Source organism: Panulirus ornatus, chromosome 41 (assembly GCF_036320965.1).
Source record: "Panulirus ornatus isolate Po-2019 chromosome 41, ASM3632096v1, whole genome shotgun sequence".
Lineage (NCBI taxonomy): Eukaryota > Metazoa > Arthropoda > Malacostraca > Decapoda > Palinuridae > Panulirus > Panulirus ornatus.
The window spans coordinates 7912416-8056594 of NC_092264.1; the positions used below are offsets into that span (position 1 = coordinate 7912416).

The 144179-nt window shown below is 41.4% G+C and overlaps 5 protein-coding genes and 1 long non-coding RNA gene across 12 annotated transcripts in view; 2 read left to right on the plus strand and 4 right to left on the minus strand.

Moving 5' to 3' along the window:
* Positions 1-3286: 3286 nt before the first annotated feature.
* Positions 3287-12045, plus strand: LOC139761762 (uncharacterized). The gene is made up of 4 exons (XM_071686197.1): positions 3287-8388; positions 9007-9155; positions 9997-10107; positions 11343-12045. The coding sequence occupies exons 1-4, from the start codon at positions 3360-3362 to the stop codon at positions 11490-11492; spliced, it is 5439 nt and encodes a 1812-aa protein (XP_071542298.1). The 5' UTR covers positions 3287-3359; the 3' UTR covers positions 11493-12045.
* Positions 12046-17743: 5698 nt separating this feature from the next.
* Positions 17744-37808, minus strand: LOC139761652 (calcium-activated chloride channel regulator 1-like). Of its 2 annotated transcripts, none has more exons than XM_071685964.1 (17): positions 37607-37808; positions 34405-34515; positions 33832-34012; positions 32510-32684; positions 31827-31917; positions 31287-31414; positions 30439-30565; positions 29328-29558; positions 27734-27889; positions 27239-27406; positions 26522-26614; positions 25486-25656; positions 24387-24489; positions 21025-21171; positions 20538-20614; positions 19252-19396; positions 17744-18943 (listed from the first exon to the last, which is right to left on the minus strand). In XM_071685964.1, the coding sequence occupies exons 1-17, from the start codon at positions 37775-37777 to the stop codon at positions 18234-18236; spliced, it is 2985 nt and encodes a 994-aa protein (XP_071542065.1). In that variant the 5' UTR covers positions 37778-37808; the 3' UTR covers positions 17744-18233. The 2 variants fall into 2 exon arrangements, with proteins under 2 accessions (XP_071542065.1, XP_071542064.1); XM_071685963.1 differs by having other exon boundaries at positions 26522-26719; positions 37607-37807.
* A 6058-nt stretch (positions 37809-43866) lies between these two features.
* On the plus strand, positions 43867-57603 carry LOC139761654 (uncharacterized). Of its 2 annotated transcripts, XM_071685970.1 has the most exons (5): positions 43867-44001; positions 51909-52062; positions 54739-54817; positions 55036-55198; positions 55478-57603. In XM_071685970.1, the coding sequence occupies exons 2-5, from the start codon at positions 51914-51916 to the stop codon at positions 55543-55545; spliced, it is 459 nt and encodes a 152-aa protein (XP_071542071.1). In that variant the 5' UTR covers positions 43867-44001; positions 51909-51913; the 3' UTR covers positions 55546-57603. The 2 variants fall into 2 exon arrangements, with proteins under 2 accessions (XP_071542071.1, XP_071542070.1); XM_071685969.1 differs by having other exon boundaries at positions 55036-57603.
* Positions 54074-82191, minus strand: LOC139761653 (uncharacterized). 4 transcript variants are annotated; one of them, XR_011715578.1, is made up of 20 exons: positions 82103-82191; positions 79861-80070; positions 79153-79321; positions 78644-78818; positions 77978-78110; positions 76832-76982; positions 76439-76562; positions 74528-74775; positions 73815-73933; positions 73106-73214; positions 72593-72716; positions 71841-71985; positions 71161-71281; positions 70425-70658; positions 69125-69256; positions 68523-68669; positions 67987-68138; positions 67435-67583; positions 58440-58802; positions 54074-55003 (listed from the first exon to the last, which is right to left on the minus strand). XR_011715578.1 is itself a non-coding variant. In XM_071685966.1 (19 exons), the coding sequence occupies exons 2-19, from the start codon at positions 80058-80060 to the stop codon at positions 58609-58611; spliced, it is 2826 nt and encodes a 941-aa protein (XP_071542067.1). In that variant the 5' UTR covers positions 80061-80070; positions 82103-82191; the 3' UTR covers positions 56078-58608. The 4 variants fall into 4 exon arrangements, 3 of the variants coding, with proteins under 3 accessions (XP_071542067.1, XP_071542068.1, XP_071542069.1); XM_071685966.1 differs by lacking the exon at positions 54074-55003 and having other exon boundaries at positions 56078-58802; XM_071685967.1 differs by lacking the exon at positions 54074-55003 and having other exon boundaries at positions 56078-58802; positions 79861-80067; positions 82103-82183.
* A 7213-nt stretch (positions 82192-89404) lies between these two features.
* Dpit47 (DNA polymerase interacting tpr containing protein of 47kD) lies at positions 89405-115467 on the minus strand. Of its 2 annotated transcripts, none has more exons than XM_071685972.1 (9): positions 115327-115467; positions 110706-110896; positions 110266-110398; positions 108370-108531; positions 104106-104308; positions 99405-99581; positions 95296-95405; positions 93872-94045; positions 89405-89537 (listed from the first exon to the last, which is right to left on the minus strand). In XM_071685972.1, the coding sequence occupies exons 2-9, from the start codon at positions 110880-110882 to the stop codon at positions 89447-89449; spliced, it is 1227 nt and encodes a 408-aa protein (XP_071542073.1). In that variant the 5' UTR covers positions 110883-110896; positions 115327-115467; the 3' UTR covers positions 89405-89446. The 2 variants fall into 2 exon arrangements, with proteins under 2 accessions (XP_071542073.1, XP_071542072.1); XM_071685971.1 differs by lacking the exon at positions 115327-115467 and adding an exon at positions 114725-115268.
* A 26538-nt stretch (positions 115468-142005) lies between these two features.
* Positions 142006-144179, minus strand: part of LOC139761656 (uncharacterized) — a 7452-nt gene continuing 5278 nt past the window's right edge. The window contains exon 3 of the long non-coding RNA XR_011715579.1: positions 142006-144179. This exon is cut by the window's right edge and continues 3460 nt beyond it. This is a non-coding gene — a long non-coding RNA (uncharacterized lncRNA).

Below are 144179 nucleotides of genomic sequence, written 5' to 3' on the forward strand. Positions count from 1 at the left end.
TATGGGTAGTGGCCAGTAGGCGTCGATCTCCATATCACTGTAGTGTGGGTGGTGCGTCCTCCGATGATCGTCTGTCCATGGCTATAGGCGAGGAGGATCTCCTAGCAGATTACTACACATCTTTGGACGAAGCCCAACTACAAGATAACACGAGCTAGACGGACCCTTAGAGCAGACAAGAGTATCCTGGACTGGTAAGAGTGTTGCTGTGAGTCAGAACAAGACAATCACTGAGAGCCAGGAAGCCACAACAGTCACTGCACTCAGCAAACTCCAGAGACTAGCCCCCAGCAAAAGTATCCCGAGAGGCAGTTGTTCTGCAAGATATACAGTCAGCGGCCCCTAGCAACAGTTGCCAAGGAAGCAGCACCAAGCAAGTAGCAAGCAGAGGCAAGATTCACAGTCGAACTCCCTCTCAGTCGCTACCGATCAGACACCAGTCGGCCCATCACACAGGACCCAAGTAAGTGGATGAGCAAACAATATAAGAAACTTACCTAAAAGCGTTAAACGTGGACTTAAGAAAGTAAAAACTTATACACATAACAAACTGTGATCATAAGACTGTAAAACAGATTTTAATATGTTCCTTTTCCCAGTCAGCAAGACGAATTTATACTCAGTAGTGAAGAACAACTACGTACACCCTCCCTATGTAATCCCACGCCCTGAGTGTTATAAATCATATAGTCTATTCCTGACATGTTAGATATCATATAAACAAAACCATCATGGTCGTTAGTTCACTTGAAGCGTTCTATTTTCTGATGGGTGAGTCTCGGTCCTTCTACAGTGAGGCGATGACTACCTCGGCAGGCCACGCCCGCACTCTGCCCTCCCTGAGGCTCCTGTTTCTGCCTGCTGTACTTTTGGTAAGGACCAGACACACACACTCATACACACGGGGCACCACGAGTGTAAAGCTCTCAGCCAATACACAAACAATAATCACACAGAACACACAACGTAAAAGCGGAAAAATTTCCGGATCAGCATGTGTATGAACACACTAAAACCGGAGGGAATGATACGTCATCATTACTTGATTTAATCTTAACATATAGTAACATGGAGATTAAGGGATGTAATGTTAATAAGATGTAAGCAATTCAAAACGTTATAATGATTGATATACCTCTCTGATAAACAAGCTTATAGGACGTCACAAACGTCTATAATCTGTAACACGTTAAATCGAATCACCCATTAAGTGCACCTGTCAATATTAAACAGTCCCTAAGGTGCCCCTTATATTAATTACCATGAATCTCGTATTCTTACGTGACATTTTTTAATTGGACCCGACAGGTTGGAAGGGTCAATGGCACGTCCAACGGTATCAACCTCCTCACGCCACCCTCTTCGATAACTGTCTTAGGTGAGTCGTCGATGGTAACTTTCACTCCAGGAAGACTGAAGAGGGCGCTCTACACCCTCGTCGTGCAACTCCTTTGAACGACTGGCTTGCATAAACTAGACAGCTAATATCGAACCTGCTCCATTCATAATATTTAAGGATTGGATTGCTCTAAACTACGCTGTTCGTGATGCTGTATAGAGATTTGTTTACCTTTTCTGAACTGCTATTTCGTGATAAGGTTAAGGAAGATGTATAGTCCTCTTCCTGTACATATAAGGAACAATGCCTCAATCATTGCTTCTTCTTTGGCATTAGTAACATTTCCATCCACATTTTCAAGACTGGTCTACGTTAACTTTCCAATACCTCTAAAATGCTTAATTACCAAGATGATCAAATTATGATTGCCGACTCATGGTTAGTTCTCTTTACCACTTATTCATCATCCATCTACTCTTTTTCCTGATTTGCCTCCCTTTCTCCTCTCTTTCTATGTTCATCCTTCCCCTTTTTTTCCTCTCTCTCCCTCGCCTTCTTCCTTCGTTATCTCCTTCATTGTTTCTCTTCTCGCTTTTTGTAATAAGGCTATCATTCCACACCAGAGAGAAACCTTGTAGTACCATTCAAGCTCACTAGCGCGTCAGCCTGTCACATAACGCAGCTTAAAATATAAAGAAATATTGTTAACGTTATAATTACATCTAAAATCACTAGTTATGGTATCATCTCCCTGTCATGTGCATACATGGTTGGCAAAGGAAAGGAGAAGGAGGAGGAGGAGCAGCAGCAGCAGCAGAGGCGGCCACGGGCGCTACCACCACCAGCTCCTGCCGTCGACTGACCTGGCTTCATCTTCATCATCGTCGCCTGACCAACGCCCTCGCCAACCTGGAAGAGGTGAGGCATTTCCTCCTCGATGATACTCAGCTCCTCCAGGAGCTCAAGAAGGAGGAGAAGGTTGCATACCAGGCAACGCTGGAGAAGTACCAGGACACCTGGGATCTAGTTCAATACGACATGGTAGCCATGGGCAACTCCACACTCCTGGTGTCTTGTGCAGGTAGGTTGGTCGATCAGGGAAACGTTGACTCTATCATTATTTTGCCTTTTCATGCCGTCAGCGATATGCGACAGGCATGAAGTGTTTGTGTGTGTGTGTGTGTGTGTGTGTGTGTGTGTGTGTGTGTGTGTGTGTGTGTGTGTGTGTGTGTGTGTAAGTTGGTTATATGCCAGGTTGCTGACGTCCTCTCTTCTTTAACCTCTTAAACACGAGGATAAGACCGTCGGACATGACGTTAACAACTCTTGAATATGATGTCCTTATCTTTCACCCGAATCTGAAAGGTGAAACCAAAGGTCACACCAGCATACCCAAAGACCGCATTGTCGTGCTCAAGGGTCGGACAGTCGTACTAAAGGGTCGTAATGTTGTATTCATTAGCTTAACAACTCCCAGCCGCCACAAGGAGAAGGATTTGAGTACTGGAAATACACAAAAGTAGGTATTGTTTTGTTTAAGGAAGTGAGCACAGAAATCCTCTTCCTAGACCCGTGACCACAGCAGTAAGAGGTCCCTAAAATGCCAGATTTGCATGGAATACGATCCTCAAGTAAATCTATCCTAATTCTTGTGTTTCAGTGTCTACGACTTGTGTATCTAGCAATACATAAGAATCAGTATCATATAACAGCATAATAAACTCGGATTGTAAAAGTACACCCATCAAAGTAATGGCCCTCTACGTATCATTTGACTTCGTTATGTATTCCTACAGATGGTAGAGAGTGTCAGGCGAATTCGTGGACACCAGGATGTCATCTTTGTATGCCAGACAGAATGGGACGCCTCCCATCTGACTGCGGACCTGCTACGAGGGGCAGTCAGCAGAACTTTCTCCAGACTAATGGGGTAAACGCCGCGGACTGTCAGTACCGAAAGGTGCGTGAAGTGTCTCATCTATTCCGCCAAGCACAAGGAACTGTCAAGAAAGGATTCACAATGATTCAGCAGCACTTGAGGGAAGTTTGCGACGCTCATGGAAAAGGCAGGAAAGAATCATGGACGAATGTTTTACAGGACGCGAGTATCTTGGAGGCAGAAACTACAAGAATAAGAAGACAACTGAAGGAGCTTCTTGGCTTCCGGAAACTATGCAGTGATTCGGCCAGAGACATGACGGGTGTCACGCATGACATAATCAGCACACCATCCGGGCAGGGTTCCTTTATTGAGATATCCATTGACACCACCATCGTTTGTACGGATACAACTTACATTAGGAAACGGATTCCTGTACAACTGATGAACACTTATGCAATTCCCCCTACCTGCTGGTACTTCAACAATATAACCAAGAGTACGACACAATCTACAACCATATCACAATCTTCATCTCCTTCCATAATAACATCACAGTCTACCTTATCTCCTACTTCATCACAATACACCTCATCTCCTACCAAAACTTCATCACAATCTTCCTCATCTCCCTCAACCACATCACAATCTACCTCAAATCCATCTACAACGACATCACAAACATTATCTTCCATCCCACCCACATCACAGTCTACCTTATCTTCCACACACATATCTCAATCCACCTCATCTACCACATTCACATCACAATCTACCTCGTCTTCCACAACCACATCACAATCAACCTCATCTTCCATCAAATCTACATCACACTCTACTTCATCTCCTTCCACAACCATATCAAAATCCACCTCATTTCCTTCCACAACCACTTCACAATCAACCTCATCTTTCATTAAAACCACACCACCATCTACCTCATCTCTTTATTCAACTTCATCACAACCTATCTCATCAACTTCCACAACCACATCACAATCCAACTCAACTCCTTACACAACCACATCACAAACAACTTCATCTCCTACCACAACCACATCAAGGTCTACCTCATATCGTTCCACACATTCATCACAATCAACTTTATCTACCATAACCACATCAAGATCTAACTCATCTCCTTCCAAAACTCCATCAAAATCAATCTCATCGTCTACTACAGCCTCACAGTCTACCTCAACTCCATCTTCAGCTTTATCACAATTTACTTCAACCGCATCAAGTTCTACTTCACTTTCTTCAACAACCTCATCAAAATCAACCTCATCTTCCATCACGCCCGCATCACAATCTATCTCATCTCCTTCCACAGCCACATCACAATCTATTTCATATACTTCCAAAGCCACATCACAATCTACCTCAACTACTTCCACACCCACGTCACAATCTACCTCATCTGTTACCACAACTACATCAAAATCAACTAACTCTCCTTCCTCAACTTCATCGATATCTACTTCACTTTCCACAACTTCAACACAATATTATTCATCATCTACCACACCGACATCAAGGACCACCTCAAGTCCTTCCACAACGACATCAAAATCAATCTCATCTTCCGTCACACCCACGTCACAAACTACCTCATTTAGCACAACCACATCAAAATCCACTTTATCTTATTCTACAACTTCACAATCTACCATATCTACCATAACCAAATTACAGTCTACCTCATCTCCTACAACCACATCGCAATCCACTTCATCTCATTCCAAAACTTCGTCAAAATCCACTTCATCTTCTACTACAACCACATTACAGTCTACTTCATCAGCCTCTACACCTTCATTACAATCTACTTCATCTCCCACCACAACAACAAGATCTACCTCATCTCCTTCCACAACCACATCACAATCAACCTCATCTTTCAAAATATCCACACCACACTCTACCTCATCAACTACAACCTCATCACAATTTACCTCATCCACCACAACCACATCAAGATATACTTCATCTCTTTCCACAATCACATCACAATCAGCCTCATCTTCCACCTCATCCATATCACAGTCTACCTCATCTTCCAAACCCACATCACAATCTACCTCAACTCTTACCACAACCATATCAAAATCTACCTCATTTTCTTCCACAACCACATCACAATCCACCTCATCTTCCATCCCACCCACGGCAACGTCTACCTCATCACCTTCCACACCAACGTCACAATCCACTTCATCTACTTCCACAACCACGTCACACACTACCTCATCCCCTACCACAATAACATCACAATCCACTTTATCTTATTCCTTATCTTCATCACAATCCACATCTACCACAACCAAATCACAGTCTACCTCATCTTCCGCACCATCACGATCCACCTCATCCACTTCAATACCAACATCACAATCTACCTCATCTAATACCAACAAATTACAATCTACTAACTCTCCTTCCTCAACCTCATCGAGATCTTCCACAACTTCAAAGCAATCTACTTCATCTACATCACAATTCATCTCTACTTCCAAACCTATTTCACAAACGACCTCATCTTCCTCAACTTTATCTAAATCTACGTCATCTACCTCCACACCCACGTCAGAGACTACCTCATCTCCTAACACAACTCCATCACAATACACTTTATCTTATTCCACAACTTCATCACAATCTACAACATCTACCACAACCAAATCACAATCTACCCCATCTCCTACCAAAACCATATCACAATCTACCTCATCACCTTCCACACCTGCATCACAATCCACCTCATATACTTCCACAACTACGTCACACACTATCTCATCTTCCAACACAACCACATCACATTCCACTTTATCTAACTCCACAACTTCATCACAATCCACCACAACCAAATCACAGTCTACCTCAACTCCTTCCGCACCATCACAATCCACCTCATCCACTTCCACACTCACATCACAATCTACCTCATCTGCTACCAACACATCACAATCTACCAACTCTCCTTCCTCAACTTCATCAAGATCTTCCTCATCTTCCACAACTTCAACACAATCTACTTCATCTACCACATCACAATTCATCTCATCTACTTCCAAACCTATATCACAATCTACCTTATCTTCCTCAACTTCACCTAGATCTACCTCATATACTTCCACACCCACGTCACAAGCTACCTCATCTACCACAACCACATCACAATCCACTTTATCTTATTTTACAGCTTCATCACAATCTATCACAACCAAATCACAGTCTACCTCTTCTCCTACCACAACCACATCACAATCCACTTCATCACATTCCAAAACTTCACTAAAATCTACTTCATCTACGACAACCACATCACCATCTACTTCATCTGCCTCTACATCTTCATTACAAAATACTTCATCTACCACAACAAGATCTACTTCATCTTCCACAACCGCATCACAATCAACTTCATCTTCTAAAATATCCACACCACACTCCACCTCATCAACTACAACCTCGCCACTATCTACCTCACCTACCACAACCATATCAAGATATATTTCATCTCCTTCCACAATTACATCACAATCAGCCTCATCTTCCACCACATCCACATCACAGGCTACCTCATCTTCCAAACCTACATCACAATCTACCTCAACTCTTACCACAACAATATCACAATCTACCTCAACACCTTCCACACCTACATCACACTTTAACTCATCTACTTCCACAACTACGTCACACACTACCTCATCTCCTACCACAACCACATCACATTCCACTTTATCTAATTCCACAACTTCACAATCTACCACATCTACTACAACCAAATCACAGTCTACCTCAACTCCTTCCGAACCATCGCGATCCACCTCATCCACTTCCACATCACAATCTACCTCATCTACTACCAACACACCACAATCTACTAACTCTCCTTTCTCAACTTTATCGAGATCTTCCTCATCTTCCACAACTTCAAAACAATCTACTTCATCTACCACATCACAATTCATCTTATCTACTTCCACATCCACGTCACAAACTACCTCATCTCCTACCACAACCACATCACATTCCAATATACCTCATTCCACAATTTCATCGCAATCTACCACAACCAAATCACAGTCTACCTCTTCTACCACAACTACATCACAATCCACTTCATTTCATTCCAAAACTTCGTCCAAATCCATCTCATCATCTACCACAACCAAATCACAGTCTACCTCATCTGCCTCAGCACCTTCATTACAATCTACTTCATCTCCTACCACAACAACAAGGTCTACCTCATCTCCTAACACAACCACATCACAATCAACCTCATCTTCCAAAATACCCACAACACACTCTACCTCATCAACTACAACCTCATCACAATCTACCTCATCTACCACAACCACATCAAGATATACTTCATCTCTTTCCACAATCACAACACAATCAGCCTCATCTTCCACCACATCCACATCACATTCTACCTCATCTTCCAAAACCGCATCACAATCTACCTCAACTCTTACCACAACCATATCACAATCTACCTCACATACAACTTCACAATCTGCCTCATCTACCACAACATCAAGATCTACTTCATCTCCTTCCAAAACATCACAATCAACCTCCTCTTCCTCCACAACCACAACACATTCTACCTCATCTTCCTCAAGAGCCACTTCCACAAGCACATCACAACCCATCTCATCTTCGCCAACACCCACTAGAGCAACTGCATCACAACCTCCTTCCTTGCCTATATCAATAACAAAAACCAGTCCTCTCACAACCACATCAAAGTCCATTTCCTCTACAACCGCTCCTACAACCACAAGTGAATCTTCATCATCCATATCTTCAACCGGGTCATCATCAACGGCTGTGTCTTCTTCCTCGACTCTTTGCGTGACGATGCCACAAAATCTGACGGAAGAAATCAAGTCACTCAATGAAAACATGACTATAATACAGGAAAAGATATCCCAGGTGAGTCAGGAACTGGAGGAGTGTATGCGGAACGCTACTGCTCTCGACCGAGCTCTGAAACTGACCCACGTTCTTGAGAAGCTGGTGTCTAGGCTTCAGGATATCTTCGTGAAATTAAAACAGTACGAGGACCCACGCCGCAGGTCCAAGAAACTTTCCCGGCTTCCATCATTCGACGAGGTGTTCTCACAGAGGGACTTCGGTCACGTGGCTGAAGGTAAGTCCAATTCTATATTTACGGTAACTGTAAATCTGAGAGTAAGGACCATATAAATTGAGCGAATGGACCATGCAAATTGAAATTAAGGACCTTGTAAATCTAAGGTGAGAGTAAGGGCCGTGTAAGTGTGAGTTGAGATTATACAAGAATAGGTATGAGTATAGGCCAATGAGGAAGATGCCACCTTGTCACTCCTGATAAGTAACACATCTAAATGGATGATTAATATTAATTTTTGGTTAAGATAACATTGAAACTCAACCAGCGATTATCCTGACTTGTTCCTCAATCACATAACTGTTCTCTATTATCTTGTGCTAAATGTTGAAAGAAAATATACATTCATGGAAGACATGTCTATACAGAAAAGACAATTGTTCTATACTTTATGGAAACCATCTGACATCTTTAACTGAACCGAAAACTGATTTCTGCATCACATATTTAATCATTGCTCTAAACCTGCTACAGCAGCTGGTATACAGTTCGTGTCACAATCGTATCAATAAATCTTCGTTAATCTTATTTCCGTTGTGAAGCTTTAAAAAATAAAAATGAAAATAATGATGCTTGGATCTGTATTTTCTTACTTGTCAATATCATGCATCAACGCAGATGTGTGCGATGAGAGGATCGACAGCCTGCTGGAGGTGCTGCAGAAGGTGAAGCAGAGTGCTAGGTCGCTATCTCTCAATCCAACCCAGCAAGATGCCCAGACTAGGACCCTCTGCTCCCTCCGTCAGCTCAGACACTCCTTCACTAAGGTACATTGACTTGCACATACCCGTGCGTTACTGTCTGTATAGATCAGGAGTGTAGGATACTATTACAATTCACAGCATACGGTCTTTTCAAAGACCATTTAGTCCTCTGTCATCAATTTCATCTAATATATGGGTTTTCCATGTATTCCCACGAACTGTCCTTCAGTAGATGACCTAGTCATAGGCCATCAGGTCTTTGTTTATCTAGCTTTCCCATGTACTTCCTATATAATCTATACACACTTCACTGATTTTTAACGGGCCACACAGTAGCGAAGGATACATTTAGAGACATATGAAGCAGAGGAATAATTCAAAGCAGGTCCTTTTCCAAGTCCCCTTGCCTCTATAGCAGTGTGCAGGTTATTCACCTGATAACAACAGTCAAACTATAATTAGGGGTCTAGCATGACGTCTCTTTGAGAGGTAACAAATTTAAGCTAACGCGCCATTAAATAATTTGTCAGAACCCACTTAGATACAGCTGATCTGTATCATTCTATCTCCAAGCACTATCATCTGATTTCTAGGACCTACTGCATTGCCTCCAGACCTTCATTAACTAATTCAGACCTCTAGATCCAGCAATACTGATACCCAAACACATCAGGAGTCAAATAGATTCCATTTTGTCACTACTTACCAGCTACACACTTGAAGTACATTCATTGCATCTCTCTCTCTCTCTCTCTCTCTCTCTCTCTCTCTCTCTCTCTCTCTCTCTCTCTCTCTCTCTCTCTCTCTCTCTCTCTCTCTCTCTCTCTCTCTCTGCAAATAACAAATCCCAGGTGGCTTGTGTTAACCCATCTGACGACTACTCTGTCTCTCTCTCTCCCCTCAGATGACTGAAGGATCTGAGACTTTGAGTGCTGACGAGCAGGCCATCCTACAACAGCTGCTGAACCAACTGCAGGATAACGACATAGACGATGTCCACGACGCCGTTATAAACGTCAGTATCCTCTCTAGCATTCATGACCTCGAACTCCTCCTTGATCAATTCTTGCTACATCGAAGTCCTTCTTAGTCTTTCATTAAATTGAACTTCTCGGTCCTCTCATATTTAACCATCCAATTCAAACGAAATATAAAGTCTTCAAAACGCTTCTGCAAAGAGCCATAATCTAACAGAACGTACACTATCAAAGACGTCGATAGGGGGAAGGAAGAATGCTATGACAAAACAAATGTTACTCAAGAATGGAAATTCGAGTAAAACTTCACCAACGAATATTGCAAGGATTCCAAGAATTCCAATAAATTGGCTTTGGAAACAAAAAAATCATTAATATCTTACTTCTGCTCTTGAAGTCAAGGGAAAAAAAATGAGATATACACAATCATGATTAAATCATTAGTAATCTTATCATTAGAAATTATGGTAGAAAATTTAAAGGATGTTGCATAGAACATGTGCTTCTTCAGAAGTGCAACATACACATTCATAGTGATACAAGATTTGATGAAAATATTGTTTGGAAGATATCAAGAATCCCTGTACTTAGTTCTATGGCCAAAGGAGACGTTCTCTTCAAGTAAAGAGCCAGATTATACTGCAAATTAAACCCGTTTTTCCATCAGGGGTATAATCTAAACAAATCCAAATTATTGTTATGGGTTTTAAATTGGGTCCTATACCATTCAAGTCTTTAGATGGTAGAGAAACAAACTGATAAAGTTTTATGAGTATCTGATTTACACATCTACCAAATGAATAAAGTTTCAAGAATATCTGATTTAGACTTATACAGTTATGACCCAGGTAAGTGTCTTAAAGGTTAAGATGTAACAACCAACGACGATGCCAGACAAGGCTATCCTTACCCATATGTCAGCTATGCTACTAGGCTAGCAAAATAGAGAAGAACGACTGCTACTATAGCTTCCGTTTCCTTAAACCTGTGTGCTTCATAAAGCTAATATTCAAATAATAGCAAAACTGATTCCTGTAAAACTCTCATCACCATGTTCGACAGAAGCAGCTCTAAGAGCAAACCTCTCTGCTAGGATGCGCACCTTTCTTACGACCTTAACAGCCTAGTCTTATCATACTTTTCTTCGTCATGGTTGCTTTCGTATTCTTCCTCTTCCACGTCCGCTTCTTCATTATCTTACCACACTTGTATTATTCTGTTCCTCTTACATAGGCTGCGGTTTATCACTCACTTTCTTCCACCACCTCGGCAGAACTTGGCTACAAACCAGGCTAACGAGGAGGTTCTGGAGAGACAGCTCAAAGCCCTCAAGGAATCGAGACAGGATGTCACACACAAGTTACAAGAAGTTCAGGAACGTCTGAAGCAAAATCAGGAGATTCGAACCGAACCCACTGCTTAAACAAGCCTGATCATTGGATTTTTTTTCTGGACGAAACAACCTGCCATAATTATGATGATGACTCGACCATCTGGACTTGAAGATGTGATGGTCTTAATTAAGAGTCCCTTTCCATCAGTTATTGTTGGTTTTCCGTAGCTCATTTATGCTGGTTGTTTAATCCATTCTTCTGTCAGTTATCTCACTTTTGTTAAAGATGTTTGTTAACCTGAACCATTCAGGTAGATTTTACATGACATTTGTTAGATATGATATGTCTTTCAGAGTTTATATAAGGTATTTCTAACCTAATCTTACTTTTATTGATATAGAATTATCACCTACCAATGTTAGCTATCTTGCACCTGTTAGATTATATCACACTTGTATTATCTCAATTATTCGTTATATCATTTGATGTGAAATTTGTTATCTCATTCTCGTTAAAAACTGTTAATATACATCTAATTATCTTTACTGAATGACTCCTGATATCGTTCGTTCCCACATTTTTCATCACGTATATTTGCTCTTTGTATCTCCTGCGTTCTAATAGATTTTTCTTTAATCTACACTCTGTTATGTTGATTTTTTACCTATTGCTGATATTAGGTATCCAATATCTTCATTCTAATATATTTCATTTTATTCTATTATACTTTATCGCTGTCTCCCGCGTTAGCGAGGTAGCGCAAGGAGACAGACGAAAGAATGGCCCAACCCACCCACATACACACGTATATACATTCACGTCCGCACACGCACATATACATAATTCATACTTGCTGCCTTCATTCATTCCCGTCGCCACCCCGCCACACATGAAATGACAACTCCACTCCCCCCGCATGCGCGCGAGGTAGCGCTCGGAATTTACTTCAGTTAGCTATTGTACATTTCTTTAACGAGCAAGAATAAGATATTATATTACGAACCATTAACAAATTATATGAAACAATAATTCTGGGAAAAGCATAGATCTTTAATATAATGTGCAGTATTTCTTTTATTTCTCTGTAATCATCTAATATAATCTGCGAATACAAAGAACCCTGCATTGTATGATGTATACATCTTATCCACAGCGTTATGAAAGCCAACCACGTCTACCTGATGGGACCACAGGCAGTGTGATAATGTTATGTTACGTTACGTGTGTGTGTGTGTGTGTGTGTGTGTGTGTGTGTGTGTAGGGTGAACACAACACACTTATAGAGTAAATATTCAGTGTTTCCAAAAGGAAAATTGCATTTTAGGCATGAGGGATTTTGTCATATGATGAAGCAAGTGTTCGTGATGGATAAAGAGAAGATGGATACCTATAGAACACCTCGGAAACAAGTGACACAATGCAACTTAAGGCACATAATGATAGAGGCCGAACTCCGGGTACGACAACTGTGTACCTTTTCTCTTCCCATTATGCAGTCAAAGTCAATTGATGTTCATATATCTTAAATACCAGAATTCCCCATATCTCGTAAGGCGTTAAGTGCTTTTTGGCTGTGTCAGATTTTTCATGTTAACGTAACTTTTTTACCAGCAAACAAAACGTAACACAACCAATCACAGCACGCCAAGGATGACCAATCACAACACGATAAGGATGGCCAATCGCATGACGACAGGGACAAGCACAGATCACAGATGACTCTAACTCATAATCAGGTCTATTATCAAAACCAGCGTGTGTCATAATCAATGAAAATAATGAAAAGATAATATCAAAATAAAAGATATGTACTTATTTTCAGTATATTGAAAAATAACAATGTCAGCGGGAACGTGAATTGATATAAAACCATAAAATGGTTCACAGGATACGAACAAGTCCAAGCTTGCTTACTCAGGTGAACATCATCAACTTCTGTATCGAAATCATACGCTACAAATCCTTTAAATGTCTCAAGGTTAACAGAAGATGGAACACCCTCAATGGGAAGGTAGATACTTTATGATATGGTCACTGGAGGAGGATACGATCGCACTTTGATTCTATTGTCATCATTTATCATCCTCTATCGACTGGCATCCTTCAGTCCTTTCCTACGGCGCGAGTATTGAAACAGATGCCCCTCCAAGAAGGATTAAGATGACCCACGCCAGGAAGCGCGGGACGTAACTCACTCATATCTTGACCTTTGCACATCAACGGGAAAGGAGGTAAATTTGACATGGGCGATACAAGTCTTGTGACTTACACTTCTAAACGATTCGTCTTAGTATGCAAAATTAAAAAAAAATAGATGCACTTGTATAAGTGGAGAAAGTCCGCCATATCTCAAGACACTGGGCATGAATGAGTTGAGGACGAGTGTAAATAATTTCAGAGGCTGAATGTACCTAATCCACTCATGGAATTGCGAATGGAGATAGCGATGATATAAACTCACCACTTTGCGAGTAATGACGGCAACACAAGCATACATACATATAAATACACCCATTCATACATACAGACATACTTATAATGGGAGTAACAAAAACCCAACCAACTCTAGGTATCAGTAAAGTATACCATACAAGAAAAGGTGATGTGTTTCACTGTGATCCTCATTAATGGTATTAGCTTCTTTTATTTGCCACCAATAAAAAAATCAAAATACTATATTGCTTATATCTTATGAGAATTTTAGAACAGGAAAATGACATACAAATGCTTCTTCAGTTACTGTGGGAGCCGAATATCTTCTGTTCAGAGATATTATAAATATATCAAACTCTAAAGCACCTATATCTTTTTACTCTATATCTTTAAGTGTTTGTATGTTTGTCTAACTATCTAGCTATCATCCTACTGTCTTAAACCAGTGTTTCTGGACGTGGGTCCACTGTGAATGTCGACTGCCTGGACAACAAGTATTTTGGAAAAGAATATGTATTAACACAATTATCTTAACGCTGACCGGGGGGAAAAAAATCGGCAGCATGTTGAGAAGCAAAACAGTCACCTTAATGTTGAATGGGTAACATAAACTTTTCAATACAGACTTGACGATATACAACGATATGGAAAACACCAGATGATCAAATGACCAAACGCCAAAAGAAACATTTCGTGGCTGATTGAATGACACTCTAAATAAACTGACCTCGACTGAAGGAAACTAGAGCCTTTCCTTCGCTTATTGAATTACCGGAAGAAAGCCGATGATACTTTAGCTAATGGGAGACGTGACCCACTTCTAATTTCCTAATAAGATATGACGACGACGACATTAAGCAATTCTCAGAAGCAGGGAGGAACCTACAATTATATATATATATATATATATATATATATATATATATATATATATATATATATATATATATATATATATATATTTTTTTTTTTTTTTTTTTTTTTTTGCTTTGTCGCTGTCTCCCGCGTTTGCGAGGTAGCGCAAGGAAACAGACGAAAGAAATGGCCCAACCCACCCCCATACGCATGTATATACATACACGTCCACACACGCAAATATACATACCTACACAGCTTTCCATGGTTTACCCCAGACGCTTCACATGCCCTGATTCAATCCACTGACAGCACGTCAACCCCGGTATACCACATCGATCCAATTCACTCTATTCCTTGCCCTCCTTTCACCCTCCTGCCTGTTCAGGCCCCGATCACACAAAATCTTTTTCACTCCATCTTTCCACCTCCAATTTGGTCTCCCACTTCTCCTCGTTCCCTCCACCTCCGACACATATATCCTCTTGGTCAATCTTTTCTCACTCATTCTCTCCATGTGCCCAAACCATTTCAAAACACCCTCTTCTGCTCTCTCAACCACGCTCTTTTTATTTCCACACATCTCTCTTACCCTTACGTTACTTACTCGATCAAACCACCTCACACCACACATTGTCCTCAAACATCTCATTTCCAGCACATCCACCCTCCTGCGCACAACTCTATCCGTAGCCCACGCCTCGCAACCATACAACATTGTTGGAACCACTATTCCTTCAAACATACCCATTTTTGCTTTCCGAGATAATGTTCTCGACTTCCACACATTCTTCAAGGCTTCCAGGATTTTCGCCCCTTCCCCCACCCTATGATCCACTTCCGCTTCCATGGTTCCATCCGCTGCCAGATCCACTCCCAAATATCTAAAACACTTTACTTCCTCCAGTTTTTCTCCATTCAAACTTACCTCCCAATTGACTTGACCCTCAACCCTACTGTACCTAATAACCTTGCTCTTATTCACATTTACTCTTAACTTTCTTCTTTCACACACTTTACCAAACTCAGTAACCAGCTTCTGCAGTTTCTCACATGAATCAGCAGCGCTGTATCATCCGTGAACAACAACTGACTCACTTCCCAAGCTCTCTCAACCCCAACAGACTCCATACTTGCCCCTCTTTCCAAAGCTCTTGCATTCACCTCCCTAACAACCCCATCCATAAACAAATTAAACAACCATGGAGACATCACACACCCCTGCCGCAAACCTACATTCAATGAGAACCAATCACTTTCCTCTCTTCCTACACGTACACATGCGTACACGTACACATGGCAGATATAGGGTGTTTTGGTCGAGGTGGTGTGCAAAGTGAGAGGGTTAGGGAAAATGATTTGGTAAACAGAGAAGAGATAGTAAAAGCTTTGCGGAACATGAAAGCCGGCAAGGCAGCAGGTTTGGATGGTATTGCAGTGGAATTTATTAAAAAAGGGGGTGACTGTATTATTGACTGGTTGGTAAGGTTATTTAATGTATGTATGACTCATGGTGAGGTGCCTGAGGATTAGCGGAATGCGTGCATAATGCCATTGTACAAAGGCAAAGGGGATAAGAGTGAGTGCTCAAATTACAGAGGTATAAGTTTGTTGAGTATTCCTGGTAAATTATATGGGAGGGTATTGATTGAGAGGGTGAAGGCATGTACAGAGCATCAGATTGGGGAAGAGCAGTGTGGTTTCAGAAGTGGTAGAGGATGTGTGGATCAGGTGTTTGCTTTGAAGAATGTATGTGAGAAATACTTAGAAAAGCAAATGGATTTGTATGTAGCATTTATGGATCTGGAGAAGGCATATGATAGAGTTGATAGAGATGCTCTGTGGAAGGTATTAAGAATATATGGTGTGGGAGGCAAGTTGTTAGAAGCAGTGAAAAGTTTTTTATACATATATATATATATATATATATATATATATATATATATATATATATATATATATATATATATATATATATATATATCTATATATGTTAGGGAGGTGAATGCAAGAGCTTTGGAAAGAGGGGCAAGTATGAAGTCTGTTGGGGATGAGAGAGCTTGGGAAGTGAGTCAGTTGTTGTTCGCTGATGATACAGCGCTGGTGGCTGATTCATGTGAGAAACTGCAGAAGCTGGTGACTGAGTTTGGTAAAGTGTGTGAAAGAAGAAAGTTAAGAGTAAATGTGAATAAGAGCAAGGTAATTAGGTACAGTAGGGTTGAGGGTCAAGTCAATTGGGAGGTAAGTTTGAATGGAGAAAAACTGGAGGAAGTAAAGTGTTTTAGATATCTGGGAGTGGATCTGGCAGCGGATGGAACCATGGAAGCGGAAGTGGATCATAGAGTGGGGGAGGGGGCGAAAATCCTGGGAGCCTTGAAGAATGTGTGGAAGTCGAGAACATTATCTCGGAAAGCAAAAATGGGTATGTTTGAAGGAATAGTGGTTCCAACAATGTTGTATGGTTGCGAGGCGTGGGCTATGGATAGAGTTGTGCGCAGGAGGATGGATGCGCTGGAAATGAGATGTTTGAGGACAATGTGTGGTGTGAGGTGGTTTGATCGAGTAAGTAACGTAAGGGTAAGAGAGTTGTGTGGAAATAAAAAGAGCGTGGTTGAGAGAGCAGAAGAGGGTGTTTTGAAATGGTTTGGGCACATGGAGAGAATGAGTGAGGAAAGATTGACCAAGAGGATATATGTGTCGGAGGTGGAGGGAACGAGGAGAAGTGGGAGACCAAATTGGAGGTGGAAAGATGGAGTGAAAAAGATTTTGTGTGATCGGGGCCTGAACATGCAGGAAGGTGAAAGGAGGGCAAGGAATAGAGTGAATAGGATCGATGTGGTATACCGGGGTTGACGTTCTGTCAGTGGATTGAATCAGGGCATGTGAAGCGTCTGGGGTAAACCATGTAGGTATGTATATTTGCGTGTGTGGACGTATGTATATACTTGTGTATGGGGGTTGGTTGGGCCATTTCTTTCGTCTGTTTCCTTGCGCTACCTCGCAAACGCGGGAGACAGCGGCAAAAAAAAAAAAAATATATATATATATATATATATATATATATATATATATATATATATATATATATATATATATATATATATATATATATATCTTTTTCTTTCTTTCATACTATTCGCCATTTCCCGCATTAGCGAGGTAGCGTTAAGAACAGAGGACTGGACCTTTGAGGGAATATCCTCACCTGGCCCCCTTCTCTGTCCCTTCTTTTGGAAAATTAAAAAAAAAGAGAGGGGAGGATTTCCAGCCCCCCGCTCCCTTCCCTTTTAGTCGCCTTCTACGACACGCAGGGAATACGCGGGAAGTATTCTTTCTCCCCTATCCCCAGGGATAATATATATATATATATATATATATATATATATATATATATATATATATATATATATATATATATATATACGCACGTCTCCTTCACCGTATGCATAACCAGATAATCATATCTTTAGAATTACAAACCCACACAATACACACACGAGCTGAAGAATCTCAACTTTAGGTCAGCGACGCAAATTAATTACCTAAGCGTTTATGTACAAGGCTTCTGACTTCTGTAAGGATTCATCAGTCACGTTGGGTTCTTCATACTCCCCTTCGAAAGTGAATTCATCATCGTCGGCAGAATTTTCATAATAATCCTCTGGTGTGGCGTCGCTTGATGGCGGCGGTACAGGCAGCTGTCTCTCACTGCGAACGCGATTGAAAGCCGTTATGGCTACGGGCGTCGTCGTCCTTGGTTCATCCACTTTTCTAATAATTTTAATGTCAGCTAAACTGTGGGCACTGGACGAGTCCGGTGGACTCCCTGGGGAGAATGTGACGTTTGTGTGGCCGAACTGAGGTGATCTGGGTTTTGGCGTCGTCGATCGCTTATAATACTTAAAATAAAAGAAATAACCAGAAGCGACAATAATGAGACCCGCCGCGAGCCCACCGAAGAACGCTCCCCAAATAGCACCCACGCGCGAACAGGGGAAATCTGGTGGCTCTGTAGGAGGAGGATGCGACGGGACGACGTCACAAGAGACGGTGACGGCGGCAACATTGGAGTCTGCACTCTCCTGCAGGAGTGTGTCGCGCGCCCGCACCAGATAATACAACTGCCGGTCACATATGGGAGGCGCGAACTCTACCACTGCGACGGACCCTCCTTCCACGACGGAGTAGGTCGTGTTCTGCACGACCTTCCACTCACGGCTCTGGTGAGCCCAAAGGACCCAGTACTCGAGAGCTGCGGACAAAGGGTTAACATTATTATCATTCCTAGTCACCGCAACATCAGAAACATAAATGTAGGAATATCATGCATGTTAGGGTAAAAACAAGTCATAACTACGTCTAGTAAACTGACACAATACTCGCGAGAAGATAATTACTTCCCTATTGCTCGCCGGAAGATCATTACTCCCCTACTGCTCGCGATAATTCTCTATCTTCTTTTACATACATTGAAACCATATCACCTATGGAGTCGAGAAGGTGGCTTCTGAAAGACTCTCTTAACTATACCTAAAAAGATAACAAGGACCACCGACTTACCATAACCATAGTCCAGGTCGTCCCCAGGCGCCGTGAAACTTAGGATGACTTTGCCGTCGTAGGGGACACAATATAGGTCAGTGACCCGAGCCGGTGGGAACACATCCAGTTGACCTGCTTCGCTCAGCACCACCGCCTGAGTCGCCTGATAGAAGTTGTTCTTTTAAACATCAAGCAGCTAACTGGACATAATTTCCAGTTCTGTTGGCTCAAGTTTGATAAACTAATTGGATCAATACATCAAGAAAAAATTTAATTCATCATCATCATATATAATTTGATTTTCAGAACAAACTGATCTCAGAAAAAACTTCTTTCAATTTCCTTTGCCAAATACACCGAAGTGAGCCACAGTTTTTTCCCGGACAAGTACAGCAATAGAACAAGAATAATGGATGTTAACAAAATGAGGATTGTTCATACTGAGAGCAACACTTGCACAGACATACGATCTAGTTATAAACCTAATCAACTTTAAGATTACGACAGCGTACTAACGTAGCCACCCCCCCCCCCCCCCACTACACACACACACACACACACACACACGCACACACACACACAAAATGTGCGACTGCGTTCTCACGTAACTACAAAGCGTAATGAGATACTTTTGTACTACACTGATTAGTGCTGCCACTTGCCGTCATACATGCCCGGGTTCGGGTCCCGGAGTGGCTAGCCGGTTCACATCAAACCCAGGCTTCGTCTTCACAGTTACGGTTGGTCCATCAATGTGTAGCTTATAGGAGCTGGAGTGTGTATATTTGCGTGTGTAAACATCAGGTACAGACGAAGCAACACGAGTGAAAATGTCCCTCCTCTTACACATAAAATAATAATCAGACTGAATTAACACAGCAGCGAAGTCACATGCTATAAGTATAGCATACTGGTGTCAACAACACGTTTTCTTAGAGCGCAGTGACGTAGTTTACACAGTGTAGCGCAGTGCTGGACGTAATATACACAGTGTGCCGCAGTATTAAACAAAGTCTACACGGTGTACCGCAGTGTTGGACGAAGTCTACACAAAGTATCCAGTGTTGGAAGTAGTTTGTCTACACAGTGTAACCCAGTGTTGAACGTGGTCTACACAGTGTACCGCAGTGTTGGACGTAGTCTACACAGGGGACCTAGTGTTGGAAGTAGTCTACACAGTGTACCGCTGTGTTGGACATAGTCTTCACACTGTGATACAGTGTTAGACGTAGTCTATACAGTGCAGCGTAGCGTATGGATGACACCACACCGTGAATGATGCAGAAACACAGAGAAAAACTCACCAAGTATTGGATGTTGGAGGTAAAGATTTCTCTCGGCAGATGGTCACCACGGATGGAACTCCCACAACACACCACACCTGAGGTAACAATCAATACGTTAGATCAGGTCAATGTCAACAGTGAGTCAAATTAAGTCCAATCAGTTCACAGGGTCAGGTCAATGCATGTAGTCAGATCAGTACATCAGGTTAGGTAAATATATCATTCAAAAAGCATCAATATTTCTTTAATCCTAGATATGAAAATGCTGTCAGCGAAAAACAAATAAAATGGTCAGTGAACAATTGACTGTGACCAAAACTGTAAGTGAAGAAAACTGTCCACGGACAGATTTGTCAGCAAATACAATTATCTGCAAGCACACGTGTCAGCCAACGGAAGTATGACATCTTACAGAGCAAAAGATAAAACGGTTGAAGGAGCGACCAAGATCTGGCCTGTATGAGCCTTCGCTTACTCGCTAAAGCGATGCGTACGTGACATTAACCTGTGTTAGGGGTGCTGGTGGTATATCCTACCACTTCGGACGAAGATGTTCCCCGGACCTTGATCATCAGGGTACAAGCGTCGACGTTTCCAGGTGCGAAGACCCAGTACCGGGAGTACACGCCGTCACCTCCCGTCACGTCCGGACCTACAAAGAAGACACAAGTGTACACGTTATGTGAAAGACCACAATTTTGCGCGTGATCAAGTTTATTCCTATGAGTCCAAGAGGAAAGTGAAACACGATAAGTTTCCAAGTGCACTTTCGTGTAATAATCACATCATCAGGGGAGACACAAGAAATATCAGTCAGCTGATATACAACGAAGAGACGCCATTTGGTAAACAACGTGATTGTCCAAGGCAGACAACGAGCATATCACAAACTTATTATGTGGTTAAGAAGGGGAACTGTTTACAAATTCTACCAACAATAAAGCTACCCAATTTGTATAGACCTTCACTAATTCTAAGGTTATAATTCTTTGTGTATTCAATAATAAAAGATTCAATTATATTTCTAGTGGTACTGGAGTTAGAGTTAATAACTGAGAAGGCATTACTTAAGTCAATACAATGATCATAGTTTTTACCGTGATTAAACAAAGCATTTGATTCTTGTCCTGTTCTTATACTATATTTATGTTGCTTAAGTCTAACAGAAAGATCCTTACCAGTCTGCCCAACATAAAACTTATTACAATTTCTACATGGCACTTTATAGATGCACCCAGGAGAATTTTCTGGTGAATCCCTGATTAAGATATTCTTTATAGTATTATTGTTCCTGAAGGCAGTATTTACATTAAAGAATTTAAGCAACATGGGAAGTAAAGTAAAACTATTATCAAAAGGGAGAACTTAAAAGATTCTTGGTGTCAATGAGAGGCTTGGGTTCAACTCTAAAAAATTATTTCTTTGCTAACTTAAGGGATTTATCATTGAAAGATCTAGGGTACTTTAACTTAGATCCAATAGAATATATCTTCTCAAACTCATCATCAGTAAACTGTGAACTGCAAATACGTTATGCCCTAAGGAACATGGATTGAAATGTACAGAGCATCAGATTGGGGAAGAGCAGTGTGGTTTCAGAAGTGGTAGAGGATGTGTGGATCAGGTGTTTGCTTTGAAGAATGTAAGCGAGAAATACTTAGAAAAGCAAATGGATTTGTATGTAGCATTTATGGATCTGGAGAAGGCATGAGAGAGTTGATAGAGATGCTTTGTGGAAGGTATTAAGAATATATCGTGTGGGAGGCAAGTTGCTAGAAGCAGTGAAAAGTTTTTTCCAGGATGTAAGGCATGTATACGTGTAGGAAGCAAGGAAAGTTACTGGTTCCCAGTGAATGTCGGTTTACGGCAGGGGTGCGTGATGTCTCCATAGTTGTTTAATTTGTTTATGGATGGGGTTGTTAGGGAGGTGAATGCAAGAGTTTTGAAGAAAGGGACAAGTATGCAGTCTGTTGTGGATGAGAGGACTTGGGAAGTGAGTCAGTTGTTGTTCGCTGATGATACAGCGCTGGTAGCTGATTCGAGTGAGAAACTGCAGAAACTGGTGACTGAGTTTGGTAGTGAGTGAAAGAAGAAAGCTGAGAGTAAATGTGAATAAGAGCAAGGTTACGAGGTACAGTAGGGTTGAGGAAGAAGTCAATTGGGAGGTAAGTTTGAATGGAGAAAAACTGGAGGAAGTGAAGTGTTTCAGATATCTGGGAGTGGATTTGGCAGCGGATGGAACCATGGAAGCGGAAATGAGTCACAGGGTTGGCAGGGGGCGAAAGTTCTGGGAGCGTTGAGAAATATGTGAAAGGCGAGAACATTATCTCGGAAAGCAAAAATGGGTATGTTTGAAGGAATAGTGGTTCCAACAATGTTTATATGGTTGTGAGGCGTGGGCTATAGATAGAGTTGTGCAGAGGAGGGTGGAGGTGTTGGAAACGAGATGTTTGAGGACAATATGTGGTGTGAGGTGGTTTGATCGAGTAAGTAATGAATGGGTAAGAGATGCGTGGTAATAAAAAGAGTGTGGTTGAGAGAGCAGAGAAGGGTGTTTTGAAATGGTTTGGTCACATGGAGAGAATGAGTGAGGAAAGATTGACAAAGAGGATATATGTGTCAGAGGTGGAGGGAACGAAGAGAAGTGGGAGACCAAATTGTGGGTGGAAGGATGGAGTGAAAAAGATTTTGAGCGATCGGGGTCTGAACATGCAGGAGGGTGAAAGGCGTGCAAGGAATAGAGTGAATTGGAACGATGTGGTATACCGGGGTCGACTTGCTGTCAATGGATTGAACCAGGGCATGTGAAACGTCTGGGGTAAACCATGGAAAGTTTTGTGGGGCCTGGATGTGTAAAGGAAGCTGTGGTTTCGGTGCATTATACATGACAGCTAGACTGATTGTGAACGACTATGGCCTTTGTTGTCTTTTCCTAGCGCTACCTCGCGCGCATGTGGGGGGAGGGGGTTGTCATTTCATGTGTGGCGTGGTGGAGACGCGAATGAATGAAGGCAGCAAGTATGAATTATGCACATGTGTGTATATATATATATATATATATATATATATATATATATATATATATATATATATATATATATATATATATATATATACTTTGAAATGTATAGGTATGTATATGTGCGTGTGTGGATGTGTATGTATATGCATGTGTATGTGGGTGGGTTGGGCGATCCTTTCGTCTGTTTCCTTGCGCTACCTCGCTAACGCGAGAGCCAGTGACAAAGTATAATAATAATGATAATAATAATAATAATAATAATAATAATAATAATAATAATAATAATAATAACAATAATATATACATATATATATATATATATATATATATATATATATATATATATATATATATATATATAGATATATATATATATATATATATATATTTTTTTTTTTTTTTTTTTTCTTCATACGATTCGCCATTTCCCGCATTTGCGAGGTAGCGTTAAGAACAGAGGACTGGGCCTTAGAGGGAAAATCCTCACCTGGCCCCCTTCTCTGTTCCTTCTTTTTGAAAATTAAAAAAAAAACGAGAGGGGAGGATTTCCAGCCACCCGCTCCCTCCCCTTTTAGTCGCCTTCTACGACACGCAGGGAATACGTGGGAAGTATTATTTCTCCCCTATCCCCAGGGATAATATATATATATATATATATATATATATATATATATATATATATATATATATATATATATATATATATATATATATATATAATCATAAGTGATTGTAGTATCTCGAAGAAACAGAGAAACGATGAGACAACACACTGACGCGAACTGCACTGTAATACAGAATACATTGATGTACTACATTGCTGACTGAGTGGGCGAAGAACTCACTTCCTCCTCCGTTATCCTTGAGGCGAAGGTCAAACGTCGAGACTTCACCTTGAATGCCCACCGTGACCTCAGCCCCCACCACTGGCCGCTCAGATTTACTCACCTGTCAACACACCAACACGTGCATAACGTGAATTCCATGATGCCCTTGTAAACACATTCTATGTCGTTCCATTCGAGAATTTACTACAGCCTTGGAAAGACTGATCAATTAATTCTTACATATACATATTTCAAAGGCTCTCTTTTACGTGACTGGATAAAGTGAGTCTTGTCAAGCTGATTTTGGAAACGCATTAATCATACCATACTGACCTGAAAAACTTATTTAAATAACCTTAAGATAAGAGACTCAAAAACTTATTAAATGAAGTAATTCTAACATTCTCGCCCACAAAGACATAATACTGACCTGATAAAGTATTAAGTAGTTCTGTCTATCATTCTGATCTGAAAGGCGTATCAATTTAGAGTGCTATGCCAAATTAATCTAAAAAGTGACTAAATCGCATCTATAAGTTATGTGTTTTGATATCTATATATCTTTCTGCTTCATGCGACTACTAAAAAAAGAATGTAAACAGTGACCCCTGGTGAGACCGGAGTGAACAATTAGGGTAAGTCTCTAAGGAATGATTATCTGAAGAACTATACGAAAACGTCTCTAGGGGGAGTAATTACGTACAACAAAAATATTAGAGACCGTCTCTGGGAATAATGACCATCAAAAGAAATATTAGCGACCGTCTCTAGGGAATAATTACCTTCAAAAGAAATATTTGAGACCATCTCTAGGGAATAATTACCTTCAAAAGAAATATTTGAGACCATCTCTAGGGAATAATTACCTTCAAAAGAAATATTTGAGACCATCTCTAGGGAATAATTACCTTCAAAAGAAATATTAGCGAACGTCTCCGAGGAATAGCTGCCTTCTAAACACAAACTTACAGACCCCTACATAAGACAACATCCCTTAAAAGACCTTAGACAACACCCTAATCCCTGCCAGACCCTACACCCTAGACAAGAATCTCTCTCTCTCTCTCTCTCTCTCTCTCTCTCTCTCTCTCTCTCTCTCTCTCTCTCTCTCTCTCACCCTGACGTAGAGGCTGACGGGGTCGTCCGGTTTGTCCAAGTGGAGGAACGAGAAGTCGTGAGAGGACCAAAGCTCCACCTGAAGGCCATCGTCCGCCTTCGTGGCCACCACGTCCACCAAGTGGGGCTCGAGCTTCACGGTAAACCCGACGTAGATATTGTTGTTACCGACCTGGAAGAATAATCGATCAGAATCTTAGAGGAGCGTTGCTTTATAAAACAAAGGCCGGTGCTTGAATGAGAGAAGAAGAAAAAACAGGAAAAAAAAAATTACGAGAAGAGCTTCGTGAAGAAATGTTAACAAAAAGAAAAGAATAGTTTACGATGGATGTAGGGATATGATGTCCAGAGAGAAACAAATAGTAGGATTATTAATACTGATACGGAGGGCGTAAAATGGTTCCGGGCAACACTTCAACACTCCTAAGTCAAGAGGGTGGTACTTCCCTGGAAGGATGCTGTCTACAACCCACTGATACGGAGGGTGTATTACAATGGTTCCCGCCATCACTTTAACACTTAAGACAGGAGGGTGGAATTTCCCTGGGAGGCTGCTATTTACAGCCTACTTTATGTTAGATTCCAGAAGACAGATTAAGGTGTGATCCCAAACTTAGTTTTACGTGATTCGATAATAGCTATATTAGTCATCACATTCTCCTTCCGGATTAAGATAAAGATATTCAAAAGGAAAATCTGTCACTGAATTATATTTAAGCACATAAACACTTTGCTTGTCAAATGACAGTTATACATCATAATAAAGTAGATGCTTTGTACCATTTCAATTTTGTTGAAGCTCACACCTATACCGTTCGTGAAGTTCGAATCAGTACCATGTAATCGCGAACCTTTGAAAGTTAACGAGTGAATCGGAAACATTTCAAGTACGTATGAGAAGTTCCATAGTCTGTATGTATGAGAAGTTGATTAGTTTGTGTAGTAACTCATTCCCAGAGAGAGAGAGAGAGAGAGAGAGAGAGAGAGAGAGAGAGAGAGAGAGAGAGAGAGAGAGAGAGAGAGAGAGAGAGACTTACCTTTAGGTTACGAGGAGACACCGTGAAGACCTTATCAGTGACAGAGTATGTAATCAGAGGGACGTCGTTGTTGGCCACGACATAAGCCGGTTCCTGGTGGGTGTAGAAGAAGAGGGCCACAGGTTGTGTGAGGTCAACGTTGTCGCCGACGTATAGGGTAAAGTTGCATGGGTCACAGTCCAGCTTCTCCTTCTTAATCTAAGACGGAATTTTAAATATACTGCTATTACGAGTCTCTAAGAGTGGTTTAGAAAACTTTCTGATTTTGACAATAACGTAGCAAAAGTGTATACATGGAAAAAGAGTGTATCATGTGATAAGAAGCATTATCACACCAACTGTGGTAATAAGCACGCAATCCCCCCCCCCCCCCCACACACACACACACACACACACACACATTACAATCAATGTCAACAGGAACGAAAGAACTCTCAGGAAATTAAAGTTTTGGAGGTGGTGGCTTTGTCCTTCAAGCTCGGTTACATAGAAAAAATGGTGTACTGTATCTACAGATATCCTGACCCAATGATCATGACAGTACAGCCACTGAGCACGAATGGGAGGCCCTTGAGAACGATAGCACGACCCGTGGGTATGAAGGACCAAACCATCATACCCAGGAGTCTCACCGTCGTGCTCAGGGGTCGTGCCGTCGTGCTGGAAGGTCGTACCCTCGTGCTCCAGGGGATACATTTCTTGGTCATACAAACTGACCTGGATTTTGGGAATGAGCGAGGTTTGCTTCAGGGTTTCCACTTGTATCCTTCGGAGGTGCTGAGTGAGATCCTGTTGCACCCTCAGGGACTGACGACGGGTGCTGTCGAACGAGTAAGTCTCATCGTTCACCTTCAGCACTTGGCCCCCTGTCCTGGACGCCAGTGTCTGAACAAAGGAGGGAGGTCACGTATTAAGAAACACTCCTCTGTTGCTGTCTCAACACAGACTGAAAAATGAGGTGAACTCTCTGAACTTCATAGCTTCTGTTAAGAGATCTATTGACTTTGGTTTCGGGCCATTTTGTCTTGAATAGGGGATCATGAGACACATGGGAGACACATGGGTAGTATCGTTTCTCCCCCATCCCCAGGAATAATGAATTAATCATAGCCAAGCTATGAGGAGAAGAGAATTAACTAGAACAAGTCTTCTCTAAAGATATCAAAGATATTAGTAGTACAAGGAATCGCACAGCAAAATACCAAGACTTACCCTGAAGCTATTGATGTTAACTTGGTTAACGGAGGAAGTAAAGGGAAACAGAATCGGCCACACCGCACAGGGTCCGGCAGCTGTGACCATGGCTTCGGCAGAGCTGGACAAACTGGCCGGGTTCACCAGCAGGATGATAGTGCCGCCTTGCAATAGCTACGAGAAAGAAGAACTAAAAGACGTCTTTGTAGAGTACAAGGATAACAAACATTACATCTCCCTTTACACCTCAACTATACCTGCATTACTTGGCTCCAGAAGACTTCATTGTACAAGTCCTTTGATAATAATCTATTCCTTTCCATAAGGCTCTATTTTTTTTTTTTTTTTTTTTTGCTCATCTCGAATCATCCACAAACAAAAAAAGTGAAACGTTCTACTTAGTTCTCACCTCTTGGCAAAGTTCCCCCAGATTATCACGAACAGATGACCCTGTTATCGTCTGACTGTTGTACTATATCGAAAATAAAAAGATTTCCCTCATTAATTAGGCACCCCGTCATCACCTAGCATCTTTTTAACTCTAAGTACCATATACACTTTCCATAAATATCAACTCTGTAATCTCATTCCAACTTCCGATCATTACCTTTAGTCTTTTCATCAAAGTGTTTTACTTCTGATCCCCGCTCGTTCGCCTTTACACCCTCAGTGTCCCCCACATCTTAGAGATACCGCCATACTTTCCTCATAACACTATCCAGTACACTATCCTTCAAGTGTACATCCCACAATACTGTCCTTTTAGTCTCTACCTATATGTATTTCATTATTCGTTTCCATCCAGTCATACACGCTATTATAATTTCAAACTACTTTGGTGTCTCATTTATTCCTTTATAGCTATCAAATGGACCGATATTTGTTCTGTTCCACATATAAGCTTTTTTTACTGTATTTATTCCTATTTCGTCTATTCTATCATTATGCATGTTCCATTTTTCTGTTGCCTGCTCACTGCTTACCCTGTCAGTTCATTTATTCATTCAGTGAGCATAGTCAGAAAGTAGCCAAAGCAATTTGTTTTTAATATATCGTGAGAAAGACAATCACTCAATTCGCAACTGTAGTGTTTATATTTCAAAAAATCACCTGTAGCGTTATATTTCAAAAAATCATATTAATCTCTTGAATCCCACAGGTTTCTCTTCCCTTCCCTACAAAAGTCTGCCTTAATTCAAAAAGTTCCTCTATGGTCAGTCTCAAACTTAGACTTGAGGCTATGCACTTCCAACCAAACACTATACTTTTCTATACTATATCGATTCGTACGGATATTCTAAATTCCTATACCAACAGCAATTCCTCTCCATAACAAGACTGTTTCTTGTCAATCTCTTCCAACAAGCTCAACTCGTCGAGTTTCCAGTGTCAAGTTCAGCAGAGGAAGCAAGAGTAATGAGTATGAGAGTCTTATTAATTGAGTTATGTAAATCATACGTCACTTGCACTCACAGGTGAGAGAAACTTCACATTTGCCATCCCTGTTCCGTTGTACCTTATTGTGTCACGCTGTGTTGTTTAAGTGCATATCATCTAAAGAATTTTCTAAAAGTTATATGATTGCTCAAAGAGGGGTTCTCCCCTTGCCTACCAAATAGTTCTTCACGTAATTAAGAGCGTTAACGACGTTCTGGCTTGACGAAGAACTTGGCGAAAACGGCAAGGCGTCGGCCAGAGTTGGCCGGGATACGGTGCTAACAGTGGTCAGCGGCTGCCGGAGCGAAGGAGTACTTGTAAACGTAACGATGCCCAGATTGGAGTTGGTAAGGATGTCCTCCATCACCCACTGCTTCACCGTCGCCCTCAGGAGGTCCCATCTCTCCTGTCGAGGAGAGTAGATGTCGCTAGGTGACTCCTGCAGAGCATTTGTGATAATGTTCTAACCCTAAGAGAAACAGTTTGTAAGATAAAGTTTGTGTTTATTCTCCACTTGCAATCCAACACCTCAAATAAACGTCCGGTAATTATGTAAGCTCGATTTAAGGATTATCTTGATTAACTTAATCGGATTAATTGGACTGTAATATAAGAACGAAGGTACATTAGGGATACAGTTATATTTCAACCTAATCTCAAGTCAAAAGCCTTTCATCTTCTCGATCCGATTATTAGACAGATATAAAACCGTTATCAGGATTTCTGTTAAACTTAAAGGTAAATATGAATATAGAAATAAATATAAATATATAGTCTGTTACAGTATATAACCTAACATGTATCTGAAGTTGACCAACAATGACCTACAGGCCAAAATATACTGAACCAATTTCTTTTAGTCTTCTTTCCTTGCCTTGTACATCATGCACTAAAATTTTTCATTTGTCGGGGGCTAACAAATGGGATTTTCATACAGTGATTAAAGACTGTCATTAAGGAGAAAAATATTATGACAAATTAGGCGTGTGTATCTGGTCTCTGTGTCCGTCTATCTGTATGAGTTTACCTCTCCAAAATTTCTTCATGGTACAGAGAGAGGAGAGAAATCTACTCTAGAGAATCCCATATCTTTAAACTTTCTTAACCCAAGACAGGATTTTTCCCTTTGGCAAGGCCAGCATGCATGCGGGTGTGTTTATGTGTGCTTGTACCTCGCTGACGCAGAAAACGACGAAAAAGTATGAAAGAAATAATACTGGAAGAAAGTGGTAATCACTAGATTGGCAAAAAAAAAATCACATCAAGCAATGGAGGAGAGGACTGACTATGCATTTATTGTTGCTCATAAAGCTCGTTGCCTCCATCAGGAGGACGTAGGTCCCCGCTGCCTCAGGGTTGTAGGTGACATAGGTCATGTCGAAGGCGTCGCCGCTCCACGTGGGATCACCAGGTCTGCAACACAGATCACATACACAAAAGCTGTCGAGGGAAATTTATGAACCATGACGTGAGGGTATATTATGTTTGTCTCCTGAAAGTCAGCCATCGGGACTATTATCATTATCATTCTATTATCATTAATATCATCATTTGTTTTTACAACAACAGCAACTGTTACTAAAAAAAATTCCTTTACCAGCCACTTCTTTGACATATTCAATGAGAGATTTGTAAGACATGTGAGACGTATACAAAGGAATGATTCGTCTTTTTATGGAATACTGTTCCTACACCCGAGGAAGCTCTAGTTCTCCAAGCCTACTGGAAACTTGAATCTAGAGTAGCCCAACTTACCGACTTTCCCAATCTGACCTCAAAACTTGCTCTACTTTCAATGCACTGTGCTCTTAGTTCTCTCTCCCTAGTCCTTAGATATTGCTTCGGTTTCTGCTCTCGATAGGAGGCTCCTCACGTGAATAGCTATATCATAAAGGACTCGAAGTGTCGATACAGTTATGATTATTATCTGGCCGTTGACGATTCAAGGATAGGCCTTTGCGACGTCTGTTCCTTTCCTTGTATCCCTAAACATTGGAGTTTATAGATACAGATAAATAAATGCATATCCCACCACCTAACACATATATGAACCTGGAGAAACTCAGGTAAACAATGCAATTGCTACAAGGCAACATAACTTAGTACTGAAACAATGAATAATAATATACTGTACATCACTGGCGATCGCTGGAAGTCCAAGTGATTCTTCAGAATCTCCATGACACTCCTGCCACGGCACTGGGCATTCTGCTTCGTCGGCGTCAAGAACTGGTGACTGTCGGCGTCACAGAAGTCGGTCACCTGACGGAGGAGCAGAAGGCCAGGTCAACAGGGTGTTGCATCCATCATCAATATGGTAATTTTGTCTCACATTTGGCATTCAATATTCATATTCGCATATGGTACGGCGAGATTCTGGGGTTTAGTAATATCAAGCCTACCAGCACGGCGGCTCGATCCTTGAGCATGATGGATTGGCCTTTGATCTTACTCTTAAGGATGAGGTCAAAGGTCACGCCAATGTACCTAAGGATCGTGCTGACATACTCAAGGATTTTAGAATAAAGGAAAGAATTGCCAAGTGTTACAGTTGAAGAAAAGAAGAGACAGAGTGAGAGTAGATATCTGCCTGCGTTTTGTTGAACATGGAGACTGGCATCAGATAATGGCGCTCAGGTCCATCTCATGAGGTCATCCGAGACGTCAGACTTACGGAAACAAGATTGGGCAGGGCGAGGAGGGACGAGGTGGCACTCTGCTCCCTTTCCAGCTCAAAACTACAGTCTGGGGGGTGGCACGGCTCCCTGCGGAACACTTCAGCATCAGACCCAAGGTTAGGGAAAAATTGCATCACTGCTTCACTGGTTACGTGACGCAACAGAAGCATAAAAACGTCTAAGACTGAGAGAAAATATTAGAAGAGACAACGCAAAGAATATGGTATCTCTTCTTAAGGAAATGAGATATCTAGTCAAACAAGATAGTGATTTCGTGGCTATGAAAGTTTAAGCCATAGAGCAAGCGTCACCACAATGATCCAATGGTCTGTATAATTGGATTACATTTGTCAAACTCAGTCTTTATGTGGTACATCAAAAAACGCTACCAACGAGAAATTTCTTTTGAGATAAACAAAGTAGTTTCACTGCACCTCGATGGACTACCACCCTAAACGATGAATAGCTGGACGACTGATTCACTTTAGTTACAATTACTGTAAAGATAATAGCAGGAAACAGGGAGAAAACTGTCAATCGTTGTTTACTTGCAAGTTAATCTTATCGAAGACAGGAAGACATCCTAGTTGAGGCCGTCTTTACTGTCATACAATGATCTATTTAACTATCTAATATAAAAAAAAATGTAAGGATTACTTGAGTCCAATGTCTCACGCACTTGAATCTGCCGTTCAAGTCAGCGTTGGCGCAAAAGTTCGGTAGCCAGCCGCCAGTGGTGCTCGGGTAAGCAGCAATCCTGGAGTACGCCGGAGGGAACACTGGGTCGCCCTTCAGCCCATACTCCTCGAAGACTCCCCACCGAAACTTGGCCCACTCGTGTATCACCCTGTTGCCTATTGCCCACCACCACGCCCACACACACAGCAGCCATGTCCACATAAGCCAGTCGGGGTGACAAGAGGAAAGATAGAGACCAGATGGTAAATATCAAGATCATTAGTGATTGCTTAGTTAACGCCTTCATCTACATCACTCCACACTAACTTTGTGTGTGTATCTGTGTGTGTGTGTGTGTGTGTGTGTGTGTGTGTGTGTGTGTGTGTGTGTATCAGTTTAGATTGAATGACTTTACGAAGGCATTTACATCTGCATACAATAAAAATAAAAGTGTGGCATACGTCACAGGTTGATTAAGTACTGTAAATCAATTTTGGTTTGTGACGATTATGGTTATGCCTAATCATAAGGCATCTGCATTTCACTGAGAGTTAACTGTGAACATTATAGGGAGGATAATTGATTTAGCAGTATGAATGGTTTTTATTACCGTCAAAAGCAATTTTTTCCTAAACAGAATACTGGTTAGCTAAGAAGGAATAACCAATCAATATCTAAAGCACTGAAATACTTTCAGCTGGGGATAGACATTCGAAAATGAAGCTGAAACATCTGGTGAAAGTGGAAACTGGTAAGACCTCTTCATTCTGAATGATATGTAACATCTGAGAGGGTGGACCAAACCTTGATCACATTATACTGCAGTTATTTTGTTATGAGTCATTATTAAACATACCTTCCTGGCTGTTATTTACATACACAATGTTCTTTGTCTTATTCTTTGGATTTCGAATTATTGCATAAGACACTGCAGGTAGCTTAGTGCCAGATGAGAAAAAAGAAAATCAAAAGATCATTTGCGAGACACGACCAACACCTCACTGATCATGGGCCTCCGAAGCTGTGGGATGGATGTAAAGGAATCATTCTGACGAGGGAAAAACCTACAGAGAAGAGGAATGTATTACGACGTCAGCGGAACAGGGAGACAGTAAGAGAATAAGAGTACATTCTATTGTCACTCATTGAAGCATTTGAACATTCTAACTCCATTACACAATATTTACTGTAGCAAAAAGAGATCATCGACTCTAGTGAATGTTTAGCTAGCTAGATACACCTCTAACTGACAGAGATGCTGAGAAACATATCTGACAGAGATTAACGTTAGTAAACATGTCTAAATGGGAGAGATGGACTTACCTCTCAGTGCGAAGGAGGAGCTGCTGTTTCTGAGGAAGGTATATGGCATATACAAGAGGTCTCCCGCCCTACCACAGCCCTGGCTCTGTAGAGTCCAGGGTTGGTCCCCAAAAACTGGATGGTCATTGGCCAGGATGAGGTGGGCCTCAGGCATCTTCACCACCTCCGGGACTTCAGTGGGCTGTGGACGCCATGAAATCACATCAACAAAAAGTAATATAATTGACTAATATATTCTTGCTCTTACCCAGTACGGTTACAGTAGGCCTAGCCATTCATCAGTCACTCACCTAAGAGACCATACGGTAATCTGTGTTCCAAGTGACTCACATTAAAGTACTGTACAGAGAGAACACAAGTGATCTACCAGTCATGCATGATTCTGAAAAAGTCTTTTAACAGACTTAGTTAAGAATAAGACTTGATAAGGATTATTCACTCATTCGGAAGAGGATTTGGGTCCAGGGGAACGTCCCCAAAAGGACAGTCAAAGAGCCGAGCATCCTCGAAGCTTCCTATGGAGCGAAGTCTCCTCTAGTATGGACAGTAGCACGGACAAGAGGAACGACTTACCAGACCGCACGAAGTGGCAAGTAATTTCGGCACCACGACCGTGACCCCGGAGAAGGCCAGCAGACCATGCGAAGCGTTCTGTAGCGCCTCTGACGCCTTCTGCAGGATCTCCTACGAGACAAAGGAAGATGTCAGACTTTCGCGTTTCCTTAAGTTAAAGACTGTGGCATCTTCTTACCACCTGATATATATATATATATATATATATATAGAGAGAGAGAGAGATAGATAGAGAGAGAGAGAGAGAGAGAGAGAGAGAGAGAGAGAGAGAGAGAGAGACTGTACCTACCTATAAGTATCTACGGCTAAATTTGGCTGGGACAAGAAGAAAGAAAGAGAGATGCTGACTCAATATTCAAATTTGCTAAATAGGATAACTTGGCAAATAAACTTTTACTATAAAACCCGCATATTCTTGAAATCTATAATTCACTGGTCTTAAACCTCCGTGTGTAATGCTTTCACAAAAAACATATGGAATGAGTAATAAAAAAAAAAAGGATGAATTTGAAGAATCCTTACCAAATGTAAGGCAACTAAGAAATCTTACTTCATCTACCATTACTTAATATAACAACGTAACTAAGCTGAATATAGACCAGGTTTATCCAGATTAGGTTGGGCTATGTCTAGTTAGCTTCCATGATATCCCTTATGTTGCTTGAATGCATAACCAGCGACGTAAATAAGGAAATTTGTATCTAAAAAAAAACTACTTTTGTTTGTGGTAGCTCTTTGATAACAAATCAACTCAGACTTTCACACATATAACGGGCATGAAATCGTGCATCTATTAGCAAATTTTGTTTATGAAATAAGGGGATGGACCGAGAGTACACAAATCAACACGATCATAGTAAACGACACGGGTCACATATGAGAGCTTAGAACTGATTAACCAGCAAAGCAAACGCACTAGGGTTAGCAGCACCCGGTATGTCAAGTACACACACACTCCCGTTCATCTAGTATCTCATGATAAGGCCAGTGATAACATTTTTGAGATCCAGAGAAAATTGGGGCAAGTTCTTTGCAGAATAGAATCTAGCGTCGTCTAATCTATATATATATATATATATATATATATATATATATATATATATATATATATATATATATATATATATATATATATTTTTTTGCTTTGTCGCTGTCTCCCGCGTTTGCGAGGTAGCGCAAGGAAACAGACGAAAGAAATGGCCCAACCCACCCCCATACACATGTATATACATACGTCCACACACGCAAATATACATACCTACACAGCTTTCCATGGATTACCCCAGACGCTTCACATGCCCTGGTTCAATCCATTGACAGCACGTCGACCCCGGTATACCACATCATTCTAATTCACTCTATTCCTTGCACGCCTTTCACCCTCCTGCATGTTCAGGCCCCGATCACTCAAAATCTTTTCCACTCCATCTTTCCACCTCCAATTTGGTCTCCCACTTTTCCTCGTTCCCTCCACCTCTGATACATACATCCTCTTGGTCAATCTTTCCTCATTCATTCTCTCCATGTGACCAAACCATTTCAAAACACCCTCTTCTGCTCTCTCTTATTTCCACACAACTCTCTTACCCTTACATTACTTACTCGATCAAACCACCTCAAACCACATATTGTCCTCAAACATCTCATTTCCAGCACATCCACCCTCCTGCGCACAACCCTATCCATAGCCCACGCCTCGCAACCATACAACATTGTTGGAACCACTATTCCTTCAAAAATATCCCTTTTTGCTTTCCAAGATAACGTTCTCGCCTTCCACACATTCTTCAACGCTCCAAGAACGTTCGCCCCTTCCCCCCACCCTGAGACTCACTTCTTATCTAATTTCTGTGAAGTGAAACGATTGACTTTCTGTTTTCCAATCAATATTCCATGTGAGATTTTATCATTTCGTTGTAAATTAGCCAAAGGAACAAGATATTGGCCAGACCTCACATCACTTCATTCGCTAAACGGTACCGCCACTGCGTCAGTGATGGCATGTAGAGGTCACAAAGATTAAAAGATAGGATATTTACACAAGAGGCGACTGTTAAGGGCCCCGCGTACAATTTGCGACCTCACTACCTACGGATATCCTTAAAGGATGATACGTACACAATCTGATGGTAAAGGGAGATGGTACATTGTCATCCTTTAACGAAACACAACAGAGATATTCCCGTTCGAAGACTTCAATAATCACCTTATCAGCTGTGTTACGCTTGATATCGTGTTCGCTAAGATAGAAAGCTGGTTTACGTCAAAGAGAACGACGGTACTACCCTTGAACACGACAATTCGACCCTTGAGAACGACATCGCGACTCAGGTATGACGATGACCCTTGAGCGTTGAGTTAAATGCCAGGTCATCATTCTCTACGGTCGTAATCTTTGTACTCAAAGGCCGTTAGCCGTGCTAATTGGTGATGCCGTTGTGCTCGAAGGTCATACCGTCGATAATGAATAATAATGCCATCGTGATCAGAGGTATAGCGTGCAGAGCTTATCACTTACGCTGCTATGTTCAGACACTACGATGACAAGGCTCATGACATGGGCACGGCTGTAACAATCCGTCCTATAAGGCCTAAAGAGTGGTAAACGTCAACAACGTTCTCAAATGAAAAGCAAAATGTAACACGACTGTACTATCGGGAAGCGGTTCAAGTACCACTTATGGCGGCTAACATGAGATAGCAAATATTCTGCCACAGTAAATACTTCCTTCTCTCAACAATATTCCTACTGTTTTCTGCAATTACAAGCAACTTTACGAGAAATTACGCTGAAGTCTCTTACTAGATTTCTTATGTGAATACCACGTATACACACTAGTTTCTGATTATGTATAAACTGTCTTCATACATAAGTATACTCGAGGCGCTACAGGACTCCAACTGGATGCAGTTATACCACGAGTGAAAAGTCACCTTCGACGGGGCCATATTTTCAATGGACGAATAGGAGTCAAGTCTCGTTGAGGAGCTTGTCTCTCCGAGAGTCCAACATTGCTTCTGGTAGGGGCGTAGCCTTCAAGCTGCTGAGGCCTCATACAGGGGGTCCTGGAGTTGTATTATAAATGACTGTAACTCACCAAAATGGATCACTGTAAAATTCGTACCATAGTATTGGTCAGGTCCTGGAGTTGTATTATAAATGATTGTAACTCAACAAAATGGATCACTGTAAAATTCGTACCATAGTATTGGTCAAGACGATGTTACAATCTTCCAGTTCGAGTCCCACCTTTACAACCAGGTTCGAGTACGGATCATCGTCCTCTACAGACGTCATGCGGCCGTTAACACCGACCAGGAAGTAGGCCAGAGCCACCGACGTACAACACCACCACCACCACATCATCACCATACAACCACCACCATCAGACACTGACCGATATGAGTCAAGGGGTAGCATCGGGTGGTGTGTTAATGTGTCTTATCATTCTTATCTACCAGCAGTCGTGCACGATAAGACCACCCAATTATCACTACTTTTTACGGAAGGACACAGATAAGATACAATGAGAGGATACATTTAGAGGTGGGATTAATGGAGGGAGGATACTGATGTATAAACACATAAAACCGTGGAAAGTAAATGATGGTATAAGTTTTTATTGTGTCTTCACTTGGCATGTTCCATTTAACTTTCCCATCTATCACAATGTACGTACTTCACGTCTTTTCTCTCTTTCAGTAGTGGAGAGAGAGAGAGAGAGAGAGAGAGAGAGAGAGAGAGAGAGAGAGAGAGAGAGAGAGAGAGAGAGAGAGAGATGTCAAAAACAAGATACAACACGAATACATACACACCCCAAGTCAGACCGGGGTTATATAAATAAACTAATAACACGATTACAGAAAATTGGCCACATGCATCAAAAAAAAATTACCCCATACACCTGTACACCCTTGTCTCCTCATCCATTTCGAACTATCTTTTCCTTCCCTGTCCCACCTCTTCTTCTTTTTCTCTAACCACCCCATTAAGAAAAATTCTCAGTATGAATGAGCAGAAAAATAATAATAATAAAATGACTTGGTAATGATTATATCTCTCATATAACTTTTTCAGTAACTTTGGTGTAACTTTTCATATAAATTCCTCAAGAGGGAAAAAGTCTCACGCAACGCACAAATGATCCGTCAATAATCAGCAATATGCTATTAACGAATAAAACCGGAGACTGTGCGAAACATTAGACGAAAAAGAAAAAAAATCTCTCCACAACCTCCCACCCGCAACCCTTCTATTCATCATCCATAAAGCCAGTAAGAGTAAATATTCCCTTCATTGTTACTTTATCAAGACTCGAATATACAAATTCATTGGTCAACAATGTACAACAACTCGTCTTCCTAGATAATTGGGATTTCAAAGCCTCTAAAGTCTGGGCCGCAATTTCTACATCTTCAGCATTTTTCTTAGATCAATTTTTGTGCCATCAGTAACAACCCTTGGGCCACAACTTCTCTACTTTCAGTAATGTCGTTTGAGTTATAAATCTTCTATCAATACCAACAATTGGGTCACCACTTCTGTACCATCAATAAGGTCGCTCGGGTCACAACTTCTGTACTGTCAATAATGTCACTTGCGTCACAGCTTCTACAGCGTTAGTACTGACGCGCGTTAGTACCCTGGTGCTGTGCGGAGGGTCGAGGGTTGTTGCCCGGGTGAAAGGCATTCTAACGTGTTGCTAAAATGGGTGTCATCGCGTGTTTCAGCTGTAACGGTCCGAGGTACGACTGCGTTTTACCTCTGCCTATGGTAATCATTACTGCTGTCAGGAACCTTGTTAGCTCCTGCTTGTGTGTAGGTATAGCTTCTAAATAATTATAATAATAATAGTAGAGAGAGAGAGAGAGAGAGAGAGAGAGAGAGAGAGAGAGAGAGAGAGAGAGAGAGAGAGAGAGAGAGAGAGAGACTGTAATATTACAGTACCCGGTCTTCATAAGTAAATGTCTTGTCTCATATAGCCTTTGGCACGAACTACTGTCGACCAGGAACCACATGTTCGACCTGGGATGGAAGCTTTCTGGGATATAGTGAGGACACAGAACCATCCACAAGTTTTACAAAAATACGCGCACAGTTTACATTAAACAATTACGAGTGTACTGTATTTATATAAGCAAAATAACTCAACCTTTAATGAATACCAGAGATACACAAAGTAGAACACCCTACTACACAGATACCACGCACCCTCCCATGGTCACTACCAGAGGTACCACACACACCCTTCCAGAGTTACTAAAGGGGTACCACACTTGCTCCCATGGTCACTACAGGGGTACCACACTTCCTCCCATGGTCACTACCGAAGGCAATACACAACAAACCCAACCCCATCAGCTGTGCCTGAGGGTACAAGACTCCTCCTCCGTGACACGAAACACGAATGGAGGTCACCTGAATTTGAACACGTCATGCAATTCTCCATCACGAATCACGGCCCGCAAGATGCACAGTACCCATACATGTCATCAGTACATCTTAACTACGGCACTGGCAGCTTACTATCGATTCTAAAACAGCCGACCATACAGTTGGGCCCTTCAGCACTCAAAGCTTTTATAGGATGCCTAAAGACGTTCAATGTGTTTCTACACGAGTACTGTCTAAATAATATAGATTCTGGGAAACAATCAAAATACATCTTCCAGTTATGTGTGGCTAGCGCATGAATCGAGCGAGTCTGGTCTGATGGTAATAATTTTCGAAAGGCTTCAAGAAATCTGTAATTCACTGACCATCATAAATTCTGGTGAAACTATATATAGAAATTCACATTGTTTCATCCAATCTCATGTCTTTTCTTGAGGGGCAATACTGCGCATAATCACGCGAAATAAATGACCATACAGCAGGGGGTGATGGTAACTGACACGCCAACGGCTGGGAATAGCGTGGGGTCGGCCAGTTAGAAAAGAGTCATGAACGTGCACATTTTGAAGGACCATTGTATTAAGCAGGTTGTTTGTGTGTGTGTGTGTGTGTGTGTGTGTGTGTGTGTGTGTGTGTGTCACAGAACGTAGTTTGTAGTGAACGTGTTGCAGGTTGTAGCCGTTTGCAGTCAGCGTGTTGTAGGCTGTAGCCAGTAAAGTACAAGTTGCGAATAATTGGACGCCCCATGTGGTTCCAGGGAAGGTGGTTGTTGCTGTAAGACAAACAGGTTGTGGTTAGCCCACGCAGGTTGTGGCTGACAGGACTCATGTTGGAGCTAATAAAACACGAGACGGAGCCAGCAGGACGCAGAAAGTAGCCAGCAAGAAGCAAGTTGTCAGTATGACACAAGTCGTATGGCTATCAAGAAGTAAGCTGTAGCTAAGAAGGTGCAAGTTACAGCTGGCTAGACGGAGGTTGCAACCAGCAAGACGCAAACAGTAGCTAACGTCCCGCAAGGTATATGCAATAGGGAGATAATGATAATACCTCCAGACCAAGCAAGCAAGCAAACTAGCAAGCATCATCATCATCAGCAGCAGCAGGGGATGGGGGAGCTCATATAAACATACAGGGTTCATCCTTTCAAAACGAGAGGCAACTGAGAAGGGTACAAGAAGGTCGAGAGCAGGTCGTCAGTAATGCAATGGTCCGTGCCTGACGGAGACCCTCTGTGTAATAAAGTCGATCTCGAAGACGATAATCTAAAGGTCAATGAGATCGATCCCATGACCACGACGGCAAGACCTTTACTTTAGCACGACGGAACTATCCTTGAGCAGGACGGTGCGATTCTAAAGGAAAATGATTGGCCTTTGACCTTCACCCTTAAAGGTCAAGGTGAGACCATGATACCTAAGTATCACACCGTCGTGCTCAAGTGGTTAAATGATGATTGCCAGCTATATTTACTATTTACAAACCAAGCCATTAAAACCCGTATTTACAGACCAGGACCCGTAACTTTTCAAAACACTCAAACATTCATATTTTATATTTTTCCATCCCAATTACACCGACATTAGATGGTTTGTGTTTTCAGAATGGTTGACTTGGTGAAATGAGTTCCTTTTGTTCATTGGTAATGATTTCTCGTGATATATCGTTGTGTAAAGAAATATATGTGTGTGTGTGTGTGTGTGACTGAGTTTGGTAAAGTGTGTGGAAGAAGAAAGTTGAGAGTAAATGTGAATAAGAGCAAGGTTATTAGGTACAGTAGGGGTGAGGGTCAAGTCAATTGGGAGGTGAGTTTGAATGGAGAAAAACTGGAGGAAGTGAAGTGTTTTAGATATCTGGGAGTGGATCTGTCAGCGGATGGAACCATGGAAGCGGAAGTGGATCATAGGGTGGGGGAGGGGGCGAAAATTTTGGGAGCCTTGAAAAATGTGTGGAAGTCGAGAACATTATCTCGGAAAGCAAAAATGGGTATGTTTGAGGGAATAGTGGTTCCAACAATGTTGTATGGTTGCGAGGCGTGGGCTATGGATAGAGATGTGCGCAGGAGGATGGATGTGCTGGAAATGAGATGTTTGAGGACAATGTGTGGTGTGAGGTGGTTTGATCGAGTAAGTAACGTAAGGGTAAGAGAGATGTGTGGAAATAGAAAGAGCGTGGTTGAGAGAGCAGAAGAGGGTGTTTTGAAATGGTTTGGGCACATGGAGAGAATGAGTGAGGAGAGATTGACCAAGAGGATATATGTGTCGGAGGTGGAGGGAACGAGGAGAAGAGGGAGACCAAATTGGAGGTGGAAAGATGGAGTGAAAAAGATTTTGTGTGATCGGGGCCTGAACATGCAGGAGGGTGAAAGGAGGGCAAGAAATAGAGTGAATTGGAGTCATGTGGTATACCGGGGTTGACGTGCTGTCAGTGGATTGAAGCAAGGCATGTGAAGCGTCTGGGGTAAACCATGGAAAGCTGTGTAGGTATGTATATTTGCGTGTGTGGACGTGTGTATGTACATGTGTATGGGGGGGGGGGTTGGGCCATTTCTTTCGTCTGTTTCCTTGCGCTACCTCGCAAACGCGGGAGACAGCGACAAAGTATAAAAAAAAAAAAAAAAAAAAAAAAAAAAGTGTGTGTGTGTGTGTGTGTGTGTACCGTAGGCACCTTTCGTACCGTCAGTAACTAACAAAATGTATATGTGAAAACTGTTCATCCTCTCAAAGGGAAGGCTGAACATTTGGGTTGCCTGTGACCTGACTGTTCCATCCAGGATTCGAGCCGTGGTTCGTAAAAGACGTTGATTGTAACACTAACCACTGCACCACGCGGGTTATGTGTGTAATTACGTATTTATACTACATGGGGAGGAAGTTTTACTCTCGTGGGGCCCCGTCTCTTAAATTTTCTCCCCTGTCATGTAGCTCCTTAAATCTTTGTGTTTATGTACTACGCAGGTACTATAAAAGTACACCTTTATATCTTTCCTAACAACATTTAGTTTTTTTATATAGCTTTTTGTTGCTCTTTCTTTGCAGTTTCGTAGAATCGTTCAGCGATGGCATCATCAAAATGGTTAAGGAACTTGAAGGTTGTGATCAAGTCACTTCTTATTTTTCCCTCTTCCACGGTGGGCAGGTCTATGGTCTCTCTCCACTCTCAGTTCTCTTAATCTGTTACCATTCTTTCTGCCCTAATATGGAACTTCTCTATCATTTCCTTATACCTTTTCAAGTGCGACATATTCTAATTTGGCCTAACAAAAGCTGTGAATAATTTTCTGAACCTTTCCTTATCTATATACGAAACGTGGTTGCAATATTTGTCAGCAGAGTGTTTGCCTCCGTTATTATAGTCCATCTGCAGATTATTTCCTTCCAGATAATACTGAGGCCTTTCCTTCAGTGACTTCATCATTTCGCATTTACTTGAGAAAAAGTCACCGCAAAGTACAGAGGATGAGTATCTTATGAAACAAGACCTCCAGAAGAAAATCAACCAGCAAGGTATAAGTTACTGCAATGTGTGCGAGAGAGCGAGAACTTCCGAGTTGTCACTATGCTGAACTTCATCAGAGACCGTCGTCAGTGCCCAAACAGCATCCTGAATCACTGCCTACACATTTAATTTTGTAAAAATCGTAAAATTTATCGAATCTCGATGAACGAGACACTTTTCAGAAGATAAATTAACATCCCATACGTCTTGAGAGAGAGACTGTCTAAACCAACTGCAAATTCATAATGATCAAGATCCTTTGGTACCTTATCTCATGTCTTTTTTTTTTTCTGTTTCAATGCTTTCCTGACCTTCCATAAATAAACTGGATGTCAGTTTTTCTCATTTCTTTGTAAAATCAATATCCATAATTCACTCTTACCTCGCCAGCCTTACGAGAATAAGGATCATTAAACGCCAATTTGGTTTATCTTAATTCGTAAAGTGTATTTCCCTCCCCTATCGTTTTAGTTCATCCTAGGAAAAGCTATACGATTCTAGATACCTAACACCTGGTGTCGCGCGGAGGTTGGTGGGTACTACTCACTAGCGGACGTCAGTCGCGAGCCAGACACCGTACTGGAAGGTGTGTAGATAGCCCACGCTTCCAGCCTTACAGATAACGTGAAGCTTCAACGCTCCCCATCACTGGACATACTCCGCTCCCACTACATATGGCCTAAAGTTGGATCTTCGATAAACTCATGGTTCGTTAATTCAAAATATTACTATACATTACATATATATAATGTTCATCTGGAAAAAGATTGTCAACAAATACTCTAGTTATCTTAAACGTACTTTTCATATCCACTTAAGTATTACAGTAATCTCATGTCAATTCTTGTCAATTCAATTTGCCATATATTTTGGAAACATTTAGTGCATCATTATAATCTTGCCACACACAAGTGAATGTAACTTGGTCTGTCGTTCATCCATAGTGAATGTGTATCAAAATTAAATGAAGCATCCAAGTAGTTGTTCAAAACATTCGAGGGGAGATACAGTGAGTGGAGTCGGCACCCCATGTTCTACCAGTTGTTTGTATCTGTTAGCGATATATCTTTTTATGGTCATCTTCGTCCCCTTGGCCTCAGCCTCTTGAGAAGGACGGCATGATGGCCATCGTGTATGATACCGTAGCATTTATACCTAATCGTTAAGCGTAAGATTAATGGCTCGGGAACCATAACCAGATGGAACACCATCGTAGTCAGTACCCTCGTAATAGTAGACGTGAATTTCCAGTAATGGCTGAAGTAACAACACTTATGAATCTAAAGTTAAAAAGTTCATAACAAAGTACTCTAAGGTTGTGCCGTCATGCTCAAGATTCATACTGTCGTTCCCAAGTGATCAATAACCAGCGTTAATCACATTCTAATGACCTCAACCAAACAACCTCGTAAAATCCACACGTCATTAGAGAATCCATAATAGCTGGTGACCCCCACCAGTCCTAGTTCAGTGTCACGGGTACATACATCTTAAACTACTTCACCAAACTCACGTTTATAAATCTCCTAACAGGTGACTTGTTCGTGCAGACTACTACCGGGAAAAACTATGAAATAAGCGATTTCCTACACACGGCGACCTGGCCAGTTTTAACAAAAAAAAAAAAAAAAGTATATCTTTCCATTTGCTATGGTCTTCCATAAAGGATGATGTAGTGTGATCGAAAAAAAAAAAAAAAAAAAAAAAATATATATATATATATATATATATATATATATATATATATATATATATATATATATATATATATATATATTTATTTATTTATTTATTATACTTTGTCGCTGTCTCCCGCGTTTGCGAGGTAGCGCAAGGAAACAGACGAAAGAAATGGCCCAACCCACCCCCATACACATGTATATACATACGTCCACACACGCAAATATACATACCTACACAGCTTTCCATGGTTTACCCCAGACGCTTCACATGCCTTGATTCAATCCACTGACAGCACGTCAACCCCGGTATACCACATCGCTCCAATTCACTCTATTCCTTGCCCTCCAGTTTGAATGGAGAAAAACTGGAGGAAGTAAAGTGTTTTAGATATCTGGGAGTGGATCTGGCAGCGGATGGAACCATGGAAGCGGAAGTGGATCATAGGGTGGGGGAGGGGGCGAAAATCCTGGGAGCCTTGAAGAATGTGTGGAAGTCGAGAACATTATCTCGGAAAGCAAAAATGGGTATGTTTGAAGGAATAGTGGTTCCAACAATGTTGTATGGTTGCGAGGCGTGGGCTATGGATAGAGTTGTGCGCAGGAGGATGGATGTGCTGGAAATGAGATGTTTGAGGACAATGTGTGGTGTGAGGTGGTTTGATCGAGTAAGTAACATAAGGGTAAGAGAGATGTGTGGAAATAAAAAAGAGCGTGGTTGAGAGAGCAGAAGAGGGTGTTTTGAAATGGTTTGGGCACATGGAGAGAATGAGTGAGGAAAGATTGACCAAGAGGATATATATGTCGGAGGTGGAGGGAACGAGGAGAAGTGGGAGACCAAATTGGAGGTGGAAAGATGGAGTGAAAAAGATTTTGTGTGATCGGGGCCTGAACATGCAGGAGGGTGAAAGGAGGGCAAGGAATAGAGTGAATTGGATCGATGTGGTATACCGGGGTTGACGTGCTGTCAGTGGATTGAATCAGGGCATGTGAAGCGTCTGGGGTAAACCATGGAAAGCTGTGTAGGTATGTATATTTGCGTGTGTGGACGTATGTATATACATGTGTATGGGGGTGGGTTGGGCCTTTTTTTTCGTCTGTTTCCTTACGCTACCTCGCAAACGCGGGAGACAGCGACAAAATATATATATATATATATATATACATATATATATATATATATATATATATATATATATATATACGTGTGTGTGTGTGTGTGCGTGTGTGTGTGACAAAAACATGAACCGAGACGGGATATAAATGAACCATCTCGCATTCTATTACGCCATTAGCTAACCTCTACGTTCTACAGCACATCATCACGATCTGTAATCTTTGAATTCGAAGGTGCGACCCTTGAGCACGACGCTACGACCCTTGAGTATGACAGCCTGGCTCAAAACCTATTTTCTACAGTCGAGCCAGAAGCCAAGCCATCATGCTCAAAGGGTCGTCAGACCATCGTGCTCTATGGGTCATTTCTTCCAAAGGCCCGAAAGTGCGAAATCAGCCGCCACCTAGACAATGGCAAACAAACAACTCCCATCCACAATTCAGACACTCGTGCACTGAGAGGAGTCTCATGATTTAGACACGTGAGACACCGTCTTGCATTAATCAATTGGGAGAAGTCTCATGGACCAAGAAGGCTGGGATTAACTGAGTGGCCTGTTGTGAACAATAACTGCTCGCGTCGAGACCTAAGCAGCTGCACATGTTACATGCCCCCCCCCCCCTAACCCCTTCCCCCGTATTAAAAGCCTTGGTGTCTGTACTGAAGGGATAATCTGTTTTGTGTGTGGCTAGTGACTTGACATACTTCTGTCTGGCCTGTCACGACAGAGGTGGGGAAACCGACCGTAAGGTGGAAACGAAATTGGTGATAACAGAAAAGAAAGAAACAGACAGAAAGGGAGGGAGAGAGAGAGAAAGAGGACTGAAAGGAAGAAGTCTGGATATAAAGGTCATACGAAAATTAAATGAATATGAATATCTCGATTCAGATACAGACATGATAATTCGACGAAGCTTATGCACCACAGCTTGATCGCTTGTCGTTCGTAATATCTGCCGCTGTGGAAAGCGAGTATCGCGTGTTGGTGGTTGCGACAGACCCCTACCGCTGTTTCTCCCCCGGGTCCCGTGTCGCCTGAGCTGCACTTTCTCATGCAAGCGCGTCTGGGTAACGTAGATTTCTGGCCACAGCTCCGAGTGTGGCCGCCGGTGGGCGGAGCGGGCTGTGGCGAATGGAAGTGGATGGGGTGGGGTGGGGAGAGGTGGATAAATCTGCGTAATGGAGGAAGGAACAGTGAAAGCGAGATATTGAGTGGAGGGGGAGTTATGGGAACGTGGAGGAAGGGTTTGGAGAAAAGTGAGGGGAGGGAGAGAGACACGGGAAAAGAGGAATCGATGAGCATGGGGTGCACAATAAATCTGCCTGGGATAACGGCACAAATCAAATCTTCAAATGTTCAGAGGAATACCTTGAAAAAGAGAAATGCTTTACATTGTGTTGCGACACCTTCGTCAGGGAGATTCCTAGCCACTGGCAACAATAATCTTGGTTCTAGTCTTCTGTAAGTACAGAGCTTCTGAAATCATCCATAAGGATTATTAAGATTAATGCAGTCCTTCTGATATCCTTAGTATACAGGACGAGGAGACAGGGTCTAAATGAAGACATTTGAGGGATATAAGATTCCTAGTAAGTCTGATATGCATTTCTAGAAACCGCTGAGAAAATTTGTATCAAATTCATGCACTGTGTTATGAAGTAGAAGAGCAGACGAGGAAGACGGTGATCAAGTAAAAGTTTGAATATCTCTCTTTCTTCGTGGGGATGTGTGCATGACTTAAGGTTTCTTAATTCTGTTGTATATATATATATATATATATATATATATATATATATATATATATATATATATATATATACTTTATACTTTGTCGATGTTTACCGCGTTAGCTAGGTAACGCAAGGAAACAGACGAAAGAATGGCCCAACCCACCCACATACACATGTATATACATACACGTCCACACACGCACATATACATACCTATACATTTCAACGTATACATATATATACACACACAGACATATACATATATACACATGTATATAATTCATACTCTCTGCCTTTATTCATTCCCGTCGCCACCCCGCCACACATGAAATGACATCCCCCTCCCCCCGCACGCGCGCGAGGTACCGCTAGGAAAAGACAACAAAGGCCACATTCGTTCACACTCAGTCTCTAGCTGTCATGTATAATGCACCCAAATCACAGCTCCCTTTCCACATCCAGGCCCCATAAAACCTTCCATGGTATACCCCAGACGCTTCACATGCCCTGGTTCAATCCATTGACAGCACGTCCACCTCGGTGTACCACATCGTTCCAATCTACTCTATTCCTTGCACGCCTTTCACCCTCCTGCATGTTCAGGCCCCGATCGCTCAAAATCTTTTTCACTCCATCCTTCCACCTCCAATTTAGTCTCCCACTTCTCCTCGTTCCCTCCACCTCTGACACATATATCCTCTTTGCCAATCTTTCCTCACTCATTCTCTCCATGTGACCAAACCGTTTCAATACACCCTCTTCTGCTCTCTCATATATATACACTGAATATCCTCACCAACCAGTCAACAACACAATCACCCCCTTTTTTTAATAAATTCCACTACAATACCATCCAAACCCGCCGCCTTGCCAGCTTTCATCTTCCGCAAAGCTTTCACTACCTTTTCTCAGTTTACTAAATCATTCTCCCTAACCCTCTCACTTTGCGCACCACCTCTAAATCATTCTCCCTAACCCTCTCACTTTGCGCACCACCTCGAACAAAACACCCTATATCTGCCACTCTATCATCAAACACATTCAACAAACCTTCAAAATACTTACTCCTTCTCCTCATTTCACCACTACACTACTTGTTATTACCTCCCCATTATCCCCCTTCACCGATGTTCCCATTTTCTTTTGTCTTACGCCCTTTTGTACCTTCTTCCAAAACATTTTTCTATTCTCCCTAAAATCTAATGATACTCTCTCACCCCAACTCTCATTTGCCCTCTTTTTCACTTCTTGCACCTTTCTCTTAACCTCCTGCCTCTTTCTTTTATAAATGTAACAGTAATTTGCATTATTTCCCAGCAACAATCGTCCAAATGCCTCTCTCTTCTCTTTCACTAATAATCTTACTTCTTCATCCCACCACTCACTACCCTTTCTAATCTGCCCACCTCCCACCTTTCTCATTCCACATGCATCTTTTGCACACGCCATCACTGCTTACCTAAATACATCCCATTCCTCCCCTACTCCTCTTACGTCCTTTGCTCTCACCTTTTTCCATTCTGCACTCAATCTCTCCTGGTACTTCCTCACACAAGTCTCCTTCCCAAGCTCACTTACTCTCACCACTCTCTTCACCCCAACATTCTCTTCTTTTCTGAAAACCTCTACAAATCTTCACCTTCGCCTCCACAAAATAATGATCAGACATCCCTCCAGTTGCACCTCTCAGCACATTAACATCCAAAAGTCATCTCTTTCACGTGCCTATCAATTAACACGTAATCCAATAACACTAGCTCTTGCCATCTCTCCTACTTACATACGTATACTTATGTATATCTCTCTTTCTAAACCAGGTATTCCCAAACACGTCCTTTTTCAGCACACAAATCTACAAGCTCTTCATTTCCATTTACAACACTAAACATCCTATGAACACCGATTATTCCCTCAACTGCCACATTACTCACCTTTGCATTCAAATCACCCATCACTATAACCTGTTCTCGTGCATCAAAACTACTAACACACTCACTCAGCTGCTCCCAAAACACTTGCCTCTCATCTTTCTTCTCATGCCCCGGTGCATAGGCACCAATAATCACCCATATCTCTCCATCCACTTTCAGTTTTACCCATATCAATCTAGAGTTTACTTTCTTACACACTATCACATACTCCCACAACTCCTGTTTCAGGAGCAGTGATACTCCTTTCTTTGCTCTTGTCCTCTCACCAACCCCTGACTTTACTCCTAAAACATTCCCAAACCACTCTTTCCCTTTACCCTTGTTCTTCGTTTCACTCAGAGCCAAAACATCTAGGTTCCTTTCCTCAAGCAAACTACCTATCTCTCCTTTTTCTCATCTTGGTTACATCCACACACATTTAGACATCTCAATCTGAGCCTTCGAGGAGAATAAGCACTCCCCGCATAACTCCTTTTTCTGTTTCCCCTTTTTGAAAGTTAAAATACAATGTATGGATCATGGTGAAGTACCTGAGGATTGGCGGAATGCATGAATAGTGCCATTGTACAAAGGCAAAGGAGATAAAGGTGAGTGTTCAAATCACAGAGGTATAAGTTTGCTGAGTATTCCTGGGAAATTATATGGGAGGGTATTGATTGAGAGGGTGAAGGCACGTACAGAGCATCAGACTGGGGAAGAACAATGTGGTTTCAAAAGTGGTAGATGTGTGGATCAGGTGTTTGCTTTTAAGAATGTGAGAAATACTTAGAGAAACAAATGGATTTGTATGAGGCATTGATGGATCTGGAGAAGGCCCATATGATGGAGTTGATAGAGACGCTCTGTGGAAGGTACTGAGAGTATATGGTGTGGGAGGCAAGTTGCTAGGAGCAGTAAAAAGTTTCTATTGAGGATGTAAGGCATGTGTACGAGTAGGAAGAGAGGAAAGTCATTGGTTCCCAGTAAATGTCGGTTTGCGGCAGGGTGCATGAAGTCTCCATGGTTGTTTAATTTGCTTATGGATGAGGTTGTTAGGCAGGTGAATGCAAGAGTTTTGGAGAGAGGGGCAAGTCTGCAGTCCGTTGTGAATGAGAGGGCTTGGGAAGTGAGTCAGTTGTTGTTCGCTGATGATACAGCGCTGGTGGCTGGTTCGGCTGAGAAACTGCAGAAGCTGGTGACTTTGGTAAAGTGTGTGAAAGAGGAAAGCTGAGAGTAAATGTGAATAAGAGTAAGGTTATCAGGTACAGTAGGGTAGAGAGACAAGTCAATCGGGAGGTAAGTTTGAATGGAGAGAAACTGGAGGAAATGAAGTGTTTTAGATATCTGGAAGTGGATTTAACAGCGGATGGAACCATGGAAGCGAAAGTGATTCATAGGTGTGGGGGAGGGGGCGAAGGTTCTAGGAGCGTTGAATAATGTGTGGAAGGCGAGAACATTATCTCGGAAAGCAAAAAATGGGTATGTTTGAAGGAATAGTGATTCCAATAATGTTATATGGTTGTAAGGCGTGAGCTATAGATAGGGTTGTGTGGAAAAAGGTGCATGTGTTGGAAATGAGATGTTTGAGGACAATATGTGGTGTAAGGTGGTTTGATCGAGTTAGTAATAAAAGGGTAAGAGATGCGTAGTAATAAAGAGTGTAGTTGTGAGAGCAGAAGAGTGTACTGAAATGGTTTGGGCACATGAGAGAATAAGTGAGCAAAGATTGACAAAGAGGACATATGTGTCAGAGGTGGGGGAACGAGGAGAAGTGGGAGACCAAATTGGAGGTGGAAAGATGGAGTGGAAAAGATTTTGAGTGATCGGGGCCTGAACATGCAAGAGGGTGAAAGGCGTGCAAGGAACGGAGTGAATTGGAACGATGTGGTATACCGAGGTCGACGTGCTGTCAATGGATTGAACCAAGGCATGTGAAGTGTCTGGGGTAAACACACACTACATGTAAGCACATGTAATTTTGTTCATGTGCTTTTCTACTTTCTGTGGGTAATTATCATATTCTTCAGGAATCACACATCAATTAGTAACACTAATGATGATCGACTCGTGCACAATTTTTGATTGACCCTACCATCATTCCAGGCCATAATGTGACGTCGCCACCATAAGCAACGACTTACAACCTTTAATATCTTTTATCCTTTTGATGTTTAAAGGAAAGATGAGGGGGCGCAAATTCGATATCGAGGAGTACCTGATGCAGCTGCAATGTGCCAAGAGCGAGAAGAAGAAGAAGCACAAGACTTCGAGCTTTTCCAGGACGAGGTACTGTATCTACTCTCAGGACCCGGTCCAGGACGATCTTATCTGGTGAGTGAGCAGGGACGGCTGAGGAAGAACTGGGAAGGTGAGGACGAAGTGACTGTTTGACTGGGAAGGTGAGTACGTATTAATTGAGGGACTGGAAGGGCGAGTGAGGGACTGGAAGGGTGAGTGAGGTACTAGTAGGGCGAGGACATGATGGATGAGGGACTAAGAACGTGAGGACGTGGAGAGGGAGGTACTAACTAGGTAAAGGCTTGCAAAACAATGTACCGAGAGGGTAAGGGCCGTACAGAGGGGAGGACGAGGAACGTGTGGTAGTGGTGCTCGAAATGAAAACTACGTCTAATCTTTTTCAATACGTAAGGAAACTTCAGTCTACATATTTCATTGCCTTTTACGAACACTTGAATAAGAAAAAAAAAAAGAGCAGACATAAAATCATATTTCTTAAAAGATTCTAAAGAAATATATACGCACATAGTTTACAAGATTTACGATAGATTTTCGTGGCCTTTATTCAGTGTCATAAGAATGGCACTAAAGCTATCATTATCGTAAAAGTGACTCGACCTTCAAGCGATTTCTTTTTTTTTTTTTTCTCAAGATCACAGGACAATGTACCCGCCCTAACATTAGCCCGCCAAGAGGGATTATTCGTGTGATGGGTTCGGTGAGGATGACTCGGAAGCAAGTGGTGTGGGTCGTTTCCCTTCTGACTTCAGTGTTTGAAGTGGTACTCCTGTCGTGTTTTCCCTCTCCTTTCTGGCTGTGTGTGTGTGTGTGTGTGTGTGTGTGTGTGTGTGTGTGTGTGTGTGTGTGTGTGTGTGTGTGATTGCTATCTGTGTAACCATAGGGAGAGAGTTTTACGTTCAAGTTTCTACATCTGTTAACCCTGTATAAAAACACCAATGTACTTACTTCTATGTGTGCATACATACACACATACGCAACAGTTAAGACAGTTACCCATTTATCGACCAACACCGAGTGGAGGATAAATACTTGGGTTGGGTGCGGATCCACCGCTATGCCCTGAATTCAAAACCATCTGGTGGTGACTTATGGTCAGCAGCGATAACCACTACAACACGTAGGGCTGAATGTATGTGTGTGTGTGTGTGTGTGTGTGTGTGTGTGTGTGTACGGGATCATTGGTTCTTGTGCCCCTGGATTCCACCTGCTTTACTAATACAGTGGGCTGCCGGTCATCAGGACGCTCAGTAAAGCAATATATCACATCCAAGACACTTTCCCTCGTTTGAGCAATTGCATGGAGACTTTGCCATCTATGATTACATCCTCATTACCCTCAGTCGTTAACATTGGACAAATCACCGAACTCTAGTACAAGTTATGGAGAAGAAATATACACACAAGAGAGAAAAGGATATTAAGAATATTCAAATCACATCCCCAACACCCGCTCCCATAAACTGATTCGCTCTTTCTCCAAGTGCTAAAGGCCTACCCCATCTCTAGGGTTTATCAAGAATCAAGAGAGCTGTCTGTACTTTTTCAGTTCGTGATTTCTGTTTTGTTGGAGAGAAAATATCGGCAGAATAATTATCTTTAAAACTGTTCCAACTTCTGTGAATGTTTCTAACTTGTTCGGCCCGTTCCTATATTTCCTCCCTTACCCCTGTGGCGTGAGATGTTACAATGTCGGTCGAGACCAGCCGCTCTTGACCGCCCACCTAAACTCCTACAGAGACGTAGAGTGACATAAAGAGACGGAAAATATGAGCAGAGAGGTAGTGATTCAGCACGCGATTGCCCCAAAGAAGTACCAAGAGGAAAAAAAATAAAGGGGTTGGCTAAACGGATAGTAGTTGAGGGTGTTTTTGAAATGGAGTGCGTGAGTGGACCTAGTTATCCCCTACTACACCAGTGGTCTAACCTTGCCAGAGCTGCGAAGGTATTACGATTAGATCCTCCTGTGTAAGAATACAGGTGTGGCCAACAGCCATCCACAGTGGGTCACTCAGGGTACTGCGTCAACCCAACCCAATGCTGTGACGCCCCATTCAACTGCACGTGGCTCTGATCCATTATGTCACCCCGACTCACTGCAACTTGAGAAGCTTGCAATAACGCATGATAATCAAAATAACCTATCATTTACTTACAAACACAAACTAGGGAGAAATTCATCTCCAATCGACAAGCCCAGCACAGGTAATCAGTGTCACTTTAAAGGTGACACTAGAAAGTAAACAAAGGTCCAGACTTAGTCCAATGGCATCTGTTCGGTGGATTCTTACAGGAATATCATATTTTCAATACATCTCAATTAGATAATGGGTACACATCTACCATAATTTGCAAAGGTATCTATAGCTGATCATTTTGTGCTTGCGTGTTTGCATAGGCTTTCTCATTTTATATCCATCATTGTATCATTTTCATGCAAAAAACATGTTATATATATATATATATATATATATATATATATATATATATATATATATATATATATATATATATATATATATATAAAGAATAACAAGTCTCCCTTACTGGGCAAATTTTAAACATTAAAAACTTTTCCATAATTTAACTTACAAAAGTAATCAGAATAATATTTACATCTCTCTCTCTCTCTCTCTCTCTCTCTCTCTCTCTCTCTCTCTCTCTCTCTCTCTCTCTCTCTCTCTCTCTCTCTCTCCGGGAACATCATACCATTTAAAGATGCAATAAATTTCCTTCAATTTGGCACAACAGGAAGTCGGTGGTACGAGGGGAAGCGGCATCAATACAACGAAGGAAAAACGACTATGCCTCCGTCCAGACCCTCTACCAGGTGTGTAGTATCCCAGGCGTGTAGTGTCCCAGGTAATTCGTGTTATCCTGAACACTATTTCCTTTCCTGGGAAGGCACTTGCTGCCGTCCAATTTGTTCTTTAACATCTATGATTTAAAAGATTATCATCCATATTCATATCATCCCAAGCGTCAGAACCCAAGACGAGCAGTGTAAATGAACTTTCTGAAATAAAAAAAAAAAAATTATCTCAACAGTCGTCATATTCGCCTTCGGGGAGAAGTTCTACGCAGTTCTCTACCGGGACGAGGAGCGCTGGACAGGAGGAACAACCTGCCGAAGTAGACGGGTTGAGGAAGCGTTCCAAACAGTATTATGCCCACGCCGGCCGTGGGCCGCCCCTGCCTACCACTTCCAACGGTACGCACGTTTCTTTAACTATGATCACTGACACACTGTTTTGGCACAGACTAGCTGCACTGGTGACTGCTTAGAGTGAAGTAAACTGAATCATACGACTCGAATAATAAATGTTGTCATAATAATCTAGTATGTACACAAGTGTATCATACGAGTAAAGTAGACGATAAAAAAATCATACTGTACTGACAAAACATATTGAGGAGAACTAGTTTTTTCTTTAACTGATAATTTACTTTCCTTTCACTACTTTCCTAATGGCTTCTTTGTGTTGGACAGCAATCATCGGGTGGCGCTCCTCTCTCCCAGACCTTCGACTGGAGCGCTACGGCACTTCCACCTCCTGAGGCCTCCTACACCCACATAAGATCTAAAACCCACCTCAAGCCCAAGATCCACGTCAGACCCAAGGCCCACAAGTGTAACCCACCTCAAGCCTACGATCTGCGTCAATCCCCCGTCGCAGTTAATACCCACATTTAAGCCCCCATTTGCCATCCCAGTCCATGTCTACAACCAAACAACACACCAAATATCCAAGCTTAAAAATACTTACAACCAAGCTTAAACGCTCATATCGAAGATCAAGGCCCACCTCCTCAACCCAATCCACGCCTATTCTAGCAACCAAACCAGGATCTCGTTTTCAATACCAAAATGAAATACCTGCAATAGTTTCTAAAGTCCTGATCAAACACTATACATCTACACAATTCCTTGCAGACTTACGATCACATATCGTCATACAACAGATACTTATACATAATATACATATTGTTCTTAGTAAAAACTAAAGATAATAAAACAGAATAAAGATTTGTTTTTCTTCCAGACACTTGAACAAGTTACTTAGAAATATACAGTGATAAGAATATATAATTATATATTTATCTATTTATTATACTTTGTCGCTGTCTCCCGTGTTTGCGAGGTAGCGCATGGAAATAGACGAAAGAATGGCCCAACCCTCCCACATACACATATGTATACATACACGTCCACACACGCATATATACATACCTATACATCTCAACATATACATATATATACATACACAGACATATACATATATACACATATATATAATTCATACTTGCTGCCTTTATTCATTCCCGTCGCCACCCCGCCACACATGAAATGACAACCCCCTCCCACCGCATGCGCGCGAGGTAGCAATAGGAAAAGACAACAAAGGCCACATTCGTTCACACTCAGTCTCTTGCTGTCATGTATAATGCACCGAAACCACAGATCCCTTTCCACATCACAAAACTTTCCATGGTTTATCCAAGACGCTTCACATGCCCTGGTTCAATCCACTGACTGCACGTCGACCCCGGTATACCACATCGTTCCAATTCACTCTATTCCTTGCACGCCCTTCATCCTCCTGCATGTTCTGGCCCCGCTCACTCAAAATCTTTTTCACCCCATCTTTCCACCTCCAATTTGATCTCCCGCTTCTCGTTCCCTCCACCTCTGACACATATATCCTCTTGGTCAATCTTTCCTCACTCATTCTCTCCATGTCTTGCCTTCCAGATGTGTGTAGTCAATGAAGCTTTATCTTTACTGCCACATTAGTGCGAGTTCTAACTTTTCCACTGTCTTTGTCTGGATATAATTACTTAAATACCAAAAGCTGGTGCGTTCTAGGTCACCCGTTCACTCTGACTGCGAACAGCATATTTCCAGAGATAAGATTCAGCACGACCAAACGGCCCTCGAGCACGAGAGTACGACCTTGAGCACGACACACGACCCTTGATCACGGCGTGCCTTTAATGTATCATGGCCTGTCCTTTGACCAGATCTTTAAGGGTCTGGATAAAGGTCAACCCATCATACTCGCAGGTCGTACATTCATGCTTAAAAAGAGAGCAAAGTTGTACTTAAGGAGTGTAGTAATCAAACTCAAAGGATAAGGTCCTTATCGTAAGAGAATCTCTGCATTTTGCTGAACAGTTATTGGTGAAATGATCACAAATGTGTTTCTGATATTTGTTCTAATTTCCTTTCGGTGTTCCAGTACCTTTTTTTAATATCAATACAAAGAAGATTCGTAATTTTGTAACAGTGATGCAAGTAGGACTTGTAAAGTATAGGTATTTAACATGTAGGAGTACGATACTTGTAGCAAACCATATAGAATTGAACTTTCAATGTATCATCGATGGTTCTTCCGCTTGTTACGGTTGTGATATTTATATGGATACTGTAATAATAATAAATCAGTTTTACCAACAAGTCCTTCCTGTTTATCGTACTCGTAAATTCTTAACTTTCTCAGCTTTATGACAACCCTTGCTATATTCATTTGAAGTTCACACGAGAAGTTTTATATATATATATATATATATATATATATATATATATATATATATATATATATATATATATATATATATATATTGGACTGTCCTAAGACGCACAGTTTTAGCTCAATCCTACACGCACCATCAGTCATCACGTCAGCTTATACCATTACGTTCACCCATGAGAACCTCCTCAGTCGTCTTCACCGTGACTGTCGGGGACCGCATGTCACTGGTCCCACAGGAGCGACAGATTTTTGTGGCTGGCTGTCAGAGAAACACATCGGAGCAATGACCATAGAGGTATTCGCAAGGACATATGACTTTTAACACTTGGCCCATCGAATCAAGCATGGACGAGAGAGCAAGGAACTTTACATTTCAACACCTTCCTATAGCTCTTCATGAAAGGAGCTAATGTAGCACACTAGGCTAGTACTCTGATAAACTGCTGGGTCTGCTGTTATACAGGTATCTGAATCTGCATTTCTATGACGTCTTGAGTTGTATTTCTCTTTAAAATGAATACTGATAAAAAGGTGGCCGTGGAAAATATACATCAAACCATACAAGATCAGTATTCTGGTACTAGATATCAGAGATACAAAAACCAAAGTCTTTTATGGTCCCACTTGAAGGCACTACTCCAGGTATACACACGTAGATACCACTCATTATCGTCCCAGACACTCCAGGTAAAATCATTCCACTACATTATCACAGTACCAAAGAACTAGCTACGTAATAAACATCTGGCAACCTCGTCACAGGTAATATACATCAGACACCCAGACATACACAACCAAGTACTTCATACCAAAGTACCAAACTTACCTAGCTATCAATGCCTTCATAAAAATATCCCATACTCCACACACAAAATCAAAAGTACCATTCATCCGAGTACAACACACACGGTCTCACACCTTACGGTAACAGGCTGTGGTACTGAGTACGGAGTACGGAGAAATAGCGTTCCTGGCCAAGATGGGTGTCCCCTGGCCACGGAGGAACCACTCGGAGGAGAAAAGAGCGGCTCAGGCCGGTATACGGAGGACCTTCAAGGTGAGATTGAGGTATTTGGCTCAAGGGAAGCTACTCGACGGAGGTATAGCGGCCCAGACCGGCATGGGAGTACCCCAGGGTGAGGTTGAGGCAGTTAGCCAATAGTGCCGTCCAACCGGTTTGGTGGGAGGCGCCGCACCCACGTCCCGTCTCGCCGTCGAAGTACTCGTGGAACAGCAGCAGGTCCCGCCATGCTGGGTCGTCCCGGTACTGGCCAACTTCACCTGCACGAGAGAGACATGTACTGATGTCACTCAAGTGATTGAAAACGGGGAAAAGGACAAAAGAAAATGAAAATCAATGATAATAAATATGAAAGAAAAACACAATGATCACTTGATCGTTCAACGCTCTTGTACAGCAAAAGCAATGATCATTGTTGATAACTGGAAGATCCTGCAGGAAATACAATGGATGAGAGAGCTAGAGTTCAATATCATGATAAGCCCAGAAGGATTCTATAGCAGGTAACAGTAAGCCAAGGAATGATGTATCTTATCGATCTGCAAAATATACACAAATCACTCGGGTAAATAAAGAACCAATCTACTGGCAAATATCGTTTCTAATCTTCCTTCCGAAAAACCACATATTACAAGTTCCAATTCATTATGTAAACTGACCGCCGCCTAACATGCAACATTTATGCCTTCTGAAACCTGCATCAGTACACGGCATCATACGTCGTATATCCCAAGCTGATCCTCCCACAGCATAAATATTCTGCCTCGCTAATCAACGAGTTCACGGCATCAATTACCAATAATGTCCAAGAGGCAACCTCCAACAATGGCCAGTTATGTAACGTGTCTAATATCATCACCTTAACGTTGGTGACTTTGGATCTTTCTTTTCACCAATATGCTTAAAACCGAGTTTCTAAAATACATCCAGAGAGAAGGTAGAAAAGTTTTAAAATCTTCCACACTTATAAGACGTCTCATATCATCTATATATTCCTAACACCATGGACTGGTCGATTTGTTCTGTCTTCATTTCCAACTGTGCTGCACCTACACTTCAGCTATTAACTCATTCAAATCATACATCAGTTTGTTGATTTGCCTCTTCTCCTCGTATTGTCATGGATGGTATTATTTTGTCAAGTACCTTACGCTCTTAACACCTGTGACATCATTCCAGTCATACATACAGGGTGCCATTCCCTAAATATCTCATCCACCTTCAAACTGTTTACGTCGATTTCAGTTCTGCCTCCATGCAGCAGCTGATTTACTGTGCTGCCCACCATGCTCACCTGAAGGCCGGTGGCGCTGCAAGAATAGAGAGGTCACAGAGGATCTTCGTCAGAATATTAAGTTAATTTCTAATTAAATTGCAGTGTTTTCATGTACGTACTAGCTGACTTACTTGATGTGGAAAGTAAATACAGTAGCGATTACCTTAATCTCCTCTACGATATAAATGTTCCCATTATATTGTCTACCTTACCTTGTGAAACCCGCTATTTCACATCCATACACAATAGATGAATAAGTCATGCCATCACACACGCTTCTACACTAACACACACTACAGATCCATTTTGAAGCATAAATATATGACTTCACGACATGTCACTAAGTATGTTTATTGGTATATGCTGGAATGGTATGTGTGTGTGTGACCACAAAATACTAATATTAGAACCGCGAACGAGGACAGACAAGACACCCACACACACAAAAGTTACGATCGCGTTAAATCACACTTATCTCAACCACATATACCACATGCAACACATATCCCATATTAGTTTCAAAACAAAAGAAACATGTTAAATGACCTTAGGGCACGATCATTGAGAAGGGGGGTCAATAAAGATCATGTGAGGCAGAACTCGAGGAATATGAAACATGATCGAAAAAAATTAACTAAGGAAGCTTGTTACATATGTTACATGATAATGAGGACAGAGAGTCTGGTATAAAGGAATTTTCCTCTTGAGTCATTCATAACGCTTGTAGTCCAACGAGGTTGTTCCACGGCAGTGAATGTTGTAATGGTTGTGATGGGAATGTTAGCTAAATAAAACAGACTCGATGAACTGACTCGATGAACTGGCAATGACTAAGTAAAATACATGACTGGAAAACAGAAAATGACAGCTCGGCAGAGGCAGGTAGTGACTGGGAGGGTAGCAGGGAAAAGTCAAAGGTTAACTATCACGTCCTACCGAATAACCCTGCCTTACCAAGAAGGTCTCGATGTATGCTTTCCGTCACAGTCTTCATTAGCACGAACTAAGAAGTTCTCACTGTAAATCATAAACAGCACGTATGAGGTGTATCACTGAAAAAAAAAGTCTAAGCTTTCAGTATAGCTGGCAAGCTTGAGGTCATAATCATATATATAGCCAATTACAGAGTACATCTAAACTGTACCAGAAAATATGTTCAAGGTATTTTCTGTGAAAGGGGAATGACAAATAATACGTTGAGGAAGAATTAACTCCGATGGCGCTCTCTCCAGCAGCAATACACAACACTAAGTCTGAAAAATATGTACATCTCCCATGCACGAAACCCGTTGACTTGACAGACAGCAACTTCCCTGACGGTGAGAGGTGATTGTCCTAACACTTCTGTTCTGTTTACTACAGAAGCTTACGTCGTGTCTTCCCTCCTCCACCTCGCGACGTCTTCCTGAAATCCCAGCGTGCTTATTTTCCTCCCTTAAATGAGGATGTTCTCTAAACTATCACCGATACATGGACGCGCAATGGCTAAAGAACCTGAGGCACCGCAAATACGCAACTGTCGTTCTAATGTCTTCAGATGGTGTGGGCTTTGCGTGGGTAAACACTCCAGAGTACCAGTGTCTACACAAACAAGGAAAAGAACACGAGAGGCACAGCGAGATCAGCCAGCTTGATGGTGTATCCTTACCGCTTAAAAACAAGATTTATTTGATTAGTAAGTTAACTTAAGATATGCTTGATTACTAAGCTTACCTCGCACTTAACTTCTTTCCCACATGAAAGAATTATAAGTATGACGAACCACTTCGTACTGTGTTCACCTGCATATACTCACGACCGCCAGTACCTTATGTCCCCAATACACATCAACCACAACAATGTCCACGATCACTATGTCCCTACCCTCAATCACAGAAATGTTCTCAACCACCCCACGCTCTTACATCTACAAGTATGTACCTCAAAACCTTCACAAAGCCTCCCCGATTGTTTTCACAACACCCAAAGCTACACAGAACCACACACACGTCCATTCCCATTACTGTTCAAGGTATAACAACTTCTCCGACACTTATGTTACTTACTTAAACACTAAAACTTCAACAAGTTACACCACTTAAAGAGTCGAAAAATAAGGAATATTCTAACGACCTTCCATGTGGCCTTAAAGGATGAATTACATAAAACTATTCTTGGAGAGAAATAAGTCAGTGACCCCTGGGAAATGTGTATTTTGGTGTAGCGTCTGACATATTAATGTTCTGGATGATGGATGACTGGTCGAAGCAACGATATGGAATTACACTGGAGGTGTTCTATGTTTAGATGGTTGCCGGTGTAGTGATAGTGTGTGGTGGCTGGTAGGTTGCCAGATGTAGTAGTAGTCATAGTCGCTGTGGTAGTGGTGGCTCGTGTGTGTGTGTGTGTGCTCACTCAAGAGCGATAGTGGGTTGTTCGACTGTGTCAAGTGCCAACTATATGACATATGAAAACAAAAGCCAAACAACCGACAGCAGGCTTCTGTTAGTGACACCCGACTACTGGCCTGTGAGTAGCGCGCAACTATTTGCCAGGCGTATAACATACACCCTAGAACAAAGTATATACATGAAATATTTTGGTACTACCAACCCAGTAGGACAGTCCCTGGGGGGCTCTTTGGGGCCCATACTACATAGAACAGATTCGTCGAAAACTGTCAGAGTTAAGACACAGAGACACTTGAGAAACACAGACAAGCTATCCTTACTGCTTGCTTGAGACGTAATGATTATGGACGAATCGTGAATCATTAAGAGAGATGTTCTCCTCCCATGAAAAGAGAAGAAGAAAATCCTAATAGTTTAGAGGAATTGGAATAACTCAGTAATATATCCTCCAAAGCACAACAGTCCGACCCTCGAGAACGACTAGACTAGCCTTTGAGAACGACTAAAGGAGCCTTTGAGACCGACTGAACGGGCCTTTGGCAACGACGAGACAAGCCAAGAGAACGACGGGAGGACACTTGGATATAATGTGGTGACCTTTGACTGACCTAACCAAAAGTCGTAAGTCGTACTCTTTGGGCAAATAACTAGATGTACACACCAAAAAAATGATATACCAGGGAACGACAGGTCTCAGAATGATCGCCTATTAACAGACTGGTATGTTTGATTCTATCGTCCTCATGTCATTTAACTCTGAAAATTTAAAGATCGTTTTAACGGCAGTGTGTGTACATTGTTTGTTCATCATTCTTTCAAGAAAACAAGTAAAGCTTCAAGCGTATCCGCCTTAACCCCTTCCTGACGTCACCGGAAGATTATATCAACGTGTTTACTTCTTCCTGTGGCTTGTCGGTGGCCTTGATTACAGCCATTTTCCTGCCATACATTGCCACGAAAAGGCATTCACAGCAAGAAAGCCTCAAGGGATTTGTGGCAGTAATTGAAAAATGCTTTTGGGAAGCTTATCCAGACCAGGCGGTCATAAACATAAGCAGAGATACCTGCTAAGGCATTAATGGGTTTGTTATTTGTGTGTGTGTGTGTGTGTGTGTGTGTGTGTGTGTGTGTGTGTGTGTGTGTGTGTGTGTGTGTGTGTGTGTGTGTGGATTACTTGTATGTAAGGTAGGGTAGAGAGTTCTACATTAATAGGGCCCCATGTCGAACTTTCTCTACAATCTTACAACTTTTCATACCTTTGTATGCTGTCCGCATTCACAGTTCCATTACTATGTTTATTCCAGTGTTCCGCTAACCATACCATAAAAGTACTTCTTATATCTTTTCCAACAAAGTTCTTAATTTCTTGTTAAGGCATGCGTCTAAAATTTGTATCTTTCGAAGAACTGTTCACATAATCAAACTGGTTTTAAAAGTTCATGGTTGTAATCAAGTAAACCTTACTCTTCTCTCTTCCTTGGATGATTGTAAGCGTCCCCTCGCGAGATTGCGTGCGAATATCACCTTGTCCAACAAAGATAATAAGATAATAAATAATGAATTAACTTTATCGTGAGGTGGCCATATAACGGAAGTATCGTCTTAATTATGTATCATTTACACAGCCCAAATCGGTGATAATGACGTACGACGGAATGTTAGCCGCGTCTAGCCTGACAGAGACACTTCCGGCTCAGCACATTGCATGCAACTTTCTAATCTTCCCCAAAAATTCCTCCTCCCGTCTCGAGAAAATTATTACTACACTTTACGCTGAAGCTTAGCAAGATCTTTTATCATTTAATTCCTAAACCATTTCCACTCACGAACTTTGTGATACACTCTGGAATACACGAAGTCGTTTTCAATTTTTCAATAATCATGATGTGAAACAGTGTCTTGGTTGTCCAGACAAAGTCCAGCACCTACAACTTTCTCATTATGTTTCCGATTCTCTTTCTTTTCCGGAAACCTGAAGCAGAAGACTCAAAAAGAAAACTCCAATCTGATTTCGAAGAGTAGGGTCCTCCAGACTCTGATATAGAAATTTCTTAAGCAAAGTACACGAACGAAGATCCTGACCCAAAATGAATATTACAATGTTTTCTGTTCTCAACAAAGAAACCACCAACGAATACCTATACACTGGCCAGAAGACCCTGTTCGAAAGGTTTACCCTGAAGAAGGTCCTCACGATGTGGAGCCAAATATAAATACAGTCTGGAGAAAGAAGTCATCGATTCAAATCGTCCCTAACCTCATCCCCAGCGCAGAGGGCTCTATACAAATATGTCTTGCTGTAAAAACTTTTGATACCAAACAATCTGACACCGATGGCACTGACGCCAAAGGTCATGATACCTACTACGTAGACAAGGACGACCCTAATGCAGGTGCTAACACGGGAGAACCCGAGGCAAAATTTATTAATTCATCAAGGCGCGAAAATGTAGATCTTTACTATAACGTGGCCTCCGTAGCGTGTGTATGTGTGTGTGTGTGTGTGTGTGTGTGTGTGTGTGTAAAAGAGTGTGCGAGTAAACACAAGATTTTCATGAACCAACGAAAATTAAACCTTGTACCCTAAATCCAGAAACTTCAAACAACTGGAAACAACAAAAAATAGGCAAATATTTACGTGCAAGATCGATCTCGAGATGTAAGAGGTCAAGCTAAGGCGCTCATCAGTCGATGGACCATGTGACCCATGGAACAAAATCCAGCTGAACTGTTTACGAAACAATAAGAACCTATTCTCGAGGTTACACTAAATAGGATCGTATCTCTTAGGTTCCTCCTTTTGGATCTTTAAGTCTGAGGTTCCTTTCGACTTGGATCCCACCTGCAAAGTTCCTCCTTAATAGGCTCCTAACTCCGAAGTTCCTCTTCGCTTAAATTCTCCATGTCAGAGATACAGTATCCTCCGCTACCTTCAGCACACCACCTCCTCGTGTTAATAAATAATCATCATCCAGCAATCTTGCGTCGCAAGATATCATAACACTTCAAAGACATTACGGACACGTTTATTTCAATTTCCTTTCAATGTTGTAAACACTGCTACACATTTCAAGACAAAAACAAATAATAACCACAGTAAGTAGATGACTGGCTATTTTCTTTACGGATTATCTCCATAAAGAATCTGATGAGTTGTATTTACCCAGCGACAGATATACGACGCCAGAAGAAATGAGCGAACACGGAAGCATTTACACCCGAGGTCCTCCCTACCATCTGCCACGCCTTTGTCAGACAACGCCCCTGGATGGGTTCTGGTGTTGGGCTCTATATTCCCTTAAACCTTCGCTCGCCTCACGGATCTTAAACTGGCAATATTTTTTCTCCTATCTTATCATTTATTTGTTGTCTATCATATCACATGCACAAAAAACACAAGTCTCTGTAGGATACGAATGAGATAATCAAGTTTTTCCTTGTCACCTGGCATTATGAATGCATAGGGACGTCCTCAACCAGAGGTAGAAGGAAGTCTCCAAACAGATGCTAGGTAGAAGGATGTCCTCAACCAGATGGTAAAGTAAAAGAAAGTCCTCAAAAATATGCTGAGTCAGAAGATACTCAGCCAGACAGTTCTTGTTGCCAAATGTCTTCAACAACAAGGTCCTAAGTCAGATCTCATTTCCAAAATATCTCGGCGCAAAATGAAAAAGTCCAAAAGCGGGAAGTTCACAAAAAGAAGGCACAAACAGAGAGAATCATAACGTAGATATTCTTGATGCAGAAGACGTCGACGAGGTAATCCCTGAAGATAAAGGTCCTGCTGAAGCATACTGGCGCCGCGAGTAAACACCGCCCGTGACAAAATACGACTAAATTTTACAATTTCATATTGCTTTGGCGGTTACCTGACCAAATAATCATGTGGTTTATTAGGTATTAAGTCAGTTTAGGGGTATGTAACAAACACAGGGAGCCAAACTCATTTGGAACCATGTCAGCAAGAATGTTTTCCATTCCTTGACTATCTCTATTATCCCTCACCCTGTGTCACTCAGTAATCACTATATGCATTTGGCGACATAAAATTCTCATAATATCACAGTTCATAAAAGGAATCTGACGCATTAATATAATCTTCATTCCCAGGTCCTGAGCAATCCAACACAGCAGACGAAGAAAGGTTTAGATAGAGTTCTCGCTCGTTACTTCTCCGTATTAGCCTTCAGCATTATTTTCAAGATTGTGGTAATGTCGCTGAATTGCGTCAGTACCAGGGCGTTTGTTCACCTCCAACTGCCACGCCTTCTTCAGGTAGCTCTCCAACAACTGTGTTTGTCGATTGCATACCGAAACCTCATGTGTGGCTGAGGCAGAAAGAAATAACAGCAACCTGGACCTAGAGCCAGAGTTGCCTCATTGCTCAGCCATCAACAATCTTCGTAGTGCCCGGTAGTGGGGAAAACAAAAGACAAGAGAAAATGTCAAGAACTCACATACAATAACAATGACAAATTCCGCATCACAGAATACATTACCAGAGTTAAAAGTACGTACGAATCCAGTCATTAATAATCTTGACATAATCATATCCTTACAATAACTGAAGACATCCAGCTCTGAAAACTTTATTATATTTTATTAAGTCTCTGTCTGCCTGTCTGTCTATGTATGTGTGTGTGTGTGTGCGTGTGTGTGTGTGTGCGTGTGTGTGTGTGTGTGTGTGTGTGTGTGTGAAAATTTGCTACTGTCCAACCGTTCCAAAACAATTGGAGCATTTAGGTAAATACACACATATCTATGTGAATTAATAACAAAAGGCAAGCATGTAAAAACCCATTCCAGTGGGTGTGTGTTCAAAGGATCAGTCAGTACTCTGCAGCCAACCATCGCATTCTGTATGTCAAAACGAACTTGAAAACGATCAAAAACGAATCCTATACTGGACGGTGGTCGTTCTTGCGCGTCATAACACGACCATCAAATTTGCATCTAGTGATCTATTACACCAGGGATTATCCCAGATCAGAATTAATTTAAGATAAGATACATTGTGACGTTCAACATGAAACGTAAAGACCTGTCGATATTAAGTAGGCAAAATCTGGCGTTATTTAGATTTCAAACACAAAGACAGACGTTATTCATGCATTAGGCACGAACACTAGTGTTCTTTAAACGTTCGACAAAAACATTTGCATACTTTATACATAAACACTAGTGTACGGTAAAGGCCAGGCTTAAAGACGGTGGTGATAGACTTACCATGGCATGGACGAGCCCCGTCCGGTCCTGGGAGGAAGATGGACACCAGACGCCGGGCCAGAAATGTGGACACCTCCTCAAGAGTCAACAGGTTGCCCGATCCTACTGGACACTCCACACGCAGCCCGTCGCCGTAGAAGAAGTGGTACCTGTGGGATGGGGAGAGTATGAGTCGTACTTACTTGTGAGGGAGAGTCACAGTCGTTTCTTATTAGAAAGGGACAGTTAAATTCGTATATGTAAATTAGGGATACTAAGAGTTTAATACTCATATGTGATTACATTTACAGTGCATTCATAAGCGATATAAGGAGGGAACCACTTAATGCTCAAAACTCCAACCATCAAGTCTCAGTCTCATATTACCAGCAGCTTTGTCCTTTACTGAGTAATGATCCTGACAGCATCCAGGACCAGAGATTCTAACACAATGACTTGTTGAAGATGTATTACTTTAGGTAATTGTTCCATTCGCATGGAATTAACAGATGTTTATGAAATAATTCATCTGAATTCTTTCCTTCTCAAGAGCTTTTGAGAGAGGATACCAACCTCTTGAGGGATGTAATGATGAGGAAGTTCATCGGGAACCAGATGGGTCCGCGCCAGTTGGAGTTGCCGCCGAAGAGATGAGTGTTGGACTCTCCCGGTACATAAGACACTTCATGTCTCTGGCCTCCAACCTCCAACACGAATGGCGAGTCCTGAGGAGGAAGGGACAAAAGGAATGGTATAAAACAGGCTATTCCTTCAGGAGGAAAATACAAATGAAATGACAGAAGGCACGGAAGTCACTGATGAACCGTAAAGAGGAAATGGTAATCAATGATTAGAATGGCAAATGAAATGGTGAGATATAAATGAAAGTATGTGATGATCAAGCTAATGAAGGGGCCTTCTAAGGAAGTGTAGAAACCGAATATACGTTAAAGAACTAACTATTCAATGCTCCAAGAAACCATGTACCTAGTTTATTTCAAAGCTCAGCTACCCTATACACTCTAAAGAACCACCTTACTTGTCCATCTAGAACAAATTACTCTCTATACAATAGAGAACGTGAACGGCGCTTCTTGTAAACCACCTACCTTATGCACCTTGGAGAGAGACCTGATGCCATACGGAGACAGGAATTCCTTCTCGTCAAGGAGATAGCGCAAGAGTCGGAGGAGTTGGTCCTTCGTGGGCACAGCCAGCAACATCCTGTCCGACCCTCCCTCGCTCAGGAAGGTCACCTGCTCAGGGGGAAGTTACTGGAGCTTACTGGCAGGACCGAAATAAAATGGGATGTTACCATAAGGGCAGGAGTTTCAGGAGAGAAAAGCAGGGAAGATTGCTCGTGGTGACAAAGAAACAGATGAAAAAAGTTACCAAAAGTCAAGGAAACCCTGTTGGAAAAATACAATAAAAAGACGAAAACTTTTAAAGGGTCAGTAAAACCTGCTGGAGATGCAAAGAAAAGACGTACGAAAACAACAGTGGATACAAGAACATTAAGAATCGGTGATCTTACAGCTTCTAAAAATGTAGTTAGTTAAAAATATCCAACTTTTCAAAAGTCTTTCATGATAACTAAAAACCTAACTGGGAGCAACTTACGAAAACCACAAACTATGCAAATCAATCATCAGCATAATTAATGAACCCTGTATCTCAAGAGGAAGGTTCTGTGGAGGACACAGGCACTTACCCTGGAGGCGAGGTCAGGCCTGTTCTTGATGAGCCATCGGGCCCTCTTGTAAAAACCAGGTAGGGCACGCATCTCCTCCCGAACCAGCACCAGCACGGCGAACAGAGGTGCCAAACCAACCAACGACCGCACCTGGCCAAACACACATAAGGATGTACCAGTAATACATAAATATTCAAGCTCGACACAGTTATCAACAGCAGTGTTCTACAACACAATCACAGCTTTCTCTCGACACACTTGACTACAGCAATCCTCTTCCAACACACTCAACAATAACAGGCTTTTCCTTCGACATAATCAGCAACAACCTTCCTCCTCGACACGCTTGACTGCGGCAATTTTCCTCTTCGCTGTTGGTCAAACCAGGGAAAGTCATGTTTACAACACGTGACAAATACATAACACTACACGACATGGGATTTCTTGTTGGTAATAGGATTGTCGTTTTCATCCTTATTTCACCTCTTGAACGCGACGGTACAAACCCTGGAGCACGACAGCACAACCTCCGAAGCATAACGGTGCGACCCAAGGGTATAATGGCGTGGCCTTTATCCTGGACATTATAGGTTAGGTCAAAGGCCAGACCAATATACTCGAGAGTCATACCGTCGTGCTCAAAGGGTTGTACCGTCGTGCTCAAAGGACCGTACCGTCATGCTTAAGGAGTCAAAGCAAAAATACGTCATACAATTACACAGCACTCCCACCAAAAACTACATATCAACATGGCAAAATTTCTACCGAGACTCAGGTAAAATAGAATTCCTAAGAGAATCAAGAACCTCACACTAGATTGAAATCCCTCTGAGATCTCTGTGAAGCGAGGAGGGCGAGCCAGTTGCCGGCGGATGGTAAATATTTACCAGGGGATCAGAATGGCGAAATGAGCAAAATATTTCCGTTATGTTTATACGTGGAGTGCAAGACGGAGGGTGCACGCTCAACACTCGACGGAACTATGACCTTGTCTTAAGCCCAACCTTGCACTTATCTCTGACCTTAAGGGTTTGGGTAAAGCTCATGCCATCATAAACAAGCTCAAAATGCCCAGTATAATTGCAACGTGTCAGTTCAGATGTGTTACCGAGTTTGGCCACCATAATGCTCTTAATCCTAAAAGTTTATTCATAAAACATTTGCCAACGTCCATTATTCACTTTCATCTCACAGACTGGAGAACAGAATCCGGCTATCATTGACGTATGATAATTGCACCGTTTGTTAAAGTGTTCTACAGATGGTCTCCATCATAAATAGAAACCTTTCATACTAATATACGAACACCACGCCTCACCTTCAAGGGCATGGAGGTGCCGTCATCCTTCCTGATGTAGTCATAATAGAAGCCATCTTCTTCGTTCCACAGCCCGCGGCCCTGGCCCGAGGCGTTTATGGCGTCCACTATCAGGATGAAGTGCTCGAAGTACTTCGATGCCATGTCCTCATAGACGGGGTCTTGCTCAGCCAGTGTGAGGGCCATGTCCAACATGACGACGCAGAAGAAGGCCATCCATGCAGTGCCGTCCGCCTTAGGTTGGATAACGACACGACACTAATATTTTGTTTCTAACAAAATGTTCTGAGTTTTGATGCCATTTAAGCATCAACCAAATCAAAAACTACAAATGTTCTCTGTTGTGCTAGAAAAGATAATAGTAGACTTAGTAATCCTTGCCTTTACAGTCAATACATACATTACTATAACCTCTTTGAAATGTGGACATTAATCCAAATCTAATATTTACTCCCTGAGTGAATCAATAATAAGGCAAAAATAATCATCGTCCTAAACATTTTCTGATCAAAAATCGTTATAATCAATCGTAATTATCAGTTCGTATAAAATTCCTTTGAAAATAAAATACATACATTTACAATAGAGATGACTTTACAGTTAGAAGCGCGTACACAAGATGGACGGCCAGCCTGTACGAGTGTAATACTCGCAAAATCCCCCTTTCCCTTCTTGTCTTACTTCACACCCCGTAACAAAACATTGAAATTGGGAACCCTTCACCCCCTGCGCTCACCTGTTCCAGCTGTCCGGCCACGGGCAGAGGTCGCGATCTGTCGAAGACACCGATATTGTCAAGGCCCAGGAACCCACCGCCGAACAGGTTCCTCCCATTCGGGTCCTTCCTGTTAACCCACCTGTATATACAAGATACACCGTAACGATTTACTGAAGCATTGGCGTTCACTGTATAAGACCCTCCCTGCTGGCTGGTCGCATGTGCTGGTAGCTTAACGGTTCGTTAGGCTAAGACATTTCAGAATCTGTTCATCCTGATGTGGAACAATCATGCTTTAGATTACAATCTACGGTAACCGATCCCATGTAGCTCGTTGTCATGGGTGTACACACACCACTACAACAACGACTGACGCAGCTTTCCTCCAGTCATAGCCGACGTACCTGTGTTATGATTTGAATTCTTTGAGCACGAAAGTACAACCCTTAAGCACGACAATACGACCCTTAGGTAAGAGAGCCTTGCTTCTATCCTAACTTTTAAGGATGAAGTCGAAGACCAAGCCATCATAATCATGGTTGGCTCCGTCATACCGAAGGGTACTACCTTTCGTACTCAAGAGATTGATCAGCAAAAGCCAAGGACGGCGTCCAACACATCTCCTTACTATACCTCTTACAGGAACACATTGATAATATTTAACTGACGGCTACTGTGGAATGAGGCGCTGGGCTTACCAGGTGAAGTTGAGGGATAACTTATGGAAGGCCTTTGCCAGGAACGTGGCGTCCCTTGATCCTCGCGGTGCACTGCCACGGTACACGTTCATAATGGCCCAGGCATGTACCGGAGGGTTCACATCATCCAGAGCAAACTCGTACGCTGCCGGAGAGCAGGGAGAAGACTGAGTGGCTAAGGGCGGCGGCCGACCGGGACCGCCGGAAAAAGAGGGGGAACACAAAGAGTTACAACAGAAACAGACCAATGGGTTCCCCGTTATAAGAAAGGTAGTCTAATTCGCTGGGGTGGAAGCTTGTTAATTACTATGGCGCAGGGTAAGGTCTTTGACACAAAAGTTGAAGATTCACAGCAAAAGAAAGAGCTAGTGGAGGGATTAGAATAATAGATAATGAAAGGAATATAAAGGCAATGCGAATCACTGATGGAAAGATTAGAGCAGTGACAGTCACTGGTGTAGAGACAATAGCAGGACGGGCCACTGTTGGCGAGATAAGAGTGGTGTAAGTCACAAGGGGGTACTAACAGAGGAAAACACTTCAACTGAAGGCACTAACAGAAAACATTGTAACTGAAGGCCCTAACACATCTGCTAAAAATACTAACAATACACTAAACAACCATATCTACAAGCTCTCAGAGACATGTGGAAGCTATTTCTGTTCCTCTAACTGACAGTATCATATCTTATCGAAGGCTAATAATCCCCTTCCTGTATACTGTCGTACCAGAAATGGAAGAGTAAATGTACCTGGTATCTGGCCATTTGGGTGCATGTACCACTCCCTCAGGAAGAGGAGGAGCTGATCCTTGGCGAAGGAGCTGTCAACCATGGCCAGAGCGACGGTGTGGAAGGCAAGGTCCCAGGAGGCGTACTGTGGACAAAACATGGACGCCAAACCTTCGTGACACAAACATCACAACTCCTCCTTACAGGTACATGAGAATATCTCCACAGATAAACCACAGAACCATGCCATAGACACAAACACCAAAGAACAGTCAAAACCACACTACAGCATCGTCAAAAGATGTGCTACAAAATTCTCGTCATAGACACACAAAAAAACAAAAATTCGTCAAAAACATACTACAGATTCAGGTCAAAAACACCCATGAAATTCGACAGAGATATGCTGCAAAACAGCAAAAACCCATCCGAACCCAGAAAAAAAAATCTAGCAGCCTTATTTCTCACTAGCCAATATTCTTATCATTTACTAAGCAAATAATTGGTTCAGCATAACTGAACCCAGCACCTTACCCAGGGGTACTCCCATTTGTCTGGCATGGAAACCACGTCCCTGTTGTACAGATGCTGCCATTCGCTGTTCCTACCGTTCAGTCTTGACTCTGGTGGTGTTGGTTGGTACCTGAGGCATATTAAATGAGACGCTCATTAGTTTCAACTACTCTCTTAATATCCTATATTCAACAATACTACTTTAAGGTCACAGGAATCTAGCTTCTGTCTGTTTCTTTTAGTAGGGCTACGTAAATGGATGACTTCTTCACCACTGAGTATTTCATGTAGTTCATCAATACAAACTAAAAGGCGTTTGTAAAATCAGAGTAAAAATCAGATATCTCAAAAAAAATGTAAAAATCATATATTTTCAACGTACACATCCCTGGTAAATACTCTATAACTTTTCAGTACATCTGTTCATCATTTACTGTTATGCCTTTTACAACTCTTAGCCGCCATACTCTGACTTATGCAATTCATATCAGCTACACATGGATGTTCTTTGCGTAATACTGATGTTAAGGGTTCCTACGTTTAAAAAGCGATAATAAGGGAGGAAAACATGTCCAATCTCCCGATACCTCCCTTCTTCAGGATACAAATTTCATTTTTATAAACATAAGTAATGTAGCCTACAACTTCCCATCTGTTACATATTTAAGAGATGAGGCCCTACGAGGGTAGAACTCTTCCTCGCACTATACAAATAGGCAAATACTCTTACCGGTCGCCACCGAGCCAGTCTTTGACGATGTAGTGGTAGAACTGTTTGGTCCAGAGCAGTCCAGCCAGAGCCTGCCTCGCCACCCTCCTCTCCTCCAGACCCAGCCGAGGGCTCAGCACCTGGCCAAGGACACCAACTACCTCTTAACATCATCCCACCTTCTGGCCAGATATCAAATGGAGATACTCTGGCTAGAGAATTACAGTTATGTCCATAATGTTGAAGACCGTTTAACATTAGTTAGAATCCTTATCAATCAATGATGAGGTTCTACAGTACTCTTTGAAAATATATATGTGCGTGTATGATGTGGGTAGAGACGAACATATATTCCACATTGACATTATTACAATCAACTTTCAAAACATACTCCTGAGACAGTATAACCCTTGTTTTCCTTAAGTCTTTCCATTAACGGGACTATATTCATCAAATTTTAAGTTCAGGTATAAAATACGTACGATGAGAATTTGTCATTATAAAACATCATTAATTAAGCTACAATTAACAGAAATCAACTTCACTGTAACACTGCTTACAGTTCCTGAAGCATTAATTGAAATACTTCATTGTCTTGTTAGCAAAGACTAACATGTTAGACAAGAAATATTTATCCATATATACACGGCAAAACAAAGAAAAATATGAAAGACTTGGAAACTCGAAAAATTGAGAATAATTTATGTTGTCATGAAGATCACAGAACAACAGACCTGGCCATAGAAAGCATCTGCTTCTTCCTTCCTGCGACGCATGATGGTGGCGAAGCCTTGGCCAAATATCTCTCCCTCCTGCAGGAGGTATAGGCCTTTATCACCAGCCTCTCGCGTGGCCTTGGGGGCCTCGTCCTCCTGCCACAGCCGTGATCTGAGGCTGATGGAGGCCCCTGGAGCCAGACAAACCACGTAGTGAGCACACACCTTGGTCCCCCGGCCACGCGGGTTCACCGCTGACTTCTCGCCTGTATGAGTAAGAATGTGAGAATGAGAAACTTTCCTTTAATCATCGTCAATCATAAATTCTGAACTATACTTCAGTCCTAAACCCTGGCGAGTTATGGTGCGCAATTATGATCAAAAAGTCCATCAATTCATATTCCAGTTATAAGCAACTACGCAATTTTCAAATTATACTTTTTAGTGTATGAATTACGTATTTATCATGGAAAATATGAACCGAGATAAATCTTCAGTTTGGTGGACGTGATGCTGTAAAAATAATCTATGGAATCCTATGAATGATGCTCTACCAAAACGACTTAAATTTCACATCGGCTGAAATGAAATCTTCACGATTATTATTACGATTACGTTATGTCTGTTGGTCTGAATCGGGACATTTCATACCAACGAATAATTCAATTATCACAAGTCTTTAAACATCGTTAATCTCTACAGGACTCTGTACAATGTATTACTCAGGAGCATGCAGCAGGTTCGTAAGATCACAGTCATACATCTTCATGCGCCATGCAGTACTTAGCCATACTGAAGTAGGAAGTTATGATGAATGAAGTCTTTTTTTTTTTTTTATCAAGTGGGTATCTACTAACATTTGTACAAAATGCATGACGCGTGATTTGTTTAGACCATAGATCAGCGAAAACAGTATCTCCTCTCAGTTTTGGCAGTGGTGCAACTGGTGACTATTCCAACGACCAAATCTATATTAAGCAAGACAAATTTTCACATATTTGCATTGGACTTACAGCCTCGCCAGGAAAAATATTAAAGAGAATGTTAAAAGTTTATACCGTTTTCTCTGATGTTCTGACACCGCCGGCTGGATTTGATGGGATAACTAGTCTAGATAAAAAAAAAAATTCAATCCCGATGTCTCCCGAGGTAATAAATGGATTCTTTGCTCCTTCAACCCTCACATAACATCAAAAATGAAAGGATGAAGGTCAGGATTAAAACGTCGCGTCTAAAAAGCAAAACTAAAGCAAATATGTTTTCACAATCTGTTCAAAATGATGAATAAAACTTTCGTAAAATGAATGAGCAGCCTTCACGGAAAAGTTAAAAATCATCTTGGGTCATATTGGATGCATTTGTATGGAAATATATGCATTTGGTGTATGAACGATTAGCAAGGACTAAATCCGTTTAAGCCTAAATGACTCTATCCTAACAGGGGGATGGTCTTTGAAATGCTACAACTTTTTACACACGTAAAAATATAAAAACAAAAACAAAACTTGAGACAATCATAATGGCTTCGGTTCACACTGCCAGTGTTCTCAAAAAGAGCGCATTTGTTGATAACAGCTGATAATACCATAGGACCCCTGAGTAAGACATTAAGACCCTCGGGGCTTAAGTATCCCTTAACATTAATATTCCTTACTTTTTCAACCAACATTCTGCAAGAAAAAAATTTATATATATATATATATATATATATATATATATATATATATATATATATATATATATATATATATATATATATATATATATATATATATATAAATTGCTTAGCATACTGTAGGGTCGACCCTAACAACATATACTCCTAACAGGTCTTACCAAATGTAGCGCCCACGGTCCCACCCAAAGCCACGCCTCAAAGTCTCATTCACCACCTAAGCACCCCAGCCCTATCTACTACTTAGCACTCACCGTCCACGACGTAGCGGTGGAAGGCATCCTTCACGTAGGGAGTGTGGCTCTCTACACCGAAAAGCTTCTGGCTGTTTGTCTCGTTCTCGGTGAAGAGCAGCGACGGTGGTGCCTCTTTTGAGCTCTAGATAGGGTAGGAGAGATCATGTAACCGTGGGTCAAATTAGGTTACTGCATTAGAACCGAGAAACCAACGGAGTGAATAAGTGATTTCCTAGAACCAATGCTACATATCCTTCCTTTAAGTATATGAACACAGTCGAGCCTTTTCGTTTTTCCACCTTTGTCTTCTCTACTCTGCTCAATTAAAATTTCCAATACATACTACATGGTTTCTACCTGGTACCTAGAGGAGACTTGTATGCTTACGAACATGACTGTGGCATCACTTACCTGTTCCACAGCCCAGGTGTACTTCCCGAGGGTCTCGTGCCACCCATTCACGAGCTTCAAGCTGCCCTCTTTGACTCCAGAGACCTTCTCTAGTTTGGGCTTGAGACCACATCCCTCGTGACTGCAGCCCCACACCCATGTGTTGCGGTACCTACCCAAAGATACATACACAACATTATTAAAAAGAGGCAGTACCTATCTACTTACACACACACACACACACACACACACACACACACACACACACACACACACACACACACATACACACTGACGCAGAATAAGTCTTTTCAAGATCTCCATCTCGTATACAAAGCTATTTAATTCCACATACCAACATAGGATAGCAAAAACAGCTGAACGGCTTTCTCTTTAGCACTGTCATTCTCCGAAGGCCATGCAAGACCGATCATACACGCTGCCAAGACCTTTAGGTCGTAAAACCCACGTCGCCGCGAAGAATACCAATCATCTAATAATACATACTCTGCTATTTTCGCCGTCATATGACGTCATAGCAGCTTATCGAGCTTAGGTCAGTTTAATATATCTCTTTTCGAAGATAAGTCCTTTAAAAGTTATGGTATAAAATCATCTTTGTAAATATTTTTACTGATATTTAAAGTAACGGTTATGCCTACGAGAGTCGAAGTTTCATGGCTATAAGAGTTGTAATGAATACATCTATGCAGTACAGGGATCGTGTCATTCAAACTAACATGAGCACGCTGGTACGCCCTTTGAGCACGTCGGTACGACCCTTATCATGATGGTAGGCCCCTTCAGCAGCACGACTCTCCAAGATCAACAAACAACGATCCATCACGGTTTGCTGCCCCTCATGACGAGAATACACCATCGCCAGGCCAGCCGCAACATGGGCCTACTGGCCTAGTGCAGTTTCCCTTAATTCTTATGTTCGTCTGACCATTAATCTTCAATCTGTTGTTCCCATTCTAAATGCACGCACCTCATTCTTGAGTCCCTTTTCTCTTAAGAACAATCTTTTGTAATCTCAAGATACCCAAGTTTTCCCCAATTTTCTGCCGGTGGAGGACTGAACAGAGAAGACCCTAACATGGCGTGCATGAACCTACTTAACACAGGACTACCCTAACACGGCTCAAAAAAAAAAAAAAAACCTACCATAGCGTGGGCAGGACGTGTAGGATGTCCTCCTTGGGGCCTTGGTTGGTGACGGTAATCTCCATCAGTAGGTTGTTCGGCGAGTCCTTGGCGTATTCCACCGACACGTCCCAATACCCGGCTTCCAGCACCCCTACAGAGGAGAGCCACATAGTCACCACGGGAGGCACTGTCACAAGCAAGCGGTGCTCACCACACATACTCTCTCACCAAACACTTGCAATCACAAGGGAAGGCATTGCTAAATCCACTCACCATCACGGTCACTAAGGCAAACAAAGAAAAGAATTTTCTGTCCTGATAGTAGTTTGAGGGATTAGCCTTCCAAGAGATTAAGAAAGCCAACAGGAAAAAGAAGTGAACGGTATAGAATCGGGAGAGAAACAGACGCAACTGTAACTGGGAAGGAGGGAAGACTTTCTGGCAAAGAGAGAGGGATTTCCGAAAGAATGGATAAGAAAAAATATCACTCATTTGTAGGGAAAGAATACCTGTCTGGCAGGCAGGCAAGGCTACCTCAATACCACTAGCGAATACATCAGGAAGGAAATCTCTCTCTCTCTCTCTCTCTCTCTCTCTCTCTCTCTCTCTCTCTCTCTCTCTCTCTCTCTCTCTCTCTCTCTCTCTCTCTCTCTCTCTCTCACACACACACACACACACACACACCTGTGTCTTCCAGTTCATACTCCGGGTCGTGGATGGTTCTCCTGCTGTTGGTATGCTCGAGGTCGGAGTATGGATACTGTTGCTGTGGGTACTTGTAGAGGTAGCGCATGTAGGAGTGAGTGGGCGTCGAGTCTACGTAGTAATAGAGCTCCTTCACGTCTTCCCCGTGGTTACCCTGAGGACGTACAACGAATTCAAAACAAAGATGGGAACGAAAATGTATAAAGGAAAACGGTAGTTATATATATAAAACTTTTTTCAAGGTCACGCCTTTTTTTTTTACCTCTTGAGTACGATGATATGACTCCTGGCAATAATGGTCTGCCCTTTTGACCTTTTAAAGATACACTAGACATTGAAGACCCATTCATGGTTAAGACGAGATCCAATACCAGTAGTGAAATACAAAGGGAAAGTGATAAAGCGATACCTAATGGTCCATGACGAGGTTATGTAATGGTCATAAAATCATCTGCAGTGAAGAAGGAAGACCAGGACCCAGTACTTACCTGAGGACCTGTAAGGCCGTAAAGCCGTTCCTTCAGTATGGTGTCTCGAGTATTCCAGAGGGCCAGCCCTAGACACAGTCGGCCCTGGCGGTCACACACTCCAGCGATACCATCCTCACCCCAGCGGTAGGCCCGTGACCTGGCCTGGTCGTGGGGCAGGTATGACCAGCTCCAAAGACACGAGAACAAAGTCATTTTCAAAATTTTGATGTTTATGTTCGGAATTTTGAGATCATTTCCGCTTCATCGGTGTCTAATTCAAGATTTCGAATTAAATATTTTTATATCATTCTTACCTTTACCTCATTAATCTTTACTGATGAGAAGAAATGACTTAAGATATGTTTACAAAGAAAATTTTGTCAAATCTCTTATCAAAGTTTATAAGGTTAATTCCAATTATTTTCGGTATTTTCCAATTTCATAAACTATTCAGAATTTCTCGCATTGCTCATTTAAGACATAAGAGTAACACTACAATCTGTAGGAACAGCTGGGGATTCGTTTGAAGATAACGATTTAAATGACAAACGATATGTAATTACATAATGGACAACTACAACCTGTATTTCATTCAAACATAAAAAAAATCGGAAATCTTAGGCTTTGTACAAGGGCAGCAAATACAAGAAATAATGAGCAATGACAAGTTGTGTGTGAGGTACAAACACTGCTGCAGAAGAGCAGCTCCTGAAGCAGAGCACCTACCAGTCCCCGTCGGGAGAGTAGTCCTCCCTGACGGTGCCCCACTGACGCTCACTCAGGTAAGGTCCCCAACGCTTCCAGTTGGCCAAGCGGCTCCGGTCCTCCTTCAACCGTAAGTTCTCCGGGTCTATGATGTTCTGGTTCTCCCGGTCAACGCCGGCGGGTGCCTGGTTGGCCATTTCCCTCGCCGAAGGCTGTGCCATGTTCTCTCTCCTAACACAATTACGAGTTTTCAATAATGATAATAGGCTAACCCCTCGTCAGCTTATACGTATCAAAAATAAATAACATGGCGAAACTATATAAAAGGAAGGATAGTTCAAAAATAAAATATAACATCTTTGTCTGAAGAGAATGAGCTAAGCATAAAGTATCTAGCGTCAGTCCAAACTGGGGAAGATATAAACTCAGTGGTGTATGTCGTGAACAAAGCCCATAATTTCACCCGCATACAGACGCATTATAAAGGCTGGACGAGCTCATTAAAATTCCTTTTCTTCCTTTTAGCATATAGTGAACACAATAATATAATAATTCTTCATAGGGCTTAACGATAATTCCAAACACGTAGGAACATTCTTTAAGCGTTACTTACAAAATCGAGTTATTTTCAATGAGTTCGCTCAAAGACTGTGTGAATCAAAGGAGGATTAGTGTGGTTTAAGATTTCTCCTGTAGCTCGTATGTGTTATGGCGCGGTGTGCGGTATGTTATTACCTGGTGTGCAGTGCAATCTTGCGAGACCGCTGAAGGCGAGAGGTTTAACAGAAGACGACAACACCGTCAAATAGGAGGAACATTCATGAGTAATACGCCAATTCACGCACTTTCTCCCGCGCCGTCGCCAGCAGGCGCGGCAGCCGGACACGCCCCTAACATATGGAAAATGGTGAGCAATCACCACTAATAGTCTCTCTTGATAATCTCTCAATCTCAATAGCTACCTATATTCACACACCTGTCTCTTACTTCCAACTTTTTTTATTTTGTTTTTCGACGAAAATACTAAATATTTTTGAGCTTACGTAGAGTAGTTGGCAAGTGTCGAAACCATGGATCACACGAGCCCGGTTTCAAGTCTTGGGCAAGGCGTGGTTTCAAGTCTTGGGCAAGGCGTTCTGGTCATACTCGAGACAGTCAAGTCTGCCATTCATTTTATCCTTTGGATCTAATGGATAAATGGGTACATAGCGTACGATTTGATGTTCTATACAAACGCAATCAGACGGGACATACAACATTCGTATAAGTACCTGTACTGACTACACGCAGACGTTGGCACAATCTTTCATCCTTTTAGAACAGCGACCAGCGATGGAGAGGTGAAATAAGCGTCCATCCTGCAAGTGTTAGTGCTTTGTGTACGCTGCTGGCTCGAGCCACCACCACCAGAACTCTACGGACTCTTCATCTATATCTCCGTCTGTATATACACACGACTCACTTCGTCATGAAATGTAATAACTACTTACTTCTTTTAAATGGCTAATACTTTAAAGATGACTATATGAAAATTGCGCGGGCGTTCATCCGGAAAATTCTTGCAAAATCGGCCATATAAGATCATATAAAAATAAAACCCCGCCGCCTGCGGCTGGGGACGCCCGCGCCTTCCTCCTTCCTTACTAACCGCAGCAGGAACTGCCCACTGCACCCCTTAAGGATGTATTCAGCATAGGAACCAACAATCAAAGTTTTCCAGCAAATCTCTTCTAACGTTTCTACTTCTCTTCTGTCATCAAAACTTAAAGGGAATGTCGGGAAATGTTACATTACTTTCATTTCCAGAGGAAATATTTAGCCCAATTTTAATAACCTGTACCGTAAATGTCTTCACATTATAAAAAGCAATATGCATTATGCTGCTGATGCGAATGTTAGTCCCGAGGTGTTTTCATCCTTGGTAATGTATGATAGACTTTCTACGTTATGTAGTTTCTCGCGAATTCTTAATTTCACAAACATAGCAATCATTATTATTTTCATCTTATATATATATATATATATATATATATATATATATATATATATATATATATATATATATATATATATATATATAGTGTGTGTGTCTGTCTGTCTGTCTGTCTGTCTATCAGTCTGTGTCTATCCTGGTTGTTTGTGCGCGCGCATACACGTAATTACATGGACATTCTACGAAGCATTCGGACCTACCAGAATCACACCACATCTTGTACACACACATTGTAACGTTTGCATCACGATAAAGTGACCAAATAAATACCTTGTTGTTCAGAGCCTTTATGAGAAAATCCTTCACACACGTGCACACACTCCTCACCTTCCCACTGAGAACCACACACTGAGGCCTTGAGGTTAGCTGGCTACTCATTCTCGACTTTGCGCGTGAATGAATGTTGGAAGACGACGTTTATATCCTCATAACTTCCACAGTCAGTCAGATACTTATACAACTATGGGATCGAAAATCAACGAAGTTTAGAGAAGCTCGTGTATTTAATTACAACGAAACTAGGTGAAAGTCGAGTCAAAATACAAGATCGAGATGCGGATGTCACCGTAGCATATGGACTCGCAAAAAGCGAGTTGAAAAGTCTCATAAGAATGACGGGAAGTGACAAAACGAGACACTTGACAACAGACAAACGGAGCGATATACTGCACGCCAGCGCGAAGAGGGATAGGACCTTATCCCAGCGGATGGGAAGGGGGAGTGGTATTCTTACATTGGTTCGTGTAGTATTTTATATTCTAACTTGAATAGTTTACATTCTGGTTTGGTTTGTTTTAATGACTTTCAAGACCAACTTGAATCTGGCGGGTCGATCGAAAGTTTTCAAGCAAGTTGCTCTGGGTTTTTCCAGCCTGATGCTATCCATGCAGCCAAATATACTCGTCCTTGAACTTCTCTAGTGTGAAGGCGATCTGGTCAGAAACACCATGAGTCGTCTTCAATAATAAGACAGCAAAAAATATCAGACACTACGGAATGTCAAAACACACACACACACACACACACACATGAAAAACTGGCAATTTTACACCAATCAAAATTTTCAGACCCGTCGTTTGTAACGTTAAGCATTTCCTTCATTACCGCCTGCTGACCAGCCACCATCATCACGACAATTTAGTCCTCAAAATACTTTTATCTATTGTATTGTCATTTCTAACATACACGTGTATGCAAGTGAATATCAATAATCATTCGTGTATTAATCAATAACGAGAATAAAAGTAACTTCTTAAACGAAAGGACACCTTAGAATACACAGTAGTTTTCATTTTCGTTGATATGCAACGAGGTGGGGTCCATCAAAGGCTGGAAAAAAAGTGATAATACACCATCCGGTGAGGGATGCCATCTGCACGATGGCCGTCGTTACGGGAAGCAGTGTGATGTACGATAACTTTCCACTAAATACCGCCCCATTCTCGCACTCTACTTCTATCCATTCCACACAACTCACCCTAACCTTCCCTTTTCCCCATTCATATCCTCTATTTCCTCTTTTCCGCTCCCTCTCCTTTTTGTATCCACCTTTTCCACTAATTTATCCATCTCCATATATATCTCGCAATTTTCCAGGCATTAGCCTCCTTCCAAAGCAGAAATCGAGACGAGGTAATCGTGTACGAAATGATGGGGAGTGTAGCTGACTAGGGATTATGAAATTGTTTTGACACTTGGAAAGGAAGAGGTAAAACAAGACCGACTAGGAGAATATCCGTGTTGGAGTTGGAGTTGGAGGGAGCATGGGAGAGGGTGAACTATTTATTTCTGCTTCAGGGTTTGGTGGCTAATCATAAAGTAGGTGGTGGATAGGGTATAATGCTTCTCCAAAGAACCATGTATAGAACATGTTAAGGTGGGACATTGGAAGTATTTCAGCCTCGTTGCGTAAATATCGAATAATTGTCCGTATTGATTGTTAGGCCACCAATATTCATTAAGTTCTGAGTGTTTTGACTTGTCTGTGTTCCTGGCTCCCTCTCTCTCATTTCTAGCTTCTCTAACTAGTCTACCTCTATAACAGCTGATAATTCAACTTCATCTTTCCCTATAAACAACAGTCTCATCCGTCTTTACTATCTCCTACTTTCTTCCTTTCTGTCAACAACTTGTTCAACAAAACTAAATACTCTCTTATAACTTTTTTCAAATCTGCTCCCTCTTTACTTGCTTGAGCTATGTCTCATCACAGACCAGCGACAACTAAATACTCTGATTTGGAAAAGATTTCTTAAAAGGAAAATACAACCTGGTCAGCATCCACACTTTGAAGCCCAATATCCTGTTTTTCTAAAACCCCTCAAAATATTCCTAACTCTGACAACAATATAATTCCATTACAACATAAGTACAGTTGATATCACCATAATATCTAATCCATCTAGGAAACCCCACATTACACATAGTAGAAAGAAACGACAGCTACCTGGAAAAAAGTGCAACTTAACCACTGAAGAGCCTTCAGTGGTTGTCAAGTTGCACTCCTCTGACCCAGGTAGCTGTATTTCTTTCTGCCTCTAACACGTGGACTACTGACATTCTGTCCACAAACGTACAATCTCTCCTGGTCATACATAACACTTGACAGCACTTAATTCACACATCTCATTCTTCATGACTCCCAAGTTTCCTGCAGTGAGCACGGTTCTATGACAGCAGTAGATAGTAGTAGTAGGTAGGAACATTTAGGCAGGAGCATTAGGTAGAAACTTTAGGCATAAGTAGTTAAGTGTGTTCGATAGTAGTAGCCAATGGGAACATGACGTAGGAGGCTCAGCATACACTGCACTAAAGTTACCCTCTGCCAGTGGCCTGTCTGAGGCAAGGCATAAAGGCTAAGAAGCGTCACTGGGGTTTAGTTATGGAGACTATTGCCGTGGCCAACCCTTTAAGGGAGTTCCAATTGGAAAGGGCATCACATAGACAGACAGATAGACAGATAGAGATAAATAGCCTAGTGTGCTAAGAATTTTGAAGTCATGTTCACGATAATTTTCTACATACATAAGACTAAGTCAAAAGCAATCAAGTTACCAACTCTCCCAGTATGACCTCAAAATTTGACCCATTTGTCCTATGCCACAGAGATAATTCTTATGCTCCTATGAAGTGAATGATTGTGCATCTTTACCGGTAACTAGACCAAATTACATTCAGCATACCACAATATCTCATGACAACTGCGCTCATTAACAGCTCTAGTGTGGGTCACTGTATTGTCCGTTTCTTCTACAGTGATAATCAGCTTTGGAATTCTTTACCCAATCATATTCTTCCCAACAAAAACTTTTTATCTTAAATACCATTTACCACTGTCTTCAACACTTTGATCATTTTCTTTTTCTTACTTCTTTCTATTCAGACTTTGTATCTTAGGGCCTGATCTCATCGAGAACTTTCACCCATGAATTTTTTTTTTTTTTTTTTTTTTTTTATACTTTGTCGCTGTCTCCCGCGTTTGCGAGGTAGCGCAAGGAAACAGACGAAAGAAATGGCCCAACCCCCCCCCCCCAATACACATGTACATACACACGTCCACACACGCAAATATACATACCTACACAGCTTTCCATGGTTTACCCCAGACGCTTCACATGCCTTGATTCAATCCACTGACAGCACGTCAACCCCTGTATACCACATGACTCCAATTCACTCTATTCCTTGCCCTCCTTTCACCCTCCTGCATGTTCAGGCCCCGATCACACAAAATCTTTTTCACTCCATCTTTCCACCTCCAATTTGGTCTCCCTCTTCTCCTCGTTCCCTCCACCTCCGACACATATATCCTCTTGGTCAATCTCTCCTCACTCATTCTCTCCATGTGCCCAAACCATTTCAAAACACCCTCTTCTGCTCTCTCAACCACGCTCTTTTTATTTCCACACATCACTCTTACCCTTACGTTACTTACTCGATCAAACCACCTCACACCACACATTGTCCTCAAACATCTCATTTCCAGCACATCCATCCTCCTGCGCACATCTCTATCCATAGCCCACGCCTCGCAACCATACAACATTGTTGGAACCACTATTCCCTCAAACATACCCATTTTCGCTTTCCGAGATAATGTTCTCGACTTCCACACATTTTTCAAGGCTCCCAAAATTTTCGCCCCCTCCCCCACCCTATGATCCACTTCCGCTTCCATGGTTCCATCCGCTGACAGATCCACTCCCAGATATCTAAAACACTTCACTTCCTCCAGTTTTTCTCCATTCAAACTCACCTCCCAATTGACTTGACCCTCACCCCTACTGTACCTAATAACCTTGCTCTTATTCACATTTACTCTCAACTTTCTTCTTCCACACACTTTACCAAACTCAGTCACCAGCTTCTGCAGTTTCTCACATGAATCAGCCACCAGCGCTGTATCATCAGCGAACAACAACTGACTCACTTCCCAAGCTCTCTCATCCCCAACAGACTTCATACTTGCCCCTCTTTCCAGGACTCTTGCATTTACCTCCCTTACATGAATATGGCACGATATAAAAATGACAAGTTTCTTCATTCTGCTTCGTATTTTTTACCATCTTTACAGAGACAATTTGATCTACTTGAACTCTACCTTTCATGAAATATCTCTTTTCATCATCTGTTCTCATTTTCTTCACACTCAGTTACAGTTCCAAAAAATTTTCCAATGAAGCCCAACCAATAATTCCTCTATCAAGAATCTTAAATAATTCTCTTAACACAAGAACAGCCTTCTTCCATGTCCATGGAAACCACCTATGCATCTTGTTACAAGATGAAAGGCAATTCCTTTACCAATTCACACAAATTTTCTCAAATTTGAATCCCCAGATAACTGATTAGATAAAAATTACATTTACTGATTTATAACCAGTATGAAAACTGTAGGCAAAATAAACAAGCAAAAAAAAATCTTTGTCTCTTTTTGAATATATTTTCAACTGAACGATGCAATTATTCCTTTTCTTCAATCCATTTGGCAGAGATAAGGGGTACTAACCTGGCAAAGGTGGTGCTACCTAGGGGTACAATGGGAGAAAAACTGTGCCAAACCGGGTGTTTCCATACATCTGCATGTTCGTCTAACAGATTTAAGCTTAAGAGTTGGGGTGAGAGAGTATCATTAAATTTTAGGGAGAATAAAAAGATGTTTCGGAAGGAGATAAATAAAGTGCATAAGACAAGGGAACAAATGGGAACTTCAGTGAAGGGGGCTAATGGGGAGGTAATAACAAGTAGTGGTGATGTGAGGAGATGGAGTGAGTATTTTGAAGGTTTGTTGAATGTGTTTGATGATAGAGTGGCAGATATAGGATGTTTTGGTCGAGGTGGTGTGCAAAGTGAGAGGGTTAGGGAAAATGATTTGGTAAACAGAAAAGAGGTAGTAAAAGCTTTGCGGAAGATGAAAGCCGGCAAGGCAGCGGGTTTGGATGGTATTGCAGTGGAATTTATCAAAAAAGGGGGTGACTTTATTGCTGACTGGTTGGTAAGGTTATTTAAAGTAAGTATGACTCATGGTGAGGTGCCTGAGGATTGGCGGAATGCTTGCATAGTGCCATTGTACAAAGGCAAAGGGGACAAAGGTGAGTGCTCAAATTGCAGAGGTATAAGTTTATTGAGTATTCCTGGAAAATTATATGGGAGGGTATTGATTGAGAGGGTGATGGCATGTACAGAGCATCAGAGTGGGGAAAAGCAGTGTGTTTTCAGAAGTGGTAGAGGATGTGTGGATCAGGTGTTTGCTTTGAAGAATGTATGTGAGAAATACTTAAGAAAAGCAAATGGATTTGTATGTAACATTTATGGATCTAGAGAAGGCATATGATAGAGTTGATAGAGATGCTCTGTGGAAGGTATTAAGAATATATGGTGTGGGAGGCAAGTTGATAGAAGAAGTGAAAAGTTTTTACCAAGGATGTAAGGCATGTGTACGTGGAGGAAGAGAGGAAAGTGATTAGTTCTCAGTGAATGTAGGTTTGCGGCAGGGGTGTGTGATGTCTCCATGGTTGTTTAATTTGTTTATGGATGGGGTTGGATGGGGTTGTTAGGGAGGTGAATGCAAGAGTTTTGGAAAGAGGGGCAAGTATGCAGTCTGTTATGGGTAAGAGAGCTTGGAAAGCGAGTCAGTTGGAAGTGAGTCAGTTGTTGTTCGCTGATGATACAGCGCTGGTAGCTGATTCATGTGAGAAACTGCAGAAGCTGGTGACTGAGTTTGGTAAAGTGTGTGAAAGAAGAAAGCTGAGAGTAAATGTGAATAAGAGCAAGGTCATTAAGTACAGTAGGGTTGAGGGTCAAGTCAACTGGGAGGTAAGTTTGAATGGAGAAAAACTGGAGGAAGTGAAGTGTTTTAGATATCTGGGAGTGGATTTGGCAGCAGATGGAACCATGGATGCAGATGTGAATCATAGGGTGGGGGAGTAGTGAAAATTCCGAGAGCCTTGAAGAATGTGTGGAAGTCGAGAACATTGTCTCGGAAAGCAAAAATGGGTATGTTTGAAGGAATAGTGGTTCCAACAATGTTGTATGGTTGCGAGGCGTGGGCTATGGACAGAGTTGTGCGCAGGAGGGTGGATGTGCTGGAAATGAGATGTTTGAGGACAACATGTGGTCTGAGGTGGTTTGATCGAGTAAGTAATAATAGGGTAAGAGAGATGTGTGGTAATAAAAAGAGTGTGGTTGAGAGAGCAGAAGAGGGTGTTTTGAAATGGTTTGGTCACATGGAGAGAATGAGTGAGGAAAGATTGACAAAGAGGATATATGTGTCAGAGGTGGAGGGAACGAGAAGTGGGAGACCAAATTGGAGGTGGAAAGATGGAGTGAAAAAGATTTTGAGTGATCGGGGCCTGAACATGCAGGAAGGTGAAAGGCGTGCAAGGAATAGAGTGAATTGGAACGATGTGGTATACCGGGGTCAACATGCTGTCAATGGATTGAACCAGGGCATGTGAAGCATCTGGGGTAAACCATGGAAAGTTCTGTTGGGCCTGGATGTGGAAAGGGAGCTGTGGTTTCAGTGCATTATTACATGACAGCTAGAGACTGTGTGAATGAATGGGGCCTTTGTTGTCCTTTCCTAGCGCTACCTCGCACACATGAGGGGGGAGGGGTTTGTTATTTCATGTGTGGCGAGGTGGCAATGGGAATGAATAAAGGCAGACAGTATGAATTATGTACATGTGTATATGTGTATATGTCTGTGTGTGTATATATATATGTATACATTGAGATGTACAGCTATGTATATTTGCGTGTGTGGACGTGTATGTATATACATGTGTATGTGGGTGGGTTGGGCCATTCTTTCGTCTGTTTCCTTGTGCTACCTCGCTAACGCGGGAAACAGCGACAAAGCAAAATAAAAATAAAAAAAATATATATAAAATGTGAAGTGCAAAACAGTGAAAGGACTCTATATATGAGCAAAGAGACCTTCTGCTTGGCTGTCAGACAATAAAAATACAAAACGTTTATAATGAATATCAATTTCAAGCTTAATTCTTTAATAACTACAAAAAATATTCTATATGGCTTGTTACTGAAAATCAGCAGGAAGAAATAAAAATCTTATCACTTCTAAAGGTTTAAATGTATCTGAAAAGTAATTTCTTAAGTACTATACTTCATCAAAAATTCCTTCATGAACTTGCTGCCTTTAACGAGAACAATAAAACCTGGAGTCCCACCCAATACACAGTATCTGTAAAGGAAAAAAAACAGCTTTTAATATTACTGACAATGATCTGCATGAGCCAACATACTTTGTCTCAAAAAATTAGCAAACTGGTTATGGATAAATCTTCCATTTATATTAAAAGTGGAAAGCTGACAAGATAAAACCAGCAACACATGGAAAGCAAGGTTACATCATAAGAATCATAACACATTCATATATAAACAAGTCTTAAATTAAAGCTAGTAACCCTCATGAAACAAAACATTACCAGAAAACCATGTACAGCTTCAAATATCATGCAAATAAGTTAACTGCATTTTTCATTTATCAAGAAATGTTGAGGTACTGCAAGTTGGAGGAATACATTCTACATAATTACTAACAGATACGTGCACTGCCTCGCTGATGCAGGAAATCACGAATATGTACAAAAAAAAAAATGTTTTCCCTCTAAAGCTCTCTCATCTGTTCTTAAATGCTACCTCACTAAAGCAGGAAACAGCAAGTACGAGTAGATAGGCCATTCTTCATCTGTTTCCTGGTGCTACCTTGATGACGCGGGAAACAGCGCATTAGATTGGGGAAAAGCAGTGTGGATTCAGAAGTTGTAGAGAGTGTGTGGATCAGGTGTTTGCTTTGAAGAATGTATGTGAGAAATACTTAGAAAAGCAAATGGATTTGTATGTAGCATTTATGGATCTAGAGAAGGCATATGATAGAGTTGATAGAGATGCTCTGTGGAAGGTATTAAGAATATATGGTGTGGGAGGCAAGTTGTTAGAAGCAGTGAAAAGTTTTTATCGGGGATGTAAGGCGTGTGTACATGTAGGAAGAGAGGAAAGTGATTGGTTCTCAGTGAATGTAGGTTTGTGGCAGAGGTGAGTGATGTCTCCATGGTTGTTTAATTTGTTTATGGATGGGGTTGTTAGGGAGGTAAATGCAAGAGTTTTGGAAAGAGGGGCAAGTATGCAGTCTGTTGTGGATGAGAGAGCTTGGGAAGTGAGTCAGTTGATGTTCGCTGACGATACAGCGCTGGTGGCTGATTCAAGTGAGAAACTGCAGAAGCTGGTGAAATAGTTTGGTAAAGTGTGTGAAAGAAGAAAGCTGAGAGTAAATGTGAATAAGAGCAAGGTTATTAGGTACATTAGGGTTGAGGGTCAAGTCAATTGGGAGGTAAGTGTGAATGGAGAAAAACTGGAGGAAGTAAAGTGTTTTAGATATCTGGGAGTGGATCTGGCAGCAGATGGAACCATGGGAGCAGAAGTGAATCATAGGGTGGGGGAGGTGACAAAAATTCTGGGAGCCTTGAAGAATGTTTGGAAGTCAAGAACATTATCTCGGAAAGCAAAAATGGGTATGTTTAAAGGAATAGTGGTTCCAACAATGTTGTATGGTTGTGAGGCGTGGGCTATGGATAGAGTTGTGTGCAGGAGGGTGGATGTGCTGGAAATGAGATGTTTGAGGACAATATGTGGTGTGAGGTGGTTTGATCGAGTAAGTAATAATAGGGTAAGAGAGATGTGTGGAAATAAAAAGAGTGTGGTTGAGAGAGCAGAAGAGGGTGTTTTGAGGTGGTTTGGTCACATGGAGAGAATGAGTGAGGAAAGATTGACAAAGAGGATATATGTGTCAGGTGGAGGGAACGAGGAGAAGTGAGAGACCAAATTGGAGGTGGAAAGATGGAGTGAAAAAGATTCTGAGTGATCGGGGCCTGAACATGCAGGAGGGTGAAAGGCGTGCAAGGAATAGAGTGAATTGGAACAATAAGGTATACCGGGGTCGACGTGCTGTCAATGGCTTGAACCAGGGCATGTGAAGCGTTTGGGGTAAACCATGGAAAGTTCTGTGGGGCCTGCATGTGGAAAGGGAGCTGTGGTTTCGGTGCATTATTACATGACAGCTAGAGACTGTGTGTGAATGAATGGGGCCTTTGTTGTCTTTTCCTAGCGCTACCTCGCACACATGAGGGGGGGAGGGGGTTGTTATTCCATGTGTGGCGAGGTGGCGATGGGAATAAATAAAGGCAGACAGTATGAATTATGTACATGTGTATATATGTATATGTCTGTGTGTGTATATATATGTGTACATACATTGAGATGTATAGGTATGTATATTTGCATGTGTGGACGTGTATATATATACATGTGTATGTGGGTGGGTTGGGCCATTCTTTCATCTGTTTCCTTGCGCTACCTCCCTAACGCGGAAGACAGCAATAAAGCAAAATAAAATAAATAAAATAATAAAATAAAAAGGCAGCAGGTTTGGATGGTATTGCAGTGGAATTTATTAAAAAAGGGGGTGACTGTATTGTTGACTGGTAGGTAAGGTTATTTAATGTATGTATGACTCATGGTGAGGTGCCTGAGGATTGGCGGAATGCGTGCATAGTGCCATTTTACAAAGGCAAAGGGGATAAGAGTGAGTGCTCAAATTACAGAGGTATAAGTTTGTTGAGTATTCCTGGTAAATTATATGGGAGGGTATTGATTGAGAGGGTGAAGGCATGTACAGAGCATCAGATTGGGGAAGAGCAGTGCGGTTTCAGGAGTGGTAGAGGATGTGTGGATCAGGTGTTTGCTTTGAAGAATGTATGTGAGAAATACTTAGAAAAGCAAATGGATTTGTATGTAGCATTTATGGATCTGGAGAAGGCATATGATAGAGTTGATAGAGATGCTCTGTGGAAGGTATTAAGAATATATGGTGTGGGAGGCAAGTTGTTAGAAGCAGTGAAAAGTTTTTATCGAGGATGTAAGGCATGTGTACGTGTAGGAAGAGAGGAAAGTGATTGGTTCTCAGTGAATGTAGGTTTGCGGCAGGGGTGTGTGATGTCTCCATGGTTGTTTAATTTGTTTATGGATGGGGTTGTTAGGGAGGTAAATGCAAGAGTCCTGGAAAGAGGGGCAAGTATGAAGTCTGTTGGGGATGAGAGAGCTTGGGAAGTGAGTCAGTTGTTGTTCGCTGATGATACAGCGCTGGTGGCTGATTCATGTGAGAAACTGCAGAAGCTGGTGACTGAGTTTGGTAAAGTGTGTGGAAGAAGAAAGTTAAGAGTAAATGTGAATAAGAGCAAGGTTATTAGGTACAGTAGGGTTGAGGGTCAAGTCAATTGGGAGGTGAGTTTGAATGGAGAAAAACTGGAGGAAGTGAAGTGTTTTAGATATCTGGGAGTGGATCTGTCAGCGGATGGAACCATGGAAGCGGAAGTGGATCATAGGGTGGGGGAGGGGGCGAAAATTTTGGGAGCCTTGAAAAATGTGTGGAAGTCGAGAACATTATCTCGGAAAGCAAAAATGGGTATGTTTGAAGGAATAGTGGTTCCAACAATGTTGTATGGTTGCGAGGCGTGGGCTATGGATAGAGTTGTGCGCAGGAGGATGGATGTGCTGGAAATGAGATGTTTGAGGACAATGTGTGGTGTGAGGTGGTTTGATCGAGTAAGTAACGTAAGGGTAAGAGAGATGTGTGGAAATAAAAAGAGCGTGGTTGAGAGAGCAGAAGAGGGTGTTTTGAAATGGTTTGGGCACATGGAGAGAATGAGTGAGGAAAGATTGACCAAGAGGATATATGTGTCGGAGGTGGAGGGAACGAGGAGAAGAGGGAGACCAAATTGGAGGTGGAAAGATGGAGTGAAAAAGATTTTGTGTGATCGGGGCCTGAACATGCAGGAGGGTGAAAGGAGGGCAAGGAATAGAGTGAATTGGAGCGATGTGGTATACAGGGGTTGACGTGCTGTCAGTGGAGTGAATCAAGGCATGTGAAGCGTCTGGGGTAAACCATGGAAAGCTGTGTAGGTATGTATATTTGCGTGTGTGGACGTGTGTATGTACATGTGTATGGGGGGGGGTTGGGCCATTTCTTTCGTCTGTTTCCTTGCGCTACCTCGCAAACGCGGGAGACAGCGACAAAGTATAAAAAAAAAAAAAAAAAAAAAAATATATATATATTATTTTTATTTTATTTATTCTGCAAGAATGATGAAGGAAAGGTTGACAGAGGACATGTGTGTCAGAGGTGGAGGAAGCAAGGAGAAGCGGGAGACCAAATTGAAGGTGGAAGGATAGAGTAAAAAAGATTTTGAGTGATCAAGACCTAAATATGCGGTATTGTAAAAAACATACACAGAGTGAATTGGAACAATGTGGCATACTGGGATAAAAGTACTGTCAATGAACTGAACCAGAGAATGCAACATGTCTGGGGTATACAGAGGAAAACAAAGGGAAAAAGTTAAAAGATGTAAATGGGCTATGAACCATTAAAGATGAAGAAAATACGAAACAACAGTGGTAGTGACTCAAGTTATGTAAATAAGAAACTAAGAACTATGCGAGACGACAAATCATACTGACCTGTGGTCTTGAAGCATACGCTGAAGACTCTGACTAGGGTCAACCTTGCACAGCGTATTTTCCCCTACATCTTCAAAGAACACTTGTAGATTCTGAATGCGATACTTCTGCTCTGTGTCCCATGGAGCTGGTGGAGCATCTTCCCCAAAAATGACCTCCAAGTGATCACTGATACTAGAAGAGTTTACAACACCATCATTCTAAATTCTAAGGACTTTTATTTTGCAAAAAAGTTATTCACACAAGTGATTCTGTTTACTATCAACACCTTTCCAAGTATGCAAAATTTGATGTTAAATAAAAAACAAATGTATGGTTGTGAGCAAATGAGGGTGTCTTTGTTCCCGGCAGTACTATGCTATGCATGAATCACCAAACAAGTACAAAAAAAATCGATATATAGTGCATATCTATACATTTGTCATTCTCCACCACAGTAAGGTGGAAAAAAAATAGCAACCTCACTCATTCACATACAATTTCCATCACGTACAAAGTATCAAAACTAAAGCTCCCCATCAATAGTCAAGTCTCACAGATTATCTGATGGTTTCTTCTATCTTCAATATCCCTCACTCCCAACCCTTTCAGTCACATTCTTCAACATGCAGGGAATGCATGGTAAGCTTTGATTAGAGCCTAAGTAGCCCATGCTGTCAACTAACATTAAAAAAAGTTCACATAATGAAATTATATAAGTAATAATCAATCTTTCAAACTGTGATTCTTTCCACATTATAAGTTTAAGAGTTTCTGAAGAGGACAGTGTGAAAATTATATCAATAGTTTAAGAATCCACTTTCTCAAATCCATTTCCACTTGGATGCTTATGTAGCATCATCAGTATCTGAACAATACAAAAATCAGAGGCAAATGTGGCATCACTAGCAACAAAAAGTGTTTTCAAACTCACACTGTACCTCTAATGCAAGCAATCACTTTTCTTTCCACTGCCTGCATATAAAGGCACTATACATGTTTCATGCCACTCCTCAGTCCCCTCACCTTCAGCAATATTAATGTTGAATAGTCTGTGAAATTCAACTGCAACAGCACCCAGTTTAGCTGCTTTGCCACACTTCACCTTATGTAAGACTCTCACCACTTTCTTTTGACCGTACCATTTCCCTGAACTTTCTCATTGCATGCCACCTTATCTCTTACACAACATATTAAACACCCTATCATCAAACACAATCTCCTAAATACTCACTGCTTAGCCTTCCTCCTCCTCCTATCATCAAACACAATCTCCTAAATACTCACTCAATAGCCTTCCTCTTTCTCCTGTTACCAAATCCCCATTTGCTTTCTTTAATGTCATCCAGTCCTCTGCTCAATGTAAATCCAACAGGATCCAAAAACTGAAGTAAACACAGAGCAATCAAAGCTCCTAACCATGATAAATATCAAACATATCTTACCAATCACTTTCTGTGAACTCTTGGATAACATCAGTTTCATAATGTTCTGGATACAGGAACATTACAGGCCACACTAACTCTCCACTCTCATTGAAATGGACACGAGAACCCTAGAGAATAAAACAAAATACTCAATGCATTAGTGGCATAACTATAGGGAAAGGCCATTAACAATTTGTATAATGGCTAATAGCTTTCTTTGCAAAAACCATGGTATATAGGCATGAAATCAACATAAGCAATCTAAGAAGTCTTAAATAATCCTATATGTTAAACAGACCTAGCCGACTGTGCTACCTACTTTGGAGTATCTGATCTACAACATTCAAACCTACTTTGGATTGTTACATTAGCTACTTCCACTTTCTCTCAAAGAATGACATGTCTGCCATGGAGAAGTGAGGGGAAGGATATTCACTTTATGAAATTAACCATGCAAATCTTTAAACACCAATCAAGCTGCCATGTCACCTTATATAGTCACATTCATTATGGTTACATCACTGGAGTAAAATCTTGTCAAAAAATTATCACTCCAAAAGAGACCATCCTTTCACTCCTACTGATTATTGAGCAACCTGTGAGCTGTATGGGCCCCTGCTAAAGACATAAGATTTTATAACATAGCAATTATGTGCATTATACTGACAACATTTCTACATACATGGATGGAACAGAATGGGTTCTGATGCCTGGGACACTTTATAAGCTCAGACATGAACAAAGGATACAGAAACTCTAAGGCCTTCAGTTTAAGCCAATTCAAAAAAAATTTATTTCATTTACATTGGAGGCTTGTCACAGACAAAAGTCCACACTGAGACCAGGCCTTCATTTAAATATGGACAGGTTAAAGAAAGGGAAAAAGATGTAACAAGGAAGAGTATTTACAAATTCAACTTTGAAGGGAATGAAAAACAGTTTTTAAAAAGTGCAAGGTCATAATTATTGGTAAAGGTATCAGAGGTTAAAAAGTTCTAAAGTTTCAAGATGTAAGGAAAGAAAAAATTATCAAAAAGGTCCACACTTGAGTTGCCTATGGCCAACATAGTAACCATGTGATGCAGAAGCCTGACGAGTGTTGTGTGGTCTTGCTAATGATAGAGGCACAATAGTGCCCAGCTCTCAGGAGCAAAAACCAAAAAAATACCTACTGGAAAGGGAACGTAAAGCAAAAATTGCAACATAGGGTAAGTGGATCATTTTGAAATAAGCATTGGAGATTTGAGTCGGACTGCTTTCAACTCTGTCAAAAGAAGTACAGCTAAAACCACCCCTGATGAGAGCAGAATTCCATACAAGGAGGGATCAATCTTTTGTATAGAAAAAGCAACTGTTGGGAATTAAAGAAATTCCAACACCTAAACAGCACTTTGCTTCATAGAGGCAAAATTAGCAATTTCTGTATTTGGGGATTCCAACATAGTGTGGATGCTACAGCAATATGTACATAGTTAATAAGTAGAATTACAGAACCATCAAACGAGAAAAGAAAGTTCTAAGGATTTTTTGATAGAAAGGTAAAAACTGAATCTTGGAGGCATTAAACTTAACCAGACTTTGTCTTTAGGGTAAAAACTGGATCTTGGAGGCATTAAACTGAACCAGATTTTGTCTATAAGGTAGCAACTGGATCTTGGAGGCATTAAACAACCAGGTTTTGTCTATCCCACTGAAAAATCCTGACCAAGTTCGAGTTTATTTGGAGATGCTATGCTGATAAGAGAAGCAGATAGTCTGAGAGAAGAAGCAGAAGAAATGAAGAATGTGGAGGAATGCAGAGCTATGCACTCAGCATACAAGTGCATTTGGTTATCAGCATAAAAGGGAAATTATTGATAAAAAGGAGAAAAAGTGTAGGAGACAAGACAGACCTCAAGGAACACCACTGTTGATGGAGGATAGAGGCTGATCCATCAAAAACCACAGACAGCTTGGCAAAGAGGATGTTAGATACGAGAGAGCAAAGTGAGGGAGAGAAGCCAGAAGATGGGAGCTTTGAGATGATATCCCAATGCCACACCCTGTCAAAAGCTTTGGATAAATCTACATAGGATCACCCAAAATCTATCAGGAATAATGATCAAACATTAGTAAGAGATGTAAGGCTTCCAAGGATATGGGAGTTGAGGAGGAATTCAAAGACTGGAATTAACAGAAGTCAAAGCAACAGGATGTTAGTGGTGTTAGAACAGTCGTCCTTCTTTGTGATGGGGTGTACCAATGCAAACTTCCAAAGTTCAAAGAAAAAAATGTTTGGTTTTTAATCAGAAATGGAACAGATGAGAAAGCACAGGAGTAAGTTCAGAGGCACACTGAACTAATTAGGAGTAAGACTGTATAGCTCCAGTGGGAGGGACTATAGGTGAAAAACGGATCCAAAATATTAGGAGAGTGGTCACAAAGGTCAAGAAAATGGGAGAGGTGGAGAAAGTTTGCTCTAGTTCACTGAGAATGGAGAACATAAGAGCTTCAATCCCCCCACCCACCCCAAACACACACACAGCATCATTCTGGAAGGAATCCAACCATTCCTTATGGCGAATGCTGAAATCCCCTACATAGAGGATTTCAGCTTTTGGGCAAGAATATATCATAGGATCACAGAAAATAAAAAATTTGTAGAATTAAGAGAGCCATAAGCTAAACAAAAAACATGGTAGCCATGAGACAGACCTTAAGCCATATAATATCTAAGTTTGGGAACTTGAAGTCCTCAAGGCATACAAGTATACTTATGTTGGAATATGCACAGACACCAACTCTGACTGGAATCCTAAGTGAAAATTATAGTTGGATATTAGAAATGGGCTTGTAAAAACATTAAACACTTAGATCTTAAAGCGAAGCAAGACACCGGAGGAGGTACTATATAGTGTTCTACAGAAGAGAGCTTACTAGAATGCCCACAAATGTTGGTAGAATGAATAAAAAAAAAAAAAGTCTTATAGAGAGGGCCAATACTCTGTCTGCACCCTCCCTCTCAATGGCAACAGAGCTAGGAAGGTATCCCAAGATTCTTAGCATCCCATGATGCTAGGGACAAGGCACCATTGGTTTGCTGGACTGTCAATATAAAGAATCACTGTGCAGAGAACTTATGCCAAGAAAGCAAATTTTGAGTAGGTGTATGGTGCTTGTAAGATGGCAGCACTAGCCCATTCAGAAGTCACTAGTCCATTCAGAAGTCCTGTTTGATGGGTCAGATGGTAAAACAAGCAATCCTGACAAGGAGGGTACAAGATGGTTCTGGACAGCACATTAACACTTCTGTCAAAACAGTAGCACCAACCCTATGCAGCTGCTGTCAACAGCCTGCTAAATGCAAAATTCTATCATATTACTTAATACAGCTCTACAATACCACTAGGAACTGTACTTTATATTTAGCTGCCACTCTTTTGACAAATATTTGCCAACAGATGGTGATATTCCAATTTCTGCCCACACTATCCTGTTACTGATATGTCCTAGTCCAGTTAGTATGGAAGAAGTCAAACAGGTGTATCCTTTGCTTACTTTGTACAGGTTCAAAAATTAAATTGAGAAGCTACAGAACTACTCTCTGAATATGAACACATGCCAAGGGTACAACCAATTTTCAAATCAAATGGGGACTCAAGTTCACAAAAGGATGATAGTCATTCACCTTACTTCTGCCAACATGTTTCTAGGACTCTTAGATATCAGGAAGACAACCAAATACAATGTATCAAATGGAGGCACACAACACACATCTAAACTGCTTAGACCATTCCAAGGTTTCAAGTTTCCTCTGATCGCTTATGTCATGGTTCAGCCAATGACAACACATCACCCCTGCATACCATAATGCTTAAATTAGTATTGTCACCCACAAATCTATTATTGTTTTGCGTGTCAAATCATCTTTCACTCCATCCTTCCATCTCCATGGTCTCTCCTTTCCACTAGCTCTCTCCATTTATGACATTATCTATCAGCCAATCAATTTCAAGATTATACATGGCTGCTATTACTTCTTTAAGCTTCTCCAAAATAATACCTTCAACTAAATAAAAGTATCACAAGCAGTATCCACATCTCGATGTGTCTTTATTACCAAGAAATTATCTAAACATTACATCTACCTGTGCTGCAGGATGAGACGGTTCCAAGTCTGATAAAGTAATCGAAGAAGAACCCTTCACAGCTGAACTTCCAAGTTTTACACCCTGATTCTTGATAGCATTTATAAGATTCTGTTCATCTGTTAGCTTTTTCTTCTCTTCTTGTGCCTTTTTCCGAGAGTTTCTCTCAACTAGTTTCTGTCAAAGAAATACAAAAGCTAAATTCTCAACTCGCTCCCAAAACTGGGTGAGGGGTTTTCATAAGTTGCTTAGAGAGATAAAACTAACAAAAAAAATTAAGCCTAAAAGTCTTCCTAATCACTAAACATAAAATAAATTACAATCGGGTAGTAAAAAAAGAACACTGAATACGTTTCACCATCAAACTACCGAGTGCTCCTGATATTTTCAATTGTTCCTCTAAAGGTAACCAACATCATATTACAATAAAACTGAAACATGATAAAAGATTTAAGATCTTGTAATACCATCTGGGAAATATTTTTACATGGGGTAAGGACCAACTTAAATCTATGATAGCTGTAAGGACAATCTCTAGCCACACCTCAAACTATCATGTACAGATGACCCCGACTTACAACAGCTTGACTTACAGTTTTTCTTCTTTAAGATGGTGCAACAGCAATACGCATTAAGGGAGGTCAATGCAAGAGTTTTAGAAAGAGGGGCAAGTCTGCAGTCTGTTGTGGATAAGAAAGCTTGGGAAGTGAGTCAGTTATTGTTCGCTGATGATACAGCGCTGGAGGCTGATTCGGGTGAGAAACTGCAGAAGCTCATTACTGAGTTTGGTAAAGTGTGTGAAAGAAGAAAGCTGAGAGTAAATGTGAATAAGAGCAAGATTATCAGGTACAATAGGGTTGAGGGACAAGTCAATTGGGAGGTAAGTTTGAATGGAGAAAAACTGGAGGAAGTGAAGTGTTTTAGATATCTGGGAGTGGATTTGGCAGTGGATGGAACCATGGAAGCAGAAGTGAATCATAGGGTGAGGGAGGCGGCGAAAGTTCTGGGCGCGTTGAAGAATGTGTGGAAGTCGAGAACGTTATCTTGGAAAGCAAAAATGGGTATGTTTGAAGGAATAGTGGTTCCAACAATGTTGTATTGTTGCGAGGCATGGGCTATAGATAGAGTTGTGCGAAGCAGGGTGGATGTGCTGGAAATGAGATGTTTAAGGACAATATGTGGTGCGAGGTGGTTTGATCAAATAAGTAATGAAAGGGTAAGAGAGATGTGTGGTAATAAAAAGAGTGTGGTTGAGAGAGTGGAAGAAGGTGTTTTGAAATGGTTTGGTCACATGGAGAGAATGAGTGAGGAAAAATTGACAAAGAGGATATATGTGTCAGAGGTGGAGGGAACGAGGAGAAGTGGGAGACTTAATTGGAGGTTGAAAGATGGAGCAAAAAACATTTTGAGTGATTGGGGCCTGAACATGCAGGAGGGTGAAAGGTGTGTAAGAAATAGAGTGAATTGGTATACCAGGGTTGACATGCTGTCAATGGATTGAACCAGGCCATGTGAAGCATCTGGGGTAAACCATGGAAAGTTCTGTGGGGCCTGGATGTGGAAAGGGAGCTGTGGTTTCGGTGCATTATACACGACAGCTAGAAGAGACTGAGTGTGAACGAATGTGGCTGTTACTGTCTCTTCCTAGCGCTACCTCACGCACATGCGAGGGAGGGGGTTGTTATTTCATGTGTGGCGTGGTGGTGACAGGAATGAATAAGGTCAGACTGTATGAATTATGTACATGTGTATATATGTATATGTCTATGTGTGTATATATATATATATATGTGTGTACTTTGAGATGCATAGGTATGTATATGTGCGTGTGTGGACGTATATGTATATATACATGTGTATGTGGGTGGGTTGGGCCATTCTTTTGTCTGTTTCCTTGCGCTACCTCTCTAACGCGGGAGACAGCGACAAAATATAATATACATAAAATAAATAAATAAATAAATATAAATATAAATACATTTCAATGTATACATATATTTACATACACAGACATATACATATATACACATGAACATAATTCATACTTTCTGCCACATTCATTCACATTCAGTCTCTAGCTGTCATGTATAATGCACCAAAACCATGGCTCCCTTTCCACATCCAGGCCTCCCAAAATTTTCCATGGTTTACCCCAGACGCTTCACATGCCGATTCAATCCACTGACAGCACATCCACCCAGGTATACCACATCATTCCAATTCACACTATTCCTTGCACACCTTTCACCCTCCTGTATGTTCAGCCCCCGATCGCTCAAAAGTTTTTTCTCCTTCCACCTCCAATTTGGTCTCCCACTTCTGGTTCACTCCACCTTTGACACATATATCCTCTTTGTCAATCTTTCCTCACCCATTCCCTCCATGTGACCAAACCATTTCAATACACCCTCTTCTGCTCCCTCAACCACACTCTATATTATCACACATCTCTCTTACCCTTTCATTACTTAATAGATCAAACAACCTCACCACACTGTATTCAAACATCTCATTTCCAACACATCCACCCTCCTCCAAACAACCCTATCTAAAGCCCATGCCTCGCAAACATATAACATTTTGCTTTCCAAGATAACATTCTCGCATTCCACACATTCTTCAATGCTCCCAGAACCTTTGCCCCCTCCCCCACCCTGTGACTCACTTCCACTTCCATGGTTCCATCTGCTGCCAAATCCACTTCAAATATCTAAAACACTTCACTTCCTTCAATTTTTCTCCATTCAAACTTGCCTTCCAATTAACTAGTCCCTTAACCTTGTTGAACCTAATAACCTCGCTCTTATTCATATTTACTCTCAGCTTTCTTCTTTCACACACATCACCAAACTCAGGTACCAACTCCTGCAGCTTCTCACCCGAATCAGCCACCAGCACTATCATCAGCGAACAACTGACTCACTTCCAAAGCCCTCTCATCCACAACAGACAGCATACTTACCCCTCTCTCAAAACTCTTATATTCACCTCCCTAACAACCCCATCCATAAACAAATTAAACAACCATAGAGACATCACACACCCCTGCTGCAAATCGACATTCACTGGGAACCAATCATTTTCCTCTCTTCCTACTCATACACATACCTTACATCCTTGATAAAAACTTTTCACTGCTTCTAGCAACTTAATTCCCACACCATATACTCTTAATACCTTCCACAAAGCAACTCTTATCAACTCTTATCATATGCCTTCTCCAGATCCATAAATGCTACATACAAATTCATCTGTATTTCTAAGGATTTCTCACATACATTCTTCAAAGCAAACACTTGATCCACATATCCTCTACCACTTCTGAAACTACACTGCTCTTCCCCAATCTGATGCTCTGTACATGCCTTTACCCTCTCAATCAATACCCTCCCATATAATTTCCCAAGAATACTCAACAAACTTATATCTCTGTAATTTAAGCACTCACCTTTATCCCCTCTGCCTTTGTACAATGGCACTATGCATGCATTCCGCCAATCCTCAGGCACCTCACCATGAACCATACAATGTAAACACTGAATATTCTCACCAACCAGTCAACAACACAGTCACCCCCTTTTTTAATAAATTTCACTGCAATACCATCCAAACCCGCAGCCTTGCCGGCTTTCATCTTCCACAAAGCTTTTACTACCTTTTCTCTGTATACCAAAACATTCTCCCTGACCCTCTCACTTCGCACACCACCTCGACCAAAACATCCTATATCTGCCACTCCATCAAACCCATTAAACAAACCTTCAAAATACTCACTCCATCTCCTCACTTCACCACTACTTGTTATTACCTCCCCATTAGCCCCCTTTACCGATGTTCCCATTTGTCCTCTTGTCTTACGCACTTTATTTACCTCCTTCCAAAACATCTTTTTATTCTCCCTAAAATTTAATGATACTCTCTCACCCCAACTCTCATTTGCCCTCTTTCACCTCTTGCACCTTTCTCTTGACCTCCTGCCTCTTTAATATATCTCCCAGTCATTTGCACTACTTCCCTGCAAAAATTGTCCAAACGTCTCTCTCTTCTCTTTCACTTACAATCTTACTTCATCCCACCACTCACTATCCTTTCTAATCTGCCCACCTCTCACCTTCCTCATGCCACAGATATCTCTTGTGCAAGCCATCACTGCTTCCCTAAATACCTACCACTCCTCCCCCACTCACCTTTAAATTATTTGCTCTCACCTTTTTCCATTCTGCACTCAAATCTCTCCTGGTTACCTCCTCACTCAAGTCCCCTTTCCAAGCTCACTTACTCTCACCACTCTCTTCACCCTAACATTCTCTCCTTTTCTGAAAACCTCTACAAATCTTCACGTTGCCTCCACAAGATAATGATCAGACATCCCCTGGAGGGATGCAGCACCCAAAAAGAATAACACAAAACTAGCTTGATTAGGGTTACATTGTTCTACCCCTAAAATGAGGTAAATTTATAAGGATTCACCTCCAACCACATAAAAAAGTTAATATATTCTACAGTAATGTCACTATCATTTAGTTTAGGAATCAAAGGCACAGTGGATATATTCTCACCATATCAAATATAAATATTGTATCTGCATATGTAACTGGATATATAAAGCACTGCAAAGAATTATCTATATAAGATGAAGTTCACAAAGGTTTAACCCAGTAAATAAAATATTTGCCATGCAAGAAATATCTTACTACTCACTTTTTCTCTCACAGCTGTTAATCGACTGTTCTTTAATTTTTGATCACTGGGATCCATGACAAGTCCTCGGTCACACCAGGTGAAAACTTCATCCCAAAATTTTGCTTTTATGGCACAGTCAACTGCTCTCAAGACTGCTTTCAGATAGTCTGATTTTAATTCATATGCTTTTTCACAATCTTTTAAAGCAGATCGATAATTACCTAAAATGAAAAGAATACTTCAGCAAATGGAAAGTTCAAAATATCAAAGGCACACTTCACATCATACACCGTGACTATGCCTATATTCAGTCTGAGAAATCATCCAGATAAAATAATGTTATTAGGTACAGTAGGGTTGAGGGTCAAGTCAATTGGGAGGTGAGTTTGAATGGAGAAAAACTGGAGGAAGTGAAGTGTTTTAGATATCTGGGAGTGGATCTGGCAGCAGATGGAACCATGGAAGCGGAAGTGGATCATAGGGTGGGGGAGGGGGCGAAAATCCTGGGGGCCTTGAAGAATGTGTGGAAGTTGAGAACATTATCTCGGAAAGCAAAAATGGGTATGTTTGAAGGAATAGTGGTTCCAACAATGTTGTATGGTTGCGAGGCGTGGGCTATGGACAGAGTTGTGCGCAGGAGGATGGATGTGCTGGAAATGAGATGTTTGAGGACAATGTGTGGTGTGAGGTGGTTTGATCGAGTGAGTAACGTAAGGGTAAGAGAGATGTGTGGAAATAAAAAGAGCGTGGTTGAGAGAGCAGAAGAGGGTGTTTTGAAGTGGTTTGGGCACATGGAGAGGATGAGTGAGGAAAGATTGACCAAGAGGATATATGTGTCGGAGGTGGAGGGAACGAGGAGAAGAGGGAGACCAAATTGGAGGTGGAAAGATGGAGTGAAAAAGATTTTGTGTGATCGGGGCCTGAACATGCAGGAGGGTGAAAGGAGGGCAAGGAATAGAGTGAATTGGAGCGATGTGGTATACCGGGGTTGACGTGCTGTCAGTGGATTGAAGCAAGGCATGTGAAGCGTCTGGGGTAAACCATGGAAAGCTGTGAAGGTATGTATATTTGCGTGTGTGGACGTATGTATATACATGCGTATGGGGGGGGGGGTTGGGCCATTTCTTTCGTCTGTTTCCTTGCGCTACCTCACAAACGCGGGAGACAGCGACAAAGTATAATAAAAAAAATAATAAAAATAATGTTAACATGTTAATATCATTCCAATTCATTGGGAGGTAGTATGCGTTTCATGAAGATACTGAACAAGGGGGAATTTAAAGCTATCAAAACATTTTTCAGGCAATTTTGATATCTACCTCATAAGGGTAGCACCAGGAAGAGAATGACAACCTTAAGAGGAATTCATTCTCATTTACCTCCTTCCACTGTATTAATGTAGGAGAGGATTCCCAGCATCCTGCTCTCATCCCTCTTGATCAACCTCTACAACACACAAATATTATTCTTTTAGACCTCTCCCTAGCAATACCATTTTTTTCATACAGCAGGGTAAGCCGACAATGCACCTAACAGAGAAAATTAGTATATTCAGAGTGTCTCAGTACATTAATACAAATACATTTCCCATTATTACTCAAGCTAAAACAAATGTTGGAAATGGAATTAACAGGCCTGCAGTAATCTACTAGTCTTATGTTTGCAAAGACACGAGACATGCAACAAATCAATAAGACGGATGTTCCTGAAGAAATCTACAATGGCTTCTTTCAGTTCCGTTCTTTATAAATTGTGCCTTTCATTGCTCCCCACAGGTAATAACCTGGAGGTGTAAGATATGGTGACCATGGTCACTAAATGTTCTATGAAATCACTCTGCTCCCAGACACATTGCACGGTACCTTCATGGGAACAAGCTGTGTGTGCAACAGCACTATCCCATCGGAAGTGGCCTCGGGAAATTTGGCAGCATCAGGAAATTTGGTCATCATCTTAATGTCCAATGAAGGGGTAATCATTTCACTATAAACTTTCAAGTCGATTGTGTCATGGAAGTAAATGGGGTAGAATATCCAATTTCGTGATTTGGCAAACCACATACCAACCTTCTGAACATTTAATGGTGCCTCCAACTCATACAGATTAATTGTCAACCAAACATGGCTGCTTTGGGTGTTGATGTAACAGGATACATGAATCCAAGCCTCATCAGTGAAGATTGTGATGTCTAAAACATCCTCTCCATTTGCAGTAATAAAGTCTCTAAACCATTGGCAATATTCAACACACCTGACTTTGTCCCTCTCACTATATGCACAGATGTTAGCTATTAGGGATGCAGTTGCAACTACTTCAACACTATGTACGTCGCTGTATAAGGTGCCCATCTGCTGTGCGAATTCAAGGAAGAACATTTTAAGCCTTTGTACTAAGAGATCTGAAATATCCAACAAGTACATTCTTCTCTGTGCTACCGTCAGCCTGCCAAATTTCAGCATGTCCACAACTAATTAAGTTTCATGAAACTTGGCAATTAACTGCCACACTGTTCTGTGATGTGGTACAGGAGTGTATGGATACTTTTCAGCAAACTTCTGTCGCACTTCATTTGCATGTTCATCTGCCATACATAACATCAGTTTCACCAAAAATACTCAAGCCTCAAGCAACAAAACTATGGAGAAGGGATGGAGAAGGGGCAGGTTGATAACCATGTGTCAAAAGTCATGTTAGCCATTTGTTGTAACGCTATGAATGCAGCAATTTTATCATTTAGGTTTACTTTTGGTTCACCCTGTAGTTCAGTTTCCATCATGGAAAGAGAGTGACAGGAATAGAAAAGAATGTCAAAGAATAAGTCTCATTACTTGCATCCTCTCTTTACCTCATGTATAAAGCACCAAAACCAGACCCCTGTATAAACAGCCAAGCCCTAAAGACCTTTCCTTATTTTCCTCTGACCAGTTCATATGCCCTGGTTCACCTAAATGATAGCACATCACCTATTTATGCCAAACTGCCCACAGTCACTATCCCATGCACACCTCTCACCCTCCTGCATAATGAGCCTCATTTACTCAAAGCCTCTTTCACTCCAACCTGTGAGATGCCCCAAGGGATCCTGTTGGATTTCCATTAAGGAATCCTGATACAGCACCAACTGTATCAATAGAGTGTCATTAATTCAACATCAAATCATTTTTTTGGAAACTATCATTGACATCAAGTTTGCTCCAAAGCACAGGGAATTCTGGCCTAATCTCAAAAATATTCACTGTCAAAACTGCTATTCTAGTCATACAGGTGGATGTACTGTCCCTGCCTGCAATGCTACTCACATAGGTGAGGAATCTTTTTTCACTTTCCATCTTTCAGAAGACGAGTCAAAAAGAACAGACATTATCATCTCTATCCAAGAGTTGGTAGGCAGCCACCGACTCAAGATGTATATAAAAGTCATTAACCACCTGGGTACCAGGAGGGTTAATGACAACGCATAATGAGCCAGCACTTCAGTGATTATCAAGTTGCACTCCAATGACCCAAGTAACTGTCTTTTCCTGCCTCACCTACATGTGACTTGCTAACATTCTGTTCACAAACATACAATCTCTCCTTGTGACACCTAACAATTACCAAAACTTAACTCGTATAACATTCTTTGTAACTAGATTTTCCTGTGGTGAGCAGTGAACTCTAGCCCTGTCTTTTGGCAAAGTTGTATGAGCAACAGAAGGAAGTAGTTGGTAGGAATAATGGCAGGATCATTAAGCAGAACCATTAGGTAGAAATGGTAGGTCAGAACATTGGGTGGGAGCATTAGGTGGTAGTAGTAGTATGTAGGAACATCAGATAAAAGTATTCAGTAGAAATAATAGGCAAGAGCCACTGGATATACAGCACTTCAGTTGCTCTGAGCCAATGGCCTGTTAAAGATGAGGCACTGGAATTCACCAGTTATGAAAACTTTTGCTATGGCCATCCCTTAGAGAATTCCCACAGGGAATGGGCATCAAAGATATAGATAGATAAATTATCTCCATCTCTCACTTCTCAACCTGATCACTCTCCACAGCTGCTGAAGAGTTGGCTGCTATTGTGTCCCTTCTTCTGGCAAGGTCAAACATCACCCAAGAAACTACTACATACCAGATAAAAATACTTAAACGTATTATAAACTGGAAAACTGATCAATGACAATTTTTTCTCTTTCCTTCAAAAATAAACTGTGAAACTAACTTTTAAGGTTTTTCTTAGTGTCTAAAACCAGTCTTTCTTTACAAAGTAGGTCATACATTAACTGAATTACATGTGTTCCTACCCAAGTGGTAGTGGGCAGCTGCCCTATTGTTATAGAGCTGAGCATTCAATTCAGTGTCAGGACATTTCTGTTTCAAGCCCTCAGAGAAATTTGCAACAGCAAGTCGGTATTTTTTATACTTAAACTGTAGGTTTCCTTCCTCCTTGTAGTTCTGAGCCACCTCTGAAACAGAGAACAAAAAAATCTAAAAAAGAACACTTACATATTCTATATTACACCATTTACTTGTCTGTCATCTTTTGTTACACCAAAATAATATCTATCAATTGACAATTTTTATATACATGGGGTCATTCAAGTATAAACTTACAACTTTCATAAGAAATAACCGCAGAACTCACATCTCCAGCTCCATTCATACTCACCGGCAAAAAGAAAGGGATGACCAATTCTTCCAGGAAACTTGCTATCAAGCTAAGTACTTTGCAGTTTCATATAATAATTGTAAACAAAGTGTACAAATAAGAGCACTGTTGCTTTCCTTATCAGATTTCACTAAAAAAGCATTTGGAGAAAAATTAGGAACAAACTCATTCAAATTATAGTTTTTACACCTTAAATGCTGGGATACATACACAACAGTGTCTCTGGAAAGTGCCAAGACTAATCTTACGATTTTTCATTTCGGACTATCAGTATTATAACATTTGCTTGCTACTAGGTGTCTCCTTGGTTTCCGAGTGTGAGTGGCAACTCGATGATGCTAAACACAGGCTTACAAAAGCTGATTCAGGCCCTCCTCCACCATTAACCTGGGAGATCTATGCATTAATGTCTTATTGTACCACAGTCATAAAATTTCTATCACTTTTTTGAACAAACTCTTCACTCGTGTATGTATTTTTTCATATCATACCATAAAAACAGAAAATCTGAATAATACATGCCTCTAAGAACCCTTCCTCAACAAATTCCTAGGGATATCCAAGTAATTTCGGCATTATACTCAAGCAATATTCAATGTGTCTGCTCACTTTTTGTACATATCCTTCACTTACATGTGCAATTTTGCATGCATTTCCTTAATCATTTGTAGACATTTTTGTGCAAACTGACATGCTGATTCAAACATTTAATCCTTTCACTGTTGCAGTCATAATATACATGGTAATGCACACAGTGTGTGGGAAATTCTTGAATGATCTAAAGAAAATCTCCATGCACGTCTTACTATAATCATCAAGAGCATACCTTTCCAAATAATATAATCCTTTACTCTTACATTTCTTTCATTTCAAAACACAAAAAATCTGAATGATGCATCTCTTAAAAACCTTCCTCTACCAATTCCCTAGATCTGCACATTACCCTTGGCATTATACAAAGCAATATGCAATATGTTGGCTCTCATTTTTGTACATATCCTTTACGCTTGCATTTACCAATTTTTAGCATATGAAGACATTTTTCTAGTCCAAAATGAAACAAGCATTTAACCCTTTCACTACTTCAGTCCCAAAATCCAAGATACTGTACACTGTGTGAGGAAATTCTCATATTTTAAAAAATATCTAGATGCATTTGTTATTATAATCAACTAAAGTATACCTTTCCAAATAATATAACATCCTAGTCAAATTTACACATGCCTCTTTAACAAACTGGTTCACTGCCTGGTGTATGAGGTACTCCAGGAGGATTTTATGCATTCACAATGCAGAGGTATTTTTAACAAAGCGAACTTATTTCCTACATGTTTCCTCAATCTTTCCACACATACTGACTCGTGTAAGAAAAAATAATTAGGTGGTAGTGTCTGGAAACTGTGGAATACCACTACTAGCACCAAAAGCTGTATATATAAAACCTGCTACAGCAAACTGAAAAAAAAGTTATGGAGCCTAAATGCTCTAACTACAGTGAAGGGTTAAGGAAACTTCAATGAATTTTACTTACCCAAAGGAGTATTATGGTCTGGATCAAACTTCAGCTGTGCCAGCCCCTCACTTAATGGATTGATAGGTGCTTCTCCCTCAGTTGCACCCTCCTCCTGAACATATGGTGCAAACAAAGGATGCTCTGCCATTTGCTGTTAACAGAAAAATACCCATGGAGATCCAACAAGCAACCACTTACTACAAAATTGAATCAAAAATTTTAGCCAAATAATCATAAATTGTGTGGTAAAACCTCTAGGGAAATTCTAATAAATTTGTGCAGGTCAGAGCTGAGGAGCAATCTTTTAAAAAAGGCTCTAAGTGCAAGTCACATAATCAATCTAATCCCTAAAAGTCTTTCACAAAAAAAAATTGGAATACTGTATTGTACACAAAATAGTTTCACAAATGAATTATCAACAAACATTATTACAAAAACATGTAAATCATGGTCCTAACCTCTTTCCAATTTTGCTCTGTCCATCCTCCTTCATACTTGGTCTTACTCATAGAATCAATATGACGGTCAAGATCTTCATCAAGCTGTTGGCAAAGTTTAGCCCTCTCTTCATCAGTCCAATCCTTTTTCCCGTCTAACTTCTCTCGAACAATTTTCTCTTTCCATTCTTCTGCCATTACAGAGTTCTTATCTACAAGGAAAAAAAAAATTCAAACTTTGTTATCATGATGTACTATCCATCTACCAATATCTCTGATACTCATTCCCTCCCAGAACTCCCATTAAGGGCATGGCCAAGGCAGAAAAAATCTCCTTTTATCCCTGTCCTTACATGCTTCACTCACATGTACCACTCTGCGCATTCTTCGAAAACTTTTATCCGCCCTCCCCTCTCAGGACTCTTCCACTATTTCCCCATGTCACAGGTGTTCTGCCTCTCATAGTAACCTCTAATTGTACTATCATACATTCTCCTTGTAAACATTCCATCTTGCACTCTTTCCACATGTGTAAACCAAATCAAAGTATAGTACTCCCTGCTGTATCACGAGCCTCATACACCCCGTTATTTCCTTCTACATTCAATATAGTCTCATCAAAAGCTCCTCTCAAAAAGAAACCAAATTTCCATTTCTCATACCTCACAGTTAACATACCTCCCACACAGTTTAGCCAAATCTAATGCTCCCACACAGTTAGCAAAATCTAATGCTCCCACACAGTTTAGCAAAATCTAATGCTCCCACACAGTTTAGCAAAATCTAATACTCCCACACAGTTTAGCAAAATCTAATACTCCCACACAGTTTAGCAAAATCTAATACTCCCACACAGTTTAAAAAATCTAATACTCCCACACAGTTTAGCAAAATCTAATACTCCCACACAGTTTAGCAAAATCTAATAATCCCACACAGTTTAGCAAAATCTAATACTCTCACACAGTTTAGCAATATCTAATACTAACACAGTTATGCAAAATCTAATACTCTAACACAGTTTAGCAAAATCGAATACTCTCACAGTTTAGCAAAATCGAATACTCTCACAGTTTAGCAAAATCTAATAGACTCTCACACAGTTTAGCAGAGTCAAATATACTCTCACACTATCAAAATCTAATACTCCCACACAGTTTAGCAAAATCTAATACTCACACACGGTTTAGCAAAATCTAATACACACAGTTTCGCAAAATCAGATCAGCAAAATCTAATACTCTCACACAGTTTTAGCAAAATCTAGTACTCTCACACAGTTTAGCAAAATCTAATACTCTCACACAGTTTAGCAAAATCTAATACTCTCACACAGTTTAGCAAAATCTAATACTCTCACAGTTTAGCAAAATCTAATACTCTCACAGTTTAGCAAAATCTAATACTCTCAAACAGTTTGGCAAAATCTAATACTCTCACACATTTAGCAAAATCTAATACTCTCACATTTAGCAAAATCTAATACTCACACAGTTAGCAAAATCGAATACACACAGTTTAGAAAAATCTAATACACAGTTTAGCAAAATCTAACACACACAGTTTAGCAAAATCTAATACTCACACACACCAGCAAAATCTAATACTCCCACACACTTCAGCAAAATCTAATACTCTCACACAGTGTAGCAAAATCTAATACTCACACACAGTTTAGCAAAATCTAATACTCACACACAGTTTAGCAAAATCTAATACTCACACACAGTTTAGCAAAATCTAAGACACACACAGTTTAGCTAAATCTAATACTCCAAAACAGTTTAGCAAAATCTAATACTCCAACACAGTTTAGCAAAATCTAATACACAGTTTAGAAAAATCTAATACACATTTTAGCAAAATCTAATACACACACTTCAGCAAAATCTAATACTCTCACACAGCTTAGCAAAATCTAATACACAGTTTAGAAAAATCTAATACTCACACAATTTAGCAAAATCTAATACTCACACACACCAGCAAAATCTAATACTCACACACAGTTTAACACAATCTAATACTCACACACAGTTTAGCAAATTCTAATACTCACACACAGTTTACCAAAATCTAATACACACACACACACACAAAACCTAATACTCTCACACAGTTTAGCAAAATCTAATACTCACACAGTTTAGAAAAGTCTAATAATTTACTCTTACTCAGATTTACCTTCAATCATCTACACTTACATAAATCATACAACACATTTACAATATTCTTCTAGACCTCTTTATTCTCAGTAAACAACACAGACTGCAAATAGACTTGTCACTGGCCACCACACCTCATCCACCACGTATTTCTGCACTCCCTTTCTCTATTTCTGCTTTTACTTTTTATCACTCCAGTTACATATGTAAAAAAAAAAAAAAAAAATCATGGTGACATCATTGCAACTTTACCTTCGAATAAAGTAACAATATCATCTTTAACCCAATCCTCTGGCACAGCCTTCTGTTTCCATGCTGCTTTACCTATCAAATGCAACCACACTATCACACTTTCTCCTGAATACTTCAGCATCTCGACCTTAATCTCATCCACTACAGGTGCCTTTACTAAGTTCAACCTCATTATTGCCCCTTTCTTACCTTGCCTCTTGCTATAGCCCATGCACCTGCAACTTTTCCCTTCCAACCTTAATACCCATGCATTAAGAAATGACCACAATGTGGTTCTTGTCAGACATCAGTTCAGTTTAATGTTTTTAACAGAAATTTCCAAATACTCCTACTTAAGAAACAATTTCATCAAGTACTGCAATTCCATTAACTTATTACTTTTCTCCACCCACTTAGATAAGTAAAAAATAAATTCAAATTAGCACAAACCAAATCAACCAAATTAAGATATACTTGCCTTAACTGAGCGGGGATATATTGCATTGTTTTGTTTCTCTTATATTCATCCCACACTTCCTGTTCTTCAAAACCCTCCTCAAATGTTGGGTTCACTTAAAAATGCAGGACAAACTATGGATGTCATTCTCCCCTCAAAATTCTCATTTCTAGCATCAACTCAATCGCAATACAAAATTTACAAAAAATTGATGTGATAAAAGTAAACATTTACTTTAGTATTACCAGAATCTGATCATGGAATATAACTGACTTTTGCAATGGTAGTGCAATGAAGGGAGAATATATTCTAACCTGTGGAGGGTAATTGGCATCTCTTCTTATTCTATAATGACAGATACAATAATAATTATGGGGAGGGCTATTCAGATTTGAGAAAATGTTGGGGTGAAATGTGTAAAAGTAGATGAAACATAATATATCCATTCCAGTAAAATTGCAAACAGCAAATCTTATTTCCAGTACAAGTAGGTAAATTCAGAATAAAATCCATAGTAAAACTGCCACCTTAAAATGTTTGTTCTATTCTCAAGACAGTACACTTAAGTATGATACAAATCATTACAAAAAAGCCCTCACAATCAAATTTGCTACATCCCAAACTTTGTGACTACAGTATTGAAATATAAGGAGGTAACATTTACATACACTGTAATCATTAAATGGTAGTATAAAAAAAATCTTACCGCTCCAACTACACAAGGTGACATTTGAACAAGGTAGTATTAAAATAAAAAAGAACACTAGTAAAATTTACTAACCATGGTGAAAGGTTTGAATCTAGAAATGTATTTCAAACGTTGTCTGCTAAAATGTTAAGAAACCTCGCCGTACTAAATCTAATTAATGCCAAAACAATAGCCTTACAAACTCCAAAATAACACTGTAAAAAATGCACAAAATCGTTTTATTTCATACATCTCCCTCCAGTTAAATCATAAATTATCCGATGAATACAGTAATCCTCTAAGTCACACATCACTAGTCAAAATCAATTCTACTTAATGACAAAATATCTATTCATATTGCAGGTTTCTTCCAAATTACTAATGTACTTCTGTGGTTCCCAGAATTGAAACTTCCACATTCAAGTGCGTGAAACATTTGCATAAACCAATAATATCTATTGATACATTACATTCCTTTGGGATAGGGGCCGAGACTTACCTCAATCTCAATTTTAAAATATACATGGGATTTCGTAGTCTGCCTCCAAAGCCTCACACAGTGGTAGCGACTACTAGGGAATACGACTCGCGCAGCGTACCGTAACTCCCGTTCTCTAGACAAGGTAGTGTTGATGCATACACATCCAGAATCCTTATCAAAAGTAAACTTAAGATAATAATTCACACTTAAAAAAAAAGCTAATTTCGGATGCTACGGGAAGATTGCTAGTATCCATCGTTTCAACCCAAAAGTAGCTGGTTTCCGTTTCCATGTTCTTCACTTAAATTTTCTCATTAGTTTCACCGATCCTCAATGTCCTCCACACTGCCACTCATTCTATCAAGATTAAATAATGTCATCATAAATCATCAACGCCCTTAATCACCTAAAAGTCTTTAAAGTTCATTTATATTATCCTTCCAAATGATACTGATTTAGTGCACTCAACAAAAGAAAACGGTAGCTGACAGATACAAACATTGAAGTTTCAAACCGCCTTGCCAGCATTGCTATTAACAGCAACCATACATCGAGCTCTCTTTCACAAGGGCCCGTGTTATGTGTGGTCGGCGAATCTTAACACGGATGATGCCTCATACCTAAACCAGGGCGTGGATTTGGGTGCTGCCTCTTGCTTATCGCTGATGCGACACGAAATGTTCCCTTCCTGCTTGACGTGTTTGGGGTGGCTTTCGGTAATTTGTTGTTCCTTACATGACGCTGATTATGAGGTGGAATGCTGCTGACCCCTGTCTGACTTTGGTGATGGTCTAGGGTGCTGGCAGACACTGGCAGTGCAACCCGCAGGTTAGTTCAGCAACTCATTGCAATGGGTATAACCCAGCCTAATGCACTTGTAATAAACTAGGGTGATGGATTTATCGTAGCCAGTCCCCTATCATTTAATAAATGCACTCTGCGTTATATCATAGTAACTGTGTGTCTTCTGAGAAGGCAAGTTTATTTGGAAAATATACCAAGTACGTAAATATATTTCATGTTTATCTTGCCAAGGTAATTAAGGCCTTCAAGGTTAATTTATAACCACCAGCAAATTTATCCTTTACACCCTAAACCATTATATATATGGTACATGAATATTAGATTAACATCCTGCAACCCAATTTACTGTTTCAAAAAAATAAAACACTTCATACCTAAGTTTTCTTTATACTGATACGTTCATCTATCAAAGGGATGAGGGGACATAGGTCATTCCCACCCCAGTCCAATGATGTCCCTCACAGAGATCACAAAACTGAAAATGATACATATAATAATTACAAGAACATAAAACAACATAGGTATTAAAAAAAGCAGCTATGCAATAGTTTAATACTATTTATTTTATATTTATTTTGCTTTGTCGCTGTCTCCCGCATTAGTGAGGTAGCGCAAGGAAACAGACGATAGAATGGCCCAACCCACCCACATACACATGTATATACATACACGTCCACACGCAAATATACATACCTATACATCTCAACGTATACATATATATACACACACAGACATATAATACATATATATACATGTACATAATTCATACTGTCTGCCTTTATTAATTCCCATCGCAACCCCGCCACACATGAAATAACAACCCCATCCCCCCCTCATGTGTGCGAGGTAGCGGTAGGAAAAGACAACAAAGGCCACATTCGTTCACACTCAGTCTCTAGCTGTCATGTAATAATGCACCGAAACCACAGCTCCCTTTCCACATCCAGGCCCCACACAACTTTCCATAGTTTACCCGAGACGCTTCACATGCCCTGATTCAATCCATTGACAGAATGTCGACCCGGGTATACCACATCGTTCCAATTCACTCTATTCCATGCACACCTTTCATCCTCCTGCATGTTCAGGCCCCGATCTCTCAAAATCTTTTTCACTCCATCTTTCCACCTCCAATTTGGTCTCCCACTTCTCCTCGTTCCCTCCACCTCTGACACATATATCCTCTTGGTCAATCTTTCCTCACTCATTCTCTCCATGTGACCAAACCATTTCAAAACACCCTCTTCTGCTCTCTCAACCACACTCTTTTTATTACCACACATCTCTCTTACCCTATTATTACTTACTCGATCAAACCACCTCACACCACATATTGTCCCCAAACATCTCATTTCCAGCACATCCACCCTCCTCCGCACAACTCTATCCACTATCCACTATTCCGTCAAACATACCCATTTTAGCTTTCCGAGATAATGTTCTCGACTTCCACACATTCTTCAACGCTCCCAGAACTTTCGCCCCCTCCCCACCCTATGATTCACTTCCGCTTCCATGGTTCCATCCACTGCCAAATCCACTCCCAGAAATCTAAAACACTTCACTTCCTCCAGTTTTTCTCCATTCAAACTTACCTCCCAATTGACTTGACCCTCAACCCTACTGTTCCTAATAACCTTGCTCTTATTCACATTTACTCTCAGCTTTCTTCTTTCACACACTTTACCAAACTCAGTAATGAGCTTCTGCAGTTTCTCACACAAATCAGCCACCAGCGCTGTATCATCAGCGAACAACAACTGACTCACTTCCCAAGCTCTCTCATCCACAACAGACTGCATACTTGCCCCTTTTTCCAAAACTCTTGCATTCACCTCCCTAACAACCCCATCCATAAACAAATTAAACAACCATGGAAACATCACACACCCCTGTCGCAAACCAACATTCACTTAGAACCAATCACTTTCCTCTCTTCCTCCATGTACACATCCCTTACATCCTCGATAAAAACTTTTCACCGCTTCTAACAACTTGCCTCCCACACCATATATTCTTAATATCTTCCACAGAGCATCTCTATCAACTCTATCATATGCCTTCTCCAGATCCATATATGCAACACAAATCCATTTGCTTTTCTAAGTATTTCTCACATACATTCTTCAAAGCAAACACCTGATCCACACATCCTCTACCACATCAGACACCACACTGCTCTTCCCCAATCTGATGCTCTGTACATGCCTTCACCCTCTCAATCAATACCCTCCCATATAATTTCCCAGGAATACTCAACAAACTTATACCTCTGTAATTTGAGCACACACTTTTATCCCCTTTGCCTTTGTACAATGGCACTATGCAAGCATTCCGCCAATCCTCAGGCACCCCACAATGAATCATACATACATTAAATAACCTTACCAACCAGTCAACAATACAGTCACCCCCTTTTTTAACAAATTCCACTGCAGTACCATCCAAACCCGCTGCTTTGCCGGCTTTCATCTGCAAAGCTTTTACTACCTCTTATCTGTTTACCAAATCATTTTCCCTAACCCTCTCACTTTGTGCACCACCTCGACCAAAACACCCTATATTTGCCACTCTATCATCAAACACATTCAACAAACCTTCAAAATACTCACTCCCTCTCCTTCTCACATCACCACTACTTGTTATCACCTCCCCATTAGCCCCCTTCACTGAAGTTCCTATTTGTTCCCTTGTCTTACACACTTTATTTACCTCCTTCCAAAACATCTTTTTATTCTCCCTAAAATTTAATTATACTCTCTCACCCCAACTCCCATTTGCCCTCTTTTTCACCTCTTGCACCTTTCTCTTGACCTCCTGCCTCTTTCTTTTATACATCTCCCAGTCATTTGCATTATTTCTCTGCAAAAATCATCCAAATGCCTCTCTCTTCTCTTTCACTAATAATCTTACTTCTTCATCCCACCACTCACTACCCTTTCTAATCTGCCCACCTCCCATGCTTCTCATGCCACAAACATCTTTTGCGCAAGCCATCACTGCTTCCCTAAATACATCCCATTTCTCCCCCACTCCCTTACGTCCTTTGTTCTCACCTTTTTCCATTCTGTACTCAGTCTCTCCTGGTACTTCCTCACACAAGTCTCCTTCCCAAGCTCACTTACTCTCACCACTCTTTTCACCCCAACATTCTCTCTTCTTTTCTGAAAACCTCTACAAATCTTCACAAGGTAATGAATGATCAGACATCCCTCCAGTTGCACCTCTCAGCACATTAACATCCAAAAGTCTCTCTTTCGCGCGCCTATCAATTATCACATAATCCAGTAACGCTCTCTGGCCATCTCTCCTACTTACATACGTATACTTATGTATATCTCTCTTTTTAAACCAGGTATTCTCAATCACCAGTCCTTTTTCAGCACATAAACCTACAAGCTCTTCACCATTTCCATTTACAATACTGAACACCCCATGTACACCAATTATTCCCTCAACTGCCACATTACTCACCTTTGCATTCAAATCACCCATCACTATATACCGGTCTCGTGCATCAAAACTATAACACACTCATTCAGCTGCTCCCAGAACACTTGCCTCTCATGATCTTTCTTCTCATGCCCAAGTGCATATGCACCAATAATCACCCATCACTATAACCCGGTCTCATGCATCAAAACTACTAACACACTCATTCAGCTGCTCCCAGAACACTTGCCTCTCATGGTCTTTCTTCTCATGCCCAGGTGCATATGCACCAATAATCACCCATCTCTCTCCATCAACTTTCAGTTTTACCCATATCAATCTGGGGTTTACTTTCTTACACTCTATCACATACTCCCACCACTCCTGTTTCAGGAGTAGTGCTACTCCTTCCCTCGCTCTTGTCCTCTCACTAACCCCTGACTTTACTCCCAAGACATTCCCAAACCACTCTTCCCCTTTACCCTTGAGCTTCATTTCACTCAGAGCCAAAACATCCAGGTTCCTTTCCTCAAACATACTACCTATCTCTTTTTTCTCATCTTGGTTACATCCACAAACATTTAGACACCCCAATCTGAGCCCTCGAAGTGGATGAGCACTCCCCGCATGACTCCCTCCTCTGTTTCCCCTTTTAGAAAGTCAAAATACAAGGAAGCGAGGGTTTCCAGCCCCCCGCTCCCGTCCCTTTTAGTCGCCTTCTACGACACGTGAGGAATGCGTGGGAAGTATTCTTTCTCCCCCATCCCCAGGGATAATACTATAATTATAATATATATAATACTATAATCATAATATTCTTTTTCTTTCATACTATTCGCCATTTCCCGCATTAGCGAGGTAGCGTTAAGAACAGAGGACTGGACCTTTGAGGGAATATCCTCACCTGGCCCCCTTCTCTGTCCCTTCTTTTGGAAAATTAAAAAAAACGAGAGGGGAGGATTTCCAGCCCCCCGCTCCCTTCCCTTTTAGTCGCCTTCTACGACACGCAGGGAATACGTGGGAAGTATTCTTTCTCCCCTATCCCCAGGGATAATAATTATAATATACTTTACTATATTTTTCATATATTAAAACAAAAATGAAGTAATACAGTACATTTGCACCTAAATTCTAGGTGCAAAGTGTTTATACTTCAGTAATTTATCTATTTTTACATTCTATTTGCTGGGCATATCAGCTATCAGGGAATTTCTATATTCATTAAGTATTGGATACTGCAGTATATAACATGGTAGGGTGTGAGCTCTGGGGGTTCTGCACACTACATTCTTTTGTCTTGTTTACTTCTTTCAACTTAAGTTCTCAGTAATATTTATACCCATCTTAATCTCATATACACCCGGTCCTTGCACCTGCTCTTACCATTTCCATATGTAAACAGTATGCTATTTTTTTTAAACATGAAGATAAGGTTTCATAGTTTCACTACTTTCATATTTTTCATTTCTTATATCTACTGATTGTATTTTCCTTATTTTGCCCCTATTTGAATGTCTGATTGTATTTTCCTTATTTTGCCCCTATTTGAATGTTTGATCACATTTAATATCTATCCCAGCCTTTTCAGTGGCTTTTACTGCAGACATGTCTACTGTTTCGTTAATACTAATACCCACATGCGAAGGGACCCATACAAATGGAACACTAAATCCTTTCTTTCATATTTCATATATGAATGTTCTACAGATACCAAAAATGTTAAAAAACTGGACTACTTACTGTTCAGTGAATCTAAAGTCCCTATACTATCATAAAAAAAATTCATTTCTATTCCTCTTTGCATCTTCTTTGTCAGGTTTGTATTGCATATAACTCAGCTTGTGTTGATATGAAGTTGCTCAGCCAGTCCAATTTTGGCATCTTCAGTGCTTTGCTCTGTGTACTGCCTTATGAAAGTACCGCATCCTGCCTTGCCACAACTGACCCATCACAATATACATGTAATGTGTTCACTTTGGATATATTACATATCTTATAACTAAACACAGGTTTCAGCTGTCCTAGTTCATGTAAAGATATCCTTATTGTTACAGGCATTATATCTAATTCCACCTCATGTTCTTCCTAGGGTGGAACCCTACTTTTCTAAAAACATGTAGGCCATTTCATTTCTCTATATTACTTAAATGCCCTTTCATATATACTCTCTTGCCTTGCCTCCAGAAGGTCCTCATATTTTGTAAGCCATCATGTGTATCTTGCACAAGTTTATCCCCACTAATCCCCCTCATTAAGTGAACTCCTGCAACTACTTTTTCACAGACCGTTTCTACAATACTTTGTAATCCTACTTCTAATCTCATTATCTTAATCACTGTATTCTTCTGACATCCTAAAATTATTCCCATCACCTCATTTTGCAAGATTTCAATCTTCTTAACTCTTCCTTTAACAAAAGAGAGGAAAGGTGCTGCATAATCTTTAAGTGATCTTATGGTAGTAACATGCATGTCTTAATATAGGTACTCCAGCTCCTTTACCACAATTTGCTAAAGCCTTCAAAGGCAGTAACCTTGCCAATATACATTCCTAAATACTTGTATTTTGACACTACTTTTTCAATTAGGAAAAATATTCAGTTCCCCCTCCTTTACATTGAAACTTTTTTCATTAATAACCAATCCTATTTAAAGCAAAGCAAAATAAATAATGAATAAATAAATATTATATTTTTATTATACTTTGTCACTGTCTCCCGCGTTTGCGAGGTAGCGCAAGGAAACAGACGAAAGAAATGGCCCCCCCCCCCCCATACACATGTATATACATACATCCACACACGCAAATATACATACCTACACAGCTTTCCATGGTTTACCCCAGACGCTTCACATGCCTTGATTCAATCCACTGACAGCACGTCAACCCCGGTATACCACATCGCTCCAATTCACTCTATTCCTTGCCCTCCTTTCACCCTCCTGCATGTTCAGGCCCCAATCACTCAAAATCTTTTTCACTCCATCTTTCCATCTCCAGTTTGGTCTCCCACTTCTCCTCGTTTCCTCCACCTCTGACACATATATCCTCTTGGTCAAGGATAATCTTTCCTCACTCATTCTCTCCATGTGACCAAACCATTTCAAAACACCCTCTTCTGCTCTCTCAACCACACTTTTTATTACCACACATCTCTCTTACCCTTACATGACTTACTCAATCAAACCACCTCACACCACATATTGTCCTAAAATATCTCATTTCCAGCACATCCATCCTCCTCCGCACAACTCTATCCATAGCCCACGCCTCGCAACCATACAACATTGTTGGAACCACTATTCCTTCAAACATACCCATTTTTGCTTTCTGAGATAATGTTCTCGACTTCCACATATTCTTCAAGGCTCCCAGAATTTTCTCCCCCTCCCCCACCCTATGATTCACTTCCACTTCCATGGTTCCATCTGCTGCCAAATCCACTCCCAGATATCTAAAACACTTCACTTCCTCCAGTTTTTCTCCATTCAAACTTACCTCCCAATCAACTTGACCCTCAACCCTACTGTACCTAATAACCTTACTCTTATTCACATTTACTCTCAACTTTCTTCTTTCACACACTTTACCAAACTCAGTCACCAGCTTCAGCAGTTTCTCACATGAACCTACCACCAGCGCTGTATCATCAGCGAACAACAACTGACTCACTTCCCAAGCTCTCTCATCCACAACAGACCGCATGCTTGCCCCTCTTTCCAAAACTCTTGCATTAACCTCCCTAACGACCCCATCCATAAACAAATTAAACAACCATGAAGACATCACACACCCCTGCCGCAACCCTACATGCACTGAGAACCAATCACTTTCCTCTCTTCCTACACGTACACATGCCTTACATCCTCGATAAAAACTTTTCACTGCTTCTAACAACTTGCCTCCCACACCAAATATTCTTAGTACCTTCCACAGAGCATCTCTATCAACTCTATCATATGCCTTCTCCAGATCCATAAATGCTACATATAAATCCATTTGCTTTTCTAAGTATTTCTCACATACATTCTTCAAAGCAAACACCTGATCCACACATCCTCTACCACTCCTGAAACCACACTGCTCTTCCCCAATCTGATGCTCTGTACATGCCTTCACCCTCTCAATCAATACCCTCCCATATAATTTACCAGGAATACCCAACAAACTTATACCTCTGTAATTTGAGCACTCACTCTTATCCCCTTTGCCTTTGTACAATGGCACTATGTAAGCATTCCGCCAATCCTCAGGCACCTCACCATGAATCATACATACATTAAATAACCTTACCAACCAGTCAACAATACAGTCACCCACTTTTTAATAAATTCCACTGCAATACCATCCAAACCCGCTGCCTTGCCAGCTTTCATCTTCCGCAAAGCTTTTACTACCTCTTCTCTGTTTACCAAATCATTTTCCCTAACCCTCTCACTTTGCACACCACCTCGACCAAAACACCCTATATCTGCCACTCTATCATCAAAAACATTCAACAAACCTTCAAAATACTCACTCCTCCTTCTTACATCACCACTACTTTTTATCACCTCCCCATTTGCCCCTTTACTGAAGTTCCCATTTGTTCCCTTGTCTTATGCACTTTATTTACCTCCTTCCAAAACATCTTTTTATTCTCCCTAAAATTTAATGATACTCTCTCACCCCAACTCCCATTTGCCCTCTTTTTCACCTCTTGCACCTTTCTCTTGACCTCCTGCGTCTTTCTTTTATACATCTCCCACTCATTTGCATTATTTCCCTGAAAAAATTGTCCAAATGCCTCTCTCTTCTCTTTCACTAATAATCTTACTTCTTCATCCCACCACTCACTACCCTTTCTAATCTGCCCACCTCCCATGCTTCTCATGCCACAAGCATCTTTTGCGCAAGCCATCACTGCTTCCCTAAATACATCCCATTCCTCCCCCACTCCCCTTACCTCCTTTGTTTTCGCCTTCTACAACATGTGAGGAATGTGTGGGAAGTATTATATACATTATATATTACATTAAAAAAGGGGGTGACTGTATTGTTGACTGGTTGGTAAGATTATTTAACGTATGTATGACTCACGGGGATAGGGGAGAAAGAATATTTCCCACGCATTCCTCACGTGTCGTAGAAGGCGACTAAAGGAGACAGGAGCAAGGGGCTAGAAACCCTCCCCTCCTTGTATTCTAACTTTCTAAAAGGGGAAACAGAAGAATGAGTCACGCGGGGAGTGCTCATCCTCCTCGAAGGCTCAGATTGGGGTGTTTAAATGTGTGTGGATGTAACCAAGATGAGAAAAAAGGAGAGATAGGTAGAATGTTTGAGAAAAGGAACCTTGATGTTTTAGCTCTGAGTGAAATGAAGCTCAAGAGTAAAGGGGAAGAGTGGTTTGGGAATGTCTTGGGAGTAAAGTCAGGGGTTAGTGAGAGGACAAGAGCAAGGGAAGGAGTAGCACTACTCCTGAAACAGGAGTTGTGGGAGTATGTGATAAAGTGTAAGAAAGTAAACTCTAGATTGATATGGGTAAAACTGAAAGTTGATGGAGAGAGATGGGTGATTATTGGTGCATATGCACCTGGGCATGAAAAGAAAGATCATGAGAGGCAAGTGCTTTGGGAGCAGCTGAATGAGTGTGTTAGTGATTTTGATGCACGAGACCGGGTTATAGTGATGGGTGATTTGAATGCAAAGGTGAGTAATGTGGCAGTTGAGGGAATAATTGGTATACATGGGGTGTTCAGTGGTGTAAATGGAAATGGTGAAGAGCTTATATATTAATGTGCTGAAAAAGGACTGGTGATTGGGAATACCTGGTTTAAAAAGAGAGATATACATAAGTATACGTATGTAAGTAGGAGAGATGGCCAGAGAGCGTTATTGAATTACGGGTAAATTGATAGGCCCACAAAAGAGAGACTTTTGGATGTTAATGTGCTGAGAAGTGCAAGTGGAGGGATGTCTGATCATTATCTTGTGGAGGCAAAGGTGAAGATTTGTAGAGGTTTCCAGAAAAGAAGACAGAATGTTGGGGTGAAGAGAGTGGTGAGAGTAAGTGAGCTTGGGAAGGAGACTTGTGTGAGGAAGTACCAAGAGAGACTGAGTACAGAATGGAAAAAGGTGAGAACAAAGGACTTAAGGGGAATGGGGGAGGAATGGGACGAATTTAGGGAATCAGTGATGGCTTGCGCAAAAGATGCTTGTGGGATGAGATGCATGGGAGGTGGGCAGATTAGAAAGGGTAGTGAGTGGTGGGATGAAGAAGTAAGATTATTAGTGAAAGAGAAGAGAAAAGCATTTCGACGATTTTTGCAGGGAAATAATGCAAATGAGTGGGAGATGTATAAAAGAAAGAGGCAGGAGGTCAAGAGAAAGGTGCGAGAGGTGAAAAAGATGGCAAATGAGAGTTGGGGTGCGAGAGTATCATTAAATTTTAGGGAGAATAAAAAGATGTTTTGGAAGGAGGTAAATAAAGTGCATAAGACAAGGGAACAAATGGGAACTTCAGTGAAGGGGTTTAATGGGGAGGTGATAACAAGTAGTGGTGATGTGAGAAGGAGGTGGAGTGAGTATTTTGAAGGTTTGTTGAATGTTTGATGATATTGTGGCAGACATAGGGTGTTTTGGTCGAGGTGGTGTGCAAAGTGAGAGGGTTAGGGAAAATGATTTGGTAAACAGAGGTAGTAAAAGCTTTGCAGAAGATGAAAGCCGGCAAGGCAGCGGGTTTGGTGGTACTGCAGTGGAATTTATTAAAAAAGGGGGTGACTGTATAGTTGACTGGTTGGTAAGGTTATTTAATGCATGTAAGATTCATGGTGAGGTGCCTAAGGATTGGCGGAATGCTTGCATAGTGCTATTGTATAAAGGCAAAGGGGACAAAGGTGAGTGCTCAAAGGAAGGTATTAAGAATATATGGTGTGGGAGGCAAGTTGTTAGAAGCAGTGAAAAGTTTTTATCGAGGATGTAAGGCATGTGTACGTGTAGGAAGAGAGGAAAGTCATTGGTTCTCAGTGAATGTAGGTTTGCGGCAGGGGTGTGTGATGTCTCCATGGTTGTTTAATTTGTTTATGGATGGGGTTGTAAGGGAGGTGAATGCAAGAGTTTTGGAAAGAGGGGCAAGTATGAAGTCTGTTGGGGATGAGAGAGCTTGGGAAGTGAGTCAGTTGTTGTTCGCTGATGATACAGCGCTGGTGGCTGATTCATGTGAGAAACTGCAGAAGCTGGTGACTGAGTTTGGTAAAGTGTGTGAAAGAAGAAAGTTAAGAGTAAATGTGAATAAGAGCAAGGTTATTAGGTACAGTAGGGTTGAGGGTCAAGTCAATTGGGAGGTGAGTTTGAATGGAGAAAAACTGGAGGAAGTGAAGTGTTTTAGATATCTGGGAGTGGATCTGGCAGCGGATGGAACCATGGAAGCGGAAGTGGATTATACGGTGGGGGAGGGGGAGAAAATTCTGGGAGCCTTGAAGAATGTGTGGAAGTCGAGAACATTATCTCGGAAAGCAAAAATGGGTATGTCTGAAGGAATAGTGGTTCCAACAATGTTGTATGGTTGCGAGGCGTGGGCTATGGATAGAGTTGTGCGCAGGAGGATGGATGTGCTGGAAATGAGATGTTTGAGGACAATGTGTGGTGTGAGGTGGTTTGATCGAGTAAGTAACGTAAGGGTAAGAGAGATGTGTGGAAATAAAAAGAGCGTGGTTGAGAGAGCAGAAGAGGGTGTTTTGAAATGGTTCGGGCACATGGAGAGAATGAGTGAGGAAAGATTGACCAAGAGAATATATGTGTCGGAGGTGGAGGGAACGAGGAGAAGAGGGAGACCAAATTGGAGGTGGAAAGATGGAGTGAAAAAGATTTTGTGTGATCGGGGCCTGAACATGCAGGAGGGTGAAAGGAGGGCAAGGAATAGAGTGAATTGGAGCGATGTGGTATACCGGGGTTGACGTGCTGTCAGTGGATTGAATCAAGGCATGTGAAGCGTCTGGGGTAAACCATGGAAAGTTGTGTAGGTATGTATATTTACGTGTGTGGACGTATGTATATACATGTGTATGGGGATGGGTTGGGCCATTTCTTTCGTCTGTTTCCTTGCGCTACCTCGCAAACGCGGGAGACAGCGGCAAAAAAAAAAAAAAAAAAAAAAAAAAAAGTTTATTGAGTATTCCTGGGAAATTATATGTGAGGGTATTGATTGAGAGGGTGAGGGCATGTACAGAGCATCAGATTGGGGAAAAGTAGTGTGGTTTCAGAAGTGGTAGAGGATGTGCCGATCAGGTGTTTGCTTTGAAGAATGTATGTGAGAAATACTTAGAAAAGCAAATGGATTTGTATGTAGCATTTATTGATCTGGAGAGGGCATATGATAGAGTTTATAGAGATGCTCTGTGGAAGGTATTAAGAATATATGGTGTGGGAGGCAAGTTGTTAGAAGCAGTGAAAAGTTTTTATCAAGAATGTAAGGCATGTGTACGTGTGGGAAGAGAGGAAAGTGACTGATTCTCAATGAACATAGGTTTGCGGCAGGGGTGTGTGATGTCTCCATGGTTGTTAAATTTGTTTATGGATGGGGTTGTTAGGGAGGTGAATGCAAGAGTTTGGAAAAGGGGGCAAGTATGCAGTCTGTTGTGGATGAGAGAGCTTGGGAAGTGAGTCAGTTGTTGTTCGCTGATGATACAGCACTGGTGGCTGATTCATGTGAGAAACTGCAGAAGCTGGTGACTGAGTTTGGTAAGGTGTATGAAAGAAGAAAGTTAAGAGTAAATGTGAATAAGAGCAAGGTTATTAGGTACAGTAGGGTTGAGGGTCAAGTCAACTGGGAGGTAAGTTTGAATGGAGAAAAACTGGAGGAAGTGAAGTGTTTTAGATATCTGGGAGTGGATTCAGCAGTGGATGGAACCATAGAAGCAGAAGTGAATCATAGGGTGGGGGAGGGGGAGAAAATTCTGGGAGCCTTGAAGAATGTGTGGAAGTCGAAAACATTATCTCGGAAAGCAAAAATGGGTACGTTTGAAGGGATAGTGGTTCCAACAATGTTGTATGGTTGCGAGGCGTGTACTATGGATAGAGTTGTGCGCAGGAGGGTGGATGTGCTGGAAATGAGATGTTTGAGGACAAAATGTGGTGTGAGGTGGTTTGATCAAGGAAGTAATGTAAGGGTAAGAGAGATGTGTGCAAATAAAAAAGAGCGTGGTTGAGAGAGCAGAAGAGGGTGTTTTGAAATGGTTTGGGCACATGGAGAGAATGAGTGAGGAAAGATTGGCCAAGAGGATATATATGTCGGAGATTGGGGGAACAAGGAGAAGTGGGAGAACCAAATTGGAGGTGGAAAGATGGAGTGAAAAAGATTTTGAGTGATCGGGGCCTGAACATTCAAGAGGGTGAAAGGCGGGCAAGGAATAGAGTGAATTGGATCGATGTGGTATAACGGAGTCAACCTGCTGTCAATGGATTGAATCAGGGCATGTGAAGCGTCTGGGGTAAACCATGGAAAGTTCTGTGGGGCCTGGATGTGGAAAGGGAGCTGTGGTGTCGGGCGTTATTGCATGACAGCTAGAGACTGAGTGTGAACGAATGGGGCCTTTGTTGTCTTTTCCTAGCACTACCTCGCACACATGATGGGGGAGGGGGATGTTATTCCATGTGTGGCGAGGTGGTGATGGGAATGAATAAAGGCAGACAGTGTGAATTGTGTGCATGTGTATATATGTAGGTGTCTGTGTGTGTATATATATGTGTACATTGAGATGTATGGGTATGTATATTTGCGTGTGTGGACGTGTATGTATATACATGAGTATGGGGGTGGTTTGGGCCATTTCTTTCATCTGTTTCCTTGCGCTACCTCGCAAACGCGGGAGACAGCGACAAAGCAAAATAAAAAAAATATGGGAGAGTATTGATTGAGAGGGTAAAGGTATGTACTGAGTATCAGGTTGGGGAAGAGCAGTGTGGTTTCAGAAGTGGTAGAGGATGTGTGGGTCTGGTGTTTAATTTGAAGAATGTATGTGAGGAGTACTTAGAACAGATGGATTTGTATGTGGCATTTATGTATCTGGAGAAGGCATATTATAGGGTTGATAGAGATGCTATGTGGAAGGTATCAAGAGTATATGGTGTAGGAGATGAGTTGCTAGAAGCAGTGAAGTTTTTACTAAGGATGTAAGGCATGTGTACGAGTAGGAAGAGAGGAAAGTGATTGGTTCCCAGTGAATGTCTGTTTGCAGCAGGGGTGCGTGATGTCTCCATGGTTGTTTAATTTGTTTATGGATGGGGTTGTTAGGGAGGTGAATGCAGGAGTTTTGGAGAGAGGGACAAGTATGCAGTCTGTGGGGGATGAGAGGGCTTGGGAAGTGAGTCAGTTGTTCGCTGATGATACAGCGCTGGTGGCTGATTTGGTTGAGAAACTGCAGAAGCTGGTGACTGAGTTTGGTAAAGTGTGTGAAAGAAGAAAGCTGAGGGTAAATGTGAACAAGATCAAGGTTATTAGGTTCAGTAGAGTTGAGAGACAAGTCAACTGGGAGGCAAGTTTGAATGGAGAAAAACTGGAGGAAAAGAAGTTTTAGATATCTGGGAATGGATTTAGCAGCAGAGTGGAACCATGGAAGCGGAAGTGGGTCGGGGAGGGGGCAAAGGTTCTGGGAGTGTTGAAGAATGTGTGGAAGGCAAGAACATTATCTCGGAACGCAAAAATGGGTATGTTTTAAGGAATAGTGGTTCCAACAATGTTATATGGTTGCGAGGCATGGGCCATAGATAGGGTTGTGCGGAGGAGGGTGGATGTGTTGGAAATGTGATGTTTGATGACAATATGTGGTGTGAGGTGGTTTGATCGAGTAAGTAATGAAAGGGTAAGAGATATGTGTGGTAATAAAAAGAGTCGTTGAGAGAGCAGAAGAGGGTATATTGAAGTGGTTTGGTCACGTGGAAAGAATGAGTGAGGAAAGATTGACAAAGAGAATATATGTGTCAGAGGTGGAGGGAACAAGAAGTGGGGACCAAATTGGAGGTGGAAGGATGGAGTGAAAAATATTTTGAGCAATCGGGGCCAGAACATAGAGGAGAATGAAAGGTGTGCAAGAAATAGAGTGAATTGGAACGATGTGGTTTACCGTGGTCAACGTGCTGTCAATAGATTGAACCAGGACATGTGAAGCATCTGGGGTAAATGATGGAAAGTTTTGTGGGGCCTGGATGTGGAAAGGGAGCTGTGGTTTCAGTGCATTACACATGACGGCTAGAGACTTGAGTGTGAACGAATGTGGCCTTTGTTGTTTTTTCCTAGCGCTACCTTGCACGCACATGGGGGAGGGGGTTTTTATTTCATGTGTGGTGGGGTAGCAATGGGAATGGACAAAGACAACATGTATGAATATGTACATGTGTGTATATGTATGTCTGTGTATATGTATGTATGTTGAAATGTATAGGTATGTATATGTGTGTGTGGGCGTTTATGTATATACATGTGTATGTGGGTGGGTTGGGCCATTCTTTCATCTCTTTCCTTGCGCTACCTCGCTAACGCAGAAGACAGTGTCAAAGTATAATATAAATAAATTAATATAAATTATATAAATAATCATTTGCTTTAAAAATTTCATTAACCTGTCAATATGACATTTGTCACCAAGCAATTCATTCGTGGACCTGCCATGCAATGAGTTTGCTCTCTGCTCTCAACTAAAAAGGACACATTCCATTGAAATGCATTTTATTGTCAGATCAGATTGACAGGTCTGACAACAGGGAAACTATCTTTCGTTACAACTTGACTTCAGGGGTGAGATGAGCATGTCCAATTCTGAGCCTAGTCATGATAACACCACCTCTTCAATTTGGGCAATTTGAGGATTCCCACTTTTTGATCTTTGGTCGCACATCTTTTAGCTTTTGATTTGTGAAGTTACCCCATCTTATTTGCCATTCATTCATATATTTATGGATTGTTTCCTGAAGAACACCACATGTAATGTTAAAATTAGAAGGTTGTAGCTGATGATCTATTGCTTCTTTAGCGCTTTATCTGCTTTTCAGTTTCCTTCCTAGTCCACATGTGCTGGTACCCAATAAAAATTTACCTTGGTACATCTAGAGTGCTGGAGGACCAGCCAATCTTGCACTTCTTGCACCAAAGGATGAGTGGGTAACAACTGCTGTAATGAGGATTATACACTACTAGAATCAGTATAATGAAATTTTGTCCTTTAGATCCTGAATAATAAGCATTCCAAAGCTGTGAGTACTGCATTATCTTCAGCTGTGAAGTAGATGGTAACTTTCTTTCGATTACACTATCATTAATTACGGTAGCAGAACCTATGCCATCTGAGGACTTGGATCCAACAATATATATGGAGCATTGATCAGTGCTGGACAGTGTTCCAGAAATTCTGCTTTGATAATTGGAGAATTTCTTCAGTTTTTCCTCCTTTACATGGACATATTCAAACTGGTGGTTTACACCAAGGGGGGTACTTTGATGATCTTAGTACAGCAATTTGGGATGTAGTAATGCATATCTCCCTAGATTCCTTTTCTAATCATGTTTCTTGAGGGTTTGGTAGCTGAGGTTTGTTGGATTTTCAAGTATTTATAATTTGGGTTACTCTTAAAAGGTTAGGGTTTTTACAATATGCCACAAACCTAACTCTTCCCTGTATATGGAGAGGGGCAGCATACCTGCATCTACATAAATGCTGTCAAAAGGGAAGGTACTATACACCCCAGTACAGATACAAAGACCCATGTTATGTACAACAAATTTCTGAAGATTGGTTTTTCATGCCGAGCCATACACTTGGCATGCATAGTCTTGTTTGCTACGGCATAGTAATGTAAACAATCTCAGCAAAGTTATATGATCAGTGCCCCAATTAAGATGACACATTCAAAATATCAAGAGATTGCTTAACTTGCACAGATCATTAATATGAGAACTGTAAGTCAATTTCTTGTCCAAAATCATACCAAGAAACTTCACTTCATTCTCATATGGAGAATACTGTCTTTCAGAAGCAAGGTTGGAATATCGTTTTCTATTGCTGGTTAATCTAATGGCCTTTGTTTTTTGAGGGGAAAATTTGAATTCCCTCGAGTGAGCCCACTTAGTAACTGCATTTAATGTTTTTTAGGTCTTCCTCCCAGCCTCTACTGCAGTGAACACACAACAGTAGATTGCATGGTCATACACAAAGAGGGCCTTGAACCTCAGGTGGAATATGGTCCATAAGATTATTTATTCCTACTGCAAATACGTGTAGGAAGAGAGGAAAGTGATTGGTTCTCAGTGAATGTAGGTTTGCGGCAGGGGTGTGTGATGTCTCCATGGTTGTTTAATTTGTTTATGGATGGGGTTGTAAGGGAGGTAAATGCAAGAGTCCTGGAAAGAGGGGCAAGTATGAAGTCTGTTGGGGATGAGAGAGCTTGGGAAGTGAGTCAGTTGTTGTTCGCTGATGATACAGCGCTGGTGGCTGATTCATGTGAGAAACTGCAGAAGCTGGTGACTGAGTTTGGTAAAGTGTGTGGAAGAAGAAAGTTGAGAGTAAATGTGAATAAGAGCAAGGTTATTAGGTACAGTAGGGGTGAGGGTCAAGTCAATTGGGAGGTGAGTTTGAATGGAGAAAAACTGGAGGAAGTGAAGTGTTTTAGATATCTGGGAGTGGATCTGTCAGCGGATGGAACCATGGAAGCGGAAGTGGATCATAGGGTGGGGGAGGGGGCGAAAATTTTGGGAGCCTTGAAAAATGTGTGGAAGTCGAGAACATTATCTCGGAAAGCGAAAATGGGTATGTTTGAGGGAATAGTGGTTCCAACAATGTTGTATGGTTGCGAGGCGTGGGCTATGGATAGAGATGTGCGCAGGAGGATGGATGTGCTGGAAATGAGATGTTTGAGGACAATGTGTGGTGTGAGGTGGTTTGATCGAGTAAGTAACGTAAGGGTAAGAGAGATGTGTGGAAATAAAAAGAGCGTGGTTGAGAGAGCAGAAGAGGGTGTTTTGAAATGGTTTGGGCACATGGAGAGAATGAGTGAGGAGAGATTGACCAAGAGGATATATGTGTCGGAGGTGGAGGGAACGAGGAGAAGAGGGAGACCAAATTGGAGGTGGAAAGATGGAGTGAAAAAGATTTTGTGTGATCGGGGCCTGAACATGCAGGAGGGTGAAAGGAGGGCAAGGAATAGAGTGAATTGGAGTCATGTGGTATACAGGGGTTGACGTGCTGTCAGTGGATTGAATCAAGGCATGTGAAGCGTCTGGGGTAAACCATGGAAAGCTGTGTAGGTATGTATATTTGCGTGTGTGGACGTGTGTATGTACATGTGTATGGGGGGGGGGGGTTGGGCCATTTCTTTCGTCTGTTTCCTTGCGCTACCTCGCAAACGCGGGAGACAGCGACAAAGTATAAAAAAAAAAAAAAAAAAAAAAAAAAAAAAACTGCAAATAGAGTAACACTCAGCACACTACCCTGTGGAGTTCCTTCCAAATGCCTCTCTCTTCTCTTTCACTAATAATCTTACTTCTTCATCCCACCACTCACTACCCTTTCTAATCAACCCACCTCCCACTCTTCTCATGCCACAAGCATCTTTTGCGCAATCCATCACTGATTCCCTAAATACATCCCATTCCTCCCCCACTCCCCTTACTTCCATTGTTCTCACCTTTTTCCATTCTGTACTCAGTCTCTCCTGGTACTTCCTCACACAAGTCTCCTTCCCAAGCTCACTTACTCTCACCACCCTCTTCACCCCAACATTCACTCTTCTTTTCTGAAAACCCATACAAATCTTCACCTTAGCCTCCACAAGATAATGATCAGACATCGCTCCAGTTGCACCTCTCAGCACATTAACATCCAAAAGTCTCTCTTTCGCGCGCCTGTCAATTAACACGTAATCCAATAACGCTCTCTGGCCATCTCTCCTACTTACATAAGTATACTTATGTATATCTCGCTTTTTAAACCAGGTATTCCCAATCATCAGTCCTTTTTCAGCACATAAATCTACAAGCTCTTCACCATTTCCATTTACAACACTGAACACCCCATGTATACCAATTATTCCCTCAACTGCCACATTACTCACCTTTGCATTCAAATCACCCATCACTATAACCCGGTCTCATGCATCAAAACCACTAACACACTCATTCAGCTGCTCCCAAAACACTTGCCTCTCATGATCTTTCTTCTCATGCCCGGGTGCATATGCACCAATAATCACCCACCTCTCTCCATCAACTTTCAGTTTTACCCATATTAATCGAGAATTTACTTTCTTACATTCTATCACATACTCCCACAACTCCTGTTTCAGGAGTAGTGCTATTCCTTCCCTTGCTCTTGTCCTCTCACTAACCCCTGACTTTACTCTCCAGACATTCCCAAACCACTCTTCCCCTTTACCCTTGAGCTTCGTTTCACTCAGAGCCAAAACATCCAGGTTCCTTTCCTCAAACATACTACCTATCTCTCCTTTTTTCACATCTTGGTTACATCCACACACATTTAGGCACCCCACTCTGAGCCTTCGAGGAGGATGAGCACTCCCCGCATGACTCCTTCTTCTGTTTCCCATTTTAGAAAGTTAATACAAGGAGGGGAGGATTTCTGGCCCCCCGCTCCCGTCCCCTCTAGTCGCTCTCCACGACACGCGAGGAATACGTGGGAAGTATTCTTTCACCCCTATCCCCAGGGAAAATATACATATATATATACATATACACATACACACACATACACACACATACGCACATATACACACACACACACATACATATATATACATATGAAAAATGTTTGCAGGGAAAAAATGCAATTGAGTGGGAGATGTATAAAAGAAAGAGACAGGAGATCAAGAGAAAGGTGCAAGAGGTGAAAAAAAGGGCAAATGAGAGTTGGGGTGAGAGAGTATCATTAAATTTTAGGGAGAATAAAAAGATGTTCCGGAAGGAGGTAAATAAAGTGCGTAAGACAAGGGAGCAAATGGGAACTTCAGTGAAGGGCGCAAATGGGGAGGTGATAACAAGTAGTGGTGATGTGAGAAGGAGATGGAGTGAGTACTTTGAAGGTTTGTTGAATGTGTTTGATGATAGAGTGGCAAATATAGGGTGTTTTGGTCGAGGTGGTGTGCAAAGTGAGAGGGTTAGGGAAAATGATTTGGTAAACAGAGAAGAGGTAGTGAAAGCTTTGCGGAAGATGAAAGCCGGCAAGGCAGCAGGTTTGGATGGTATTGCAGTGGAATTTATTAAAAAAGGGGGTGACTGTATTGTTGACTGGTTGGTAAGGTTATTTAATGTATGTACGACTCATGGTGAGGTGCCTGAGGATTGGCGGAATGCGTGCATAGTGCCATTGTACAAAGGCAAAGGGGATAAGAGTGAGTGCTCAAATTACAGAGGTATAAGTTTGTTGAGTATTCCTGGTAAATTATATGGGAGGGTATTGATTGAGAGGGTGAGGGCTTGTACAGAGCATCAGATTGGGGAAGAGCAGTGTGGTTTCAGAAGTGGTAGAGGATGTGTGGATCAGGTGTTTGCTTTGAAGAATGTATGTGAGAAATACTTAGAAAAGCAAATGGATTTGTATGTAGCATTTATGGATCTGGAGAAGGCATATGATAGAGTTGATAGAGATGCTCTGTGGAAGGTATTAAGAATATATGGTGTGGGAGGAAAGTTGTTAGAAGCAGTGAAAAGTTTTTATCGAGGATGTAAGGCATGTGTATGTGTAGGAAGAGAGGAAAGTGATTGGTTCTCAGTGAATGTAGGTCTGCGGCAGGGGTGTGTGATGTCTCCATGGTTGTTTAATTTGTTTATGGATGGGGTTGTTAGGGAGGTAAATGCAAGAGTTTTGGAAAGAGGGGCAAGTATGAAGTCTGTTGGGGATGAGAGAGCTTGGGAAGTGAGTCAGTTGTTGTTCGCTGATGATACAGCGCTGGTGGCTGATTCATGTGAGAAACTGCAGAAGCTGGTGACTGAGTTTGGTAAAGTGTGTGGAAGAAGAAAGTTAAGAGTAAATGTGAATAAGAGCAATGTTATTAGGTACAGTAGGGTTGAGGGTCAAGTCAATTGGGAGGTGAGTTTGAATGGAGAAAAACTGGAGGAAGTGAAGTGTTTTAGATATCTGGGAGTGGATCTGGCAGCGGATGGAACCATGGAAGCGGAAGTGGATCATAGGGTGGGGGAGGGGGCGAAAATTCTGGGGGCCTTGAAGAATGTGTGGAAGTCGAGAACATTATCTTGGAAAGCAAAAATGGGTATGTTTGAAGGAATAGTGGTTCCAACAATGTTGTATGGTTGCGAGGCGTGGGCTATGGATAGAGTTGTGCGCAGGAGGATGGATGTGCTGGAAATAAGATGTTTGAGGACAATGTGTGGTGTGAGGTGGTTTGATCGAGTGAGTAACGTAAGGGTAAGAGAGATGTGTGGAAATAAAAAGAGCGTGGTTGAGAGAGCAGAAGAGGGTGTTTTGAAGTGGTTTGGGCACATGGAGAGAATGAGTGAGGAAAGATTGACCAAGAGGATATATGTGTCGGAGGTGGAGGGAACGAGGAGAAGAGGGAGACCAAATTGGAGGTGGAAAGATGGAGTGAAAAAGATTTTGTGTGATCGGGGCCTAAACATGCAGGAGGGTGAAAGGAGGGCAAGGAATAGAGTGAATTGGAGCGATGTGGTATACCGGGGTTGACGTGCTGTCAGTGGATTGAATCAAGGCATGTGAAGCGTCTGGGGTAAACCTTGGAAAGTTGTGTAGGTATGTATATTTGTGTGTGTGGACGTATGTATATACATGTGTATGGGGGGGGGGGGGCATTTCTTTCGTCTGTTTCCTTGCGCTACCTCGCAAACGCGGGAGACAGCGACAAAGTATGAAAAAAAAAAAAAAAATATATATATATATATATATAGCAAAATGGTCAGACTAGCTCCCCTATTATCCGACATTCTCCCAAAATGGTCACCAACTAGCTCTCCTATTATCACACATTCTCCCTGAATACCCTGACTGCTATCATACAAGCATAATCTGACCTTCCTTCCTTAACACCAGTCGCTTCCTTTTTACTTAACAAGTATGCATCTGGACGATTCTTATTAAAATGTAAGAATCTTGTACCATGATAATTAACTCTTCCCAATGTTTCCAATCTTGGATATTGAGCATTAAAATCTACAGTCCAAGAACATGCAAGCTAGTAAGGAACCGAGGTCAAAACATATTAAGATATACACAAATTTACCATGTTCAACTCTCCTCTTAAATATATCTTTATGCACACACACTATTCCTTGTACTTCACTCTCATTTTCAACTAGTTCTGAAGGTATAAAATCTCTAACATGTTTAAATGCCACTTGGGCAGGCCTACCTACTTAGCCAGACCCAATGACTTTGCCAACCCACTTGGCCAGAATTACCCATTCATCCAGCCCACTTAGCTAGTGGCTAGACTCAGCTGGTTACCCAGACCATCTGGGCAGTCCCACTCAACCTCATGGCCAGACCCACTAACACAGCCAATCCACTTGGCTAGACACACCCATCCAACCCACCTGACCAGAATAACCCACCAAAACAGCCTAGCTAAACTCACCCAGCCCACCATGCCAGAGCCACTCACCCAGATCAGTTGACCAATTCTTACCATCTACCAAAACTAATAAGACTGACTTAACTAGTATATTCATCCAGACCCAATCACTGCCTATTTAGCCAAATACATTAATGCAAATAGATATGAATAAAGTTTATGAAACAGAAGGAACAAACGAGTTTTAGCCACACCTAAGAATTGACAGCAATGATGAGTCTTAAGTGTGTTACCAGGATGCGGGACGGGGACCCAACTCGTAATGCATCCCACCAACCACTTTCCCCAACCTCCGCCCATTTGGAAGTGGTGACTCCACCAAGGTATTGTATCTTATCCAATCCTTTTATACCAGATTGGTAGCCTTACACATCCTCTACAGCCTTGGTGAGGTCCTAAGACCATCTCAGAGAGTGAATTATTTATAAAGAGGTATGAAGGGTATGAAACCCTTACATCCACAGACAGGGAAAGTAGGCAGACAGCCACATCCTGTATGACCCTGGTGACATCATAAGAAGACCTCCGATGTTCTGTGACCATCTTGGTCACTGGTTAACATTCAGAAATAAGGCAAGAAGACCTTCCACATCCCATTAAAGGGTAGATACCCTTCCAAATCCTATACAACCTCGGTAAGGTTGAGTCAACCCGAGACTATATCAGTCAATGATTATTATTCAACAAAAGTTAGCCTTCAGTATCTGAACACCAGATAGATAGCCATCCACAACCTCTGACCTTGGTGAAATCATAAATCGACCTCAAAGGCCCCGACACCATGGTCATGGGTTAACGTTTAGACACATGGCAAAAAGACCTTCCATATCCCTTAAAATGGTAGGTGATCTTGCACATACTGTACAACCACTGTGAGGTCAGGTTGACCAAAGACTATCTTGTTCAATGACTATGTCTAACAGGAAAAGGTCGTCTTCAATATCTCTACACAAGATATGTAGCCATCCACATCCTCTATGACCCTGGTCAATTAATTATTCAAACTCAAGAGGTTCTGAGACTACCTTAATCATGGGTCGACATTCTGAACCAAGGCAAAAAGACCATACCCCTTCAAAGGGTAGGTGGCCTTCCACATCTTGTACAACCTCGGCAAGGTTGAGTCGACCAGAGACTACATTTTACAATGCCTATTATTCAAGAAAGGGTGGTCTTCAGTATCTCCACACCAGATAGGTAGACATCCACAACCTATATGACCCTGGTCAAATTGTGATCAACCTTGAGGTTCTGTAACCATCTTGGTCATGGATTAACATTCAGAAACAAGTTAAGAATACCTTCCATATCACTTAAAAGGGGTAGGTGGCCTTCCGTATTCTGTACAAACTGTCAGGTCGAGTCAACCTTAGACTACATCGGTCAACGACTATTGTCCAAGAAGTGTGGCCTTCAGTATCTCTACACCACATAGGTACCCATTCATATCCTCTATAACCCTGGTGAAATCATGAGTCGACATCAGAGTTTTCAAGACCACCTTAAGTAATGAGAAACATTCAGAACCAAGGCAGGAAGATCTTCCATATCCCTTAATAGGGTAGGTGGCCTTCCACATCCTGTACAAACTTGGTTAGGTTGAGTTGACCAGAGACTACACAGGTCAATGACTATCATTCACCAGGAAAAGGTGGTAGACATCCACAACCTCTATGACCATGGTGAAATCATGGGTCGACCTCAAAACCAGATAGGTAGTCATCCACAACCTCTATAACCCTGGTCGAATAAGTCAACCTCAAAAAGGATCAGTGACCATCTGTCATGGGTTAACATATAGAAACAAGGCAAGAAGACTTTCCATATCCCATATAAGGGTATGTGGCCTTCCATATCCCGTACAACCAGGGTAAGGTCAAGTCGACCCAAGACTATCTCTGTCAATAACTATTATCCGAAATCAAATGTGGCCTTCAGTATCTCTATACCAGATAGGTAGCCAACCAAATCCCCTGACCCTCTTGGTCATGGATTTAACATTCAGAACCAAATCAAGAAGACCTCCCATATCCCATAAGAGGGTAGGTGGCCTTCTGCATCCTGTACAACCTCGACAAGGTTGAGTAGACCCTAGACTACATCGGTCAAAGAGTTCCTTGTCAAGAAAAGGTGGTCTTCAGTATCTCCACACCTCAAAAGCAGATAGGAAGCCATCCACAACCTCTATAACCCTGTTCAAATAAATTGACCTCAAAGAGGATCAGTGACCATCTTGGTCATGGGTTAACATTCAGAAACAGGAGGGCAAGACCTTCCATATCCCTTCATAGGGTAGGCGGCTCTACACATCCTATACAACCTTGACAAGGTTTATTCAACCTAAGACTATTTTGACATATGACCTATTCAACAGGAAAAAAGTTACTTTCAGAACCTCTACAACAGATAGGTAGAGACTGACATCCTCTCGGGCCATAATGATATCAGGAGTCAACCTCAAAGAGATCGGTCCTCAGACCACCTTGGTCATAATTTATGGTCATAGTTTAACATTCAGAAGCAAGGCAAGAAGACCTTCCATATCCCTTGAAAGGGTAGGTAGCTTTCCACATCCTTGAGTTGACCCGAGACTATATCGGTCAAAGACTATTATTCATCGAGAAAAGGTGGTCTTCAGTATCTTCAAACCAGTTAGGTAGACATCCACAACCTCTGACCCTGGTTAAATATATCGACCTCAAAGAGAATGTGACCATTTGATCATGGGTTAACGTTCAGAAACAAGGCAAGAAGACCTTCCATACCCCTTGAAAGGGTAGGTGGCCTTCCACACCCTTGAGTTGTCCCGAGACTACAGCCATAACCTCTAACCCTACTCAAAAAATTGACCTCAAGAGGATCAGTGACCATCTTGGTCATGGGCTAACATTAAGAAACAAGGCAAGAAGACCTTCCATATCCCTGGAAAGGTTAAGTGGCTCTCCACATCCTGTACACGATCTCGAAGAGGTCCAGTCGATCTAAGACCATATTGGCCAATAACTTATTCAACAAGAAAAAGTGACCTTCAGAACCTCTACAACAGATAGGTAGAGATCGACATCCTCTGTGGCCATAATGATATCACGAGTTGACCTAGAAGAGGTCATGAGACCATCTTGGTCATAGTTTAACATTCAGAGACGAGGCAAGAAGACCTTCCATATCCCTTGAAAGGGTAAGTGGCCTTCCACATCTTTCAGTGATCCCAAGACTACATCGGTCAGTGACTATTATTCATGAAAAGGTGGTCTTCTGTATCTCCATGCTAGATAAGTAGACATCCACAACCTCTATAACTATGCTGAAATCATGAGGCGACCTCAAAACCACATAGGTAGCCACCCACAACCTCTGATAACCCTGGTCAAATATATCAACCTCAAAGAGGTTTGTGACCATCTTCGTTACATGTTAACATTCAGAAACAAGGCAAGAAGACATTCCATATCCTTTTATAGGGTAGGTGGCCTTGAACATCCAGTATAACCTCGGTGAGGTAAAGTCAACTTGAGACTACATCAGTCAATGAGTAATGTAACATCAAAGGTGGGCTTCGATATTTCTACACCAGAAGTGTAGCCATCCACATCCTCTATGACCCTTGTGAAATCATTAGTCGACCTCAGAGAGGTTCTGAGACCATCTTTGTCATGGGTTAACATTCAGAACCAAGGCAAGAAGACCTCCCATATCCCTTACAAGGGTAGGTGAACTTCCACATCTTGTAAAACCTTGGTGAGGTAGAGTTGATCCTAGACTATATATCATCGGTCAACGACTGTAGTCCAACACGAAATGTGGCCTTAAGAACCTCTACACCAGATAGATAGCCATCCACAGCCTCAGACCCTGGTGAAATCATGAGTTTACCTCAGAGAGGGTCCAAGACCACCTTATTCATGGGTTAACATTTGGAACCAAGGCAAGGAGACCTTCCATATCCCTTTAAAGGTAGGTGACCCTCCATATACTGTACAATCACAATGAGGTTTAGTTGACCAAAGACTATCTTGGTCAATCACTTATTCAACAGGAAAAGTGACCTTCAAAACCTCTACAACAGATACGTAGACATCACACCCTATATGGCCAAAATAATATCACGAGTTGACCTCGAAGTGTTCCTGAAACCATCATCGTGGTTTAACATTCAGAAACAAGGCAAGAAGACTTTTCATATCCCTTATAAGGATAGGTGGCCTTTTGTATCCCTTACAAGGGTAGGTGGAATTCCATATCCTATACAACCTGGGAGAGGTTGAGTCGACACAAGACTATCTCGGTCAATGACTTTTGTCCTTCAACATGCAATGTAGCCATCAATATCTCTACATAAGATGGGTAGCCATCCACATCCTCTATGACCAAGGGGAATCACAAGTCGACCTCAGAGAGGTTCCGAGACCACCTTAGTCATGGGTTAACATTGGGAACCAGGCCACTTACCCTTTAAAGGGTAAGTGGCCCTCCACATGTACAACCTTGATGTTAAGTCGACATAAAACTATCTTGGACAATTACTTATTTAAGAGGAAAAAGTGACCTTCAGAACCACTACCACAGATAGGTACACATGCACATGCTCAATGGCCATAATGAAATCACGAGTTCACCTCAAAGAGGTCCCCAGACCATCTTGGTCATAGTTTGACATTTAGAAACCAGACAAGAAGACCTTCCATATCCCTTAAAAGGGTAGGTGGCCTTCTACATCCTGTACAACCTCAACGAGGTTGAGTCGACCTAAGACTATATCCGTCTATATCGGTCAACGACCATTCTTAATCAATGAAAGGTTGTCTTCAGTATCTCCACAATACATATGTATACATCCACAACCTCTATGACCATGATGAAATCATATGTGGACCTCAAAACCAGATAGCTAGCCATCCACAACCTCTTATGACCCTGGTCAAATTTATCGACCTCAAAGAGCATCAGTCACCATCTTGATCATGGGTTAGATTCAGAAACAAGGCAAGAAGACCCATATCCCTTGAAAGATAGGTGGCCTTCCACATCCAAAAGTTTTCCCTGAGACTACATCGGTCAACGTCTATTATTCAAGAAAAGGTGGTCTTCAGTATCTCCACACCAGTTGGGTAGACATCCACAACCTCTATGACCATGGAAATCATAATTCTACCTCAAATCCAGATACGTAGCCATCCACAAACTATGACCCTAGTCAATTAAGTCGACCTCAAAGAGGTTCTGTGACCATCTTGATCATGGGTTAACATTCAGAAATAAGGCAAGACCTTCCATATCCCTTTAAAGGGTAGGTGGCCTTCCACATTCTGTAGAACCTATGTGAGGATGAGTTGACCCAAGACTACATCGCTCAACAACTACCGTCCAACACGAAATGTGGCCTTCAATATCTCTACACCAGAAAGGTAGCCATCCACATCGTATATGACCCAGTGAAATCATTAGTCGACATCATAGATTTTCAGACTACCTTAGTCATGGGTTAACATTTGCAAGGAAGGCAAGAAGACCTTCCATATCCCTTAAGAGGGTAGATGTCCTTCCACATCTGTACAACCTTGGGCAGGTTCAGTCTACCCAAGACGACATCGGTCAATGACTATCATTCACCACGTTATTCTTCAGTACCTCACCAGATTAGGTAGACATCCACAACCTCTATGACCATGGTGAAATCACGGGTCTACTTCAAAACCAGATAGATAGCCACCCACGACCTCTGACCCTAGTCAAATAAATCAACCTCAAGGGGACCAGCGACCATCTTGATCATGGGTTAACATTCACAAACAAGGCAAGAAGACCTTCCATATCCCTTTATAGGGTAGGTGGCCTTGAACATCCAGTATAACCTTGGTGAGGTAGAGTCGCCTTGAGACTACAATAGTCAATGACTAATATCTAACATCAAAGGTGGACTTCAATATCTCTACACCAGAAGTGTAGCCATCCACATCCTCTGTGACCCTGGTGAAATCATTGGTCGACCTCAGAGAGGTTCTGAGACCACCTTTATCATGGGTTAACATTCAGAACCAAGGCAAGAAGACCTTCCATATCCCTTACAAGGGTAGGTGACCTACCACATCCTGTATAACCTTTAAGTTGATTTGACCCAAAACTAAATCTCAACGGTCAATGACTATTGTCCAACAGGAAATGTGGCCTTCAGTACCTTTACACCAGATAGGTAGCCATCCACAGCCTCTATGACCCTGGTGAAATCACGAGTCAACCTTAGAGAGGTCCCAAGACCATCTTGGTCATGGTTTAACAATGAGAAACAAGGCAAAACCTTCCATATCCCTTAAAAGTGTAGTTTGCCTTCCACATGCTGTACAACCCCGGTGAGGTTGCGTCAACCTGCAACTATATCAGTCAACGACTAATATTCAAGTAAATGCGATCTTCAGTATCTCCACACCAGATAGGTTGACATCCACTACCTCTATGACCATGGTGAAATCATGGGTCAACCTCAAAACCAGATATGTAGCCATCCACCTCTGACCCAGGTCAAATAGATCAACCTCAAAGAGGTTCTGTGACCAATTTTGCCAAGGGCTACCATTCAGAAATAAGGCAAGAAGACCTTCTATATCCCTTTAAAGGGTAGGTGGCCTTCCACATCCTATGCAACCTCGGCGAATTT

What these genes read in the sequence shown, in the direction of transcription:
- LOC139761653 (XM_071685966.1), bottom strand. Translation starts at nt 80,060, where the DNA reads ATGGCACAGCCTTCGGCGAGGGAAATGGCCAACCAGGCACCCGCCGGC. An exon ending in ATCATTACATCCCTCAAGAG is followed by an intron (nt 67,584 to 67,986) that starts GTTGGTATCCTC and finishes CCCATCCCACAG; the next exon opens with GTACCACTTCTTCTACGGCG. An exon ending in CGGGGCTCGTCCATGCCATG is followed by an intron (nt 58,803 to 67,434) that starts GTAAGTCTATCA and finishes TCTCTCGTGCAG; the next exon opens with GTGAAGTTGGCCAGTACCGG.
- Dpit47 (XM_071685972.1), bottom strand. Translation starts at nt 110,882, where the DNA reads ATGGCAGAAGAATGGAAAGAGAAAATTGTTCGAGAGAAGTTAGACGGG. An exon ending in AGCTGCCCACTACCACTTGG is followed by an intron (nt 104,309 to 108,369) that starts GTAGGAACACAT and finishes TTTTCATTTTAG; the next exon opens with GTAATTATCGATCTGCTTTA. An exon ending in CGTCTCATCCTGCAGCACAG is followed by an intron (nt 95,406 to 99,404) that starts GTAGATGTAATG and finishes TTTATTCTCTAG; the next exon opens with GGTTCTCGTGTCCATTTCAA.
- LOC139761652 (XM_071685963.1), bottom strand. Translation starts at nt 37,777, where the DNA reads ATGGTGATGATGTGGTGGTGGTGGTGTTGTACGTCGGTGGCTCTGGCC. An exon ending in CCCTGCCCAATCTTGTTTCC is followed by an intron (nt 31,415 to 31,826) that starts GTAAGTCTGACG and finishes CTCCTCCGTCAG; the next exon opens with GTGACCGACTTCTGTGACGC. An exon ending in CCTCCAACATCCAATACTTG is followed by an intron (nt 19,397 to 20,537) that starts GTGAGTTTTTCT and finishes AACTTCTATCAG; the next exon opens with GCGACTCAGGCGGTGGTGCT.
- LOC139761654 (XM_071685969.1), top strand. Translation starts at nt 51,914, where the DNA reads ATGAGGGGGCGCAAATTCGATATCGAGGAGTACCTGATGCAGCTGCAA. An exon ending in GTCCAGGACGATCTTATCTG is followed by an intron (nt 52,063 to 54,738) that starts GTGAGTGAGCAG and finishes TTGGCACAACAG; the next exon opens with GAAGTCGGTGGTACGAGGGG. An exon ending in CCGTCCAGACCCTCTACCAG is followed by an intron (nt 54,818 to 55,035) that starts GTGTGTAGTATC and finishes TTATCTCAACAG; the next exon opens with TCGTCATATTCGCCTTCGGG.
- LOC139761762 (XM_071686197.1), top strand. Translation starts at nt 3,360, where the DNA reads ATGATTCAGCAGCACTTGAGGGAAGTTTGCGACGCTCATGGAAAAGGC. An exon ending in TCAGACACTCCTTCACTAAG is followed by an intron (nt 9,156 to 9,996) that starts GTACATTGACTT and finishes CTCTCCCCTCAG; the next exon opens with ATGACTGAAGGATCTGAGAC. An exon ending in TCCACGACGCCGTTATAAAC is followed by an intron (nt 10,108 to 11,342) that starts GTCAGTATCCTC and finishes CCACCTCGGCAG; the next exon opens with AACTTGGCTACAAACCAGGC.